This window comes from Hippopotamus amphibius, chromosome 5 (genome assembly GCF_030028045.1).
Source record: "Hippopotamus amphibius kiboko isolate mHipAmp2 chromosome 5, mHipAmp2.hap2, whole genome shotgun sequence".
NCBI lineage: Eukaryota > Metazoa > Chordata > Mammalia > Artiodactyla > Hippopotamidae > Hippopotamus > Hippopotamus amphibius.
In genome coordinates this window covers 29423668-29567222 of record NC_080190.1, presented here as the reverse complement: position 1 = coordinate 29567222, position 143555 = coordinate 29423668, and the positions used below count along the sequence as shown (strand labels likewise).

General features: G+C 43.1%; 4 protein-coding genes and 1 long non-coding RNA gene across 21 annotated transcripts; 2 read left to right on the top strand and 3 right to left on the bottom strand.

Moving 5' to 3' along the window:
• Window positions 1-24595: 24595 nt before the first annotated feature.
• LOC130853275 (uncharacterized) lies at window positions 24596-26557 on the bottom strand. Its single transcript, XR_009053712.1, has 3 exons — window positions 26475-26557; window positions 25055-25198; window positions 24596-24883 (listed from the first exon to the last, which is right to left on the bottom strand). It is a non-coding gene; the product is annotated as an uncharacterized LOC130853275 (long non-coding RNA).
• A 5330-nt stretch (window positions 26558-31887) lies between these two features.
• SEC31B (SEC31 homolog B, COPII coat complex component) lies at window positions 31888-95019 on the bottom strand. 16 transcript variants are annotated; one of them, XM_057734923.1, is made up of 26 exons: window positions 94818-95019; window positions 90990-91076; window positions 90518-90641; window positions 83592-83787; window positions 83283-83378; window positions 82182-82325; window positions 81681-81823; window positions 80714-80813; window positions 80432-80593; window positions 79763-79897; window positions 76576-76806; window positions 74556-74630; window positions 74197-74295; window positions 70647-70746; window positions 69960-70138; window positions 69619-69745; window positions 69175-69320; window positions 68293-68466; window positions 67631-67792; window positions 63717-63894; window positions 62987-63295; window positions 62703-62761; window positions 62254-62400; window positions 61841-61957; window positions 61315-61386; window positions 31888-31991 (listed from the first exon to the last, which is right to left on the bottom strand). In XM_057734923.1, exons 2-26 carry the CDS (start codon window positions 91066-91068, stop codon window positions 31935-31937), a joined length of 3411 nt encoding a protein of 1136 aa, XP_057590906.1. In that variant the 5' UTR covers window positions 91069-91076; window positions 94818-95019; the 3' UTR covers window positions 31888-31934. The 16 variants fall into 16 exon arrangements, 15 of the variants coding, with proteins under 15 accessions (XP_057590906.1, XP_057590905.1, XP_057590898.1 ...); XM_057734922.1 differs by lacking the exon at window positions 31888-31991 and adding an exon at window positions 58664-59002; XM_057734915.1 differs by lacking the exon at window positions 31888-31991 and adding an exon at window positions 59954-61083 and having other exon boundaries at window positions 94376-95019.
• WNT8B (Wnt family member 8B) lies at window positions 52042-55993 on the top strand. The gene is made up of 5 exons (XM_057734931.1): window positions 52042-52077; window positions 53215-53353; window positions 54188-54313; window positions 55094-55236; window positions 55448-55993. Exons 1-5 carry the CDS (start codon window positions 52063-52065, stop codon window positions 55991-55993), a joined length of 969 nt encoding a protein of 322 aa, XP_057590914.1. The 5' UTR covers window positions 52042-52062.
• Window positions 95020-98482: 3463 nt separating the features above from the next.
• On the bottom strand, window positions 98483-103595 carry NDUFB8 (NADH:ubiquinone oxidoreductase subunit B8). 2 transcript variants are annotated; one of them, XM_057734913.1, is made up of 5 exons: window positions 103409-103595; window positions 103086-103212; window positions 101499-101598; window positions 100908-101063; window positions 98483-98668 (listed from the first exon to the last, which is right to left on the bottom strand). In XM_057734913.1, exons 1-5 carry the CDS (start codon window positions 103593-103595, stop codon window positions 98576-98578), a joined length of 663 nt encoding a protein of 220 aa, XP_057590896.1. In that variant the 3' UTR covers window positions 98483-98575. The 2 variants fall into 2 exon arrangements, with proteins under 2 accessions (XP_057590896.1, XP_057590895.1); XM_057734912.1 differs by having other exon boundaries at window positions 103480-103592.
• A 182-nt stretch (window positions 103596-103777) lies between these two features.
• Window positions 103778-114131, top strand: HIF1AN (hypoxia inducible factor 1 subunit alpha inhibitor). The gene is made up of 9 exons (XM_057734030.1): window positions 103778-103892; window positions 105267-105485; window positions 105752-106002; window positions 108632-108780; window positions 111103-111248; window positions 112039-112145; window positions 112568-112631; window positions 112857-112967; window positions 113819-114131. The coding sequence occupies exons 2-9, from the start codon at window positions 105309-105311 to the stop codon at window positions 113861-113863; spliced, it is 1050 nt and encodes a 349-aa protein (XP_057590013.1). The 5' UTR covers window positions 103778-103892; window positions 105267-105308; the 3' UTR covers window positions 113864-114131.
• Window positions 114132-143555: the final 29424 nt, after the last annotated feature.

The following is a 143555-nucleotide window of genomic DNA, read 5'->3' as shown; positions in this document are numbered from 1 at the left end:
GAAACACTGATTCATAAATCTGGGCAGGGGCCCAGTCACCTGTCTTTTTAGAAAGCTCTCCCAAAGATCATTTATACAAGATTTGGAAAGGAAAATAATATTTTAAGAGGACTCATTTCTCAATTCAATTCAATAACAATGAATGTAGGGAGACTCTATTCTGTGACAGTGAGTTCTCTAGGAAATAAGAGCACAATTGACTGACTAAGCCCATCTATCTTGAGGAGCTTACTAAACAGACCTCTGTTTGGTGTTTCCTCCCTCCCATTATAGGCAAAGACTTTGTGACCGAACAGATTCATAATTCCCTAGTACCAGATGGCACTGTCTCCCTTCCATGTACTGATCACCCCAGTTAAGGAACAGGGTATCACTGGCTAACTTTGGTATCATTCAGAACTGAGTTCAAATCCTAATCCAACAACTCATCAACTATGGGACATTAAAAAAGTTACCTAACTTTTTAAAATTTTATTTATAACAGGAGATAGTTGTATCTGTCTCTGAAGGCCATAGAAGATTCAAATGAGGTGATTTAAAGTCCTTACACCCCCGCCTGGCACATGATGATTAAATGAATGGTATTTAATAGTGGTAGTAGTAGCCTGCCACCCTGATCTCCAGAACTTCTCTCCAGCCACCTGCATAATCTAAGGGCTCTCTATGTACATGATTTTTTTTTCATGTCCTAATGCCCTGTTTTGAGGAAAAAACTGCTCTGCCTTGCCTCCAATAACATGCTAAAAAAGTAAAGTTAGGAAAGTGTCCTTCCCTCCTCTTAATTGTAGCGGGTAGATAAAATAAATATATTTAGCAATCCTTAATCCCCCCCATCATTAATGTTAGAATGATATCATTGGAACTTACCTTAGCAATCGAATCCTCCGGAGCACATATTAAATGTGCAGTTTCCTGGGCTACTTCTCACGATGCTGCTTAAGTAAACCTGGTGTGGAGCCCAGGCATCTCCACTTTAACAAATCCCTAGATCACACTTTGGGAAACATGGCCTTAAAAATAACTTAGCCCCGGGTGATGGATATTAACTAAACTTATTGTGGTAATCCTCTTGTGATATACATGTATATCAGAGCATCATGTTGTACACCTTAAACTTATACAATGTTATATGTCAATTATATCTAAGTAAAACTGGGGGAACAATTACCCAGTCCCAGGGTATCAAACTCAAAAGCTTTCAGAAGCCAAGCAGATCATGCACATATGAGAAGGGACAGGGTGTCAGATAAAAATGGTGTGATGTTTACCAAATGGAACTGGAAAGTGCATGCCCTACCTATCTTCTTTTCTTTTCTTATAATTAAGTTACAATGTATCTGGAGACAATTTGCTAGACTAATGAAATTTGTCTCTGAGCACAGAAAGGTAAAATGATGTGCTCATTATCGCTCGAGTAGTGGTGGAGCTGGGCCCAGAGCCTCACTTTGTAAACATCCTGGTTACTGTGCCACGTTACAGCCTCATGAGCAGAACTCAATAGTCTCATTCTTCTTTGGCCCAAGGCTAAATCTCATACCCAGTTGGGAAAAGGAAAAACAGCATCGAGAAAGCCCAGCTCGGAGGGTAACTCTAGCCTAGACTATTCCCCCAAAGAGAATTTTCTTAGAGCAAAGCAGCCTAGAGTTCATGGAGGAGGTCTTCACCCAGTTTTGTCCTGAGTGCCAAGACTTCTCAAACTGCAGACAAATATATGCCATCAAGATGGACCCTAACACTACTTAACTATTTATTTCAAAGCAACCAGAAGCAGTTTGTCTCCTTCCTGAGAGAACTACCCACCTGGTAATGGTGATCAGTAGAGACAAGGAAAGAGAAGGTCAGATCAAGTAGGGGAAGCGAACAATGTCAGGAAGTTGCGGAAAGAAAGACATCGTATTTTTAAACACTACAGACCTATCTCATAAAATTTCAGGAAAACCAACATTCCATAAAAATAAGCAACAGAAAAGTATCAAGATTAAATCCATTAAAAGTTATTATTAGGAAAAGGAGAATGAGAAGCAGATAACATTTTTACAGACAATGAAAATGAGAGCATACTAGAAACAGATTAAAGCTATTATATCCTGCTTTGAAACAAACTGGAAAACATCTTTAAACAATACAAGACATAAAAGAAATAGTAGAAATCAGAAATAGAAAAGCTCAGAAATAAAGTGACAGAACTCATGGAAGAATTAGAAATAAAAGAAAAAAAATTCAGAAGCAAAGACTAAACAACCAGGAACACCAGAATGAACAAACAGCAGATAATGCCTTAAGACAAATAGAAGGTAAAAACGAGGGAAATTTTAAAAACCAAAAAAGAAATTTAAAATATCAAAGAGCAAGTGACGTATATATTTTGGGGGGCGGGGAGGGATGGGGTGGTGTGGGCGGGGAGGCACACTACGTGGCTTGGAGGACTTCAGTTACCCGGCCAGGGACTGAATCTAGATCCTTGGCAGTGAGAGCGCAGAGTCCTAACAACGAGACCACCAGGGAATTCCCAGAGAGTGACAAATTTTAAAGACACACTACGAACATCCAACATACAGATGACAGCTTTGTACTGTCATAGTTGGCAGAGATCCCAACTATATTGGGAATATAAATGTTTAAAACTTTTAAACGTTTTAGTTTATTTTAAACTAAAAAGGATTAATAGTTCATTCAATGATCTTGAGGTTTTTCACTGGTTAGAACCCAAATCCCCCTTTCCCAGGAAAGGTATGGTTTAGCCAGTTTCAAAAAAAGAACACTCAGGATAACATGGATTAGGGTCCCTTCTCTTATATCTTGGACTGATCTAGATTTTCTGGGTTCTATAGCTTGTACAATCTGGGGAGCCCTCTTTAAGAAAAAAATACAAAAATGTCTTATTTTTATAAATTTTACAAAAACAAATGGCAGTTCAAGGGGCTCTAATTTAGTCTTATGGGAAATCCACCTTTGCCCATATCTACTTCTAATACCAGAATAGGTTTCTTCTAACTTTTTAAAAATGATTTAAAAAAAATTTTTTTAAAAGCAGGTTTATGTTTGCAACAAAATTACAAGGAAGGTACAGAGATTTCCCATATATCCCCTGTCCCCACACGTGCATAGCCTCTCCTATTATCAACATCTCCCATCAGATGGGAGATGAATCTACATTAATGGATCTACATTGACACATCATAATCACCCAAAGTCCATACTTTACATTAGGGTTCACTCCAGGGTTCCTATGGGTTTGGACGAATGTATAGTGATATGTATCCATTATTATGGTATCATACAGAGTCATTTCACTGCCCTAAAAATCCTCTGTGTTCCACCTATTCACCCCCCGTTCCAATCCCTGGCAACCGCTGATTTCAGTCTCCATAATCTTGCCTCTTCCAGAATGTCATATAGTTGGAAGCATACAGCATGTAATCTTTTCAGATTGGCTTCTTTCACTTAGTAATACACGTTTAAGTTTCCTCCATGCCTTTTTGCGGCTTGATTGTGCATTTCTTTTTAAAGCTGAATAACATTCCATTGTCTGGATGCAACACAGTTTATTTATTCCATTCACCTACTAAAGGACATCTTGGTTGCTTCCAAGTTTTGGTAGTTATGAATAAAGCTGCTATAAACATCTGTATGCAGGTTTCTGTGTGGACATAAGTTTTCAGATCCTTTGGATTGCTGGATCATATGGTAAAAGTATGCTTAGTTTTGTAAGAAACTGCAAATTTGTCTTCCAAAGGGACTGTACCATTTTGCATTCATACTAGTAATGAATGAGAGTTCCTGCTGCTCTACACCTTCACCAGCATTTGCTGTTGTCAGTGTCCCTGGAAGCTGGAAGAAATGTAAAATGGTCACTGCTGGTAGAAATGTAAGATGATATAACCACTTTAGAAAGAGTTTGTCAGTTTCTTAAAATGTCAAGCTGCACTTACCATGTGAACCAGTCATTCCATTTCTAAGGATTTATCCCAAATAAATGAAAGCATTTGTGCATACAAAGACTTCTATTAAATGTTAATAGCAGCTTTCTTTGTAAAAACTAAGAACTGGAAACAATCCTTATGACCGCCTACAGGTGAATAAGTAAACAAAATGTGGTATATTCATACAATGGAATACTACTTAGCACAATTAAATTAAATTAAATTAAATTAAATTAAAAATTTAAAAATGAACTGCTAATGAACAACTTGGAAGAACCTCAAAAACATTATACTGAATGAAATAACACAGACAAAAAGAGTACACACTGTGTATGATTCCATCTATATAAAATTCTAGATATTGAAAACTAATCTATAGTGATAGAAAGATCAGTGGTTGCTCAGAAAATGTGATAGGAAGCTGGGGAGGGGTAGAAGTTGATAACACTGTATTGTATAATTGAAATTTGCTAAGAGAGTAGAACTTAAGTGTACTCACACACACATAAAAGATGAAAATGTGAGATGATGGATGTGTTAATTAACTAGTGGGAGGAAGCCTTTCATAAGTATATGTGTATCAAATCATCAAGATGTACAGTTTAAATATCTTACAATTTTACTTGTCAATTATATCTCAATATGACTGAATTACGAGAGAGAGAGAGAGACAGACAGAGAGACAGAGAGAGAGACAAAGAGACAGACACTGGGGAATGACTGATAAGGAAGGGATAACCATGACTAGTGGGAAACACACCAATGAAACATCCTCACAGGGAGCCATCCAGGCTGGTGCTCAGAAAACCTGGGTAGCTAAACAATACAGGCAACGGCCAGGCAAGAAGTCATTTAAAGCCACAGGTGAGGTATCATTTCATCCCTCCTCCTCTAGCACATTAGCAGAGGTATGAGTACTTGAATGAGGACAGCTTTGTGTATTGCTCGGTGCTTATTTTTTAAAAATATGAAACATATTTCTTCAGAGTCCAGAGTGAAATAAAACCTGGGAGGCTTTCTTGGAGGACTGACTTTTGGACAGGCTGATATGGTCATTAGATACCATGTTTCACGCTTGCAGGACTTAAACAGAATAGTTACCATCGGTCTCCTTGACTTGTCCTATAATTCACCAAACTAAGGCATTCTTCTCTCTCTCTCCAGCCTGTCCTTTGGCAGTTTGCTGTTGCTGACACAGAATATCTTGCCTTTATTACTCTTTCCTTTATTGTTTCCTCTTTTTCATAAAAATTGTAAAAAAATACATAACATAAAATTTATCATCTTAACCATTATAAGTGTATGGTTCAGAAGTGTTAAGTATAATTCTCATTGTTGTGAGTTATTATTTCCTCTTGCCCCAAACCATCTCCTTTTCTGCACCCCACTCTCTCTTAAAGCTAGCATCCTAGTCATCAAATTCAAAATCTCAGAAACAACATTTGCCTACTTCTATTCCACTTGCTAATTCCAATCAGTTCCATCTGTAAGTTGTGTTGGAAGCTGTAAGTCAGCCTCCAAAATGTTTCTCATCTCATCAGTTCCTTCCTTTCCCATCTCTATCTCTACCCTAGTCTAAAGCCTTATTGCTTCTTGCCTGGATAATTGCAAGAGTTTTACAAGGGATTCTCTTACCTCTAGGATCTCTCCCCTTTGATCCATTCTTTTATTTATTTATTTATTTATTTATTTATTTATTTATTTATTTAATTTATTGGCTGTGTTGGGTCTTCATTGCTGCACACGGGCTTTCTCTAGTTGATGCGAGCGGGGGCTACTCTTCATTGTGGTGCGCAGGCTCCTGATTGTAGTGGGTGGCTTCTCTCATTGTGGAACACAGGTTCTACGCATGTGGGCTTCAATAGTTGTGGCACATGGGCTTAGTTGCTCCACGGCATGTGGAATCTTCCCAGGGCAGGGCTCAAACCCATGTCCGCTGCATTGGCAGGCGGATTCTTAAACAATGTACCACCTAGGAAGTCCCTGATCCATTCTTTACCAAACTAACTTTTTTTTTTATATAAAATTTTCGTTGCTGCACATGGGCTTTCTCTAGTTGCAGTGAGCAGGGGCTACTCTTCATTGTGGTGCGCAGGCTCCTCATTGCTGCAGCTTATCTGGTTGCGGAGCACAGGCTCTAGGCTCATGAGCTTCAGTAGTTGCAGCACATGGGCTTAATAGTTGTGGCTCACAGGCTCTAGAGCACAAGCTCAATAGTTGTGGCTCACAGGCTTAGTTGCTCCGAGGCATGTGGGATCTTCCTGGGGCAGGGATCAAACCTGTGTCCCCTGCATTGGCAGGCAGATTCTTAACCACTGCGCCACCTAGGAAGTCCCCCAAATTAACATTTTTAATAAAAGTTTTTAATCACAGTATTCCTCTGTTCAGAAAAATCTTCCGTGACTCCTCCTACAAAATAAAATATAGTGTCCTTAGCCTATCATACAAGGTTCTGTGTGATGCACCATAAATGACCTTTCTGGCCTTATCACTAACAAGCATGGTGTGACTTCAGAGGACTGAGACGAAGAAAAGAGCCATTGTTAATGTCAAAGCAGAGAATGCATCTCCATCAAGGCTACTGCATAACACCAGTATGACATTGATTTCATCAGCACTCTCGTTTCAAAGAATGCCTTTCCCATCTGCAAACAATGTAAGTGTACAAGCCATTGTGAAATCATAGGCACTAAAAGTTAAATGTTCATGCTTCTTGCATGCCTACATTATTTTTCTTTTTGAAATAAAAAATTAATTTCCTCCAAAAATCATAGAACCAATGTATTGGAAAAAATCTTCAGATCTGTCTACTTCTCTTTACATCTGCTGCTACCACCCTTGGCCAAGCCACCATCATCTTCTACCTGGACCAACACAGTAGTCTCTTAAGTGGTTCTTCCTGCTTCTATTCTATTATTCTTCTAATGCATTCTTCACACCACAACCAGAATACATTTTTCAATAATATTAAACCATATCATGATACTCCCCTGCTTAAAACCCTCCTATGGCTTCCCATTGCTCTTAGAATCAAATCCAAATATCTTGAAGGCTCTTCCTGATTCAGTTTATTCTACATCTTTGACTTTATCTCCAACTATTCTCCCCTCTTTGCTAACTATGCTTCAGCCACACAGGTCTTCTTTTTGTTCTGTAAGCTTGCCCAACTTGTTCCTACCTCTGGACCTTTGCATCTACTGTTCCATTCACTGGAATGCTCCTCCATGGATCCATGCGAGGTGGCTCCTTCTTTTCTTTTGTGTCTCATTTCATATATCCCCTCTTTAGTAATGCCTTCCATCACCACCTGATCTAAAGTAGGTCTCTAGTCATTTCTTATTAATTGTTTTGCTTTATAGCACAAATCATCTGAAATTGCTTTGTCATTTTTTCTTTATCTGTCTCTCCCACCATCACCACCTCTGTAATGTAAGTTCTATGACAAGAATTCATTCCTACTTTTTCAGAGCTGTATCCCTTGTGCATAGAACAGCATCTAGGACAACAGAGCCACTCATTATATATGTGTTGAATGAATGAATGAACTACCTTCAACCATTCTGAAAGGAGAGCAGATTGTACTGTCTTTAAATATCTCCAGAGAAGATCCCACCATTTTTCTGAAAATGAATTCCAGCATCCAATAACTTTTAGTTGCCAGAAAGGTCTTCCTAATATCCAAACTAAATTCTTTCTAAAGCAATTGCTGTCTCTTCCCATTTGGTCCTCAATGGAATCATTACATTGTCTTTTAATATCAGTAATAAATTTGTTATTAGGCCCCCTTAACACTAGTTTTACTCTTCACATTTTCTAACATTGTTGTTCTCTTTTGTCCTTGTCAAATTCTCTGTCTCAAGTTTCATCTGTGAGCCCAGTATTGAACACAAACATTACTGTTTGAAATAATGCCTACATAAGAAAACCTCAGCCTATAAGTACCTGCCTTAAAAAGAGCAGTCCTATTGCCACATCCTCTTTTTCTTAATCTCTTTTTCTATAAGTTCTATGTGTATTTTTATAAGAGGCTCTTGTGAAAATCTTTGGACTTTTCAAGAATGTGTAAGTTCAAATGAGAAGTGAAATAGCTAAAGGACACAGATTCTAGGAAAGCTCTTAAATTTGACTGGGCCATCTGTGCTTTAGCCTAAACTCCACACAAAGCATGTTATAGGCTCAAGGGCTAGGATTCCAACAACCCAGAAGAAGGTTGAATGGATAACAGTGAAAGCACACTTTAGTGAAAAGTCATTAAGACTAAAAGTGAGTTTTGGGGATAAATCTCTTCAAAGTTGAGATGGGGAAAAAGTAAATAGAACTGAGGAAACTTTAAACTAGCTCGTGTTCAAGAATGTAGCATACTTATTTATAATAGCCAAAATATGGAAGCAACCTAAATGTCCATCGACAGATAAATGAATAAAGAAGATGTAGTATGTACATATATATGTATGTATGTGTGTGTGTATATATATATATATATATACTATAGAATACTGGTTAGCAGTATAATGCCATCTGCAGCAACATGGATGGACCTAGAGATCATCATACTAAGTGAAGTAAGTCAGAAAGAGAAAGACAAATACCATATGATATCACTTATATATGGAACCTAAAATATGACACAAATGAACTTATCTGTGAAACAGAAACGGACTCACAGACATAGAGAATAGATGTGTGGTTGCCAAGGGCGGGGGAGGGGAGTGATGGATTGGGAGTTTGGGATTAGCAGATGCAAACTATTACATAGAGACTGGATAAACAACAAGGTCCTACTGCATAGCACAGGGAATTATATTCAATATCCTGTGATAAACCATAATAGAAAAGAATATGAAAAAGAATGTATATCTAATGTGTAACTAAATCACTTTGCTGTACAGCAGAAATTAACACAACATTGTAAATCAACTATATGTCAATAAAATGAATTTTTCAAAAAAGAAACTACCTTTGGGAATTCCCTGGTGGTCCAGTGTTCAGGACTCCACTCTTTCACTGCTGAGGGTGCAGGTTTATCCCTGGTTGAGGAACTAAGATTCTGCAAACCACAAAGCCAAAAAAAAAAAAAGAGAGAGATAGAAAAGAAACCCAACTTTAGTAACAGCATAGTGTAGCTGAAGAGCACCCAAGGCAAAAAGACTGTCTTAAAGGCAGACAGAAAGTCACTACTTTCAAAGGAAAGGTTATTAGATTGATAGCTGACATTTCAGTAGGAACAATGGAAGCCAGAAAACAATATGTTTAATATACTAAATAAAATAATTGTAAACCTAGAATGTATATTTAGTAAAACTATCTTTCAAAAATAAGAATGAAATAAAAACATTTCAAACAAAAACTGACAGTTTGCCACCACACTACAGGAATTCTAAAGGTTGTAATTCAGGTAGAAGGAAAATGATCTGTTTCTTGAGACTACAGATAAAATAATTAAAAAGTGGTAAATATGTGGGTGACTCTAAAAAAGCAATAACTAGATGAAATAATAACAACCATGTCTCATGGGGTTTAAACAAGATAGAATTAAAGTGCATGAAAATAATAGCATATAAATTGGAAGGGAGATCATTGGAGTCAAAATTTTCTACAGTCTTTTATTGTCAGGTGTGGTTTACACTGACTACCTTTGGACTTTGAAAAGTTGAATATGGATAACAAAATTTCAAGGGTAAACACTAAAAGAGCAAAGAAAGCGTGTGATTTGCAAGTTACCACAGGGAAATAAGGAATGAAAAAATATTCGATCACTTTAAAAGAGGCAAGAAATGATAGAAAAAGGTACATGTGGGGAAGGAAATTCAATCACAGAGGAAGAAATTCAAATACATCAGTAATCACAATAAATGTAAATGGATTACATGGTCCCATTTAAAGCAAAGATAGATTGATTAAAAGTAAATTTATCTATGTGAGGTTTTACAAGAGAGACATAAAGCATAAGGACACAAAAAATTTTGAAGTAAAAAGGTGGAAAAAAATATACCAGGCAAACACAACAGCAATTTAGTTAGCTATATTAATATCTGACAAATAAACTTCAAAGCAAAAAGCATTACTTGAGATAAAGAAGATCGATTCATCAAGAGGGTTTAACAATTCTGAACAATATAATTCACAATTTAATCTAACGGACATAGCTAGGAGATACACAACATCACAAAGTAGATACTCTCTAGAATTCAAAAATACATAGAACTGAGTCACATAAGTATACCACATATGTGATACAGCTAAAATGGCTCCTGAAAGGAAATTTATAACATTAAATGCTTTTGAAAAGATGATCACGATAGGGCTGTTGAGTGTTCCCCCAATATGGCAGTTGGCTTCCCTCAGAGTAAGTGATCCAAGAATGAGAATAAAATGTAATACAACTTAAGAAGTTAAGAAAAGGGCAACATAATAAATTCAAAGAAAAAAAATCTAAGTAAGCATTTAGAGCAATACTATGAAATCTCCAATAATTGTTTTGACTGTTGCCTTTTGCTCTCTAGTGCAACTTTCTACATTGTAATTACTGTATCGCTTTGTATTTGGTATTTTTTACACCCATGACTTCAGAGTTAAGTACTTGTACACCAAGTATTGCAGTCACCTTTCTCTTCTTGTACATGCAACATAACAACATACAGTTTTCATGCTTAACAATATTCTTTTCTTTAATAAAAGGTATTTATTGAGTTAAAAAAAGGAAATCCAAAGAAAGTAAGTAAAAGGAAGGAAATAATTAAGGTAACATAAGAAAGACTTTACATGGCACTTTCTGCGTGCCGGGCACTGTTCTACATTCTTAGCACTTATTAACTTAAGAAAATCACACAACATAGAAGAGAACATAGGCAAAACATTATTGGACATAAATTGTAGCAATATTTTCTTAGATCATTCTCCCAAGGCAAAAGAAATTAAAGCAAAAATAAATGGAACCTAATCAAACGTCAAAGCTTTTGCACAGCAAAGGAAACCATCAAAAAAATGAAAAGATAACCTATAGAATGGGAGAAAATATTTTCAAACAATGCAACTGACAAGGGGTTAATATCCAAAATATACAAACAGCGCATACAACTCAATACCAAAAAAACAAACAACCCAATCAAAAAACGGGCAGAAGACCTAAATAGACATTTCTCCAAAGAAGACATACAGATGGCCAAGAGGCACATGAAAAAAATGCTTAACATCACTAATTATTAAAGAAATGCAAATTGAAACCACAATGAGGTATCACCTCACGTCGGGTCACAATGGCCATCATCAAAAAGCTTACAAATAATAAATGCTGGAGAGGGTGCGGAGAAAGGGGAGCCCTCCAACACTTTTGGTGGGAATGTAAACTGGTACAGCCAGTATGGAAGGTCCTTAAAAAACTACGAATAGAGTTACCATATTATCCAGCAATCCCACTCCCGGGCATATACCCAGAAAAGATGAAAACTCTAATTCAAAAAGACACATGCACCCCAATGTTCATAGCAGCACTATTTACAACAGCCAAGACATGGAAGCAACCTAAGTGTCCATCTTCAGATTAATGGATAAAGAAGATGTGGTACATATGCACAATGGAATATTACTCAGCCATAAAGAAGAATGAAATAATGCCATTTGCAGCAACATGGATGGATCTAGAGATTATCATACAAAGTGAAATAAGTCAGACAGAGAAAGACAAATATATGATATAATTCACATGTGGAATCTAAAAAAAATGATACAAACGAATTTATTTACAAAACATAAACAGACTCACAGACACAGAAAACAAACTATGGTTACCAAAGGGGAAAGGGATGGGGAGACAGAGAAATTAGGAGTATGGGATTAACAGGTACAAACTACTATACATAAAATAGATAAGCAACAAGTATTTACTGTATAACACAGGGAATTATGCTCAATATCTTGTAATAACCTATAATGGAAGAAAATCTAAAAAAATATACATATCTGAATCACTTTCCTATACCCCTGAAACTAACACAATATTATAAATCAACTACACTTCAATTTAAAAAGAAAATAATACAACAGAAATAATTAACAAAACTGAAGTTTCATTTTTAGAAAAAAACTATTGGGAATTTCCTGGCTGTCCAGTGGTTAGGGCTCCATGCTCTCACTGCTGAGCACCAGGGTTCAATCCCTGGTTGGGGAATTAAGATCCCACGAGCAACGTGGTGCGGCCAAAAATAATAATAATAATAATAATAATAATAATAATAATAATAATAATAATAAAGAAAAAATTTTTTAAGAACTATTAAAATTTTAAAATCTCTGGCAAGATTGATCAACAAAAGAGGAGGAGATCCAAATAGTAACAGGTATAAAAATGACAGAGATTAAGTAGATAATAAGAGTATAGTATAAAAAAAAAAGCAGCACAAATGAAAACTTGCATGAAATGAACCAGTTTCCAGAAAAACAATATAACTTACTAAGACAGACTCAAGAATGAACAAAAACTCTGACTAATTCTATAACCATTGAAACACTAGTTGAAAATCTTCCCAGAAGGAAATAGGGTTCAGATTGTTTTACCAGGGAGTTCTAACATACATTGAAGAGCCAAAAAATTTCACCTTATATAAACCAATCCAGAGTATAGAAAAGGATAAATTACTCCCCAACTAATTTTATGAAGTGCAAAATCCCGACATCAAAACTTGACAAGGACTTTATAAGAAAAGAAGATTGCATTTCATACTCATTCAGTAACATAGATGCAAAAGTCCTAATAAAGTATTAAAAAACTAAATCCAGGGAATTTCCTGGCATCCAGTGGTTAGGACTCAGCACTTTCACTGCAGAGGGCCTGGGGCTCAATCCTTGGTTGGGGAACTAAGATCCACAAGCCTTTTGGCATGGCCAAAGCAAACAAAAAACCCTTCAATTCAATAATGTACAAAAATGACGATACATTATGACCAACTTGGGTTTATCCTAGAAATGCAAGCTTGTTTTAACGTTAGAAAATCAACCAATATAACTAATCATGTTTGCATATTAAAGAAGGATAATATATTCATTCACTAGATTGATAAAATGCATATGATAATATTCAACATAAATTCATAATTTTAAAAAATCTCTTATGAAACTGGAAATCAGTGGGAACCTCCTTAATCTGATAAAGCCTTTACAAAAACTCCCTGTATTTATTATTCATTTTTACACAACAAATTATCCCAAAGCTTAATGTCTTCACACAATAATGAACACATAATTTCTGTGGGTCAGAAATTCAGGGCAGCTTAGGTGGGTGGTTTTAGTTTAGGATTTCTCACAAAGTTTCAGTCCAGAATGTTGGCTAGTACTGCAATCACCTGAAGACCTGACTGGGGCTGGAGGACCCTCTTCCAAGGCAGCTGACTCACAGAGCTCTCAAACTGATGCTGGCTGCTGGCAAGAGGACTTTTTGCCACATTGACCCTGCCACAGGGCTACTTGAGTATGCTCCCAGCACAGCATCTGGTTTCCAAAGAAGATCAAAGTGGAAACAGTAATATCTCTTATATTTTAGCCTCAAGTCACACGCTGTCATTTCCGCAATATCCTATTACGCAGGTCAGCCCTATTTAGCATTGGGGTGTGAATATCATCAGGCAAAAATTATTTGGGGCCATCCTGGGGACTGATTATCACAATGCCATGTCAAATATCTTATTTTATGGTAAAGCATTCAAAATATCCCCTCCACTTTCATGAACAAGACAAAGGTTGCTACTGTCATCACGTCTATTCAATATGGAACTAGAGGTCTTAGCTGACACAGAGAAACAGAGGGAAGAAACAGTCACTATTTTCAGCTTATATGATGGGTTAACATAGAAAAAGCAAAAGAATATACCACAAAATATTAGAATTAAGGTGAATAATATTATGTTTCTGGATACAAAGTCAAAGTACAAAAATCAGTTGAATTTTTACACATCAGCAACAATGTTAAAAAATGCAATTTAAACAATGATCTCACTTAAAATAGCATGAAAATATGAAGTACTTAGAAATAAACCTAACAAAATACATCTAAGACCTTGGAGGAGGATATTATGAAACTTCATGGAGTAGCATTATAGAAGACCTGAATAAATGGAGGGCTGTATCAGTCATGGACTGGAAGACTCAGTGCTGTGAAGATGCCAATTCTCCCCAAACTAATCTGTAGATCTGATAAAATCCAATTAAAATCTTAAAAATGTTTTGGGAGGAGGGGAAAATTGACAAAGTGATTCTGAAGAACTAGATGGGAGGACTTGCCGTATAAAATGTAAAGAATTATTATAAATCCCTAGTGATTAAAATGTATCTTGCTGATGTAGAGATAAAAAATGTAGCCAATGAAATAAAATAGCCCAGAAACAGACCCATGAATAAATGAAAACTTGACTTACGATAGAGCTGGTAACAAAGAACAGTGGAAAAAGGATAGATAGCTTCTTTAATAAATGGTACTTCATTATCCATATGAAAAATAACTAAATTGGACCCTACCTTACACTACAAACAGAAGTCAATTCTTACTGAATTCAGAATCTAAATATAATAATATTTTTAGAATACAATATCAGAGATTATCTTTATAACCTATGGGTAGGAAAGAATTTCTTAAACAAGACATAAAAGGTACATGTCATTAATAATAATAAAACAACAACAACAGCAGCACTAAATATCATAGACTCTCAGATGCCAACAATTCTATGATGAACCACTACTATAAGACAGGAGAAACAAACCAATTAAACTATGGGACGATGTTCTCTTATTAATCAGGATTTTTATTCTTATACTATCTATTATAAACTTAAACGTACTTAAACATAGATTTTATGTGCATGCATAAGAAAGAAAATTTGAGAGAAATAAACGGATTAAAATATTCCTAAAATGTTTTCACTTTCAGAGCCTGGATCTTATGAAGAGTTTTTGGATCCATCCTTGACATCCCTGTTTTCCACACAGTAGCACCCTCTGCCATCAGGCGCATTGGTGATCAAAGCATGTCTTAAAGAGTGAGCCATATTACCGTATGTCTCCCAAGCCACTGGCATCGATTTTCCAAATTTTGATGTTAATGTTTCCTTGATTTACAAGAAAGGGTCAACAGAATATTTCAGACAATAAACAGGATTTACAGTCATTTTCCATGCAGTCCTTAAATAGTCTGTTGTTTGACATGCCAAAGGATTGCAGTTGTCCAGTAATGAGATCAGGAATATCAACCGAGACCCTATATTCAAAGGTAATAACTATGTCATGACTTGTGGCCTGGCTGGCAGGGATTGTAAAATCTGTCAATTATAAGGCCGTATTAGTTACCTATGACTGCTGTAGCAAATTACCACAAACATGGCACTTAAAACAGAACACACTTATCCCCTTAATTTCTGGAAGCTAGAAGTCTGAAATCAGTTTCAATTAGCCATAACCAAAGTGTGGGCAGGGCCATGTTCCCTTCAGAGGCTCTAGGGAAGAACCCATTTCCTTGCCTTTTCCATCTTCTAGAGCTGCATTCCTCCATCTTCAAAGCCAGAAAAAGACCATCTTCAAATTTCTCTCTACTTCCATTGTCACACTTCCTTTTCTCTTCTGTCACTGCAGCCAAACCTCCCTCTGCCTCTCTCTTACAAAGACACTTGCTAATTTAAGGCCCACCCAGATAATTCAGGGTAATTTCACCATTTCAAAATCCTAATTTAATCACATTTGCAAAGTAACTTTAGTTTGGGGGTTTAGGACCTGTATATCTTTGCAGGGAGTGGGGGGCACTATTCAGCCTACCACAGATGCTAAAATGTGAAAAATGTGCACCTAAGAATTGATAAAATAAGATAAAATTGATAATATCAATAATAGCTAATTTATAGAACACTTTAATATGACAGGTACTGCTCTATGAGCTTCACGTATATTTACATATTTGTTAAATTCAACACATATTAAAGACTATCTTTGCAACCTAGGGTTAGGGAAGAAATTCCTAAATGAGATACAAAAGGCACACACCAGTAGTGATGATGATGATGATGATATGAATAAGTTACTATCAGTAATAATATTGTTATTTTATTAATTACAATACTATAATTAGGAATTTCTATTTATCAGAAGATACTATAAAGAAAGTGAAATAAACATACCACAAACTTGGACAAGATATTGCTATGCATATAATTGAAAAAAGAAGTCCAATATATACAAAGAATTTATATACTTCATTAAAAGAGGAAAGACAAATAATCCAATAGAAAAAATAGGTGAAGGACTTGAAAGTATACACCATGAAGTGCCCAACAGAGTATAAAATGCTAGTTGGAGTGTAAATTATTATAATTGTTTTGGAAAACAATTTAACATCATCTTGTGAAGTGAAAGATGCACTAACCCTATGATCATGGAATTCCACTTTAGGTATATATTCTAAAGAAAGCACTGTGCACATGTACCAAAAGACATGTATAAGAACATTCACAGCACCACTGTTATGGACTTGCAAAAGATCTGACACAATTCAAATACTATCAACAGTAACGTGGATAAATTGTAAACTATTTATACAATTAAATACTCTATCGCAGTGAAAATAAATTCATTAAGGCTACATATAACAGCATGGATAATCGCAGGAACGTAATGTTAAATGAAAAAAAAGCAAACTGCAGAAGAATATATACAGTATGATTTCATTAATATAAGCTCAAAAACACAAAACCAAACATTGCTTAGGAATAAAACATGTAAACAGCAAAGGCATGCTAAAGAAAAAAATTCAAGATATTATTTATTTCCGAAGGGGCAGTAAAGGAGATGAGATTGGGATGAGGTCTAAAGTGTATTTCAAACATAATAGAATTATTCTATTACTTGTATTAAGCTACATAGGTGTTCATTGTATCTTATTTATTTTTAATGTATATTTATACATTTTATTTTCAAATTAATTAATATCTAAAAATAATTTTAAAAAGCTAGATATAATAGTACATGTAAGACTTATACCTACTTTTCAAACACAAATGAAACATTCACATAACTTGAAAGAAAATCCTGAGGAATTTCAAAAAGTAATGATTATACAAGCCACATTTCCTGACCACAATGCAATAAAATTAAGGACTAACAATTTTTTAAAAAAATTTATCCACTTAGAAAATTTTAAATGCTTGGTTAAATAACTCAGATTAGAGCTGAAATCAAAAGAGAAATTTTAAAATGTGGGATGTGGCTAAAACAGTTCTCAGGAAAAAAATTTAAATGCATATATTGGAAATTAACAATGATTGAAAATAAAGTATATAATACAAGAAGCTCTAAAAAATAAAACAAATCCAATTAAAGTAGATGAAATTAGTGAAGTTAAAAGCCAAAATGAAATAGAAAACAAATGATGGGAAGAAGCAACTCATAGAATAACAACCTAAATAACTGTCATTGGTAATTAATAAAATGCAAATTAAAATGAGATACCATTTCACATTCATTATATTGAAAAAATTAAAAATGTGAAAATAAGGTTATTTTACAGAATCTAAAGAATCTTTCATTCAATTAAAAAAAAGAAAAATATGTGAAAATACCAAATGTGGACGGAGATGTGAAGAAACAAGAAATTTCACATTGTTCAAGGGAATATAAATTGTTATAAATACTGTGGAAAAAATTTTGGCAGAATCTGGCAAAGCTAAACAGCAGTTTTTTTTTGGACCAACAATTAGGTTTATAGTTACATATTTTACAGAAACTCTGATACAGGAGTTTTAAGAGACATGAATATTTGTGTAAAAAATTCCCAAATATTCACCAAGAAAGAATGGATAAATAAAATTTAGTGCATTCATGAAAGGTATGTTACGTGGTAGTTTAAATGAAGAAAACTAGGTTCCATGTATCTACATGAATAAATAACTGAAGAAGAAAAAAACAAGGAAGGTAAAGAACTATACATGGCATATGATTGTATTTGTATAAATTTTGAAAACATCGAAAACAATGCTATATGTTATTTAAGAATACATATGTATGTAAAGTATAAAATATGCATGGGAATTATAAGCACCAAATTCAGAATAATGATATGCCTGGGGAGAGAATGAAGGGAATAGAATTGGAAGGAAGAATGTTAGGGACTTCAAGTATCTAATTCTTTATTTCTTTTTAAAAAATTAAGAAATTAAAACAAAATGTTTGGATTTGATGGAGGTAGAATGGATACAGATATGTGTTATGTTTTAGTTCTGAATGATATATTTTATAATATTTTAAATACTTTTAAATGACTCAAGAAAATGTAAAAAAACCTGAAAAGACTGATATTTACAAAAGAAATGGAAACGCTCTACTCCTCAAAACAACAGCATCTGATTCAGATAATTTTATGTGAGTCCTAACACATCTTAAAGAAGTGATAATTTTTATGTTATATAATTTGTATCAGGGCTTAGAAAAGGATGAAATTCCTCCAGTTTGTTCCAAAAATCTAGCATAATCCTGCTGCCAACACCAAACTAGGATGGCATTTGGTATGTAAAAAAAAGGGTGGGGGGGGAGGCCACATTTACTCATGCTCATAGATGAAATATCTGAAATAACATGTTAGCAAATTAATCCAGCAATGCAGTAACATAATAACACGTCATGAGCAAGAAACATTCATCCTAGGAATCCATGAATGATTTTGAATTAGGAATTATGTTAATATAATTCAATACATTAACATATTAAAGGAGGAAGATCCATTATCTCAATAGATACCACCAAGGTAACTGAATAAGATAAAAACTCACCACAGATTTTTAAAAACTCAGCAGAAATAATAAGAAAATGTCTCAGTCTCATGAAGGATACTAATCTACAACAAAAAATCATATTTAATGATGAAACATTAGCAGCATTTCCACCTAAATAGGATAAGGATGACCACTGCCAACATTATATTCAAGTTTCAGTGCAAGAAACAAGAAAAAGAATTGAGAAATATAAAAGGAAAACTAATTTGGTAATATCTATCAAAAAACTAAGTACGTATATATACAGGTTTTAGATGGCTATGAACACATGGTTTTCCCCATTCCCTATTGGGACCATCCCCCATTAAAATGATGACAGAGAAATAACATACACATAAATAAAACTTAAATGGTGAAAATAATGAGGGAGCCCATAAGCAAATGAAAGATTTGGAAGTTAGAGAATGGATAAAGAAAGGGTAATGATGAAGCCAGTAAGAGGAAGCTACTGCCCAGAGTACATGGAGAATGATACAGCCAAGGCCACTAATCAGTTCCTCAGAATCTCGGAGAAGCTTTTAGCTGGGAAACACCAGGTACAACAGAGGGAATAAGTGAGATATGGTGCTTATTAATTAAAAGTCTGTTTACACAATTGCCAAGTCATCAACTCCACTCTCCCTCCCTCAGCCAAGCATCTATCCTTCTGGCAAATAAATGAAGAGTTCTCAAAATAAAACAAATGGCTCAATGAGAAAGGGCTCAATATGAAAAATGCAGGCTCTGGAATCACAGAACTTTCCAGCAGGGATTTGACCACTGAAATGAAAGGGTCCAAAGACTTAAATATGAGATTATACAACATCTGAATAAGAGTTCGAGGTTTTTTGGAGTCATGTGTTATAGACTCAACTGTGATCCCTAAAAGATATTTTGAAGTCATAACCCCCAGTACCTCAGAATGTGACCTTATTTGCAAATAAGGTCATTGCTGATGTAGTTAAGATGAGGTCATACTGGTGTCGGGTGGGCTCTTAATCTATTGGCTGGTATCCTTATAAGAAGAAGAAAAGAAACACAGAGACACAGACACACAGGGAGAGCACCACAGGAGGATGGAAGCAGAGACTGGAGTGATACGTCTACAAGCTATGACTGTATAGGGTTTCTAGATTCTCTAAATCATCTCCTTTAGAAAGCATTTTGCTATCCCATGCTTCTCCTTTCTGTTCTCAGCATTCTTATTCTTTTGAAGAAAGAATACAGGGACTATTCAGGATACACTGAGAAGTTCAACTTGACAGAGGTATTATTTCCTCCCTGTCATCCTGTCATCCAAATTCCCAGGAAAGGAAACCTGACTGGTTCATTTGGGGTGAGTACCAACTTAGTTATGACCACTGTGGTGAGGGTGGGGGAAGGCTGCCACGTGATACAAAATCGCTGCTGGAGACCCCTCCATTGGAAGTGAGACAGTCCATAAAATCAGTCACTATGAAGAGTCTAATCATATGAATTAGCCATTTTTAAATAGGGCTATTTTTTTTCATCCTAATGGCTCATAATAGCTCTTTATATATATAAGAAATTTACATCTTAAGATCTATGTTGAAAATATTTCTATTTCTATTAGTACTTTTTATCTTGTTTATAGAGCACTTTTGGGGGGATGCATGGTTAAATCTAAAAAGATGCTTTGAGACTTCCCTGGTGGCTCAGTGGTTAAGAATCCGTCTGCCAACACAGGGGACCCGTGTTCGATCCCTGGTCCGGGAAGATCCCATATGCCACGGAGCAACTAAGCCCGTGCACCACAACTACTGAGCCTACGCTCTAGAGCCCATGAACCACAGCTACTGACGCCCGTTCACTTAGAGCCAGTGTTCCGCGACAAGAAAAGCCACAGCAGTAAGAAGCCCGCACACCACAACGAAGAGTAGCCCCGGCTCACCACAACCAGAGAAAGCCCTTGCACGACAATGAAGACCCAACACGGCTAAAAAATAAATACATGAGATAAATTTATTTAAAAAATAAAAAGATGCTTTTACCTAAATATGAATGGTCCTCAGATCAGTTTTAATAATAGATTTTTAAAAAATACTATAGAGAACAATAGATTAAATATTAACAAATGAATCTTGAATACTTAGTGAGTGTGAAGTGCCAAGCAAATATGCAATCATAGCAGCCTCTGTTATAGTTGTAGGGATCTAATTCATCATCTTTTATTCACTACAATAGTTCAGTCTCTTCTCACCTGGATTTCTGTCTCTTCTCACCTGGATTTCTGCAACTGGTCCTAAATTGTTTCTGCCTCTAGTCTCATCTAAGCCATCTTTCATCACTGACCCCCAATTTACACATTTTTATGTCACACATCTGCTTAACCCCCTTTGATGGGTTCCAGTTGCTTTCATGATAAAATCCAAACTCTTAGCACAAGGTCCTTCCTCACCTGTGTCCTACAGAATTTCTCTGGCCTTCCTTCTTTCTTCACATTGCATATACTCTATCCACAACAGACTAATTACAGTTCTCCAAATGTACCCTGTTGCTTCACAGATCTGTAATACCTTCTGTTATTCCTTCTTCATGGAACCCCCTTCCTCTCTGTCACCATTAATGAACTCTTATTCATTGTTTTAAGTCTTTTCTTACTCTAGGAACCAAGTCTTTGCTTACTCTAGGAAGCCTTTCTGCCTCTCTCCCCTGTTCTTTAGGTAGATGGCATCTATGCTTCCACAGTGCTCCATACCTATCTTCCCTTAGCACTTTTGAGTGTTTGCTAGTCTGTTTCTCCCAGAAGACTAGAAATGTGGTGACAGCCTCCTTTCTCACCATAATGCAGCACAAATATGTCATTGTCAAAGTTTTAAATAGGGATTAAACAATATAACAGAATGTCAGGACATTAATAGCAACCATTTTAAAAGGTAGTACCATTTAGAATATTCAGTACATTGCTTTTCTGCCTTGTGCCTAAATTTCCACATTTTTAGATCTAAACGAATACTATCAAGCAAACATCATCAGAAAATAAACTAGGAGAGAAGAAAATTTAAAAATCCGGTTATAAAATGCTTTGATATATCAGATGCTGGTATAAAATTCCAGAAGACCTAAGAACATGTTATTTTCAAGTTCTGTAATGTCTAAAGTTATTGAATAATGTAATACGGTTCATTTGTAGGGGAATAATGCAAATGTAGTTCATTTTTACATGGGACCCTTGATTTAAGGACACCAAGAGGAAACTCCAGAAGGATTTGGAGAAGATGGGAGGAGATTAAGAACGTTATATAAACTTCAAAGTTGCTAAGAGACCAAGATCTGTTCTCACGATAAAAAAGAAATGATAATTATGTGACATGATAGAAGTGTTAACACTACGATGGTAACTATATTGCAATGCATCAAATCAACACACTGTACACCTTAAACTTTACACAATGTTGTATGGCAATTACATTTTTTATTTATTTATTTATTTATTTATTTATTTATTTATTGGCTGCAGTGGGTCTTTGTTGCTGCACACAGGCATTCTCAAGTTGCAGCAAATGGGGGCTACTCTTCATTGTGGTGCGCAGGCTCCTCATTGCAGAGGCTTCTGTTGCAGAGCATGGGCTCTAGGCGTGCCGGCCTCAGTAGTTGCAGCACATGGGCTCAATAGTTGTGGCTCACAGGCTTAGTTGCTCTGTGGCATGTGGGATCTTCCTGGATCAGGGACCAAACCCGTGTCCCCTGCATTGGCAGGCAGATTCCTAACCACTGAGCCACCTAGGAAGTCCCGGCAATTATATTTCAATTAAAAAAAAGATTATAAATTCGAAAACAAACACAAAAGTATTGTGGAACTCATAACTTTATGTATAATCCATTGTACCTCAGACATTGAGATAACTCTATTCTCCAATATCAAAGCGACTAAAACAGCAATACTTAACTCCAAACTGAAATAAACTTAAAAGTTTCCAATTCCTTTGCTAGATTGAAAACAACCCAAATATTCAGCAAAGTAAGAGTGCTGACAATTTATACACCTGATAATTTATACTATCACGCTCTTAAAAGAAGAAAGAGATCTTTAGGCCCTAACATAGAAAGTTGTATAATATATTATTAAATGAGAAAAGCAACTTGCAAAATATAATCCATATAATCTCATTTTTGTGAAAAATGTTAATATACATATTCACATATGTGTATTTAAAAACCCAAAAACCATCCAAAACTTAGTTGTTATCCTGGAGTGGGGAGAAGGAGGCAGATCATCAAGGGGACGTGTGCTCTCTTCTTCATATAGTTTGTCATGTTTATGTTTTCACAATGGGAAGGCATTAACCTTGTACAAAACAAAAGTGTTAAATCTTTCTTTGTGGGAAAAAATTCTAAGGGGGTGGGAGAGTGCATCAGGAAACTTGTTTTAAATTAGCCCTCCCTTTTCACAGAAAAATCACCCAAGTCTGCTGTACCTCCTATAGGTTTTCCATCCCCTCGGAATTCCCTAGTCACGTAAATGGAAAGAACCCTGTCTCTGTCTCAGGGAAGCAGTCAAGATTGAAATTCATGAGTCATCATGCCTTGCTTTCCTAGGACTTGACTGTGGGTCTTAAATAGACTCCGCAGCTCCATTTTTTTGGATGACAAAAGAGAGAAGGACCGACAAAGGGTACAAACTTTCAGTTACAAAATGAAAACGTTCCGGAGATCTAATGTATAGCACGGTGACTATAGTTAACAAAACTGTATTGTACACTTGAAATTTGCTGAGAGAGTAAATCTTGTGTTGCCGCCACACACACACACACACACACACACACACACCCTGTTACCATGTGAGGTGTTGGATTATGAATTAACTTGATTGTGGTAATCATTTCACAATATAGGCATATATTAAACCATCACGTTGGACACCTTAAATATATACAATTTTCATTTGTTAATTATACCTCAATAAAGCTGAGGAGAAAAAAAGAGAGACTGAAGGAACTAAACTGACCAAGCTCATCTCACAATAAGGAATCTCAAAGATCTGAACGATTCTAAATGGACAACAAAGTTACCTGGTCAAAATATTAAACTCAAGGGCCCGAAATCATCTGGCCTGAATAATCCAATAAGGAATTAATCTAATAGTTCCCTTTGCCAGTGTAGATCTGGCCAGAGAGGGTTCTGAAGCAAGAGAACTAAAGATAAAGGAAAGGAAACAAAGACAGACCATTGTCTCTGGGGAGCCCTGAGGAAAGGTGGTGCAGATGCTAAAGCAGATGTGACCATGTGGAAATATGTTGGGGGCCCTTTGGGTTCCTGTACTGTGACTCAGGTGACCCTTCCTTCTTACTGGAACAGAAGGGACAGTAGCTCCAAGATGTGAGAGCAAGAAGCTTGGGCGCCCTCCTGGCTTCACTGTAGGGACATGGCTGCCTATTGAAATCTCATTCCTTCTTTGAAGTTCAAATTCTACCTCCTTCAGAAAACCTTCCCCAAATAAGCCTATATGATTTATAGTCAGTTTGTAGCAATTTAATACCTTATTAAATTAATTCTTGTATTATCACCTTACTAGGTTGTAAATGTCTTCAGGGCAGAAATTCTGTTTCAGTTTTAAAAAATGTCCACAATGTCTAGTGTAGGGTTGAGAATGCAAAGGTGTTCAACAAGGAAGCATTCAATGGAAAAGTTGAGAGGAAGAAACCATCAGGCTCCCTAAAGTTTCCTAAGCTTCTTTCTAACTTAGAGAATACCGGAGACAGTTGGGTCATATCCCTACATCCTCAAATCAGAGGGCTGAGGTTCACCCAGTACATGGTATATTTTCCTCTGAAGAAAGCTACCCTGAATGCAAATTAAGTCTCAAAGCCCTACAAAGGGCAACCAGGAAAGCACAGTCCCTTCTAAATCCCCTTGGGGACCAGGCTCCCCTCTCTGTGTGTCTGTGTCTGCAGTGAATGTGCGTGGGTAGGGGAGGTTGGGGTGGGGTGGGAGGGCAGAGGCAGGAGGGAGGAGAGAGACTCCTTGCAGTGATTATGTGGAGGGGATTTGCTATGTCCCTTTCCTCCCCCCCCCCTTTCTTTGTCCTCTTTCTCCGTGTTCCTCTCTTTGTCCCCTTTTCCTCGTCCCCTTCTTCTGCATTTGTCTGGGAGGATCCTGGAGTGTTCTTTTGATCGACTCAATCTTTCTCTGGCACTTGAGTTCTGATTGGCTGAAGGACTTAGAAGGGAAAAAAAACTTTAATTAAGTAGATAATCTCTTCTTTGGAAGTTTGGCAGCTCCATTTCACCTCCCCTTAACTCTGTTTGGGATCGCTTACACACCAAGGAAGTTGGGGTCTGAGAAGAATTCCACCCCACTACCACTGAGGAGAATACTTTCCCATCTTACCTGTCTCCCAAGTTTTTAGAATTTTCTATCCTTGTTACTCCAGAGGATTATGTTGCTTATGAAGCCTTCTGTGTGCATCTTTCTTTTCACCTGTGTCCTCCAACTCAGCCACACCTGGTAAGTAACCTGGACTCTTACCTGGAGCTGGGAATAGGTAAATATATGTAATCTATTGAAGAGGGCTTATTTTCATTTCCAAAATTGTAGGAAACCTTGGGATCTCTCCTAGGAAAAGAATTGTTCCATGGAATAGGGCTCTTCCTAAATTTATGGCCGGTTTTAGTAAATCTTTAGGACCCTTGGCAATAAAAGAATGGATTATAAGATGGATTATAATTGCTGGACCACAAATATTCTAAGTCATTTTGGGGGAAATGGACTGTAGCCCTTTTTACCAAATCCTGATGTCAGCATTGTGGAGAAGAAGGTGGCTCAAAGCAAGTTCTACTATCTGTTGAATCCGATCTTTGAGGTGAAGGCTGGAGACAAAATTCAATGGGATCTTATTTTACACTTTCTCACTTTAATTTTTTTCAGAATATTCTAAGTAACTGCTCATATTGACACTTCCTAGAGACTAAAAATTTGCTCGAGCTACCAAGTTGGTATTGGGTTAATAAATATATTTGAAATAAACTGTTTTAGAAATCTAAACTTCTCTACAAATGTATTTAACTTATTCCATTTACAGATATTTCTAAATTACTCAGAAAATGAGAAAATGTGCGTGAAAGTGCTTTGTAAACTATAAACCATTACACAAATGATAGATGACATTATCATCATTTTCATTTAGCTCTTGGAAACCATATGAGTATCTATATGGAAATGTTAATAAGCAAGTATACAATAACATACAGAAGTAAGACCTGGGAGATGCATGTTGCTAGGGTGTTTGGAATTTCTCCCCAATTAAGACGTAAATTCAGTTTCTCTATCAGTTCTAATTTTGCCCATCTGTGTAACCAAGATATAAATCCAATTGCTACACAAACTATTGAGGAGACAAGAATAGGAATTTCTTTGCTGAAATCAGCTTCCTATACTGGTGAAGAGTGTATTCTTATCTTTAGTGATTATAGCCATCTTTATTAGAGAGTCAATCAGAAGTGTGACAAATTGATATAATATAATTTGCAAGTTAATGTAATAATTTACAACATTGCCAATTATAAACTGAACCACCAAATAACTGGTGGATTCTTAATCGGCATTTTAATTAAATATTTCATGTTTAAAAAAATCTGTCTTCTCTCTCCCTCATGAGAACAAAAAGACAAAAGGGAGAGGAGACTATTTCAGAGCATTTCTACTGAGGTCCATGGTATTCTTCAGCTGATTCAGTATCAGCAAAAGAGAAACACGAGATTCCTTTCCCCAGTCACCAGGGCAGTGTGAAGAATTGTTCTATAAAAAATACCTTTACTGTGTGTTCCTTCCCTGCTGGAGGGGGTCATGTTCATTTCATTCCGATACTGACACAGCCACACTGAAAGGTGGCTGGGTTGCTTGTCTGTCCAAATTCAAGTGTCTGGATTCAAAAAGAGACAAGAAAAAAAGAGATGTGAAAGAAAGTTCTAATTTAAAAACAAGGTTTAAGAACCCCGTCTCGCCTTGCCTGACTTTGAGGAGAAAATGTACAAATCTCCCGTATAATGCAATTAGATTTTAATTGCTTTTCCACTATAAGCCCCAATTTGAATGAAACATTTATACTTTGCCAAGAGTCTGGTTTGGGTAGCATTCAAAAGTGATTTTTAAACTTCACGTTAAATCTTGATTATTCTTATAATGGAACTATCAGGGTTTTGCATAAGGTCATCCTTTCCTTTGTGCCATGAAGAGAAATTTGACCAACCGCAGCCTTTCAGAGTTTCTCTTAATACTTCATTATCAACCTATTATGTAAGGACCTCAAAAGCATTTAACAAATAGAGAACCACAATTTCTGCTTCGCTGTTCAATTGTAGGCTTTCCTGAAATTACTGTCTAAAAGAGTCTATCAACAGAAATTCCTGGGTTTGAAAAGGAGAGAATAAAGATGACATTCACCTACAATATGCAGTTTTACTAGGTATCTCAGTGCAAGATAATTGGGTGGGGGGTGGGGGGAGGGAAGAATTCTCCACAGTTTCTTCTTGTTGGGACACTTCTGTGGATAATTTCCTTTAGTAACTTGAGAAAAATCTTTTCTTTGAATTTGTTTTTCTTAATCCTAATGGCTCCAAAATAATAATTAATAATAATAAAATAAAGAAGAGAGAGAGAGAGAGAATGGGAATGCATGAACACATAATACAGCCAAGCAGATGGCGATGGTTATAATGTTGGCCAGAGATAAACCAATTTGACCTTTCACTTCTAATACACTTATTTATCTGGAATGAACAGGCCTAGAATGTTTTTCCTTAACTCTTACCTTCATTTTATTCCACATGATGTCTCATAATGATACTGGGTCTTGCTCAGTTCTATCCATTTCTCTCTCTCTCTCTCTCTCTGCTCCACTCAGTCACCAAATCAGAAAGATGCACTGGGACACAGAGGTTAACCCTGGTTCCGCCCTCATTCTTTAACAGCGATCACTACCTCTCCTTCTTTCCAAAGGAGTTAAATAGGGTCAGTCTCTTTTCTGCTGTAGAGCAAGAATTTATCTGAAATCTTGGGGTTTTAAGGCAGCTTTTGAAATACATAATTCCTTGGTTCTCTACAGATACATTTTTAGGGTAACCTGTCTATGGCTCTTCAAGTTTCATCTGATAATGACATGCAGAACCCCTGATTAGCAAGTGCTTCAATTATCACATGTGTGGCAGGAGTGAGGGGGTGGGCCTCGAGTCCATATTCTCACCAACCATTATCTATAGTTTATTATTGTCCACGTATATCTGAAACTATTTTTCATATAGATTATGAACAAAATATACACTCATTTAAAAATATTGAATTTATGGTAATTTGTTGTTACATTAAGTTCTTGTTGAGTTCTTCCCACTGACAGATATGAACAGAACAGGTGAGAATCTACTAAACTCTGTCAGATTAAAAAGGGATTCTTATCCTCACAGAGGTTGAGAATCTGCAAACTTGGGGAAATAAAAAGTAAGGTGTCGTGAAATTGCTTTGGAATCTGGAAAATAATATGCCAATATGAGAGATTCACATGCCTAATAGCGTCCCTGCTCAATAAAAAAAGTTTATAGACCATAAAAAAAGGCCTGGGATTCGTGGAGTAGCTTGGAGGTGGATTAGGTTGGCAGCTCCACTGTAGGAAGTCCTTCTGAGGGCTTGAGACATGATCACTGAAATTTAATTCCCATCTTGTCATTGACGTCTCAACAGTGGAGCCCTGCGTTTTTCCTTTGAGTCTCTATATCTCCTGCCATAGATAAGAATATTAATATAATAGTAATTACTATCATTCACAAAGTCTGTGAGGTCTGGGAGGAGACATTTCATTACAGCTTTTCTTACAAAATCATTTTGTATAAGCGATGAGGAGGATGCCCCGTGGTGCATCTTCATTATCATGTGTGTGGATGATAACATGACACAAAGAAAGAGCTCCTTTTTGTGATATTATATAGAGAAAAGTGATGGCATTTTGTTTTAAAAAAAGGGCTAGAAGAAAAAGAGTGTCAATCCAAACACTCTCTCTCCCATGGAAAGAATTTACTATTTTTTTTTTTTTCTTTTTCCCAGCCAGGACAATTGGTTTAATGCTGCTCTATATTGGGTAATGCTATTCTCTCTGGGACTATTAATAAACGCCCCTTTTCCTGGGCTCCTTTTATTCTTTTCTTTTTTTATCCAACTGATATGATCCAATTCTCTTAATCTGCTGTCTGACATTATTATTATTATTATTATTATTATTACTATTATTATTATTATTATTATTATTATAAATCAGGACATTTGCAAAGGATTTTGTTTGCTCACATTTGGGTTAAATGGTTTTTTGGCTAAAAGATTCCAAAGATTCCACCAGAACTTTGCCGTCTACTCATCCTTAAAGACTTAGCGCAGGTATTCTCTCCTCCAGGAAGTCTTCCCAGGTTAAATTAGCTATGTCTCCTCTCTGCCCCCATTTTTTATATTTTGTAGTTCAAAAGTAAAATGTTGCCTGGTTTACTGAAGTTCTGACTGCTGTATAGCTATAGACTCCTGAGAAAGGGTAACTTCTGATTAGCTTTGGCTCTGCCCCATATCCTGGGACACAGTCTATACTCAGGAATAATAATAATGTAAACCAACAGTTAGTGAGCATTCACTCTATAACCTGACCAAAGACACACAGCTTGTCAGTAGTGAGACAGGAATTTGACTCTACATTACTTGCTGCTCTGAGCAACTACACCAAGCTGTGTCAGAAGGACTCTGCTTTGTTTCCTCTGCCCATGATTTGTAGCTCAGTAGGCAGAATACTGGACCATGCTCCTTCATGTTGTGGCCAGACTTCTTTCTCTGTCTGGCACTCCAGCTCTTCTGGGAATTTGTAATGATATGAACAGTTTAGTCTGACAAACATGCAGAAGTCTGGCATTGACAAACAGAAGCTTGTACCTGGCTAGTATTTTTATTTTTAAAAGCGTTTCTTCTGTTAGCTTATTTAAATTGTCTCTTACATTTAGTTATCCATAGAATTTATTTTTATTTCAGTCCTTTCATCTCAACGAAAACTACCTGCAGCCTCTTTGATTTGGATTACATGTATGAAGTACTGGCTTTTGCCCCAAACCTCAAATTACCTGTTCTTTTCAACATACTGGGTTTGTGTTTGTTTGGAGATCAGTTAAAAAACTTCTGTGCTATCTGTACTGTCTCTGATGTTAAAAGTTTACATATAGCATAAGGAAGCTAGTTCTGGCCATATTTTCTTAAGAATAAAGACATATATTTGTAGCATCTGTTAAGATTTCCAGGAGTCCAAGAATTATTGTGGGTGTCCTCCATTTCATCATTTTTCATTTAACGGCTTTTAAATAGACACTTGGAATCTTTAGAGCTCTTTTGCTTTTTGATTATCAAAGTAACTAGCCAATGGTAAAAACAAATTCCCCAATATCCCTAATTCAAGCATATGACTGGGAGATGTATAGAATAAATGTGTAGTGTCGATCTTCAAAAAAACAACCAAAAAAAAAAAAAAAAAAGAAACAAAGAAACCCCCACAGAACAACAACAAAAATCCTCTTTCCTATTTCTATCAGAAAGGCAGAGGAGAATTCATAGGGCTTAGAGAGAGAGGTCAATACAATTTTTCTTAGGATAAACCCTTATTTTTCAGAAAGCAGATTTTTCTTCCTAGGTAAAAGATCAGGCTGGGTTAACAGTCGGGGGAACTCTGAGCTCTGTTCACATAAATAACATTCCCACTGCCTCCCATTTGAACTATACCTACACTCTGAGGGCCTCTTGAAAGAAACTACCATCCACTTTGGACAGACTCTCCAGTCTCATTATAAGCCAAACTTTTATGGTTTGTTTTTCTCAATCTTTATTGTCAGCTCTTGTTATTGATCATGTCATTTCACTGTATGCTTCTAAGGTCAGAGTTTTCTCCAGGCCAAGAGAAATCAGACCATACAGGGATCATTTAAATTTACCATTATCTGACCAGTTCAAACTCACTTTTCTTAACAGGATGTTTTTCCAACTTCAGCACCCTCTGGTACCAGCATAGTACAAGGCTATGTGCCAGTAGTCTCATTAAGACCCTGTAAGTGAGACAATAGTTCAATCTTTCTATGCAACTCCCTAGATGAAATTCGTATGTTTACTAGGTCAAGCTTAAACCATCCTGCATAAGGAGAAATTCCCCTTCATTCAAAACTGTAACTCTCTTTTGTTACCATAAATCACAGTCCTTTTGCTTTACTCAGGCTCTCTATATCAGACTTTGAAGGTTCCGTTCCATACTAATACCAAAGACGAGAAATAGTGATACTGAACAATTTTATTCTGTCTGGCATTTCCTCATGTTAATCCAAGGTGTCTGGTAGAGCCTAGCTTGCGTAGATGATTGGTTTTGTTCAGATTATTCATTCTGTTGTTTAATTATATATTATGAACATTTTCATTTTCTTACAAAGATAGAACAGCATACATAATGAACCCCCAGAGCTCAGCTTCAACAGTTATCAACTGCTGGCTCATCTTGCTTCCTCTATACTTTCTGTAGCATTGTCAACTGTATATATTTCTCTTTGTCTAAATCTTCCAAATACTACCATGGTTCAAAACGGGAAAAGAAGGATAGGAAAAGGACTCTTGTGTCTGAGAGATCTTGAGGTAGTAATTGGAGTGAATCTTGGGGAACATTATACAGATATGACTGCCCTTGGGGGAAAAATCAAGAATACATATTAGTAAAAAGAGAAAATTTGTTCAAATACATATTTGAGTTTATTTCTGTTTGAGCTGTGGCTGGTTAGCAAAGGCACAGAAATTGATAGTTGGGTCAGATTGAGGAAAGAAAATTTTTACCATCAATTTGGATTTAGTCCCATTGAGTAATGAAAATGGTACAAAAGAGCCAACGCCTGTCAGTTTTCCTACCTTCAACTGGTCACCTGGTTGTGTTGTAAGATAATTCTTACAGTTACCACGCATACTCCCCTTCTTGATCCTGATATAAACTGATTGATCCATCAATGCAACTGAGAACATGAATATTTTCTAAAGTTTACACTACAGAGACCAATGTTACAAGATCATAAAACAAAACAAAATTCTCTGCCTTCATAACAATCCTGGAAGAGGTTCCTGCAATCCCAGACTTTCTGGGAACAGTGGTTTGCGCTGTACCTTAGCAACTTTCACTTAGAGACCACAGAATGGAGAATGAGTACAGCTTATTCCCAGTTAGAGTCCTCATTTACATGCCGAATGCTGAAGTGCTTTTTTGTAGCTCAGTGTTTCTCAGCAGAGTTTGCTACAATACATAAAGAAGGAAGGAAATGAGGACAAGGAAAGATGGCCTATGGCTCTATAAAATATCCTGGAATACAAATGACTTTTCAGTTACAAGGGAAAAGATTATCCCTTGAAAATTTGTGATTTGCTTGGGAAGGAATCTGTCTGAGATTGTTTTGCAGAGACCCATGATACACAGTTGTCTGTGGGCTATTATATTATCTTTGCCAGTAGTTACTTGGCAAGGGCTGGATCTGAGATCATGTAGGATTTTAATATAAATATTAAGGACAACTCCTAAAACTGAGGCATCTGTTTACCCTTTCTTTCTTTTTCTTTCTTTCTTTCAAGCAGTTTTTCTACTATTTTAGGGCACTGCATTATAATATAGAAGCTTCACACTTATATAAAACAGCTTGAGAATTATTTATAGGGCTGAATTCTCTTTGCAGAAAGAGAGGGAGTTTAAATCTGTGAAATAGATATGGGGATATGGCCAAAACTACACGTTTGTTAATTTTTCCTTTTATACTTATCTTGAAAAAAACCCTTCACTTGACTCCAATCTTCACTGCAATCATTTCTTTCTCTCTTTCCCTTCACATCCATACTCCTTCAATGAATCTATACTAGCTGCTTTCATTTCATAACTGTTTACTCACTGTAATCTGGCCTCTGTTCTATGTCTCTACTGAAATAGATCTCTCTACTGATATCACCTTTGATCTCTCTTGACAAATTTTTAAGTAGGAAGAAACTTGTCTTTGTAATTCTGAATCCTTCTCTTTCCTTCAAGACTTCAGCTATCTTGTGCCTTCTATTTCCTAATCCCTTCCCATAACGAAATAGGAAAGAGCCTGATTTCAATTATTTCTACTTTACAATGGATAAGAATTAGTCATGCTGGTTACTGTTAGAAAAAGCTGCATTTTAAATTTAACTCTCTCTGATTGTACGGTGAATTGTTTCTAGTTTAAATATCCTCAGGTATTGTCAGCAAAGGCAGTGAAAATGTTTGGAGCAATGAGGTATTATTTCACAGTCACCAGTAAGGCTTACCTTCTATGTACACAATTGTGTGTGTACGTACATATCTGTGTGTGTGCTGGTGTGTGTGTGCTCTGTGGGTCCGATGTTGTAGAGGCTAGAGTCACAATGAAATTTGCTCAGAAAGAGTTGTCCTCGGGCTTTCCCTAGCCCAATGCATCTTGTAAGTTCTAGGAGGTGAAAAACCTGTCCATCAGGCATTCATTCTAAAAGAAAGTTGTTTCACTGGGGCATTTCTAGCAGCTCCCCTACTCCGGACCGTTCCCTTAACCTTTTCACTCCTTTCCCCTGTACTCTCTCTGTGCCAGATCACCAGATGGAGATCTGTATCTGCATTCATTTACAACCACTTCTCCTTTTCCCTGGGCCATCACCCAAAGTTATTATAGTCAGACGGTCCCTCCTGAAGTAGGCCAACTAGAGCTTCATGACCCAGAGACTTTCTGTGGACCCCAAAGGGCAGGGAGAAGCCATAGCTGTTATTCTAGGACTTGTGGGGAAAGTGAAGGGAGGCAGAGCAAAGGAGGGGGATAAGAGGGCACTGAGAAATGCGTGCAGAAGAGAAAAAGGGAATGCTAACTTAAACTGAAGCTATATCAACCACTGCGATTCAAATGGATCTGGTCACACTTGACAAACTAGTGAGGCTGGCCTGCAAACTTACTGTGTGAGGCTGAGTTCTTTGCTGGAGGGAACTCTCACACTGGGGGAAGAGGGAGTCGTACACACAAACTTGGCCCAGTAAAAAGGTCCTGGTTATTCAAAGGGAGAAGTCAGTCTGCAGAGAGCATGCTGCTGGGTGCTCCCAGTCCTGCGCGGATCTGTGCCACAGAGCCACACAGGATCAGGCATGTGTCCTCACCAGGGCTGCTACACCACTCACTGCACAAGGTGATGTGCAGCAGACCGCTTCATGGGCTACACTCGTTTGGAGAAGGCCCCAAATAGGAAAAAATGGGTAAAACTAATTGGATAGTGGCTCCAACCGCTTGTCCACAATTAGACATAACTAACAGAGAATGGGAACTTGAAATTTTCGAGAACTTCCTAAGGGGGTAAAATAAAGTAAATTTCTTCAAATGGTATCAGGTGAAGAAGGGCTTTGAAAATTTGCATGTATGGATCTACGGATAACAAATGTTAGGCAAGAAAAGACAAACAAACAAATGAAAGAAACTTGGAGACTTTCCAAGAGCTAAAAGAGAAGCTGTGGCATTTGTATTGGGGTTGGTCCAAAGTCCCTCCCCTCCTGTCCCAGCTCCCTGGGAAAAATTTTTGCTGGTGATCAGGCTGATTATGGAGTAGGCAATTCAGGAAGCCATATAGCCCGCAAGAAAAGCTGTGTAATGTTGAAAGCTGTGGGTGTTTGTGCCCTAGTTCAAAGAATTTTGAATTGTGGTTAGATTGTGGCCAGATTACAGCCACTGAGATGCTGCAAGTTTAGGAGTTCCCTAGAGCAGAGAAGCAATGGGGAAATGATAGAAAGTCCACCGGGTTCTGCTTTAGTGGTTACCCACAGCCTCAAAACTGTTAATGCATCTGTATCTGTGGATGGTTGCTTAATAAGTGTTAAAAAGATATTTACTAATGAAGAGAATAGCAAGGACTTAAACTCACATTAATAAACTCACATTAAAAGGAAGGGGAAAGAATTTGTTAATGTGAATACTAGAGGAGTTGTGGCAAAAGGTAGTGAAGACAAGACAAAAGGACACAATTTGGCCAATCGGCTCAGATGAGAGCAAGTAACAGCAGAGGCTACGTACAGTGAAACATTATTGTGAGAGCTCAGAATGAATGATGGAGGAGGGGGAGAGGGGGAAAGATCTGATTGCTCTCTCAAATTCTTCCTGTTGGTAAATTAACTAGGGAGAAGAATGACATAGTATTAGAAGCTTGTAGGAAAAAGCATCAACCAAAAAAATGAGCTAAAGACTCACTTCAGGGTTGATGACAAGAGTGTGGATGTGGTATAAGAATATAAAATGATAGTTATGGCATTAAAGACTTCTGTGAGTGAAAGTACACGTAGTTAGCTTATTTCCTAGAGGACAGGGGGCTCCCAGATAAAGATTCAGAATCCTTCTGGGCATATTCCACTCCCCCCAAATATTTCAGTCTTGGTATGGGGAAAGTGGGCATAAACAGGGCAGCTGTAATCGCCAGGAAAACACTAACAACAAGAAAAAAGTGCAGGGAAGGAAAGAGGTCCACAGTTTTAAGACTCAGTGCAGTCAGAGACTCAGCCCCGCAAGGCAGTGACCAGTGAGAGCTTTGCAAACTACGGAAACCAGAGGGTGCTCCACACACAAAAGAAGAGAATTTGTTACTGCCCACCTATTTGTTACTGTTGCGGTTGGAGCAGCCATTTTCCAGAAGGTGGAGGCAGTAATTTGAGTCTCCCAGGCCCTCAAATTATACCTAGGTACCAGATACTTGTAGGCACCTCGCTGTTCTCCCCCAACCAGTGCATCTCAAAGCAGACACTCAGGATCATCTGCAATACAACCATCTCGGGAATGTGTCCATACGGATTCCGACCCACGCCCCCATCACCACTGCCCAACAAGAGTCTCTGGAACTGGCGGCCTTCGTGTTTACTAAACCCCGGAAGATTCTCATGCACTCTACAGATAATACACCTGGATTGATTTTCAAGTGCCTGTAATGAAGTCCATTCTCCAAATCTCCAGCACTCCAGATTATGTCTACACATATGTATGTTACGTTCTTATTTTTATGTAATTATAGATTTGCAGAAGTTTGCAAAGAAATGTATAGGCACGTCCTATGCACCCTTTTCCCAGCCTCCTCCAGTGTTAACATCTTACAACTGTAGTACAATATCCATAAAGCTTATTCAGACTTCACCTATTTTACATACTCCACAGTCTGTACGTCACTGTCCTAGACTAATGGAACACCTCTAAAAGAATGCCAAAGCAAGACAGACGGTAGGAGACAGGAGGTCGGGAAAGAATCCAGTCCTGTCCAGGCCAGGCATTAAAGAGGATTGGTCGAGCATGGTTGTTCCTCCCACTCTGCTCCACTGCACTCACAGTAAAGCCAGGGGCAGATCTGGGGAGATGCTTTTACCAAAGTCACCCTCTTCAGGCATCTGGGGACAGGGGCAGTGCTAGAGCGTCAGTCAGAGTCTTATTGAGGACTTATCCTGCTTATCTGGCCAGACCCTCGTCTCAATGTATTTGTTTTTGAGCCATCAGAAACTGCCAGCTTCCAAGGTAATAAAGAGTCTCCCCTAAAATCAGAAAGTGCCCTGGGCTCATTCTTCAGAGTCGTTATAGGAGTGGAAGAGGTCCAGGGTTGGTGGCCCGTATGCTGGGACTAAGCACACTGCTTTTGGGTGGGCAAAGGCCCTTTCTGCCTGAGGTCCCCGCACGCCGAGCCCAAGAAAGGTATCAACAGAACACTACAGAGTCTTTAGTGAATACTTTTAAAATTGCCCATTTCCTTGCGAGGAAGGCATCCTTTGAAGGGGCTCCAGGCTGGTCCCAGCACTTGGATTCAGCCGCTAGAGGCAGATCAGAAAAACTGGGAGGGCTGAGGCCCCAGAAGTTTGTCTAAACGAGTGGCTGTGGAGTCTTCCCAGGAGAGCATTCTCTCTAACGGGAGAGAAGATCCAGCTATAAAATTTATCACTGGAATTCTTTAGGAAGCCTCTCCGTTTCAGTTCAAGGAAGGAGGCTGGAGGGTGACTAGGAGGGGGTTTTATAAGAAAAAACAAAAGAACTCTTTTACTAAAACCCTGTAAGACGTTGTACACAAATGGCAGTTTTGATACCCAAGTGGAAAAGTAAAACTCTAAAATGGGTTAAAAGACATTTGCCCCCACATTTAGAAAAATGGACTTTTTAAAAGAGAAGTTTTAGATTTACAGAAAACTAGAGCAGAAAGTACAGAGTTCCCATATGGCCCCTCCCCTTCTCCCCTGCACAATTTCCCCCATTATTAACATCCTGCATTAGTGTGGTACATTTGTTTGTCCCTACTTTTTTATGCGTGGAACCCAATGTGAGCAGCAACAGTGCCCCCAAAATGTGCCCAGGGGATGCGGTGGTAGATAAAGCAGAGCCTCGTAGACATGGGTGCCTGGTAGGCATGACACAGAAGGAAGAGCTGGAGCAATGCAATAATAGAAAAGCAGCAGAGACAATGTGATAGTTAACTGAGCTTTTTACGACTGTGTGCAAAACATCCCTGAGACCTCCAAGAAATAACTTATCAAGAACTCTCCAGGATCAGGAGTCCTGGATTAGCATGTGGGAATAAGAGCAAGAGAAATATGGGTTGCAGAAAAGCAGAGCAGTAAGGGAGTACATGCTTCAGAATTAGACTGACTAGTTTCCAACCCTGTCTTTACCATTTAACTAGCTGTGTGACGCTGGCTAACCACTCTATGTCTATGTTTCAGTTCCCGTGTCAATAAAATGGGAGACATACTAGTTTCTTCCTCATACAATTGTTGTAATAATTACGTGAGCTTAAAACATGTAAAGCACTCAAAATAGTATTTTGTGTTCACAGATCAAACACTCAATAAATAGTCCAGTACCAACCCCATGGGGTTGTTATAAAAACTGAAAATGATGATATAGGTAAAGCACTCAGAAGGGTTCCTTACATATTTGATAAATGTTAACTGTTATTTGTGTGATAGAAATTAAATTTTATATGGTATCAGTATATACACTGGAAGACTAACCAAAGGAGAGGAAACAATTATAAAATTTTTATTTGGCAGTATAAAAGCAAAACTAACTACAGTTATTTATGTAAATTGCCTGCTACTTATGTCTAATTACTGTGAAGCACAATAACAGTTACACATAGCATGAAGTGTGTCAGATTGACTTTGCTAAAAGTTTCGATTATAACATCAACCCCTGTGTACATATGCTCAGTGTTCATTGTCTGTTGCTCTTGTGGAATGAGCTCCTGCTAATACAGCACGTTCGTCTGCTCACAGCGATAGAAAATTAGTGGGAACACAGGCTTGCCACAAATTGCCTTCTCATAGCTCCCCAAATCCTTTTTCAGTCCTTATTATCTAGAATTTTCTGTTGATGCTGGTGATCCTCCCATTATTTTCTCAAAACCCTTTAATTTGTTTTATAGAGTACTTGCTATGTTCAAGGTACTATATTAGGAGCTGGAGGGGATACAATGATAATTAAGGCAGCCTCTACTTGTAGTTGAGTATAAGGAAATAAAGGAAAACCTTTATATGAGGCGGAAAAAAGTTGCTGTGAGTCTTCAAGAAATTCTGGTTGTGGCTTTTGAGCTACATACTAATTTAAGAATAAGATTTTTACATAACATATTTATTAAGATATAATACATATATTATAAAATTCACCCTCTTAAAGCATACAAATCAATGAGTTTTAGTATATTCACAAATTTCTGCAACCCTCACCACAATCAACTTTAGAACATTTTCATCACCCTAAAAAGAGACCCCTTATCCATTATCAGTCACGTACCATTCTTCCATCCCTCAGTCCCTGGCAACTGTTAATCTACTTTCAGTTTCTATGCAATTCCTTGTTCTGGACATTTTGTATAAATACAAGGGTGAGTAAAAAATTATTCACACTCTGGTTATAGAAATTCTACAGAAATTTTGACTCACCCTCGTAGAATCATATAATTCATGGTCTTTTGTGTCTGGCTTCGTTCACTTAGAATGATATTTTCAAGGTTCACCCATGTTGTAGAATTTACCAGCACTTCATTCCTTTTTACAGCTAAATAATATTCCATTGTATGAATAGACCACAATTTATTCATCATTGATCACCTGATAGACATTTGGATTGTTTTCACTTTTTGGCTATCATGAAAAATGCTGCTGTGAACAGTCATGTATAAGTTTTTATTGGACACATATTTTTAATTCCAATATGAGTGAAACTGCTGGGTCATATAGTAACTCGATGTTTAACCTTTTGAGGAATTGCCAGACTATTCTCCAAAATAGCTGCACCATTTTGTAATTCCACCAGCAATGTATAAAGGTTCTGATTTCTCCACGCCCTTGACAACACTTGTTACGGTCTGTCTTTTTCATTTTAATTTAGTAGGTGTGAATTCTTGTTGTGTTTTTTATTTGTATTTCCATGATGACTAATGATGTTGAGCATCTTATCATATACTTAGTAGCATTTGTATATCTTCTTTGGAGAAATATCTATTCAGATCCTTTGTCCGTTTTCAAATCAGATTATTTGCCTTTTTACTCTTTAGTTGTAATTGCTCTTTTTTTTAAGATTTATTTTATTATTTATTTATGTATTTTATTTTTGGCTGCATTGGGTCTTCGTTGTTGTGTGCGGGCTTTCTCTAGTTGCGGTCAGCGGGGGATACTCTTTGTTGCAGTCCACGGGCTCTAGGCACGTGGGCTCAGTAGTTGTGGTGCATGGGCTTTGTTTCTCCACGTCATGTGGGATCTTCCAGGACCAAGGCTCAAACTCATGTCCCCTGCATTGGCAGGCAGATTCTTAACCACTGCGCCACCAGGGAAGCCCTGTAATTGCTCTTTATATATTCTAGATACAAGTGTCTAACCAAATATATGACTTGCAAACATTTTCTCCAATTCTGTGGGTTGTCTTTTTACTTTCTTGATGGTATCTTTTGAAGCATTAAAAGTTTTTAATTTTAAGTCCAATTTATCTATGTTTTCTTTGGTTACATGTGCTTTAGGTATACCTAAAAAACCATTGCCTGACTCCAGGTCATGAAAAATTACATCTATATTTTCTTCTGAGAGTTTTATAGTTTTAGCCCTTACAGTTAGGTCTATGATCTATTTTTAGTTAATTTTCATATGATGTGAAGTAGAGATCCAACCTCATTCTTTTGTATGTGGATATCCAGTTGCCTTGGCACTACTGGTTGAAAATACTATGAATAGGTAAGATTTAACAGAACAGCATGAGCAAAAGCATAGAGGCATGAATGCATGGATTTCCAGGAATAGCAACTGGTTCAGCTTGACTAGAGGACTGGACAAGTAGGGATATTTAATGGGAAATGAGGCAGGAAAGGTATGTAGGGTCAGATTATGGAGGGCCTTGTGTGCCCAGAGTTGGAGAACTATAAAAGATTCTTGAGTAGGATGACATCAGAATCAGGCTTTCAGAAGACTGATCTAGCTGCAGACTATACACTGAATTGGAATGGGATAAAAATTGTTAAGTGGAGTGGTCAATTAGTGGAGCTTCTACAGTGGTCCAGGTCGGAGGCTATAACTAAGGCTGTGACAGTGAGAGTCACTGAGACAGTGAGAAAGAAAGGAGGGAACTGGCAGGTGAAAAATATTATAAAGGTAAAATACACACAGGTCTTAATAACTGATTGGATGCTGAGTGGATTGAGAGCGATTGGGGAAAAAAAGACAGTAAAGTCAGGAGAAGTAGCTAGTTTGGCAGGGAAGATGAATTAACTTTTAAACGTACTGTCCTCCATTGTTACTGGCCATTTTTTTTAAACCCTTTATTGGAATATAATTGCTTTACACTGTTGTGCCAGTTTTTGCTGTACAACAAAGTGAATCAGCTGCATCTATACATATATCCCCTCACTCCCGCAACTCTGTCCCGCCTTCCCTATGCCAGCCCTCTAAATCATTACCCATTATCGAGTTGATCTCCCTGTCTTATGCAGCAGCTTCCCACTAGCTATCTGTTTTATATTTGGTAATGTATGTCAATGCTACTCTTTCATTTCATCCCAGCTTCCTCTTCGCTCCCTTCCCGCCACCGCACCCCGTGTCCTCAAGTCCGTTTTCTACATCTGCATCTTTATTCTTGCCCTGTCACTTGGTTCATCAGTACCATTTTTTTAGATTCCATATATATGAGTTAGCATATGGTATTTGTTTTTCTCTTTCTGGCTTACTTCGCTCCGTATGACAGACTCTAGGTCCATCCACCTCACTACAAATAACTCAATTTCATTCCTTTTTATGTACTGGCCATTTTTATTTCTTTTGTTGTTTGTGTCCTTTTTTTTTTTTTTAATGTTCTGTGTTCGTTTTGTTCTTATTAATATGTAAGAGCTCTTCATGTCTCATATATTATAAGCATTTCCCTCAGTTTGTCATTTGTCCTATACAAGTATTATCTCATCTGACCCTCTCAACAGCCCTCTGAGGTTGCCACATCATCCCCACATCAGTTATGGCTGAAGTAACAGCACAGACTAGTCTCTTTCCTGGGGTCACATAGCTTTTAAGTGGCAGAGCTTGGACACCGACCCTCTAGAACTTCTTCTCTCAGGTTTTCTGCCTCATAATAAGGCAAATTTAGTAATAGTTTCCTAGGAAATCATCTGTAGTTTTTTAATTTTTTAAAGAAAATAGAAAGATATAATTAAATCTTTTATAGTATTTTCTTTGCATACATCAACTTAATTGTATGTATTTGTGTTTTTCTTTTTCTTGGTGACTAGAGACTTGCTGTTTTATTATCTTTCAAAGACAGCTCTATAAAACGACTGCTTTTCTGTCTTCTAATTCTTTAACTTTTGCTTTTATCTTTTTGATTATAGTTCCCTATTTTTCTTAGTTTCACTTTGCTGATTTCAAGGAGAACACACAGTAAAAATTTTTTAAATTCTTTTAAAAAAGTAGAAAGTCTTTCTCTCAATATAACAGTGATTTTCAACCAGCATTGAGAGTGGGGAGGGAGGCTAAATATGATCTCTAGGAAAACTTTTTCACAGATAATCTACTATTCTCTTGTCTCTTTCACCAACTGTCCACCCCACCCTAAACTTTGAGGATTATACTATTATTGAGAGTGCTTTCTAAGAGCTATGTGTTTCCCTTGTACAAGAAAACTCAAGTTTTAACCATATCCCATAAGTCTTCATATGATATTCTCACTGTTAATATTTTGGAATAGACATTGAAGTTATTTGAAAAGTGTGCTTTTTAATATTAAATAGTTAAAATTTAAAAAAAAATAAACACACTGTCCTCACAATTTGACACATTCCCAGTAGAGAAGTCTAGCTTTCGTTTGGAAATGCAGCTCTGGATCTCAAGATGGAAGTCAGGGTTGGAGGTAAAGATTAGGGAGATATTGCATAATCATGCTGGTAAGACCTTGGGCATGAATGAAGGATTCTCTCCTTCCCCCCATCTCTCTAGATTGCTGTTCCTTCTGAGTTTCCTCAGATGATACTTCTTCCTGCTCCCATCCTTAAATGTGAGTTCCTTTGTTCTTTCATTCAACAAATATTTACTGAATGCTTACTATCCTCAGGCACTGTTCAAGGCACTGATAATACTTGGTGAACAAAACAGACCAAAAAAAATTGCCTAATGAAGCTTACAATCTAGTGGAAGGAGAATACACAAATAAAGATGTTAAACGTAGTGTTCAGATGATGACAAGTGCTGTGGAGAAAAATGGAGCAGAGAAAGGGGGGGAAGAAGTTGCAGTTTTTAAATATATGATCCAGGAAAGCATCAGGGAGAATGACACATTTGATTAAAAGGCCAGTGCTGGTGAAGGAACAAATTATGAGGGTATCTGAGTAAAAAGTATTCCAGACAAACATGACAGCAAGTGCAATGGCCCAGAGGCTGGAGAGTGCCTGGTGTGTTGGAGGAACAAGGGGACTAGTGTGGCTGGAGCTAAGTAAGTGTGGGGAGAGTAGTAGACTAGGCCCGAGGTATAACTGGGTGCCAGATTGTATAGGATCTTATAAACCACAATAAGAATTTGGCTATCACTCTCTGTGAGATTAAAAAAAAAAAAAAAACCCACTAGAGGATTTTGAGCAGAGAGTGGCAAAATTTGATTTATATTTTAAATGCATCACTTTTAAAAGGGACCAATCATTTTGAGCATGGATTATGGGAGAATAAGGGTGGAAGCAAGGGGATCAGTTGGCAGGACTTAATAATAATCCAGGCAAGAGATAATGACAGCTTGGATCAGGGTGACAGCAGTGAAGGTAATGGGAACCACTTAGAGTCTGGATATATTTTGAGTTGGAGCTGCCAGGAGTTGATGACAGACTGAATACAGGATATGAGGGAAAGAAAGGCACCAAAGATGACTCCAAGATTTTTGTCTGGCAGCTGGAAGAAAGAACTGTCCTTTCTTTAGCTGGGGAAGACAATGGGAAGAGCAGGTTTGAAATGTGGCAGCGAAGACTAAGAGTTCAGTTTTGGACATGTTAAGTTTGAGCTGCCTATTAAAGACTGAAGTGGAGATGTCAAGAATATAGTTGGGGGACTTTCCTTGTTGCTCAGTGGTTAGAACTCAGCGCTCCCAATGCAGGGGACCCGGGTTTGATCCCTAGTCGGGGAACTAGGTCCCACATGCTGCAACTAAGAGTTTGCATGCCACAACTAAAAATCCCACATGCCACAACAAAGACCCGGTGCAGCCAAATAAATAAAAAATATTAAAAAAAAAAATATATATATATATATATATATAGTTGGGGGAATTCCCTGGTGGGCCAGTGGTTAGGACTCTGTGCTTCCACTGAAGGGGCCTGGGTTCAATCCTTGGTCAGGGAACTGAGCTCCTTCAAGCTGTGCAGCACAACCAAAAAAAAAAAAAAAGGACTCAAACCCTAGTTCTTTAAAAAAAAAAAAGAATATAGTTGGATATGCAAGTCTGGAGTTTAACAAGGTCTGAGAAGAGCTGGGAGTGTCTAGAAAGACTTAAACCCTTTGACTGACACCCAACCTGGGTAGCGTCACCTGCAAGTGTACGTATGGGGAATGGGAAGTTTGTACCTTTGTCTAGTAGTATGCTGCTTAGACCATGTTCTGTAGAGCTGTCTCCATCTTCCACTCTTTGTTAGCATCTTTCCTTTAATTATATTACTGTCCCTAGGTGGCACCCATACAAACACTTGAATTCCTTCCTCTTTGGCTCTCCTCACATTACACATTCACTATGTTTTCTGTAATCCATATTCTGTTTTACTCCCCAAAAGCACACCTAGCCATCATCTCATTGATCAAGAACAAGACCTTCCTTCTTTGGTGCTCAGTGCAAGGACATACAGTCTTTTCTTCATACTGGATATTTTGGATACAAGTAACCCCTGCCATATGGTTCAAATATATCTGCAAATACTTCAGGGGTTAACAACCTAAGTCAACTTGTGGGAATATTGTCCAAATAACACCTACAATTGTGTCATATGGCAAGTGCTCAATTACATCTGATTGATTAATCACCTGGGCCATACCGGCATATCATACAAATCTTTACATACTGTAGGATCTTTGAGGAAAGAAGAATCTTCTAGCATCTCTGCTCATTGCTCCCTGTGACTTCAACTCAGAGTCCTCTCAAAGGAAGTCTCTTGACCCAGGCTCACCACTAAGCTTTCTCCTTTGGCTGACACCCAATTTTCATTTTATTGCTTTGTTTTCTTTCCTGATACTATGTGTTTGTCTTGTGGAATGGGAACTGGCCTCTGTCTGGCCTGGTAATGTCCAAAAGTCTTCAAAAGTTATCCCTCACATAAAGATTGACCTTCTGAAACATAGAAAGCTCAGGGTCCTTTTTTCTGAGGCACAGGACCTGGCTGACTTCTCTGACAACAGTCTTTAAGGATCAGAAAAGTTTTTTTAATATTTATTTTTTTATTTTTATTTTTATTTTATTTCATTTATTTTGGCCATGTTGGGTCTTTGTTGCTGGGTGCAGGCTTTCTCTAGTTGTGGTCAGCGGGGGCTACTCTTCATTGCAGCACTTCTTATTGCGGTGGTTTCTCTTGTTGCAGAACATGGGCTCTAGGCACGTGGGCTTCAGTAGTTGTGGCACGTGGGTTCAGTAGTTGTGGCTCGCAGGCTCTAGAGTGCAGGCTCAGTAGTTGTGGTGCACGGGCTTAGTTGCTCCCCATGTGGGATCTTCCCAGACCAGGGCTCGAACCTATGTCCCCTGGACTGGCAGGTGGATTCTTAACCACTGCACCACCAGGGAAGCCCAAGGATCAGAAATTTATCTCCAAACACATAATGGCTTTGGCAATTGTGATCATTCATATCATTTTGAATTGATTTTTAAGCTTTGCTGATATACTGCCCCCAAGAGAGTACTGCTTCTTTTTATTTGACTTAATTTTGCTTGCCAAGTTTAAAAAGTAGGCCTTGGTTTTGCTAGACTCGGTAGTCTTTTATGATTTTCTAATATTCTGTTACATTTCTTTCTGAATCTTTTCCATCTTCTCTCATATGGCAGCATCTCAGTTTATTAGTACTGTTTTTCAAAAACTACCCATATTTTAGGTGTTGTGTGTGTTCTGCATGATGCCAGCCAAGCTATTTTGACCTCTGAAAAGAGACTGAACTTTCTTAGCCTTTTCATTTCCAATCCACTTTATGTGATGGCCAGCATCTTACTGGCCTTTGGAAATGCAGGTTACACAAACTTTCATGGAATAATACATAATGATTCCTATGTTACTTTCTTCCATTACAAAGGAAAAAGAAAGATAACAGGTAATATATTTGGGTCAATTTTCAAATGCCTATACTAAAGTCTATTTGCCAAATCTCTGGCACTCTAGATTATGCATGTATATTTTTAATTTTAAACTTTTATATAATTATAGATTTGCAGAAAGTTGCAAAGAAACGTGCAGGGAAGTCGCGCACACCCTTTCTCCAGCCTCCCCCAGTGTTAACATCTTAGAACTATAGTACAATATCCATGAAGCTTATTCAGACTTCACCAGTTTCACATACACTCATTTGTGTATGTGTGTGTATGTATGTATGTATGTGTATAGCTTTTGCAATTTTGCCACATACACAGCTTTGCAAAACCACACCACAATCAAGACACTTAACTATACCATAACCACAAGACTGGCTGGTGTTACCACTTTATAGTGGTATCCATCCCCTATCTCTAACCCCTGGCAACCATTAATCTAGACTTTAGCTCCATAATCACATATTTAACCATTGCCACATAAATGAAATCATTCAGTTTATACCCTTTTGAGATTGGCTTTGCTCACTCAATATAATTTCCTTGAGGTTCATCTGAGTTTTTGTGTATATCAACAGTTCATACCTTTTTGTTGCTGAGTAGTACTCCATGGTATGGATGTACCACAATTTTTCTAACCAGTCACCCTTTGAAGGACATTTGGGTAGTTTCCAATTTTTGGTTATTATGAAATAAAGTTGCTATGAGTATCTGAGTACAAGTTCCTGAGTAAAAATAAGTCTGCACTTCTCTGGGATAAATGCCCAACAGTGGAACTGCTAAGTCATGTGGCAAGTCCATTTTTAGTTTTGAAAGGAACAGCCAAACTATTTTCCAGAGTCAGATTATTTATTTTTGGAATTTAATTATGACTCATTCCCTGGAAGGTTCTTCCACTGTTTACCTCTTTCTGGTTAGAGAACTATCCTTCTCAGAGTCCTGTGGAGTCAGAGGGACCTGGATTCAGATCTTGCTTCAATCACTAATTAGCTGGGTGAGCTTGAACAATATATTTAACGTTTTTGAGTCTCAGATTCCCTGTTTGAAAACTAGGGATAACAATGCCTGAGATAGTAAGGACCTAACAACATCAACATGTAAAATACCGAGAGTGGTGTATCTGGTAGACAGTAGCAAGTTAATGCTAGCTCTCTTCCCACTCCTTGGCAAAATAATGATCAAACACAACTCCCAACATTTTTGGTATTTGAAGTTTTAAAAATTCAAGGAAAGCATAATATTAGCTCCTTTTGTACATGTTCTTTTTTTCTTTTTCTTTTTTTTAATAAATAAATTATCTTAAGTAGATTCCTTATGCATAATTTTCCCTTGGAAAAACCATTTTCCCTTTCTTCCTCTCAGTTACAGGCTTGCTTTATTGTGCTTCACAGATCTTGTGCTTTTTACAAATTGAAGGTTTGCAGCAACCTTGCATTGAGCAAGTCTGTTGGCACTGTTTTTCCAATTGCAGTTGCTCACTTAGTGTCTCTGTGTCACATTTTGATAATTCTTGCGATATTTCAAGCCTTTTCATTACTATTATATTTGTTATTGTGATCTGTGATTAATAGTCTTTGAGGTGGGAATTCCCTAGCAGTCCAGTGGTTAGAACTCAGTGCTTTCAATGCCATGGGCCTGGGTTCAATCCTTGGTCAGGAAACTAAGATCCCACAAGCTGTGCAGTGCAACCAGAAAAACAACAACAAAAACAACAAAAAACAAAAACAAAAAAACCCCCACCACTTTGTTAGTATTGTAATTATTTGGGGGCACCACAAACAGTGCCCATATAAGATGGCAAACAATCAATAAATGTGTAGGTTCTGACTGTTCCACCTACCGGCCATTCCCGTCTTTCTTTCTCCCACTCCTCGGGCATCCCTATTCCACGAGACACAACAATATTGGAATTAGGCCAATTAATAACCCCACAGTGATCTCTAAGTGTTCAAATGAAAATAAGCGTCACTTACTTTAAATCAAAAGCAAGGACTTCCTAGGGGGTACAGTGGTTAAGAACCTGCCTGCCAATGCTGGGGACACGGGTTTGATCCCTGCCCCAGGAAGATCCCACGTGCTGCAGAGCAACTAAGCCTGTGCACCACAACTATTGAGCCCATGTGCTGCAACTACTGAAGCCCATGTGCCTAGAGCCTGTGCTCCACAATGAGAAGCCACGGCAACGAGGAGCCTGTGCACCACAATGAAGAGTAGCCTCTGCTCACCACAACTAGACAAAGCCCATGTGCAGCAACAAAGACCCAACACAGCCAATAAATAAATAAATAACAACAACAACAACAAAAGCAAGAAATTATTAAGCTTAATGAGGAAGGCATGTTGAAAGCCAAGATAGCCAGAAGCTAGGCCTCCTCCCCAAACAGTTAGCTGCATTGTGAAAGCAAAGGAAAAGTTCTTGAAGGAAATTTAAAGTGCTACTCCAGTCAACACAAGAATGATAAGTGAAACAATCTTATTGCTGATATGGAGAAAGTTTTAGCTGTCTGGATAGATCAAACCAGTCACAACATTCCCTTAAGCCAAAGCCTAACCCAGAGCAGAGCCTTAACTCTCTTTAATTCTATGAAGGCTGAGAGAGCTAAGGAAGCTGCAGAAGAAAAGTTTGAAGCTAGCAGAGGTTGGTTCATGAGGTTTAAGGAAAGAAGCCATCTCCATAACATTAAAATGCAAGGGGAAACAGCAAATGCTGATGTAAAAGCTGTAGCAAGTTATCCAGATTCCAGATCTAGCCAAGATAATTAATGAAGGAGGTAAAACTAAACAACAGATTTTCAATGTAGATGAAACAGCCTTCTACTGGAAGAAGATGCCATCTAGGACTTTCATAGCTAGAGAGGAGAAGTCAGTGCCTGGCTTCAAAGCTTCAAAGTCCCTTTTAGGGACTAACACAGCTAGTGACTTTAGATTGAAGCCAATGTTCATTTACCATTTTGAAAATCCTAGGGCCCTTAAGAATTATGCTAAATCTACTCTGCCTGTGCTCTATAAATAGAACAAAGCCTGGATGACAGCACATCTGTTTACAACACGGTTTACTGAATATTTTAAGCCCACTGTTGAGACCTAATGCTCAGGGAGAAAAAAAAAAGATTTCTTTCAAATATGACTATTCATTGACAGTGCACCTGGTCATCTGAGAGCTCTGATGGAGATGTACAGTGAGATTAATGTTGTTTTCATGCCTGCTAATACAATATTCTGCAGCCCATAAATCAAGGAGTAATTCTGACTTTCACATCTTATTATTTAAGAAGTACATTTTATCCACTCTCACCATTATTATTCAACATAGTTATGGAAGTTTTAGCCACAGCAATCAGAGAAGAAAATGAAATAAAAGGAATCCAAATTGGAAAAGAAGAAGTAAAATTGTCACTCTTTGCAGATGACATGATATTATACATAGAAAACCCTAAAGACTCTACCAGAAAACTGCTAGCACTAATCGATGAATTTAGTAAAGTAGCAGGATACAAAATTAATGCGCAGAAATCTCTTGCATTCCTATACACTAACAACGAAAGAACAGAAATTAAGGAAACTCTTCCATTTACCATTGCAACAAAAAGAATAAAATACCTAGGAATAAATCTGCCTAAGGAGGCAAAAGACCTGTATGCAGAAAACTATAAAACACTGATGAAAGAAATCAAAGATGATAAAAACTGATGGAGGGACATACCATGTTCTTGGATTGGAAGAATCAATATTGTGAAAATGACTATCTTACCCAAAGCAATTTACAGATTCAACGCAATCCCCATCAAATTACCAACGGCATTTTTCACAGAACTAGAAGAAGAAATCCTACGATTTGTATGGAAATGCAAAAGACCCTGAATAGCCAAAGCAATCTTGAGAAGGGAAGATGGAGTTGGTAGAATCAGGCTTCCTGACTTCAAACTATACTATAAGGCCACAGTGATCAAGACAGTATGGTACGGGCACAAAAATAGAAAGGAAGATCAATAGAACAGAATAGAGAACTCTGAGATAAACCCAAGCACATATGGGTAGCTTATCTTTGACAAAGGAGGCAAGAATATACAATGGAAAAAAGACAGCCTCTTCAATAAGTGGTGCTGGGAAAATTGGACAGCTACATGTAAAAGAATGAAATTAGAACACTTCCTAACACCATACACAAAAATAAACTCAAAATGGATTAAAGACCTAAATGTAAGGCCAGACACTATAAAACTCCTAGAGGAAAACATAAGCAGAACACTCTATGATATCCATCAAAGCAAGATCCTTTTTGACCCACCTCCTAGAATCATGGAAATAAAATCAAGAATAAACAAATGGGACCTCATGAAACTTAAAAGCTTTTGCACAGTGAAAAAATCCATAAACAAGACAAGAAGACAACCCTCAGAATGGGAGAAAATACTTGCCAACAAAGCAACAGACAAAGGATTAATCTCCAAAACATACAAGCAGCTCATACAGCTTAATACCGAAAAAGCAAATAACCCAATCCACAAATGGGCAGAAGACCTAAATAGACATTTCTCCAAAGAAGACATACAGAAGGCCAACAAACACATGAAAAGAAGCTCAACTTCACTAATTATTAGAGAAATGCAGGTCAAAGCCACAATGAGGTATCACCTCACACCGGCCAGAATGGCCATCATCAAAAAATCTAGAGACAATAAATGTTGGAGAGGGTGTGGGAAAAGGGGAACTCTCCTGCACTGTTTGTGGGATTGTAAGCTGGTACAGCCACTATGGAAAACAGTTTGGAGGTTCCTTAAAAAACTACAAATAGAACTACCATATGATCCAGTAATCCCACTACTGGGAATATACCCAGAGAAAACCATGATCCAAAAAGAAACAAGTAGCATAATGTTCATTGCAGCACTATTTACAATAGCCAGGACATGGAAGCAACCTAGATGCCTATCAACAGATGAATGGATAAAGAAGATGTGGCACATATATACAATGGAATATTACTCAGCCATAAAAAGGAATGAAATTGAACTATATGTCATGAGGTGGATAGACCTAGAGTCTGTCATACAGAGTGAAGTAAGCCAGAAAGAGAAAAACAAATACTGTATGCTAACACATATATATGGAATCTGAAGAAATGGTACTCATGAACCCAGTGACAGGCAAGAGTGGAGATACAGAAGTAGAGAATGGACTTGAGGACACGGGGCTGGGGTGAGGGGCAAAGGGGAAGTTGGGACGAGGTGAGAGAGTAGTATAGACATATTTACACTACCAGCTGTAAAATAGATAGCTAGTGGGAAGTTGCTGTATAACAAAAGGAGATCAGCTTCATGGGAGATGCCTTGGAGGGCCAGGACAGGGAGGGTGGGGGGGAGTCGCGAGAAGGAGGGGATATGGGGATATGTGTGTAGATGCAGCTGATTCACTTTGGTGTACCTCAGAGATGGGTACAAGAGTGTAAAGCAAATATATTCCAATAAAGAGTTTTAAAAAATTTTTTAAAAAAAGAAATATATTTTATAATGCTATGGCGGCCATAGATAGATTCCTCTGATGGATCTGTGCAAAGTTAATTGAGAACCTTCTGAAAATGATTCATCATTCCAGATAATTAAGAACATTCATGATTCATAGGAAGAGGTCAAGATATTAACATTCACAGGGGTTTGGAAGAAGTTGATTTCAGTCCTCATGGATGACTTTGTGGAGTTCAAGACTTAGGTGAGGGAGATAGCTACAAATGTGGTGGAAAAAGCAAGAGAACTAGAATTAGAAGCAGAGCCTGAAGACGTGATTGAACTGCTGCAATCTCATAATAAAACTTGAATGGAGGAGAAGTTGCTTCTTATGGATGAGCACAAAAAAGTGGTTTCTTGAGATGGAATCTACCCGTGGTGAAGCGGCTGTAAAGAATGTTGAAATGACAACAAAGGATTTAGAATATGACATAAACTTAGTTGATAAAACAGTGGCACTTTGAGAGAATTGATTCCAATTTTGCAAGGAGTTCTACTGTGGGCAAAATGCTATCAAACAGCATTACATACTACAGAGGAATCATTCATGAAAGGAAGAGCCAGTCGATAAGGCAAAATTTAGTGTCTTATTTTAAGAAATTGCCACAGCTACCCCCAACCTTCAGCAACCAGCACCCTGATCAGTCAGCAGCCATCAATATTTACGTTAAGACCCTCTACCAGCAAAAGGATTACAACTTGCTAAAGGCTCAGGTGATGGCTAGCACATTTAATAATAAAGTATTTTAAAATTAAGGCAGATTGTATTTCTTTAGACTATGCTATTGCATACTTAGACTACAGTAAAGTGTAAATATAACTTTTACATGCACTGGGAAAACAAAAAAATTTATGTGACTGGCTTTATTGCAATATTCACTTTATTGCAGTCATCTGAAATCAAACCAGTAATATCTCTGAAGTATGCCTGTATATTTGCTGAAGTAATTCTTACAACTCTAGGCAGCAGAAATGAGTTGGTGTATCTCTATTACGCTCTGTGGTTTTTCTCTCTTCTAGGTCAGTGAACAATTTCCTGATGACTGGTCCAAAGGTAAGGAAAAAACCTTCCTTTGATTTATTTGAATTTCACTCAGCTTCTTGACTGAAGACTACATAGGTCAATTTCTTTTCATTATATCCACATCTTTTATTTTTTAAATATTTTTTATTTTTAAAAATATTTATTTATTGGTTGTGTTGGGTCTTTCTTGTTGCACAGGCTTTCTCTAGTTGTGGTGAGTGGGGGCTACTCTTCGTTGTGGTGTGCAGGCTTCTCTTGTTGTGGAGCATGGGCTCTAGGTGCACAGGCTTCAGAAGTTGCAGCACATGGGCTCATTAGTTGTGGCTCATGGGCTCTAGAGCACAGGCTCGGTAGTTGTGGCGCATCGCATGGGCTTAGTTGCTCTGTGCATGTGGGATCTTCCCCGCCCAGGGATCAAACCTGTGTCTCCTGCATCGACAGGTGGATTCTTAACCGCTGTGCTACCAGGGAAGCCCTCCATATCTTTTATTATGTTGTATATATTACAGGCAGAAAAATTGCAGCACAGAAAGGGTTAGGGACACACCCCAAACCACACAGCAAATTAGTGTCAGAGCCAGGACAAGAACTCAGGAATATTGACTCTGAATTTATGGCCAGAATTTCCAGAGCCAGAAAAGTTTTCTTTCACAGTGTCAGGCTACAGTCACCCATTCTTCTCAGTGCAGGGTGGGATCTCTAAGGACATTTCCAGGTGCAAAATGTTCTCTTCTAAGCTAGTAATAGGATGAAAACAGCTGAAAATCCATGAATTATGTAATTGAGGCTCATTTTAGAGTGACAGAATAGTATAATGAATAGAGGTAGTGAGGTCTAGGGTCTAATGTTGCCCTGCAGCATGTGGGATCTTAGTCCCCCCCCACCACCAGGGATTGAAACCACGTCCCCTGCATTGCAGGATGGATTCTCTACCACTGGACCACCAGGGAAATCCCTGGGCAAAATGTTTTACATCTATAAAATGTTACCTATTTCACAAGGTTATCTGTTATGTTAAATGAGACAGCATATTTAAAGGGCTTACTCTGTCATGATTTTGGAGGGATGAGAAAGTGAGCAGGAAAAGAGGTGCTTGGCCAATTTCAGGCAAATGCCTCCCTAGTTCAGCTGCTGTGAGTCTGAAGTTTGACCCCTGTGTCCCTGCAGGCTTACCTCATCTACTCCAGCAGTGTGGCAGCTGGTGCCCAGAGTGGTATTGAAGAATGCAAATACCAGTTTGCCTGGGACCGCTGGAACTGCCCTGAGAGAGCCCTGCAGCTGTCCAGCCATGGTGGCCTTCGCAGTGGTAAGGAAAGCCTCGGCCACAGCTCCCTGGACCCCCTGGCCACAGGTTAGAGCCCCATGCTCCAGGGATGGCCCCCCTGCCTCCTCTACACCCTTGTTCCTCAGCTGGTCTCTGCTCTCAGGTCATCTCCCTCTCCAGGTTCTTCTCTATTCCTTCTCCAGCTCCTCTTTCCTATCTATAGAGCTTTTTTTCTTTCTTCCCCAACACCCTCACTGCTCAATAAATGGACCTTGCCTTATCCCCAATCCTATATCATCCTCAGCCTCCCAAATGGCTAAATGCTTCCTCAAAACATAAACAACATCAGAAGGTAGATAGGGGTCAAATCTTCATGCCTCTTAGCCCCTTCCTTCAGCAGGCTCAGCAGAGAAGCACAGGGCAAGTGGGAACTGACTTACAGGGCAAGACCAGATTCCCACGGAGAAGATAAAAAGTGGCCATGCCAGGGAGTGAAAGAGCTGCCAATCAGTGGTTCTTTCCAGGACTAGCTAGCACCTGCCTCTCAGACTTCAATGTTCCAGGAGGAAGTGGGGATGGGTTCTTTACAACCTGACTTTCAGATTCTCCCACATTTCTTTCTTGGGCTCCTTCCCACCTAAATCCCGCCCATGCCAACAATAATACAGCCACTTAGTCATAAAATGTGTGACCTGAAAAGATCTCACACAAGGACTGAGACCAGGGCTGGAGCAGACCCTGGAAGAGAGTAAGGTACATTATAAAGGTGGGGAAATAGAATGGAGAAGGGAGAGGAGGGTATAATGATGGTATTAAAGGTATATCTTGGGGCTGTAACTCTTCCCTCTAACTCACTCAATTTTTGGTTCCTGTCAGCTAATCGGGAGACAGCATTTGTACATGCCATCAGTTCTGCTGGGGTCATGTACACTCTGACTAGAAACTGCAGCCTTGGGGATTTTGACAACTGTGGCTGTGATGACTCCCGTAATGGGCAACTGGGTGAGTAGAGATCTTGGGGGTGGGTAGGGCGGCTCAGTCAAGTTCACTTAAGTCATGAAAAGCTTGGTGGGTACTTGGTGGAATGAAGAAGAGTTGTATTTTTCTAAATCTAAAGAAAATCAGGGCGAACCAGTTTCAGTCCAAACCCTACAGTGACAAACCAGGCTAAATGTAGCTGGAGGCCCTTCTTCTCTGTTTGGGGGGTTCCTTAATTTAAACACAATAATGATAAAGGAAGAACACTCCCTTCAGGTTCAATCCTATTACTGTCTCAAACGTAGTGGGGCACATCCTTCCATGCTGCCTATTCCTGTCTGCTTTCCATGGTTTACCTCCACTATCCTTGCCAATCCTCCGCCCTCCAGCTCAACTGCCAACGGCCGTTCATATGATCTCAATTGCCCTTCTCTCTCCCCCTCAGTGCTTGTGCTTTCCTCACCTTTTTAGCACCATTTTGTCCCTTCTGGACGTCAATCACTGGCAGAGCTTGTGCACACTCTGCCCAAAGGCCAGAAACATAGTAGAGGGGTGAGCAGGCACCTGCCTCACTTGGCAGCTACTTATGTCATGGAGTCCTGAGCAGGGGACTGGCTGAAGCTGGAAGTAGGAGCACAAAGGGGGCAAAAACAAATCTAGGGTGAATCTAACCTGGGGACAGGACACTCGCCACACCTGACTCATTTCCCACCCCAGACCCCCCAAACCCACTTAGAACCAGCAGCCCAGGAGTCTCTGTGTCTGTCTGCTCAACGGCCTTTCTTCCCACTGCCTTTTTTCCAGGGGGCCAGGGCTGGCTGTGGGGAGGCTGCAGCGACAACGTGGGCTTCGGAGAGGCAATATCCAAGCAGTTCGTCGATGCCCTGGAGACAGGACAGGATGCTCGGGCAGCCATGAACCTGCACAACAATGAGGCCGGCCGCAAGGTGAGTCTTGCAGCCCCTGGAATCAGGCAGCTGGCTCCATCCAATATCAGCCCTAGATGAGGACAGCTCTTCAACTCATTTATCAGATTGGGGAAATGCCGCATCAAGCCGGCTGGCCACGTAGGCGAACTAGAATCCTCGCAACCCGCCAGAGGGCGAGAAGCCCCAGGCGCTTGATCCCTGGCCCGCTCACTCCTAGCTCTCTCCCCAGGCCGTGAAGGGCACCATGAAACGCACGTGTAAGTGCCATGGCGTGTCTGGCAGCTGCACCACGCAGACCTGCTGGCTGCAGCTGCCTGAGTTCCGAGAGGTGGGCGCACACCTGAAAGAGAAGTACCACGCAGCTCTCAAGGTGGACCTGCTGCAGGGTGCTGGCAACAGCGCGGCCGGCCGTGGCGCCATCGCAGACACCTTTCGCTCCATCTCCACGAGGGAGCTGGTGCACCTGGAGGACTCCCCGGACTACTGCCTGGAGAACAAAACGCTAGGACTGCTAGGCACCGAAGGCAGAGAGTGCCTGCGGCGCGGCCGGGCCCTGGGCCGCTGGGAGCGCCGTAGCTGCCGTCGGCTCTGCGGGGACTGCGGGCTGGCGGTGGAGGAGCGCCGCGCCGAGACCGTGTCCAGCTGCAACTGCAAGTTCCACTGGTGCTGCGCCGTCCGCTGTGAGCAGTGCCGCCGGCGGGTCACCAAATACTTCTGCAGCCGCGCGGACCGACCGCGGGGGGGCGCGGCGCACAAACCCGAGAGAAAACCCTAAGGGTCTCCTCTCCCCCACTCTCCTTTCCCCATTTGTCCTTGGCTTCTTTTAGAGACCCCAGTAATAGAGGAATCTAGGGAATAGGGACCCCACACTACCAAGGCCCGGGACCCCGAGAGGGAGAGACCCTACAATCTCTCCTGTGCTTGCCACTTTCCGACCTGCTTCCACAATTCCTCTGCGCGCTCCTCCAGCTGTCCGCCTCCAGCGCTCACCACACTTAAGTCTAAGAATCCTCTGTCCTGAGATTCTGAGCTATTGATCTTCCTTGGACTATGAACAGAATAGGCATTTCCCCTTCCTGGTCCTAGCTGCCCTAATGCCTGGCCTAGCCTGTGGATCTTAGGAACTGGAAGAACCCTTCTGAGATACGCAGGGCCCCTGGCAAAGCATGGCTTTTCTCTTTTACCCATCTTCCCCCCTCCACCCCCATCCCCCCAACTTTCTGCTGGCAGCTCTCCGCCATAGCCACATCTTCCTTCTGCAGAGGCCCTCCTGTGCTTCTGATTCCCTAACTGCTGGTATAGACTCCCCAGGAATCTCTGCTTTCTCTCCAGTTCTCCTTCTTTCCTTCCCTGAAGGGACACTGAGGAAACTGACCCAGGAAAAAGTATGTCTTTGGGGGTTGGTTCCTAGAGGCAGGGGTTGAAGATGGAGGAAGTGGTAACCCTAGAGTGCTGACTTGCTGAAAACCAAGGACGCCACTCACCCTTGTGATACCATGTCTCTAATGGACTTTGCCAGTGGGGCAATGACCTTCCTAGACAATCACGCAAGCTGCTCCAGATACATACCCACAACATCTAGGAAGGATGTAAGGGCAGACGGCCACTCATTTCCTACCCTTTAAAGTAAACTTCAACTTGCTCCTAACTTACATCCTCCTAGCAACCAACTTTACCTCTTCTCTTTCCCCAAAAGATCTTATTCCCCTGAGCCAAGACTGAGATAAATAAGCTAATTTCCCATTCAGACCCTGGTTTGCACCTCTGAAGATAGGTCAGAGGAAGGAGAAGCTGGGACCCTTTCTTTTCACTAACCTGGTTCTCAAATAGGCAGGATTCAGGCATTGGATACTTCAATACGTAAACTTCCTGCAGTGAAACTGTTAGTAACGGGAAGTTCAGCACCTTGAAACTTAATTTATTGCAGTCACTGTGACATGTGACTTTTCTCCCCCAGGTATTGAACTTATTCTTGGGGATGTGGGGAAGGGCATGTGTAAGATTTAACCTCTAGGCCCTCTCCTCCCTCCCACCTTGCCAGGATACTATCCTTCTGTGAGCCTCACTTCCCTGATGGCCTAAGTAGTTATCCCAGCCTGACTGAGGTTAATCTGCCAAGGATTAGTAAATCATCCCCATAAAACTTCCACTCATACATTCACTCAGTAGCTAAGACCTTGCTGCTTGTGGTGCTTGAGTCTTCTGGTTCTCTTCTCAGAAAGCAGCAGTACAGCAGGGACTTGGTAACAAAGGGCTGTGGGAAGGGAAGAACTAATCCCTGACAGACCCTCTGCAGCCCAAGGAGCTTCCCAGTCATCTCCCTTCCCCTAGGATGGTCCTGAGTCTGGGCACTAGGCAGCCCTTCCGGAGCAGAAATGATCAAATGCTAGACAACTTCATCTTGCCTCTCGTAGAGGAGGACAGAGCACAGAGGAGGAGTGACTCCAAGTGGGTAAACCTGGTGGAGGCTCTAAGGGCCAACCGGTGAGAGTGGAAGAGCTCCCATATTCCAAATTGAGACAATGGCCAGGTCAGACCTCAAATCCCTGGCCTCAACCCTACACATCTTCTGGTCCCACTAACACTTACTGAGGAGAGAGGTTCCCCTTCCCCTCCTTGTAAGGGACATGCTTCCCTTCAGGGGCTCCTATTGCTTCATTTCCAGTTCCATCAGCAAAATGCCTTTTGCTCCTTGCCTCAGCTTTGATCTGGGCCTCTTGAATCTCCCAACTTGCTCTTCATCCCTAACCAAGCAGCAGTATGTACTAACCTGGCTGTCCCACTTGGCAGAATTACTTGATAGTGTACAGTAGGAAACTCTGGCAAGGCAGCTAGAAAGTATAAAAGTACAAAGTTGTAAAGGAAAGCTACATTCTCCAAGAGGTCTCTCAGCATATAAGTAGGGGAACTATTGTGCTTCACATTTGATAACTCCAGGTCAGTACTGGAAACATGTTATGCTGCCAGAAAGTTCTTTCTTAGGTTACTGTTTTGTATTCCCAAAGGGATATATGATGGATACCACATTCATTTGCATCTATAAAGAAAACAATACTGAGCTACCTTAGATCTGGATTGCTTTTTTCCCCCTCTTGCATTATCCATTCATTCATTTATTTATTCAACAAACACCAGAGTGGAAATACAGTGGTAAACAACACACTGTTCTCCTGCATTCAGGGAGTTTAGGTTCTCTCTTATAATCGATCACCAGTGCTGTGGTCCTCTTTATAAATGTGGACAACCAGACCTGTTGCTTAGGAAGACACCTTCGAGACCAGCTAGTGAAACCTTTTGTTTTACAGATCTAAACTGATGCTGAGAAAGATGTCTGGCTTGTGCCACCAACTGGTAAGGTACTGTGGGGTGAGTCCTGGAACCCAGACCCCTTCCCTCCTCTTGTGTGCTCTTTAGGAGTCCATCTGTCTCAGCCAGGGGACAGAAGCAGAGGGAGGTCCTGAGAAGTGACAAGCACGCTGGGTGGAGGGGACAAAACACCGTCTCCTTCCTGTCCCTGGCCTGTAAGCCTACACACAGGCAGGGCTTTCTTTTCTTGAAAAGAATCTCAGCCTCAACTGGCCTTAGCAGCAGGTTAGGGCAAAGACAGAGACAGGGTCGTGCTCAGCGCTGGCGGTGCTGGTGGTGGTGGGAGGGAAGGGCAGGCCAGGGCACTCGCCTATTGTCGGTCTGGATTGGATGCTTCCACTCATTCATTTCCTTTTAATTAACCCGCATTCCTGGAGGAGAAATATTTATGTTGGCTCCCATAGAGGCAATCCGCAGACTGGAAAGAAGGGGGAAGAAAGCCTGCCTTAGCAAAACAATATCTCTAAAGAGCTCAAGAAGGGAAAATAAGAGAACAAAATGCCATTAAAATAGCCTTCTACCCCCACCGGAGTCAATGAAAACTTCATTTCACATGCTAATCCCTCACTCCGCCCCCTTCTCTTCTCACAACACCTTTCCCGAAAGTGTTTGGGAAAAGTCTTCACAGTCAGTACACAGCTCCCCGCAGCTCAGACTTCTCCTTGTGTTAGTTCAGGGCCCCAAGTGGGGCTCTCGCTCCAACAGCGGCTTTTTTCTCCCCCCCTTTAATTTAAACAAAGACTTCGGAGTTCATCAACCTCCCACTGAAATTCACAGCTGCTGAACAAACTAATCCCCTCTCCCAGCCTTTCTTCCCTTCAATGGGCTCTTGGCTTCAAAGACACTTTGGGAAAGGACTTTGCCGGGGCTCACACTGCTTCATCAATAGAAGTTAGTGCAAGTATTATCTGAAGAGCAAGTGGCTTTACAAACAAATACTGCCTGACAATCCCTTCCTCCCAAACACACACATCTAGCCTGTAGACATGATGGGATCTACAACAGGATTAGAGATTGTACCCCTGGCTTCACACCCAGCCCCTTTGTGTAGCTGAGCTCAGCCCTGAAGTGGTGTGGGGAAAACCCTGGAGCTGAACATCAGGCACGGATGGAGAAGGAGACACACACACACACACACACACACACACACACACACACACACACACACACACAGAGTGACCAGAAATGCTGCAAGGAGAGAGCCTAATTCAGTGCCACCTCCCTTCTGCAACTCTCCTGACTTCCTATCTGTCCCCAAGCCCCTCCCCTGCCTTATTAGGGTATAGGGAGCAAGAACAAAGAGGACTGGGAAGACAGATAAGGGCGAAATAGGACCCAGAGGAGATAATAACTGGGAGATGACCGAGGAAACCAAACTAAAGCAGCTTTATTGCACATAAAGTACATCAGTGCTTCAAATGCAGAGTCCAACTATGAAAGTACTGCCAGAGAAAGAAGCCCTGAGATGTATGGGGGCCAGGGGAGGAGGGCCTCCAACCTTGAAGAACAGCACTAGAAGAGTCTTTCATTAATATGGCTCCTATTCCAGAACCCAGCTTCTAATCGCAGAATGAATGGTCTAGGCCTTGGGCCAGGGCTCAGGCAGGCTGAGCCAGGGGCCACTCCCCACAGGCAGTGGTTCCTCTGCTTCTACCCCATAGCCGAAGACAGCTCTCAGCAAAAGACAGTGCACCCCTTCCACCCTCCACCTCACCTAGCCCACCCTTCACAATGCTGGCAGATGAGAAGTCCCTTCTTAAAAGGGCCCCAGTTCCTTCTCTTTGTTGTGCCCAGCACCCATCCCCCATGTGTACGACTTGTTCAAAGGGTGAGCAGCAGTCAACTCTACCCCAGCCTCCGGGGCTCAGAGAAGTATGAACCTGGAAATATGAAGTCAGAGGCAAGGGAAAGGTAAAGTCAGGCTCATAACCCACAGAAGGGGAAAGACAAAAGACCCACAAGATGGGTCCAGCAGAGGTAGTCTTGGAACTAACGATCCTGCTCACCCTCTCAGAAGCCACTTAGACAGAATATCCCGGGGGGGAGATGACACCCTGTGCCAGTCCCTGTTGGAGTACAGTTTTAGGGAAAGTGAAGAACAGGCTGAGAGAACCCTGGGCAGATCCCAGAGGGCCATGCATAAAGGGGTAGAGAGCAGGCACTCTGCTGGTTTGGAGCCAAGCCTACAGCATCATATACCTGACAGCAAAGGAAGAAGACTTGGAAAAACAAACAGAATCTGTTCCGAAATTCCCCTTTCCTGCAGTAAGGAGTTAAGTAACAGTAGAAGTGGCCTCCTGGCAAGAGGAGCTGCCTGGTTTAGATGTGCAGCTTATGAGCAATGGTGAGGACAGACTTCAGGACAGGCATGAAGCTGGAGACCTCGCTGAAGCTGCTGCAGCTCACCACCTGGGCATGCACTGCAAGGCCCTGCTCAAAGCTTCCGGCGTCCACACATCGGGCAACCTCGTGGAGCCCAGCCAGGACAGGAGGTGAGAGCTGTGGAGGGATTGGCCTGTAGTTAGTAAGCCCAACCCCGCCCCTACCCTGAAGTAGGCATGGAAGGGAGAAGAGAGGACTTGAGTTCTGGAGCCCAGTCCAGGCAAGAAGTCTGTATTCTCTAGGGAACCCAGGGTCGGTGAGGCCTATGGGAAGGGACACTGGGCACCCTCTGGCCATGGGTGAGGGTGGACGAGCAGGAGGCAGAGGAACACCACTGAGTGTACTTACTGTTCCCTCACAGAGCTTCTCATATAGACATTCTAGACGTTGGGCTGCTTCATCCAGCTTCCGTTTTGTCTTCTGCAGGGAGGGAAATGGATTCCGATTCCAGTCCCTAAGCCTAACACTACACAGGACCATAAAGAATCATAGTACCTTAGAGCTAGAATGGCTTAATGTTCCTTCATTTCACGGAGGACAAAATGGAGACTCGAAGAGGGTAAGTGACTCGCTCAAGCTGACCCAGCCAGGAATGAATGGCAGGTCTCCTTACTCCCGGTCTCACCCTTCTTCCAATATTCCCTGCTGCCTTTCCAAGAACTAAGTCTCGATGCTGTGTGGTCCTGTTACCAATGAGCTAAACTCCAGACCAGACAAGTCCTCCCCAACTCCACATGGACATCAAATAAGTATAAGATACAGGCGACATATCCAGGAACAGTAAGAAGAGCCACACAAGGAACTGGTCTACAGCTAAGGGATCCTGGGACCAGCTGGGCTAGAGGAGAGTGTCATGGGCAAGGTTCAGACTCACTAAGTCAGTGGCAGACAGGGAGCAGCGCTGTAGAAGTGCCTGAAAGCTGATCTTCAACAACTGATGTTCAGGGGGCAGCTCCTTCCTGTCCATCTTCTCAGGTGGCCGCTGAAGTTGCTAAGGGGGGAGTAGGGAGATAGGAGAGATAGGCAAGCTGTCCTGCTCATGGCTCCCCTCAGAACTAGTCCTCAGTGAATCAGGGTCACACGGCTCCCACTAGAGCAGGGCAGAGCTGGGGAGGGGCATCCTCCCTTCTCTGCAGTAGGGACACTTGGTATCTGCCCCCACCCTATCTTCTTCAGCCTAGAGTCTGCCTCCAACTTGAGGAATGAAGCCATCTACGATGCTGCCTGTTTTTCCACACCCAAGAAAAGAAGGTTTCCAAGAGGAGGGAAACACATCATTCCTGTCACCTGCAGGCTGAGTTCTCCTGGGGCTCCAGGGGGAGCGTGACTCACACTGGGGACGGCGGGCTGTGAGGAATGGACCCCTCGTGGCTCAGGGGCGAGGCACATAACTGGAGCAGTAATTGGTGCTGGGGGCATAAATGTCTCTGGCAACTAAAGAGAGAGAAAACAAAGGCACATGAGTCTAAGCTGAAAGACTCCTGCTTTGAGGGTGTAGCAGAAGTTATGAATGAACAAGGGCACAGAACAGTGTGTGGGGAACCTGGAAGTGAGGAGATGGTGAACATTTATAAGAAGGAAAGAAGAGGGGGCTGAGGGGAGAAGAGTGAGTGGGGAAAGAGAGAAGACAGAGTGTACGCCTGAGAATGGGAAGGATCAGGCTGCCTTCTGTAAGGAACTAGAGTGTGGGTCATTGGTGAATGTATGAGGGGTTGAGTGGGAAGAGATGCATTGACCTTTTTCCTCTGGAGGTTTCCCCGGGGCACTGGAGCATTTTTCAAGGAATCTTGAGGTCCTGAATAGTATAAATATAGAGGTATTTAGGGGCATGTTCAGAAACACTGGAAATTTGGCTCTGAAGACCAGAAAATTATTTTAGTTGGAGTCTGTCACACCTCCCGCTGCAGACCAGTCACACTCTGAGTTGACAGTCTCCAACCCCAGTTCACTGGCTTGAGGAAAGAGATTTCCAAGGTGGTAGTGGGGAGGGAGGAGAGGGAGGCCATGGAAGAACACCGACCTGGGTGAGGAGTCAAGATGCCAGTCATTGGGAAGTCACTAGCACATGGAGCACCTGGCCCTCCTGGAGGGCGTGCCACAGAGAAGCTGACAGGAGGAGCTAGAGGCTGGGAGCGCATAGGGCCGAAGCCTGGTGCTCTCACAGGAAGCAGAGGACGCAACTGAGGAGCCTCAGGCAGGGAGGCAGAGCCAGGCTGCATCATGTCTGGGGGTGCCGTGGGTGGACTAGGAAGAGGCCATGTTCCAGGGAATCCCATGGGGTTAGGAGCCTGTGCTCTTTGCCCTCCTAAGAGCTGTGGCTGAGATAAAGCTGAAATGAGACAGAAACAGGTCATTTGCCATCAAATTTCAATTTGGGAGAGACTCAGAGCACATCAGGGAGGAATAAGGCAGCAATAAAAAAACTATAATAATAATAAATAATTAATACATGTGTACGGAGATCTACCACTTACAAAATACTTTTAACTATATTCCTTATTTGACCCTCAAAACAATCCTGTGGGGTTGTAATGACCAACATAACAACCACTCTCAATTTTCAAAAGAAACAAAGTGGCTAGGTACGTTGCCCACAGGTACAAAGCCAGTAACTGATAGTACTGAGAATTCAGACTTCAAACTCCAAGCTCCTCTCACTAGATAGACATACTGCCTCCCAAATCCATGCTGGCCATGCCAGCTGTTTTCCTCTGTGCTCTGCCTAGACAGGTCTTCACTCAGTCACTCACCAGGCCTTACCCCAGGGACCAGGGGCAAAGGCTGGGCTTCCTGGAACCCAGATGGCCTGTAGTCACTTGTATTCTGCACTCTGGAGCCCTGATAAGGGCTAGGATGGGAAGGTGTCAAGGGCATCACAAGTGATGATGGAGGTGTAAGAATCCTTGGCCTTAGAGATGCAGTTGGAACCTGATGGAAGAGAAAAAAGGGTCAGCACTTGAAAAGGAAAAGAAAGGTAAGTAACTGAAAACAGAAAAACAACAGGGAAAATGAAATAAAAAGCTAATTCTTAAAAAAATATTAACAAAATGGATAAATCTTTATAAAGACTTAACAAATATAAAGAAAGAAGACATAATTCATCAAGATCAAGGATAAAGCAGGGAACATTACAACAGAATCTGCAGCCATTAAAGAGATAATAAGGAATACTACAAATAACTTCACATTCATAAACTTGACAACTTAGGGAAAAAACGGACCAATTCTTCAACCACAAGCTACCAAAATTCAGCCAAAATTAAATAGAAAACATGAATGGTTCTATAACTATTAAAGGAATTAAATTTGTAATTAACCCCTCCCCCCAAAAATCTCTAGGCATAGATAGTTTCACTGGAGAATTCTATCAAACATTCAAAGAACACAAAGTTTACATAATCTCTTCCAGAATATAGAAGGAACATTTCCTAACTCACTTTATGAGGTCAGTACTACCCTGATACCTACACCACAAAATAAAACTACAGACCAATATTTCTCATAAACTTAAACACAGAAATCCTTAGCAAAATTTTAGCAAATCAGATCCAACAATGTATATAAAAATAACATACCACAACCAAATGGGATTTACTCCAGGTCATACAATGTATATCATGATACATTTAAAAATCAATCATTGTAGTCCACCATATCAACAGGTTAAAGAAAAAAAAATCATTTGATCATATAAAATGATGCAGAAAAACATATGACAAAATTCAACACTGATTCAGTATACCAGGAATAGAGGGGAAAACTTCCTTAGCTTCATAAAGAGCATCTAAAAAAACCTAGAGCTACCATCATACTTAGTGGTGAAAGACTGAATGTTTTGCATGTTAAAGGCATACAATTTGGACAAAAAGAAATAAAACTGTCTCCATTTGCAGACGACATGACTATCTACACAGAAAATCCCAAGACATCCACAGAACACTCCTAGAACTAATAAATGAGTTTAAGAATCTCATTTATGAGCATCTAAAAGTCACATGATATAAGATTAACACATAAAAACCAATTACATTTCTATATATGGACAACAAACAAGTGGAAACCAAAATTAAAAATGCCATACCATTTGATTTCAAATTGCTCCAGAGAAAATTAAATACTTATGTTTTTTTGTTTACTTTGCTTTTTTTTTTATTAATTAATTAATTTATTGACTGAATTGAGTCTTCATTGCTCCTCATGGGCTTTCTCTAGCTGCAGCTAGCGGGGGCTACTCTTCATCGTGGAGCATGGGCGTGCAGTGGCTTCTCTTGTTGAGGAGCATGGGCTCTAGGTGCATGGGCTTCTAATAGTTGTGGATCACAGGCTCTAGAGCACAGGCTCAATAGTTGTGGCGCACAGGCTTAGTTGCTCCGTGGCATGTGGGATCTTCCTGGAGCAGGGATTGAATCCGTATCCTCTGCATTGGCAGGCGGATTCTTAACCACTTCGCCACCTAATAAGTCCCCTTATGTTTGAATTGAACAAATCAGGGTCTATATGATGAAAATTATAAAGTGTTGATGGAGACGGTATTGGAGAGACATACCATTTCATGTTTAAGAAGACTCAATATAGTAAAGATGTCAATTCTCCCTACATTAATCTATAGTTTTAATGCAATTCTTGTCAATTTCTGCAAGTTTCTTTTTAGATATAGACAAGCTTACTCTAAAATTTATGTGAAAAGGACAAGGTCCTAGAATATCCAAAGCAATTTTGAAACAGAAAAATAAAGTAGGAAGAATCACTTTTCCCCAAGTCGAGACTTACTGATATAGAGGCAGTAATCAAGACAGAGTGGTATTGGCAGAAGGATAGACACATAGATCAATGGAACAGAATAGGGAATTGAGAAATAAGTCCATACGAATATGTCCAACTAATTTTTGACAAAGGAGCAAAATCAATTCAATGGAAGAGGGACAGGCTTTTCAATGAATGATTCTAGACATCCACTGGCAAAAAAACAAAAAAGAAAAGAAACTTGACCCAAACTTCACACTTATACAAAAATTAACTCAAAGTGGAACATGGACTTAAATGTAAAACATAAAACTATGAAAGGTCTAGAAAAAACATGGTATATGGGGATATATGTATACATATAGCTGACTCACTTTGTTGTACAGCAGAAACTAACACAACATTGTAAAGCAATTATACTCTAATAAAGATGTATTAAAAAAAATGGGAAATTTGGGGGACCTTGGACTAGGCTAAGAGCTCTTAGACTTGATATAAAAAGCATGATCCATAGAAAGAAAACTTTATAAATTGAACATTATAAAATTAATTTTTTTTTTTTGCTTTGTGAAGGACTGTTAAAAAGATGAAAAGTTCTTACATGGTTATACACACACAGACACACACACAAATGTGTACATATAAAACCAGTGAAATCTAAATCTGTGGCTTATACTGTCAATCTCTTGGTCTTGGTATTGTATCCTGGTTGTGGGGGACATTGGCATGGGATGTGGTGGACTTGGGATGCATGAGACTTCCCAGTACATTTCACTGTATCTTCCTGTGAATCTATAATTATTTCAAAATAGAAAAGAGAGAGTGAGAAGAAGTGGGGGAGGGAGGGAGAGAGAGCCAGCAAGTAGGAAAAGAAAAGGAGGAGAAGGGAGGGGGAAGGTGAGGGAGGGAAGAAAATTAGGGTGGGAATTAAAGGCGGGACAGGATGAATCATCAGAACTTTTTTGCCTGATACCTTTATCTACAATCTCCCTGGATTTTGTTCCCCTCTAGTAGGCTCCTGGTCTCATAAATTAACAGGATCCTATCCATCTGGGCACTGTGGTCAGTCCCCCCACTTAGCACACTTCTCTAAACCATCACCAGTTTCTGTCAGTTCTACCTACTAAATATCTCAAATTCAACCTCACTCTCTAGTTTTAGGTCATTTCATTCCCTCATCATCTCTTGCTATAGCTTCCCTAACTGCCTCTACCCTTGTCCTTCCTAGACACAGAGCTAGTCTTTCCCCTGCATAAGACCATTCAATAGCTCCTGACTGCCTTCAGGGTCAAGTCTAAACTCCTGAACACAGAATGCCAGGTCTCTTCTGATCTAACTACCACCTGTTACCCCAGCTTCATCTAACTCACTCCACTGCCACAAACACCTGTTTTGTAGCCCCATTAAACTGTTAGTCATTCCTCAAATGGGCTTTGCTTACTTTCCCTTCACTGCCTTTGCACATGCCATTCCCTCCGCCTGAAACTGCCTTCCTTACCTCTTCCTTTGCCTAAATAACTTTTAATCTTCAAGATTCAGATCAAACATCATACTCGTTCTGAAACATTCTCTAAACTTCCCCCGTCCCCCAGTAAGTTGCTTTCTTCTGTGTGATCTCTTGGCTCTTTAATCATATCCCAACCATGGCACTTACAAATTTTCCTGTAGTTAATTTTTACACATCTATCTTTTCACTAGACTATGAGCTAATTAAGGGCAAAGATCATGGTTTAGGCACCTTTCTGTTGTAAGTGCCTAGCAGAATAAACAGTTATTTGAAAAATAACTGAATCTATGCTTTATGAAGACAGGAATTTTCATCATTTTTTAAACTAATAATTTCCAAATGCCTAGAATCATGCCTGGCACTTGGTAGACACTTAATCGGTACTTCTGAATGAATGCACAAGCCAGGTCTTACCTGGTGAGAAGACTGGAATCCCAGTCTGGGAGATGATGCCTCTTGAGAGTGAGGAGTAGCTCCCACAGCAACCCGGGGAGAGGGGAAAGGGGGTGACTGCTGGCCCAAGAGACCAGAACCCTGGGCGTGAAAAAGCCGATCTCTCAGCTGCTGAATTGGTGGCTATAAAAGTTATAATAATGAAGAACTGTGTTAAGTAAAATGAAAACAAGCAAACATCCTCTCTTACAAGCCTGGCCCCATATAGCATTCAAACTCCAGCTGACCCTCTACATTTCAGCCACCTTAGAGGACTCAAAAGGTCTCTAATCCCCACCAAACCTTCCTTCTTGCCTAGAATGCCTGACATCTGCTGGTAAGCTATTTCTCTTTGAAGGTCCACATCAACTGTTTTAACCACTGGGAAGCCTTCTGTGACTTCTCCAGACAAAGTCAGCCCCTTGCTTGTGAAGTCCCACAGTGCTTAGTATAAGCTTCTCTTATGGCAGGATAAATTACTGACGTCTGATTTTCCCCTAAGAGACTGTGAACCTCCCGAGGGGCCAGATCTTATTTATCCTGGGAACTTCAGCATTTAGCATAGTGCCTGGAACACGGACGTGCTCAGCCAGTGTTAGATGACTGAATGAAATGGTTTGCTCTCTCCACATGCCCCCACTCACCTGAGCACAGTCACTGGGTAGGTAGCTCATGGCAGTGACCAGGCTGCCCTGGGCTGCCAGCAGGTTGGCATACTGAGTGATTCTGTAGGTCGTGGCAGGGCCTGGGCTCACCCCATCAGGACCCTGCAGTAGCCTCAAGCTCCTGTTAAGGACCATCACCTTCTCCATCAGGTCCTAAAGGGACAAGGATAGGGGCAATCAGCCCTCTTCAAAGCACATCCTGCTTTCTAAGCCCAGGCAGCTCAACCGAGGACTTCCCTCCTATGGGTATGAGGGCACCTGGCCATAGCCAGGTGCAGGTAGCAGGTGATGATATATGATATATAAGAGACATGACAGTAAGAGAAGGGGCACTTGGCTTCACCTCCCAAGCTGTTTGGGTCTTATACTCTTGTACATTTCTGCCTCTTCTTTTTGGATTCTTTACCCTTTATGCTGATACATCATCAATTTCAGATTCTGTTACACTCTTATTTCATGTGTGACTTTGTTTCCCCATAAGTCTGTGACCCCCACCTTTTCTGAGCACCCACAGAGTATCTGGTACAATTTAGATCCACAGAACTTTTCATAGAAGCTAATAGAAGGCCCAAGCTCACAAGTACTCAAATATAGAGTAAACTTATATACCCAAACCTGAAGTGGGAAAAAATTATGAAGGTTAATATCTAAGCAGCTGCTGCTCAATCTCCCTTCACTGAGAAGGATAGAAGATGATAGCTTATCCATGGAAAAGGTCCCAGACTTTGAGAGCCCTTCTCTCTTCCCTAATTCCAGCCTGGGGACCCAGAAGACTCGCCTCTGATGTCCCTGCAATCTCCACTGCTAGCCTCTCCTGCAGGCCTGGTATGGAGGGACCAGGGCCCTGCAGAGAAGGGGTACCTGTAGAGCCATGGGGGATGAAGTCCGGTGGCATTTTGCCCAGCACTCCACCAGCCGCTCCACACTCCCTGAGCACACGTAACAGAGTCTGGCTTCGGAGGTTAGTGCCCTGCCACCCTCCTGCTCCATGCGAGTTCCCAGCATGTCTACAGAAAGATAGAAACTTCTTAAATGGCACAGCTTCCCTGCATTTCTCCTCCTTCTCCTGTTTGCAAACACGTGGGGGACCATGAGCTATGGGACAAGTAGCCACAGTGGCTTTAAGACAACACTGAGGCTAATCCTGCTCTGCAGTGAAGGGTAAAGCTCTTGCACTGAGATGTGACAAGAAAAAATAAAAGAGGACTATAAATGCCCTACTGAAAGTAGGGGGATGTACTCTAGTATGTCCATTGACTCCATGCTAGAGTCACACCTCTCCATCCTGAGCCGAGGGCCACCTACCACAGAGCTCGGGGAATTTCTCTGGCCCTGAGTAGGTCAGCAGCAGGGCCAAAGCCTCTCTCCAGTTCTTCAGGCTACAGGCACACACCATATCTTTCCAATTCTTCTGTATAACACAGGCTAGCAGCTGTAATGGGCAGAGAGGGAAGAAGGCCATCAGCCGTCCATCAAGCATAGGCAGCAGAAGTCATTGACTAGGGGCTAGGGGTAAGGTAGGGGTGGTTAGAGTAGGGAGAGAGAGAAATAGGCAGATTCTCTAAACACCAGTCCCAAAGTGTGGACATCTACTTGACAAGGTCCAAGTAATCCCTCCCCTCCTCTCCTACATGGTGGGCAGTTACCGGGGCGATTCTGGTTTTCTTCTTGGCCAAGTAGCACTCCTGTGTTTGTTTCAGCAGATCTGCGCCCCCAGCCTGGGCCAGGATGATGGCATCAGCAAAGCGCTCTTCCTTCAGACACAGCTTCACAGCAGGGCCCAGTTCTCCAAGCAGGAGAGCCTGGCTCAGGAGTCCATCTGTGTCTGTAGACAGAGGCATCCCCTCTGCATCAGCCTGCCCTCAGACTCTAGCTTCCTGTCCCCAGCAGGACCCAAAGCCAACCTCCTATACTCTGCATCCCTTGCCCCAAACTCCCAAGATTTATTCCCTCACAACAAAATGTAGTGGGGTGTCCTAGGGTGCCCACGTCCAGTGGTAACTCTCTAAGGACAGGACCCAAGACAAGGGAGGGACGCATGCGGCAACATCACAGGTGTGATATGTGCTTGCTCAACAAGAAGAGGGTCACAGTTCTTTAAGCAAAAACAGAAGGATAAAAAAAAATACCTTGGTAGAAGGCCTTCCATACAAAGGACCCATCCATGAAAATCTTCAGCCAGAGACAGCTCTAACTGGTACAGAACCACCCAGCATTTGCAATCATGGGGGGAAGTAGGAAGCCAGGGACAAGAAAGGACTGTCTCAAGTTCCGAGATCTCTGAGCCCACCTACTCCCACACAGAGGGTTCCTCTCCCTGAGGGTCAGAATACCTTCTGTGATGGGGATCTCCCACGGAGTCATGTTCTGAGGGACCAGCTCACCAAAGAAAGTTGAGGAGGCGGAGACTTCCTCGGTGGTATGTTTGGAGGTCTGTATAAAGAAGGACAGGGTGGCTATTTGGGAAATGAGCCCAGAAACAGAGAGCTGGCTTAGTAGCTCTCTCTGGGAGTGCTATTAAGAGTTGGCTCTGGGACTTCCCTGGTTGCACAGTGGTTAGGAATCTGCCTTCCATACAGTAATCAAGACAGTATGGTACTGGCACAAAAACAGAAATATAGATCAATGGAACAGGAGAGAAAACCCAGAGATAAACTATGGTCAACTAATCTATGACAAAGGAGGCAAGGATATACAGTGGAAAAAAGGCAGCCTCTTCAATAAGTGGTGCTGGGAAAATTGGACAGCTACATGTAAAAGAATGAAATTAGAACACTCTTTAACACTATACACAAAAATAAACTCAAAATGGATCAAAGACCTAAATGTAAGGCCAGACACTATAAAACTCCTAGAGGAAAACATAGGAAGAACACTCTTCGACATAAATAACAGCAAGATCTTTTTTGATCCACCCCCTAGAGTAATGGAAATAAAAGCAAAATAAATAAGTGGGACCTAATGAAACTTCAAAGCTTCTGCACAGCAAAGGAAACTATAAGCAAGACGAAAAGACACCCTCAAAATGGGAGAAAATACTTGCAACGAATCAACAGACAAAGGATTAATCCCTAAAATATATAAACAGTTCATCCAGCTTAATATCAAAAAAATAAACAACCCAATCAAAAAATGGGCAGAAGGGGGCTTCCTAGGTGGCGCAGTGGTTAAGAATCCGCCTGCCAATGCAGAGGTCATGGGTTCGATCCCAGCTCCAGGAAGATCCCACATGCCGCGGAGAAACTAAGCCCGTGTGCCAAAAAAAAAAAAAATGGGCAGAAGACATAAATGGGCATTTCTCCAAAGAGGACACACGGATGGCCAAGAGGCACATGAAAAGCTGCTCAACATCATTAATTATTAGAGAAATGCAAATCTAAACTACAATGAGGTATCACTTCACACTGGTTAGAATGGGCATCATCAGAAAATCTACACACAGTAAATGCTGGAGAGGGTGTGGAGAAAAGAGAATGCTCTTGCACTGTTGGTGGGAATGTAAACTGATACAGCCACTATGGAGAACAGTATGGAGGTTCCTTGAAAAAACTAAAAATAGAGTTACCATATGACCCAGCAATCCCACTGCTGGGCATACACCCAGAGAACACCATAATTCAAAAGACACATGCACTCCAATGTTCACTGCAGCATTACATTAGCCAGGACATGGAAGCAACCTAAATGTCCATCAACAGATGAATGGATAAAGAAGATGTGGTACATATATACAATGGAATATTACTCAGCTGTAAAAAGCAATGAAACTGGGACATTTGTAGAGACATGGATGGACTTAGAGACTGTCATACAGAGTGAAGTGAGTCAGAAAGAGAAAAACAAATATTGTATATTAACCCATATATGCAGAATATCGAAAAATGGTACAAATCAACCAGTTTGCAAGGCAGAAACAGAGACACAGATGTAGAGAACAAACATATGGATGCCAAGTGGGGAAAGTGGGGAGGGCTGGGGGGGAATGAATTGGGAGATTGGGATTGCCATATATACATTATTAATAAGAAAAAAAATACTAAATTGTACACTCTAAATATATGCAGTTTATTGTATGTTAACTGTATCTCAATAAAAGTTCTTAAAAAACACAAAACAAACAATCACCCCCCCCGCCAAAAAAAGTATCTGCCTGCCAGTGCAGGGTACACAGGTTCGATCCCTGGGCCAGGAAGATCCCACATGCCATGGAGCAACTAAGCCTGTGCACCACAACTATTGAGCCTGCGCTCTAGAGCCCATGAACCACAACTACTGAGCCCACGTGCTGCAACTACTGAAGCCCATGTGCCTGGAGCCCGTGCTCTGCAACAAGAGAAGCCACAGCAATGAGAAGCCTGCTCACTGCAATGAAGAGGAGCCCCTGCTCATCACAACTAGAGAAATCCCACATGCAGCAACGAAGACCCTGCAAGCCAATAAATAAATAAATAAATATTTTTTTTTAAAAAAGAGTTGGCCCTTCAATACAAATAAAAGCAAAAAAAAAAAAACCAAAAACAAATGGGGCCTAATCAAACTTTCAAGCTTCTGCATGGCAAAAGAAAACATAAACAAAACAAAAAGACAATGCATGGAATGGGAGAAAATCTTTGCAAACAATGTGACCGATAAGAACTTAATTTCCAAAATATACAAACAGCTCATATAATTCAACAACAAAAATCCAACCCAATCAAAAAACGGGCAGAAGACATTTCGCCAAAGAAGACATACAAATGGCCAACAGGCACATGAAAAGATGCTTGACACTGCTAATTATTAGAGAAATGCAAATCAAAACTATAATGAGATACCACCTCACACTGGTCAGAATGGCCATAATTAAAAAGTCTACAAATAACAAATATTGGAGAGGGCATGGAGAAAAAGGAACCCTCCTACACTGTTGGTGGGAATGTAAGCTGGTGCAGCCACTTTGAAAAACAGTATAGAGGTTCCTTAAAAAACTAAAAATAGAGTTGCCATATGATCCAGCAATCCCACTCCTGGGCATATACCCAGAGAAAACTATAATTCAAAAAGTTACATGCACCCCTGTATTCACAGCAGCACTATTCACAATAGCCAAGAGATGGAAACAACCTAAATGTCCACCAACAGATGAACGGATAAAGAAGATGTGGTACATATATACAATGGAATACTACTCAGCCATTAAAAAAAATGAAATAATGCCATTTGCCGCAACATGGATGGACCTAGAGATCATCATACTAAGTAAAGTAAGTCAAAAAGAGAAAGACAAATACCATACGATATCACTTATATGTGGAATCTAAAATATGACACAAATGAACTTATCAGTACAAAACAGAGACATAGAGAACAGACTTGTGATTGCCAAGGGGGAGGGGGGCGGGGGAGGGATGGACTGGGAGTTTGGATTAGCAGATGCAAACTAGTATATATAGAATGTATAAACAACAAGGTCCTACTGTAGCACAGGGAACTATATTCATATCCTATGATAAACCATAATGGAAAAGAATATAAAAAAGAATGTACGTACATGTATAACTGAATCACTTAGCTGTACAGCAGAGATTAACACAACATTGTAAATCATCTATACTTCAATTTAAAAAAAAAAAATGAGTTGGCTCTTAATGGGTAAAGCTAAAAGAATAACCAGGTAAGGTTTGGGAAGTGCTCTACTTCATGGTTAAAACACAGCTCCACTCCTAGCCCAAAAGCTCATGGGCTCTGTTTCTCACTCTGGTTCTAAATGAGTGAGGAGTTTGAAGACTTCCACAGAAGGTGAGCACTTACTGAGAGCAAAGCAAGGGGCTAGGAAGGGGAAGATGTCCTAAAGGCAAGTCTTCTGTGCTACCCTAGGTGGGGCTGGCTAGGCTCCTATCATACCTGGATGCAGAAGGCCTGTTGTCTGTTACTGTTAAGGTCATCTTCCTTGGGCTGAGGGCTCTCACCCAGCCCCAAATCACTCTTCAACCATGTGGCCACCTGCAGGGAGAGGTTCATGAGTACCACTTTTCCCAGCATGAGGTCAAATAAGCACTATGTTTTCTTCCCACTTCCATACCCCACTAACTGGACTCGTTAAGATCCTTGAGGTATTATCCTGGGAAAGAGACTATCTCCAGGAGGTAAAATGCTCATATATGCATTAAGGAAGCCCAGGAAGAGGTATTCTGAGATGGTTTCCACTGGCAGGATTCTCTTTCTTGCATCAAGCACATGTTTATGATGTGAAAGCAGCTTACCCTCTTCTGAAGTTCATCTTTACTGTATCCTAATAGCTTTAGGAATTTCATTCTGGAGTCCTTCTCTAAGGTCACCTAAGGAAGCACAGAACATAGAAGTCTCCATTAAATGAATGTGAATGATGCTTTCCTGCACCAGCTGGGCAACTGTACCCTCAAATGTAGTTCTTTGTACTACAAGAAGTGCCCCCTGAGGCCAACACCATCTCTCCCTATTTCTCCGCAGACTTGATTCCTGTTGGGCTGTAGGCAGATGTGTTAACAAATCTTTCCCCGTTCTGCATGAGAACTGGACCTTCAATTGACTTCCTAGATCTATTACCCTGGTAACCTGGAAAGAGTAAAATGTAGGCTATGTTTCTAGGCAACACTGCTTGTGACTGGTAAATTGCATCTGGACGAGAACTTTGTAAACTATAAATAATTGATGTGGACACCATGCTATGGGCTTCCCTGATAGCAAGGATTCTTATACTAAACAGATCCCTTGCAGGGACCCTAGAAGCTATGCTTTTGGAGTTTGTACAAGAGATACTGGCTCTTATGGGCCTGAGGTTTCTAAGCCAGGGCAGCTAACACACCAACCTGATGTATATCTTATCTTCTTGCACCTGAGCTTCTTCTGGGGACCTGAAGGAGAGAACTCTAAGCTGCTGCATGGACTGCAACAAGGACTCACAGAAGAGAACCACTTGATGCTGCCCTGCTGACAAGCTGTGGTTCCTCTCCCCTATCCTGCTGAGGAGACGGATACCACATGAGCCTTCAGTAGTCTTGTGAGTCTAAATGGCTAGGTGAGAAGACTCCTAAGTGGAAGCTGCATGGATATAGTAAACGAAGTCAGCTTACCCACTCAGTGTTCCAGATCCTGAGGGCCAAGGCTTCCTGAAGCCCTACCGCAATGGGTTAGCTGGCCTGGGCCCTTCATTTATCCTACACTGAACCATAAATTCTGACTATGATCCTTCTCATAGTCTCTCAGGGCCCCCTCCTTCTTCCATGCTCTTCTTCTGGAAATATTCATCCATACAGGACCATCATGATGGACAGCTCTTGTGTAGCTTTTGAACCAGACTCCCCTCTGTCCTATGGGCGCCAATGCCTCCTTTGTTCAACAGAGTAAAGGCTGAACTCCCGATTATTCCCTCTACTCTTTCCCACCCCACCATTCCTGGAGCTACTACCTGTATCCTGTTTATAACAAAAGCATTATTTCTTGCTATTTTATTCTCACATCCTTTTCTAGTTTCACTCTACAGTTGATAATCTTTCTCAGATCCTTTTCTTCTCAGATTCCTGGTGTCTACCTTCATAAAGTTCTAGCATGTCTGAGGCACAGACTCCAAGTTCTTCTCAGACCTCCCAGGACAGGCCCTGTCCTTCTTTTTGCATTCTGCCCTATAACCCCAAAGATCTGCTCTATAATCCTCTCACTGTCTGCCCAGTTATTTCTCTTTCTTCCTTCAGCTCTCTCCTCTCATGTGCTCACTTCCTTTGACAGGTAAAGCATGCATCCTGGTGTCATAAGCAACCTGAAATTAAATGGACGCTGGAACTGAAGCCATGCCTCCAGAGTAGAGTGGGACTTGAGCCCTGAGTCCCCCCACAATGACTTGCCTTGCGTTATCTGAAAAAACTCAAAGCCTTCCAGCTGATCTTCTTCCCTTCCTTTCCCTTTCTTTCTTCTCCATTCCCATCACCTTAACTGTCTTGTGGCATGGCGCTGTGAAAGCCTTCACCTTGGCTCTGGTAAAGTATCCAGGACATCAGCAACAGTAGAAAAAAGGCAAATGCCACTTGTACTCCTCAGTTTCCTTAGCCATAAATGGTTGCTGAGCCTCTGGTAAAGGGTGAAGATTTTGCACCCAGGGTGGGTGCCATGTAGGAAAAAACCTAGCGGGGTTAGTGCCTCTGTAACCTGGGCCACAGGGTGGTTATTGAGAGAGGTTAGGGTTGACAGGGGCTGGGGTACCCGGCTTTGAGGAGACACTTCTGAGCAGCCAGCCTTCAGGCTTCCTACCTTCAGGAACTGCCACAGCATCTTTTCGCTTTGCAGTGATGCTTGCTGGATCTTGTTCTGACAGTAATTCAGGAGACTGCCTGATCCCAGGGCCTCCTGCAGCTCAGCTGATCGCATGAGGAATTCAGGTTCTGTGGTGACTTGACTGATGAAGACTAGGCGGAGGCAAGGCTGTGGTATCTGATGGACAGGGTTGCTGGGGAGGCCAAAGGTAACCAGCTTCCCCCCAAACTGGTGAGGAAAAACAAGAAGGGTAAGGCAAAAATTAACACCAAGTCAGCATCACAGGGAAGCCTATCTATTGGTTGATGCTAGGATAGGAGGGCAAAAATAAGGGAACTCTTGGGGGTAGAATAGGATCAGAATTCAGTAGCAAATGTGCCCCCATCCCAAAACCACCCTTGCAATTTCAGAACCACCAATTTAAAACTTCAGTACATGGTACTCATCTTTTCCTCACCTGTCCTGGTACCACCATTCTCCTAGTCACCTGGACTAAACTCCTTGGCATTATCACAGTCTTTTTACCCACTATACCCGAGCAACAACAAAGTCTTACCCCTCGTCTTGTTCAGTGTCTCCCATGCCCAGTGCTAGCACTGGCTTTTCCCTCCTCCATTCCAAGTCTTAGACTACAACCCTATCCCTGTTGCCATTCAGCTTATACTGGTTTCATAAAGCCATGGGAGAGAGCTTAAGCTTCTCTGCCTATAGTGCACAAAATCTTTCAAAAGCAGGGCCAGACCTGCCTCTCCAGCACCCCTCTCTCTGTTTATTTATGTGATCACTCTGCATCCCTAAAGTGTCCAGTTCATTCCTGCTTCTACGCCTTCACCCACCACAACACCCCCACTTGAGCATCCTTCTCACCAAATTAGGTACTTCATGTAAAGCACCTGGCACAAAAACAGAGCCCAGTAAAGTTCCTTTACTCCAGCAGTTCTTCACCTTGGCTGCACATTAAAACCACCCAGGGAGCTATCCAAAGTCACCAGGCTGTACCCCAGACAAAAAAATCAGAAGCTCTGGGGGTGGTACTAGGCGTTGGTATTTTTTTTTTAATTCTTCAGGTTATTGCAACTGCAGCCATGCTTGACAACTACTGCTCTACTCCCCAACCATTCACTACTACCCTTCCTTAATGAATGTTCCCAGCCAGAATTCTTCTCTTGACTCTTACAGCACAAAATCTACACTACAGATCAGTGTTAAACAGAACCATCTTAACTTTTGATTTGTAAAATACTCAATAGTTTTACAAAGTGCTTACATATATTCTTATTTGAGGTTCATGTCAATTCACTAACATAAACTTAGCAGGTATTAATATCCCTGTTTTACAGATAAGAACACTGAAGTCCTGAGTTAAGTGACTTGCCCAAGGTTACTCAGCTGATAAGAGACAAAGCTATAAGAATTCAGGCCTCTTGACCTCAGAGTTCTTCACCTCTGAAGGGATAAAGACAGGCATCAAGGAGGTGGTGGTATTTAAGCAAGGGACGGTGAAAGGCTGCAGTAGGATTCAATGTTCAGGAGAGAAGCTGAAGGGTAAGGTACAGGTGGAGGCAGCAGAGTTGAGTTATTCATAGAACAGAAAGTAGACATATGCAGCTGGAGCAGAGCGAACACATGAGAATAAGGAGGGAATAAAAACTGGAGGTAGGACTCAGCCATTTCAGGTCAGGGGAAGAGGAAGCTGTTCAACATCACCTGTTTTAGTGCTTTTTTTTTTTTTTTTTTTTCCAGTTCAGCCGAGAATATTTTCCAGGACGGGTAGCTATATGTTGGACCAAGATGAGCTGGTGGAAGCCTAACACCTGAGCATGATGTGGGGCTCTGCCTCGGCCTCACCGACTGGGCCCATCCCAACTGAGGAGACACGTTTCACCAGACCTATAGGCACCTACACCCTGGGGACATCCTGGTCCTGGAGCCCCAGCCTTGGTCATCCAACAGCAAGAGAAAGATTCTCAAGGAAACAATCTACAAGAACTACCAACGAATTCAGCTGAAGTCAGAGCAATTCAGTTCCTACCTGACATCGCCAGAGGTCGGCTTTTCCAGCTATGAGCATGTGGCCACAGCCCACACCACCTCCAAAGACTTCCAGCATCCTGTGTACCTGTTCCACAAAGCCCATTCCCCCAGCCATTAAGTGGCCCCCTGAACAGAAAGTGTGAAGAAGATGCCTGCTGTTCCAAAGGACCTGGGGGAAGAGAAAAGTATCCCAAGGTCTTTCCTTTCTGGCTCCACAAGTAGTTTCCTTTCTTGGATCTGCAGAGAAAGCTTTTCCTATGTTGCTGCCCCAGTCTCTTCTCTATACCTCCGGCACCTAAGCAGCAAGCCCAGCTGTGCTGGAGTAACCATCATCTTCCTCTCCCCCAGCCCACTGGGCTAGATGGCATGGACTGTTTGTTGACCTCTATTCTGCTAGGGTATGGGAGGTTGGGGGGTATCAAGTTCTCTAGCCTCTTCCTCCTGTTCTCCTAAGGAGAGATTCCCATTTCTCCTTGGCCCTCGTCCCTAGCTGCGTCTCAGTGGACCATGGATAGATGGGCTGAGGGCTAACAGGGGGATGTTGGAGGGGAGGCATGCAGGTACTGTGAAAACCTTTCCCTCTGCTGTCCCCCACTGGGAGAGGGGGTTGGGTTTGGAATGTGAGAACAGCACAATAAACTTGATGTTTAGGGCAGTACCCCCTCACCCCCAAAAAAACAAACCAAAAAACTGGAGGTAAATGGGACTCTGTTTACATTTGGCCTGGAGTCTATAAAGTGGGGGGGGGGGGGGGGGGCGCGGCGGGCGGGGGTGTGATGTCAAAGGTTTTGAGCAGAGGAGTGAGGGAATGAAATCTACATTTTTTTCCCATGCTTTGTATTCATCCTGTTCTTTTTGTATTCTAACCATGCCTGCACACATTACCAGTCCAGGTATGTAGAGGTGGAGAAAAATCAAATGGAATCTCAGGCAGTTCTTCATAGGTGAAAGTTCTAAAGCAACCAATTCCTTTTAGACAGGACTGGCAAAGCAAGCAGGATGAAGGGATTGAGAGGGAAGCTACAGCAACCCTAGCTTGAGCAGCAGAGTGGGACCTGATCTGAGACACAGGCGATGAGAATAAGCCTCTTATACAGAACACAGCTCCATGCTGGGCACACAGTAGGCCACACACACACACTATACTTACAGCAAATAAAACACCTGCTGGCCTCCTCATCCATTTGGGGGGTTTTTTCAGGGGAGGTATCAATGATGCTTGGGCCACTTGCTCTGGCACCTGCAGTGGTGGGAGAGGCTGGCCTTTGCTGAAGGAAGAAGAGATCTGAGGGCAAAAGGACACCTGCATCACCAGCGTGGAGTGGTGGCTTAGCCAGGAACTGTATCTACAAATTCCATTTTGGGAGGGATCCTTGAGATACCCAATCTGGCCCACAAAGTCAGGACTCTCATATTCCAGGGGACTGGTAGTGAGGATGGGATTCCCATGCAGTAGGCTCTTGGAATGCCTACTGCATCCAATGTCTACAGTGGAATGTGACACAAAATGGATCTACAGGAGATAGTTCATACTTCGAAAATAGTGAAGGGTCCTAGCATGGAGGCCCAACTTCCCTGAAATGCCACAGGGAATATCCAAGGAAAAGAGTCAAGGTAAAGCCCTCCTTTGCATTGGGCAGGAACTGACACGCTTCCAGGAAGATGGGCACTGGAGCAAAGGTTCAGCCCTCCCAAACCCAGGGCCATAGTCTCCCAAGTCAGCAGTAGTCCCCACTTCTTCCCAGACTTATGTCCTTCCCTCTTCCACCAAACAGAGACAGTCCCTTCCCTCCAGCATTCTCCACCAAGCCCTTCAAACCTTGTCAGCCTGTCTCATCTGCTGGACTTCCCAGCTCCTACCCATCACAGAGTATAAACTGATCCAGCCATCGAAAGAGGCAGCAGAGAACACCGAAGGGTCCCGAGGGCACCACTGTAAGTCAAAGCACCAGCTGCTCAGTGTGGGCAGCTTATATACCACCTAATATGAGGGAACACAACCATTAGGGAAACCTTGACTTAGGTGAGGCAACCCAGAACACACATGTGCAGCCATAGACTCCCCTACCATCCCAGCATGTCCACAGAAGGGCTAGCCTACCTCGCTGCTCCCCAGGTTCCAGCACAAGATCTGGTTGTCCTTGGCACTACTGAGCAGCAGCTCAGGATCAGCATGACTCCATGACACTGACAGGATCCCCCTACAAAGGAAAGGATAGAGGAACTAACATTTGTTGAATGCCTACTATGAGTAGGGTGCCTTATGTATCTTGGATAAATCCTACCCCCAAAAAATGAGCAGTCTGACTTCACTTTACAAATGAGGAAAATGAGGCTTTGGAGGAAATTAAGGAACTTTCAGCAATCACGCAGCCAGAACTCAAGTCAAATCCCAGAGCCTGTGCACTATGCACTATAGCACTCTGCCTCCCACAGGTCACTGCAGGATGGCCTGTTTCTCTTCCCTGATTGTAGAGTAGGAATTATGAATCAGCATGAATCAGGCAGGCACCCATTCCTATGGGTGCTTTTAGCCCAGGATGGTAGTAAGGACCTAACTCTCAAAAGTCCCCAAGGAGGTATAAAGGCATGGCCCTTGAGTTAGAAAGAACAGACTATGGGGCTGCTTTCTCTGCTGTAGGCCCAGAGCTACAGCTTCCGAGGCAGGCCTGTTCACAGGAAGGATAGAAGCCAAGGTGCTTTTATTAAGGAGAAGTCTTGGAGGGGCAGCCTAATTACCTAAAGAAATCAGTACTGTCCTCAGATCAGAGCCCGTGGAGTCTCCCAGGGGGTACTAAACTTTGGCCCCAATATTTCTCATGACCCTATCCCCACTCCCATTTCTGGAAGTTACATGGACTCTCAGGCTCTTTTCCATAACCTCTGGGTCTAAAGGGACTCCTCTTGATTAGAACTGGGGCTAGAACTGGGGAACTGTGTGTTCACTGGGATACCTTTGAAGCCAGGGAGAATGTCTGGTAGCCAAAGTAAGGCATGCATTGCCTTCTACCCAGGTCAGTTATGTCCCCACCCTTCACCAAGGATGTGGATGGGCTTTGAGATGCTACCTGCTGTGACTCTCTAACACCTTCAGGGGTGAGGAGGCAAAGCGCAAGTCCCACAGCTGAATTACTGGAAGACGATCATCTTCTGAACATAGCACCAACTGAGTGGCTGTGTCTGGGTGCCAGGCCAGGCCTGAGCAGTGCATCTGTGAACAAAGCAGACCCCAATGGGCGATGTAACCTGACTCTTCTGGTTATGAACTTTTTTGTCCCGCTGAAATGGGACCTCTCTGTGGGCAGGATTTGTGTCTCTCCTATGTGACTGGAAACACCACAGCCATTGGGGAATAAGTGATGACCATAAGCAAGGAGCACTAGAAGCCTCCAGATCAGCTCAGTTTAGCTTCCCTAAGCTTTCACTCTCAATAGGAAATCTGCTAAAGGGCTGAATCCACATGTGTAACAGCCAAAAGCAGAACCCTGGCCTGGGGGAGAGCAGCTCCAACACTAGGCCTGAGAGAGAAAGCAGAACCCAGGCCTATATCCTGCCTGTATGCGACTCACCCTGTTGCTGTGATCACTGACTTTGATGATAGGTTCATTCTTCCTGAGATCCCACACAACCGCCTTGCCGCTGGGGTGAGCAGAAGACAGAATGTGTTGAACTTGACGGTTCCAAGAGAGTGCCTTGATGTCTTCTGGGGGCTGCTGAGGCAGGATGGGGGGGGGGGGGTTGTGGACAACCTGTCACCCCTGGACCGAGAGACAGCCGCTCTTCCGCTGCTCCCAACCACCCACAGAAAGGCCAAGAGTAGACACAGGGCTACTCAAACCAAGCCAGTCTCAGGAAGCTGGGAGGGGAATTTTCCAGAGAAGATCCTTTAGGAAACTGGTGTAGAAGCTGAGAGAAGGACAGATACACTTGAGTTTTACTCCTATCCCAAGGAGCTCCTGAGAGGACAGAATCAAGATTTTAAAAGAGCCCACTCGTCTATGACGAGAGAGAGAGAGAGAGAGAGAGAGAGGGAGAGGGAGAGGAGAAAGGCGAGAGAGGGAGGGAGGGAGGGAAATATAGACACCCAAGACTCCCAGAGAGAATGAGGTAGAGAGGAAAGCCACTGGTACTTTCCAATTCATACTGAACTTACCTCACGATACTGTAAGCATAAGACAGAAAAGCGAGGAAGGAAAAGATGGGTTCAGTTACTGACTGACAAGACAGGTACACTCAGAGACAGAGATACACGAGACCCTCAACTGCATGGGGGAACCAGATACAAAGACAAGGCTGATCCTCCAACAAAAAGACAGGAGTATATCTGGGTGTCCTACTCTTGCCCCTCGCCAGCTAAACTCTGGGCCCAATCTTGCCTTAGCTATACTACGATAAACAGTACTCTTACTTCTCTCAATGTCTTTTACTCCCATCACCCTTCTTCATTTGCCTTCCAGAAACTCCTAGGACAGTTAATGACCACAAGACCCCCCCACCCCCCTCCTTCTCTCTATTATCTGGCCGGTAGGTAGCACGTTAGTCTGTGGAGCTTTATTGCCCTCCAGTGGTGAAGACTGAAATCTCCTGTACTCTGGCTGCCTCCAGCATTCAACCCTCCCCAGGGAAATCAACTGCACACTCTTAAGCAGCACTGCCAGGAGCCTCCTCACCTGTGACTTAGATCCTGGGGTCATTGGCACACTCAGGTTATTCAAATCCCAAATGAAGATTTCAGAATCACCAGCTCCTGAGGCCAGGAGGTTGCCCTGTATAAAGGAATAGGCCTTTGGAGACACACCAGCCCAGGAAGAGATGAGAGCAGGAAAGGGAGAAAGAGACCCACATCTGGGGCTTCCAAAGCCACCCCTGTAACAACCTGGGAAAGGCTCAGAGTTACAGACCAGAGGTCACAAGTAAACGCTTCCCTTCAGATCTGATGCTCCATGGCTCAGCCATGTCTGACAACTGAAATGTAGTACCTGGAAAGGATTAAAGTCAAGGGCTCTGACAGCCCCCGTGTGCTTCTGTCTCTGGGCAATCACAGGCTCCTTTCCCGAAGACAGGATGTGGGTCACATTGTATACAGTAAGCATGCCATTGTCCCCGCCGCCTGCAATAACCCCGGAGCCTTCCAGAAGCCCATTGTCAAAGGTCCCCCAGATCAGCTTGTGAAACCTACAAAGAGGAGGAACTGGCATCAGCACCAACTCAGGTCCATGTCAGTAAGTAGACAGTGGGCATCTCTGTCAGCCTTTGTCATTATGCAGGCATCCCCACCCTTGGGGCCTGTTTGTCTTCCTCACTTCTCAGACACAGAACAGAGGTGTCTTCTGCCTGGTCCTGCCCTTTGGCTGAAAAAGTATTCCATCTACGTTACACTAGAAGCCAGGAGGCCACTGCCATGGAGCTGGGGGAAGGGTGTGGGAAGACATTCAGGAGCCTTTCTGAAACCTTGAACATGTTAAAGTATGTGGGCGGAGCGATGGGATTCAGAATGTCCTGCTTGAGCAGTGGAGGAGCTGAGGGTGCGGGGCGTGGAGACTATGGGGGCATAGGCAGAGGGTTGGCCGTCTCTAGCGGCGCAGCCCCTTTCTCAGTGCACACCTCATATCACCCTGTTTGGCCCTGGAGGATGACTGGTTAGCCAAAGATGGGTAAGATTCCTCAGAGGAGGAACAACCTAAGACAGGCACAGCCGCAGAGGGGCCAACAGGGGTGGTGCATAGAGCCTTCCTTATATCACCCTGTTTGGCCCTGGAGGATGACTGGTTAGCCAGAGACGGGTAAGATTCCTCAAGGGAGGAACAACCTAAGACAGGCACAGCCGCAGAGGGGCCTACAGGGTTGGTGCACAGACCCTTCCTTATATCACCCTGTTTGGCCCTGGAGGATGACTGGTTAGCCAGAGACGGGTAAGATTCCTCAAGGGAGGAACAACCTAAGACAGGCAGAGTCCCAGAGGGGCCAACAGGGGTGGGGCACAGACCCCTAATATCTGAGAGAGGTCTCCTGCCCCCAGGGCTGTTTTGCTCTCCACGCCCAGCTCAAATCCACACCTGCTCAATTCGGACCCAGGAGGCAAACAAAGATCATTGCCCCAGTCATGTGAGGCCTTTGATTGTTTATGGGATTAACCTGAGACTGTTAGCCAAGAAACCAATAAAAGCAACGTGGGATGAGTCAGCAAGGCTCTTGATCCGAGAGGTCTTGAGCCCCCGGGTCCCATTTTTCTCTTCAGTCTGTGTCTGTGTTTTCTTCAAGCTTGCGGCACCCGTCACTCACCTCGAGTCGCCGAGCTGGTCTCGGCAGAGGGGTGCTTTTTTTGTTGTTAATATTATTGGGGTTAATATAATAGATTACTTCACTTAATCCTCCCAACTCAAATAACAACAACTAACACTTATTGATAACTTCCTATGTGCTGGGCACTGTTTTAAGTGTTTTACATGTATTAGCTGATCAACAACCCCATGAGGTAGTAACACCATTTTCAACTGAGGAAACTGAGGCACAGAGAAGTTACAAAACTTCTGTATATACAGCTAGTAATTTTACTACATTTGACATCTAGGAAGTGACAGAGTCAAGGTTCAAAGTTAGACCCATCTTATGCCACAGTCTGAGCTCTTAGTCATCATAAAATAGTCTTCTGTTTAGAGGAAGATCCAAACTCTTCTCTACCTGAATAGAAGCAGGTTCCCTAGGCCAACAGTTGCTGTCCCCTCTTCCCTCTTAAACTGGAAGTGAGAAAAGATCTAAGGACCTTCCCACTCCATGCCTCTCCCATTGGAGCTACCATGTGGATTCACCGGGCCAGCCCTAGAGACACAGAGGCACGAGGAATAAATGCACCACTTGGGAAACACTTTTCTGGCTTTCTGAGCATCTTGCATGGCCAGTTCTTGCACACAAGAAAGAAATGGACCCTCGGCTCCCTGTAGATAAGTAAGGGTCTACAAAGCCCCTAGGGAAGGCATGTGAAATCCCCAAAACCTCACAGGTGGTCTGTCTTCCATTTCACAGCTGCTAGCCAAGGATATTTCCACAGCCCTTCTCAGAAGCCAGATTTCACACTGAATGATGTCATAAGATCCCTAACTGAAATTAAATGTTCCCACACCCTGGGAACAGTCAACAAAGAAACTGAATGGGGTGACCAGGCAGGAACCTGTTTGGCCAGTCATTAGAGCAGAGCCAACCTGTCAGAAGTGAAGAGCTGAGCACTAGCTCAGACCAGGTCCGCATCCGAACAAAAACAGCTGAACAAATGGTGGGTCTAAAGCTGAACAAATGGTGGGTCTAAAGCTACTGTCAGAAAGGCTATGTTTTCTAAGGTTGCGCTGATCTTAGCGAGGCAGAAGAATGTGTTCCATGCTGGCTCCAGAGGCTGCCATGTCATCCAGGGGCTAGAGCTCAGCATGGGCAGAGCACAAGTCAATAGAGTAACCAGAGAAGCCCCTAATAGGTCACACAGGAAGCAGAGGATGGTATGGCCAGGGAAACTCACATGGGAATGCAGTGACCTCGGTATGGTCAGAGCACATGACATACAAGTCAGAGAAAAAGGTACCTGAGACCTCAAGGGAGTCACCAAAGGGTCGGAGAAGAGGGCCCAGTTACTTTAGAGTGGCTGAAATGCAGAATACAGGGTGTGACAAAATGATTTTCTTTGTGTAAGCATGTAGAAAGTACATTCCTATTGTTAACACTTCACTAGTGAGGGTAAAACTGGAGCCTGAATAGCTGTAATAGACAACACTTGGGAGAGGGAGAACACCTGGGATGAGTGAGGCAAGGAAGGAGACTTGACCAATCATCTCTGCCCTGCAAATGGACAGGGAACAAGAGATAGCCTGTGTGTGTTTGTGTGTAGACAAAGAGAGAGCACACAAGCATGTAAGCAAATGTGACAAAACATTAACAACTGATGAGTCTAAGTGAAGGCCTATGATTGTTCATTGTACTATTCTGCAACTTTTCTATGTTTGAATATTGTAAAAATAAAAAGTTATAAAACAAAAAAGATGGCCTTTAGCCTGCAAATAGGAACTAAGAGATTTACAGAGAAGGTATAGGGAGAAGAGTTTGTATAGGAAGGTGGGAACTTTGAAAACATAAGCATATAGGGGGAATAAAGAGCTTTCCAGGATAATAATGGCAATGATGGAGACCATATGGCATCACAGAATGAGAGGTGGCATCTTAAGAAAATACACATTCCTTTATTCCCACCCAGACCTTGTGAAGCAGAATCTCCAGAGACAGGCCCTCAGAATCTATACCCCCCAGGTGATTCTAACAAGCTGCCAAGGTTGAGACCCTCTGTACTAGATACATCAGACTGCACACCAGCCTAGAACAATGGGAAGAAGTTGAATTCATAAAGATAGAACCAGCTCCAACAATTGACTCATGGCTATGCTTCTGGCAAAAAGAAAAAGACAAGCTGGAGAGAATAAACTGAGACCTGTGAGATCAGAATACCACACAGCTAAGGATACAGCTAAGCTCATCTGAGGCCAAGCTTCAGCTACCTTGTGATGAGGAATATGTGCCATATAAATTCTTGCTCCCGTGATTTCCATACTTCTTTGTTTTGGATTTTGATTTTATTTGCTTAGTAAAGTTCCTTATGAAAAATCCCAACCTCATGTTAGTGGATTAAAGTGAAAATGAGTTTGTCCACATCCTGACCAAAATAACTGAGGAAATGCAAGTTTCCTTAAAAGTCAAACAGAGCAATGAGGGCAATGTGCCAAGCTGGAGAATAAAGACAGTGGGGTGGAGCGAGGGCTGTTTGAGAGAAGAATGACTTTCTGAATGCCCAGTATGCACCAGGCTACTATGTGCTCAAATTTACAGTAGAGAAAACAGGGTCAGAGAAGTTAAATAATGTGCCCAAAAAGACAGTAGATGGCAAAGCTGGGATCTGAACACAAGTCTGTCCAACAACAAAGCCCATGCTCTCCCTACTCTGTGATCTTGATGTCTCTAGAGAGATGGCAAATCTTAGAAGCCAGAAAACTAGGAGTAGTACCAAAATGATCTTTTACTGCTTGATGCTGTCCCTTACAAAGGCACCTAAAGAGGGATCACAGTGCACCCCACGTAGCTAGAACTGAGATGAAGGTATTGGAAGATAGATCATCTACTTTCTCTGTGTTACTAGAGGATGGGTCAGACATAGGTTGCAGAGGCCACTCAGAGATCTAGAACTTCAGTGTAGATAGAGGTAGAGTGAAGCAAATCACCCACTGGCCCCTGAACTCATTCAGCCACAGCAGCTGTGTCCTCAACTCAAAAGTCAATACATAAACAATGTATTATTCTCCCAGAAAGCTTTCTTCTTGAGTGAGATTCATCTAACACATCAAACATCACTTGCTTCAGTGCACATGCTAATCCATATTGATTCTGATTGCATCCAGTGGCATTTATCCACGCGCTCTCTTCACTCTATTATAGCTTGAAGCTGTCCCTTATCTACACCCATACCACTGTTTCAGAACGTTTCTCTTTGTCAGGTATTTCTAAATAGATAATATTTCTCTGATGCATCATGGATTGAGGATAAGGGGATCTCCAGGATTCAAATGTGGTTGAGGTATGAGTCTGGTAAAAAGGGCAGGCAATGGAAGAGGGAAGATTTTGAAAAGTATGTTTAGTTAATAATAAAGAGACACAGAGGGGCGTTTTTTTAAAAAGGGAAAAAGGAAGGACACGAAGCTAGAAAAAGGGAAAGAGAAACTGAACATAAGACCTAAATTTGGAATTCAGTAGGTTCTTAGAAGTCATCTTGTACAACCCCTTCTTTAAATGGAAGTGAGAAAACCTAAGATCACTGATGGAATTTAATTTGCCCAAAGTCACATAGTTTTAGCCAAGGCAGCAACCCAATACAACTGTGCTTTCCATTAAACCAAGCAGAAGATGACACACAAAAGAGGAAAGCATAAAGCAAAGGATGGGTTGCCCTTTGTCTACCCTGATCATCTTGGTCAATTGTTTGTGATGCTGACTTTTGAGTAAGTGACCTAACCCAGGCTGGAATGGAAAGAAGTGGATGTCTTACACCCTGGCATGTCTAAGATGTTTTCTTCACAAAGGCCCCAACAGAACTGTGTCAAAGAACTTGGTCTTTGAAAACAAGAATCAATCTTTAGACACAATTTTAGAGGTGGAAAAAGGAAGCAGAGGTGAAATACTATCATGAGTGTTAACTATACCATTTCTTCTGGTTATAGCCCCAAAATTCCTGCAGACTCAAGCAGGGTATGAGATGATGCTTCATGATTGCTGAACACAGTACCAACATTTAAAAGGGTCCTTTCAACCTAGTTGGCTACAAAACAAACAGATTGTTACCCCTGAAAAGCTCTTAAGACACTAAGACTAACTGAAGACTAATTATAACTAACTGAAATAGTGGATATGAATGCTCAGTTTAATAATCTAGAAGTTTCTAATATCACTCATTTATTCCACAGATATTTTTTAACCACCTAATGCCAGGCACTGTTCTAGATGCTAAAGATACAGCAGGGAAAAAACAGACAAAAATCTCTGCCTACATGGATCTCAGGATTCAGTTTCAAAGTTTCTTAAGCAATTACATTGCCTCTTTCTTAGGCACTTTTAGCCCTAAGGAGCCACTACTGTGCTGAAGCTGCTACTTGGCTGGTTGAAAGAGCCGTTGTGCTCACTGCCACTTTTCTTATCTTCAGGAGTATAAACGTTATTAAATTCAGCAGCCCTTTCAGGAATGCTTGCTTAGTAGCTAAGAATATCTTATCATTATTGGTAAACCCTCCAAGGTCTGCTCTTCAAAAGGTAAAGGTACTGGAAATACAAAGAAATGTAAAAAACTGCAAAATAAGAGATAATGTAACAAAGTGGTATAGGAACTCAAGAAAAGGAGAACAATACTTTTCATTACTAGCTTAAACCATGAAAAGAAGAGGGTACTTCTGTCTAAATATCTTAATCTAATCACTCAGATGGACCAAAAAATGCACAAGAAGATGGAAAGTTGCATTCTAGACCAGCAATCTCTAAAGTGGGATGGGCAAGATAATCTTCTGGGCTGTAAAAGAAAGATTTATATTTTTAATAATAAAAAATAGTACAGTAATACATGTATATTATTTGTATTGAATATATACTTGAGTACAGTGAATATTTACATTTTTCCTGATGGTACAAAAATTTGGAGACCACTGATTCAGACTGTAAGCCTCATCTTTACAAAATTTACAACAGTTGAATAATAGAAGGTAGGTTTTAGAGTCAGACAGGACTAGACTTAAATCCTAGCTTCTCAGAATTTTGGTTCCCTCCTATGTAAAATGGTAATAATGGTATTTATTGATTAGGCTCATTTTGAGGAATGAATACGATATTACACAGGGCCCCTAGCATAGTGCCTGGCACGTATACACGTGCTTGGTGACTGCTGGTACCCAGCCCTGTAAGCCTGCCAGAGCCATGAAATCCACGAGTGCCCAATCAGTGCCTGACAGCAATGAGAAGAGGATCATTCTTTCGCCTCCCACTGGCAGAAAAGGAAATATCGTGTAAGGCTATCTTCACAAGAGCCAAGGGAGGAAGGAGCCAACATCTCTGGGTTCAGAGAGAGATCAGGTACTCATGGGTCCAGGCTTGTGTGAGGCGTCTCTATGACATGATTCTGACTGACACTGCTGCTGCTGACCACAGGTGTAAGTGGGCATTTTCAAAATCCTCCTGCAAAATAGACCCAGAGTTAACTTCTCTCCTACTTAAAGATCATTCTCCCCTCACTTGTCCTCTCATGAGCCCTGAGAAGCACATACTACTCCCGGGATTCCCCATCAGGGTTCTACATCAGGATCTGCCCTACATACCCATAACAGTTCAGACATAGTACCTGCTGGAGGCAGAAAGGACTCCCTTGCGTTTCAAGTCCAGAGAGGGGTCCCTGAAATCAACCTCAAAGATTTCCAATGTGCCATCTGTACTAAAGGAGGCATCTAGCTGCTGGGCAGCTGTTCCTAGGCAGAAGAAAAGTCAGGAAGAGGCAGCATATGAGCAACAATATATGCATGGATTTGGTGTATAAATGGTTAGGCAGTAGAGAAGAGGAGGAACAGGTGAGGACTGGATATACCCTTTTTCAAATGGTAACTCCAAAGAAAGCATCAAATGCTTAGCTTTAAGCCATAGTCCAAGGTTGCCCCCAGGTACCAAAAACTCCTAATATCCCCTTGCTTATGCTGCTAGCCAACCCCACCTTTTCATGACTCTAAAACTTTCTTTGATGCACAATAAAGAACCCTGGATACTAAGTTTCTCTTCAACCTATGTACTCCACTGGATCCTCATCTACAGTATCACCATACCTGTGGCCAGATACACAGGGTACTGGCTGGCTGGGCTCCACACTTGCACAGCTGGCCGCTCAAGTTCCTTCAGCTTCATGGTCTGTCCTGTAGGTGGCAGAAAAGTGACATGGCCCTCAGCCTACTGAAAACAGAAACCAGCAAGCTTAAGGGCCAGATCAAGGGGACACCTGTGGACACGAGAGCTTGTTCCTCTCTCTCCACCATAGGATGGGGCATTTTGGGGCAACACAGGGTGACAAATACATGACTGCCTGCAGATCTGTAATGACAGTTCATTTACCCAGTTACTGAAATCTAATGCTTTAAACCCTAAAAGATATTCAGCCACACTGGCTGCCACAGGCCCAATGGTGATGATAACCATCAAACCAGATAGTCTCTCAGTGATCCTACCCATTCCCTTGGCTTTAAACATCATCTATATGCCGATGACTCCCAAGTTCATATCAGCAACACAAATCTCTCCACTGAGCTACAATTTCTTATCTACAACTGTTAATCAAATATTTCCACCTGGGACTTCCCTGGTGGTGCAGTGGTTAAGGATCCACCTGCCAGAGACAGATTCTGTAAGGACTCTGCAGGCTACTTTAAAGATGGTGTCTCATACTTTGAATGAGAATAGAAACCACTGGAGGGCTCTAAGCAGTGAAGTGAAATGGCCTGGCTTCTATTCACTTTGGCTATTATGTTAGGAATACACTGGAAAGGGACAAGGATGGAAGTAAAGAGACCAGTTAGGAGGCTATTGCAATATTCTAGATGAGAGAATATTGTACTTACTATTTCAAAAACAAATAGTTTTTCTAGAAAAACTGGAAAGATTAAGTATGAGTTTAGATAATTATTCTAATTATAAATATAATACCATCAAATTGTAGAAGATGGGAAAATTTTTACTCACATTCCCTTTACCCTAACACAACCACTAAACATTTTGCTGTATTTTCCTTTCTTCATATACAACCTTTTATAACTACCATTTATTCTCCTAACTACTTCACTCAAATGTTTTATTTTTCCACGTTGCAACATAACCTTCAATTTTGAACAGTACCAAAGGGATGTAAATTTATTGTTATTATTAATTTTTCTTTATTATAATGAATAACATGGCAGCAAACTTCCACTAGTTTAATAAGCAAATAAATGTTATCTCATTATTTAAATTTACAGTTCTTTGCTTACAAGTAAGTCTGAATAATGATCCTTATGTTTGTTTACCACCTCTATTTTCTATGTTATGAATTGCCTGTTCGCGTTTTCTGCTCATCCCTACTGGGATCTTCTGTTTTTTTCTTAACAATTTGAATGCGCTCTTTAAATAATAAAGACTTAACCCTACGTCATAATCACTGAAAACTAACAAACAAAAAAAACCAAAAAGACTAAAAAAAAAAAAAAAGAATCCACCTGCCAATGCAGGAACATGGGTTCGATCTCGGGTCTGGGAGGATCCCACATGCCACGGAGCAACTAAGCCCCTGCACCATGACTACTGAGCCAGCACACTTCAGCTACTGAAGCCCATGTGCCTAGAGCCCGTGCTCTGTAACAAGAGAAGCCACTACAATGAGAAGCCCGTGCACCGCAATAAAGAGTAGCCCCCGCTTGCCACAACTAGAGAAAGCCCACACGCAGCAACGAAGACTAAATGCAGCCAAAAAATAAAAAATAAATGAATAAATAAAGACAAATTTCCACCTGGATCTAGTAAAGATACCTAAAAGTTAGTCTGTCTAAAATGGAATTCTGTATTCCACCATCTTGCTCGCCCATCTGTTCTTCCCTCAGTTTTCTTCATTTCAGCAAATGGTACCACTACCCAGCCAACTGCTCAACCCTCAAACCTGAAAATCACCCTAGGTCCTTCCTTTTCCTTATTCCCTTCTAATCTAGCATTAAGTCTTCCAGATTTTACCTCCAAAATGTATCTTAATCTGTCTATTTTTCTCCATCTTCACCACCACCACTCTATTTGAAGATACTATCATCTATCACCTAGGTTACTGGTCATCTCCCTGCTACTCATTCCCATCACTCAATTCATTCTCTGCATAGCAGCAGAAGAAAACTTTTAAAATAAAAAACAGGATTTTGGCATTCCACGCTTAAAATTTTTCAGTGGCTTCATCTCATTCAGAATAAAACGCAGGGCTCAAAGGCTCTAGCCTATCACTTCAACTTCATCTCTTGCTACTCTCCCACTTACTTATTGTGCTCCAGCTGCATTAGCCTTTTTTCATTTCCTGGCTTTTCCCCACTTTAGAGCTTTGTAAATTCTGTTTGCTATACTTTGAAGGCTTTTTGTTTCATTCTCTGCATGACTGGTTCCTTTTCCTTATTCCCTTCTAATCTAGCATTAAGTTTTCCAGATTTCACATCTTTCAAGGCTCAGCTTCTCACCTCCCCAATGAGGTGAGCCACCCAGTCCAAAACAGACTCCTTTTTTTCTTCTTAGCAATTTGTAATTATATATTTATTTACATCCACATTGTTGGTGCTGTCCACCAATAAGTAAACTCCATGAGAGATAGCACTGTATCTGCCTTGTTTGTTGTGTTATAACTAGTGTCAGGACACTGTCTGGCACATAGTAAGTGCTTGATAACATTGGATGAATGAATGCAGACATCTATTTTAACTCTGTGGTTTCCAAACTAATTCTAACACATACTCAAGGTGCCATCCCAATAGACTAGCAAAACAGCAGAAAAGTTTTTTAAAACAAAGTTAACACTGAACTTTATGGAGTAAACTTCAGACCCACTGTGACCTGCTTGAGCAAGCCACAGCCAAGTTAAGTCTTGACCTACAAAAACAAAAGTTTTATTACTCAATCGCAATTGTACTTTCTAGTTTGAAGAAAGTTTAAAGCTGGCAACTAAACCAAGATTTCCTGGGGACCTCTTAAACACTTGAGGCTACATCATGAATATTCTGACTAGATTGTACATGATATTATACGGTCACCAGTGCCACCTGCTGGTCAATACCATTTTCACGTTTCTGGAGAAAGGTCTCAAGCGAGAACTGCAATTAGCCCTGTGCACTTGACACGCATATCTCATTTAATTCTCACAATGGTTCTGTGCGGTCAGTACTGTTACTATCCCCATTTTACAGAGCAGAAAACTGGCTAGGCCAAGCTGTGAACCCCAACCAGCCTCCAGAGCCCAGTGCCTTTAACCATACCAGTCTAAACTAAACTCCATAAAGTGTTTAAATCCAAGACAGCCCACAAATTGGGAAGATAGGCTTTTAATTTACTTTGTTCAGAGACATCTGTTCACAAAAAAGGTCCCCGCTGCGATCAGAATGACGGGGCCCGGGGGCGTTAAAAGTGGGTGAACTATGACCACTCAACCAAGAGCTGGACACACTCGTTCAGTGAAAGAGGACGCCGGCTGCCCTAGGCTGTCCAGTCCCTCCGGAGCACGGTCGGCCTTCCCCGCGGCGCGCCGGCGTCAGCACGGACAGGCCTTCCCGCTCAGGCTGGACGCAGAGACCCGCTGCCGACTCTGGGCCCAGGCCAGGTCAGGGCCCAGGGCTGATGGGGGAGGCGCGAGGGCAGCGCTGGAGAGAGGCCGTCGTCGGGCTGGGGGACCCGGGCGCGGCAGGGAGTGTGAGCCGGGTGCAGTCCGAGAGCGGGGCGGGCGTCCTGGGGCCCCCTGAGAGGCACACCGGCTGGAGCCCCGGGGGCGGGCCGGAGTCTCCGGGGAGGGCGAGTGCCCCCCCGGCACTCTCCCAAGAGAGGAGTGGCGCTCGGAGTCCCCGGCACGGCCTTTGCTCTCAGGGGCCCCAGGCAAGCGCGGACAAACCAACCTGCGCGGAGAGCCCAGGCCAGCGGTTTTGCCAGTCGTCGTTCAGGGCTTCAGAGCTCAGCGCTGTGGACGGCGGCTGCGGAGGGCCAAAAGTAGTCCCGTCCCGCCGGCACCGCAGTCCACACGCGCTGCCAGGTGCCGGGCCCAGGACCCGGCTGATCCACGGAGAACGTCCCCTAAGAGCATTACAGCTTTTAGTCGGGCCTCCGTCGCCTATCCTGTGATTGCGCAGTGGGTCAGATCCCGTGACCAGTAAGTTCTGGTCTATTCGAGTCAGGCTCCTGGGGCAGCCTCTGAAAAGGGAAAATACTAATTCATTATTTACTTATTGAAGCGGCCCGAGCTCCAGGAGCTCTCAGTGGAATCCACTTAGTTGAAAAGGTAAAAAGCAATCTAGGCCATAAATAGCGGTGAGTGACTTTTTGCAGCCCAGTAACAACTGGTGCCCTCAAACTGTTGGCTGAACTAATTAATTAAGGGCTATACATGGGCGGAGGGCGAGGTACTGAGGACCAAGGGCTTCTTCGAAGGTTTCAGGAACAAGAGACAGGTGTCAGACGTTGGAGATTCAAGAAGGTGAGGAAAGTCCCAGCAAGGAGGAAGGGGCCCAAGCAGCTAATAGGCGCCCTGGTTTCTCATACCATGAATGAAAGAGGTTACAGCTGGGGGAGTGGCTGGATACAGATTGTGGAATACCAATTCAACTCTGCAGGTAATTGGGACTTGCTGAAAATTATGGGTAGATATGCAATAAGATTATATCAGACTAACAATATGGATCCCCTTGCAGAGAGAACAGAGCTGGAGGTAGGGAATCAAATTAGTAGACTAATAGAATAATCTGGGTACCAGGCGATGAAAGCCTGGATTAACAGTGGCAATGATTGTAAAAGAAAGCTGGACAGGCTCTTATGACTGAGTTTGGGGGTGGGGGTGGGTGATTATACAGTGTTTATATTGATTGAGGGAATTATGGCATTTCTAAATAAAAATGTTCTGTAGGCACTGAAGATCTTGATTCAAAACTTTAATCTATGAATTCTACCATATTCCAGCCTGATATACCTCCAAAGATGGTGAGCTGGTTACCTTATGACAGGGCAAGTCATTGTGACACAGCTCTAGATTTCCTTTTCACATGGATGTGGGAGTTTTGAACTTAGGACAGAAAAGAATTTAGGGCATTGGTGGCGCCTGCCCACTCTATGTACTAAGTAATTCTTGAACTTCTTGGCACCACAACAGTGGATGAGAAACAGGGTTGAAAACCACCTCAGGCAACACCCTGAAGTAGGGAATGAGGCCGAGGTGTCACTGGAGTGCTCTGAAAGAAATCTGAACCAAAGGCATAAGGTCACAGTAAGGCATGATTTAAAAAAAAAAAAGGAAAAAATGTGCACCCTTCCCTCAACTCAGACATCTTAGAAATTCTTTTCACCTTGTTTTATAAATACGAGTCTCTTCTTCTAAGTAACTTTTTTTTTAAATAAATTTATTTATTTATTTTCTTGGCTGTGTTGGGTCTTTTTTGCTGTGCGCAGGCTTTTTTTTTTTTAGTTGCTAAGTGAGGGCTACTCTTCATTGTGGTGCGCTGGCTCCTCATTGCCATGGCTTCTCTTGTTGTGGAGCATGGGCTCTAGGCGTGTGGGCTTCAGTAGTTGCAGCACATGGGCTCAATAGTTGTGGCTCACGGGTTCTAAAGCGCAGGCTCAGTAGTTGTGGCACACGGGCTTAGTTGCTCCGCAGCATGTGGGATCTTCCCAGAGCAGGGCTTGAACCCATGTCCCCTGCATTGGCAGGCAGATTCTTAACCACTGCGCCACCTAGGAAGCCCCTTCTAAGTAACTTTTGAAAGCAATTTTTTCTTGTGCAACTTTATATCCCCAGGACCTATCAGTGTCTGATATATATTAGGCAGCCGTTTGTTAAATGATTATCAGATGCTCTAAAGGACAGAGAATGAAGACATAAAAAGCAGTGGAGACCTTCAAAGAGAGGCGTTTCAGTATAGTACTGATACCCTGATCTCATAAAGGTCTTTCACTGCCTGAACACCACTAAAGGACCCCTTATCTGCAAGAGGAAGTCAAAAATTATCTGCACTCCGGTTATATTAAAACTTCTGTTGGCCGCACTGTCTTATCAGCACTTTCCGTTCAAGGCTACTGTCTCCCCAGTCACTGCTATGCAGGTGTGAACATGTTACAACAGTTCATTTATAACTGCAGTGCGAGCAAAAATGGATGCTCCACTTGTGATTTGCACAAAAGAAGAGCAGCGTGCAGTTTTTTGTGGTCTGAGGATGTACCTGGTGCCGTTATTTATCAAAGACTGTGCACAGTATGGAGAAAGTGTTTTGTTGTGAAGAAGTGTGTATGAATGTATAGAGATGCCTTATTGAAGAGCTGAAGCCTGAACTTTGGATTAAATGCAGAGGACTGCTATCCAAGGAAGGGTGTTGTGATCTTGCACGACAATACACATCCACACACTTCTGCTCACACTGTCAACATTGCAAAAACTTTGTTTTGAGGTGTTAAAGCATCCTCCCTATAGTCCTGATCTTGTTCCATTGGACTTTCACCTGTTTGGTCCCCTGAAAGCAGCCCTACAAGGACGAAGATTCATTTCTGATGAAGAAGTAAAGACTGTGGTGCATTCGTGGCTTGCAGCTCAGCCTAAAACATTTTTTAATGAGGGAATACGAAAGCTTGTTGACAGATGGACAAAGTGTATTGAAAAGCAAGGAAACTATGTTGAAAAATGACTGTCTTTTCTAAAAGTTAATTAAAATAAATTCTACAGCCAGAGTGCAGATAAGTTTTGACTCACCCTCATAGCATGGACTTGTTGCATGTATGCTTTTGTTGTTGTTTTTAATTAATTAATTGTCTGCATTGGGTCTTCATTGCTGCATGCGGGCTTTCTCTAGTTGCAGTGAGCAGGGGCTACTCTTTATTGTAGTGTGCTGGCTTCTCAGTGTGGTGGCTTCTCTTTTTTATGGGACAGGTCTTCAGGCAATATCACTGTAATTTAAGAAAATGTCGCTAAAGGGAAGGACAAATATTGGTTCTCTTTAAATCAGATGCATTGAGATAGACCCTCAAAAACATGATTTTTCTCTTTCTAAGGCTATTATAGAAGCTTGGATGAATCATTAAGGTAATGAAAGCCATGCATAGGTTCAGTAATAATTCAATGACTATCCTGTAATACATGAATACAGGTAATGTCAACTTACAAGAGTCTAGGATTCAGAAGTTGCTTTGGAAGAAATACACATTCTTTCTTTTTTTAAACTGAAGTATAGGTGATTTACGATGTGTTTTTAATACATACATATTCTTATAAGAGATATAAGAGGCAGTCACAGCCCTAGGCCAGTCCCCAAACACCTATTTATCCTATGATATACTTGAAACATGTTAGAGTACATTTTTTTAGCTAAGCAGTATTATTAAAAAGGTTTTTTATGGGAAACAAATCCTGTTCCAACTTGAGAGGTCAGGAACATACCCTTCTTCCTCAATCCTGTAAATGGGGACGAGAACTACCGTTACCACCTGCTGCACAACTGGAACCTCAAATACCTTTTCCAACGAAATCAGCAAATCAACATCTTCTTGCGCTTAAGCAGTGGCTATTCCTGGGGAAATGAGGCACAGATACCACAGCACTAAGTTTTATTAGGGATTTCATTAAGGTAAAGTCTTAGGATTGAGGGAGGCGGTTAGAGGGCACAAAGCCCATGAAGCCTCCTCAGATCTCATAGTGCACCACCGGCTCAGGTTCTTTGTTGGGATCACCACCTCGTTCCAGGTACAGATTATTGTAAGGATACTGCTTTGGCCCCTAAGGAGAAAACACAGGTCAGCAAGAACAACATATATCCAGCCAATACCTGGCTACACCCCACTCTGAGCAAAGAATCACACACAATAAATGGGTACATGGTAGCCTTGGTCAGACCCAGCTGGACTAGAACAGCAAGAACAGCACTCCTCTTCCCCTGCTCAGCCTATGGCAGAGAGAAAGCCTAGACTGTAAGAGAAGTGGTGCCTACACTGTTTATGGGGTGGGGGAGGGAGGGGGAGAGGGAGAAAGCAGAGAGAGCGAGAAAGGGAGAGTATGAGGGAGAGCTTTCTAAATGAGATGCTGCATCCATCCATCCCACTCTCTCTCGGGGTCGAGACAGACTCAATCTCCTTTAAGTCACTCAGCCTCTAATGGTTCCACCACTAAAGTGGCCTAGCAAATGAGGCGTGCAGGAGCAGCAGTGGGGGAAAGCACAGAGGAGACATGGCTCGGACGTGCTTTAGGGGCTGCTGGCTTTACCAACAAACAGCTGTCAGAGAACACAGCTCAGGGGGAGGAGAAAAGGGTGATGTGCTTACAGAACTGAAAAATGAAAGAGCCACACTGTGTTTCTCGCTCTCCTGAAGTGAAGTTAGTGCTCACACCAGCCCTATGTGCACTCTGCAGCCTGGGGCCCCTGGGGCTCAGGAGGAAGGCTTGTGTCAGTGCACACACACATACTCGCTACTGTTAGGACATTGATTATCTCAGCAGAGGTAGCACTGTTCAGCCAACTGCAAACACGGCAGCCTCCTGCTTTCAGTTCCCTTCTTCACAATCTACCCTGTAGACTACTCCCAGGTTAATCTTCCTAAAAACCTAGACTTCATTATGGCATTCTTTTGTTCAAAAACCCAACATGGCTCCCTGCTACCTACAGGCAGACCAAGTCATTACTGTATCCCCAACCCTTAGCACCTGCTGTACTGGTACATGATAAGGGCTTCATAAATATTTATTGAATTAATGTATTACTATACCATCAAGTCCAGATCCCTTAGCCATGCAATAAAAGGTGCCCAACCTAACTGATCAAACTCACTTCACAATATTTTTTAACACAGCAGTTTCCACACCTGATTTCCCAGGACATCAGAATTACCTGGCAACTTGTTACATATTGATTCTAGTACCCCATTGTGGAGTTACTGAATTAGGCTAAGAAGTGGAGCTCAGGAATCTGAATTTTTAGCAGCTCTCCAGGTAACCAACGCAGCTGGTCATCTAGGAACTATTTATAAGCCTATTCCACTTCGGCTAACCCACGGTCTTCTTCCTTCATTCTGTTTTCTCTTGCCCCAAATGTTCTCTTCACTGTCTAAAATAGACAGCATCTAGCATAATCCTTCTCCTTAACAGCAACTGATACCCCCAGCACATACATTCACTACACACATTTATACACAAAAACGGTGCCAAGTTCCTATATATATATATGTTCCAATGCTGCTCGTCATGTATCTAAATTTTCTTCTTATCCAAATTAAACGTCCTTAAAGCTAGTATATTTTCTTTCTCTTTTAAAAATTTATTTTAAGTATAGTTGATTTACGTCTGCTAATTTCTGCTGTACAGCAAAGTGATTCAGTTATACATATATATACATTCTTCTCATATTCTTTTCCATTATGGTTTATCACAGGATACTGAATATAGTTCCCTGTGCTATACAGTAGGACCTTGTTGTTTATCCATTCTATTTATACTACTTTGCATCTGCTAATCCCAAACTTCCAATCCATCCCTCCCCCACCCCCCGCCCTGGCAACCACAAGTGTGTTCTCTACAGACAGAATATTTTCTATGTCCTTTACATTCTCTAAAATCTAACTGTCCATGCTTGTAGTATACACTTAATTGCTTCCAGTACCCTATAGGAAGTGCCCTTCACACCAACAAAGGAAAAGCTTTCAACTCGAGATTCCTTGACTCTACCTTAAAAAATCACTTACTAAAATATTATTGGTAAGTACAGTTCCCCAAATGGCAACTCTAAAGGCTAACTGGCTTCTCCATTCTCATTCCTTACCTAGTCCTACAGTTTCTTCTCACTCAGACTGATCCAAGATGCAGGCAGGAGCAGTGCTCTGGTACTTGTAGCAGGCCAGTGGGTAAGGCCCTCTATAGGCCTTACCAAGAAGCCAAGCTTGGTATTGGCTGGATCCCACAACAGAGACTTCATTCCCTCAGGAAACAGGACTAAGTGTGACTAATGGAGCACTTATCAGATACTCACCACAGGCTGGTAGGTGGGGTAAGTCTCCCCCACCCAAAACATGAACAGCATGAAGGCCACGAAGCCGAAGAGGTGCTTACACATGAGACTCCAAGAGACAGGAGTGGGGGACGTGTCCACACGGTTCCTGATATACATGTCTAGATCCCAGTGCATCTGAGACAAAAAGGCAGATCACTGTCACATACTGCTCTTCCTGCAAAAGGCAGGCAGTCCAGAGTGATTAGAGCCTCATGCCAGGCTTGAAAGGCATTCTACTGCCCTGGGCAATATTCTGAGGGCAACTTCTGAGATACTCTGGCCCACAGGACTGGATGCTGGCTTATGTCTAGGTTCGGCTGACCAGAGACAGCCCAATCATGGAAGTTCACAACTCTTACAATACAGAGCTTTGACTCTTACAATACAGAGTTTGATTATTCCCGGAAGCCTCATTCCACACACCACACTGGGAACCTCAGGTCTCAGATTGCTGGACCTTGCTTCCTTGGGCAGAAAAACCTTAGTGTTACTTGGGCAGAAAAGTGCCATTTGAGCCACAGAAGACACAGGGAAAAGGAAGGTAGTTCAAATGAAACATAGTTCTCTCACCGGTTCACCCCAGTTCAACCGCAGGTCTGGGTGGTCCCAGTCATACCATGGATCCCTCTCCTGCTGCGAGCGGTCAGGGAGCTTCGGGTAGTCACCACACCTGACAGATAGCAAGAACTTCTGGACAGGGCTCTGAGCAGCCTCACTGAGATAATTCAGTCTCCTCATCTCAGAGATGAGAAACTAAGTGACAGAGATAACTGCCTCCCCTAAGGACCGAGGAACTAACCTTCAAATCAAGATCTCAACTTTTTTTCCCCTGTGGTGTACATATTGAGAAATGCTGGGTTAAAGGGTCACTAGTAAATATCCCAAACGTCCCCCCAGAAAGACTGTGCCAATTTACATTCCTACAAACGGTATAAAAGAGATCCATTTTCCTGAACACCTTCCAATACCAAATTTATCATAATGAAACAAAATAAAATGGTTGCTAATTTGATAAGTGAAGAAAAATCTCAATTTTTACTAAGCACAGAACTAACTGCAGAAGTCCAAGCTGTCATTAAAAATTTAAGTCAAACTCTGAGACACTTTACCATATGTAAGCTTCTCTTATCTCCTTTCAAGAAAAAGAAAAAAAGTCACACAATGTTGTAACATTAGCACTGTAAGGAAACTTAACAATCAGTCACTCTGTTTCCCTCATTAGACAGAAAAAGAGACTGAAGTTTAGAGTCTGAACCTTAAGGTCGCCCAGTTAATTGGAATAAAAACAAAAGGGTACAGAGTAGAAAAGCACTCTTCATAGCTGTGTTTCTCAACCACAGAGTTGACATACATCTCCAAGTCTCAAACACCTCATGGGTCTTCTTGATAAGCTGGATTTTTACCCGACAAATCCAGGTTCAAATTATGCAGACTGCTACCAAGGCTGCTCATGTCCACAAAACAATAAAAGACATAGGAAATGATGACAACTAGACATGTGTCACAGAAAGTGATTGGAAAACAAGACGAATAGGAGCTGCTGAAACCATGACTGAAAGAGTGATGCTAGGACAGAAAATGAGGGTGATGGTAATCACCTCAGATAATTAACCACTGGGATGTTAAGGGGTGCAGGGAAAAACCATCAACTGGAGTAAAGGAGTCGGCTATTTAATCTGCTTTAAAATTACTACAATTTCCACAAGGCTAACAGCAAAGATATTTTTAAAAAGAGAGATACACACATAAATATAGAGTACTCCATCTACAAATAAGGTTCTCATGACAGGTGTCCAGCTCCAGCCTGGTCACGTGCCTAGATGACAGCACCTGAGCCCAGCAGATGCTCAATCTAAATGAAACCTTGCGCTGTGGATAGAGCCAAGGAAGGTTCTTGCTATTCCGGGGTCCTCAAGGGAGCTATTAAAATCTCAGCTTCCTCGTTTGAGGAAACAGCCTGAGCCAAGGAGAAAATTGAAGTCTTTTCGTCTGCAGCTGCTCACCCATCCCCTCCCACCTCCCTCCACCGAGAAAAGCATCCACACCACTGACTCTAAGGGGTCACGAAAAGGTTCAGAGAAAAGGGTCAGAGTAGAGCTACCCAACCCAGCCCAACTTCTCCCATCACTGCCCAGGTGCGAGCAGACCCTATCTCACCCCGTGCCATCATCTGGGTACGGCTCGTAGTCTTCTACCCGCATATTATACTTCTTCGCGGCGGCAGCCCGTTCTTCTGGGGTTTTGGGATAGGGTCCCGGGAGCATGTCCTTGGTAATGTGGGAGGCTGGAGAGCAGACGAGGGCACGTCAGAAGAGACACCATTCCTCCTGCCACTCTGAAGGGTTCAAGCTGCAGTGGCTGCAGAGGCTGGAGCCCGAGGCTTCAAGGGACCAGCAGACCCTCCACCAGTGTTCCTGGATATACCAACTTCACCTCTGCCCTTGCCCGGACTCGGCTGCCGCGGTATCCACAATACCCACCCTCCCCACACACACCAAACCTCAGCCCCGCCCCCGCCCCCCGCCCCGAAACGTCGCCCGTTTTCGCGGACCTGTCCGTGCACCCATCGGCGCCACGTTTCGGGCTGCCCTTTGCAGCCATCGGACTCCCAGAACACCCGCCCTGGCCACCGCCATCTTCCCCTTCTTCCCGTTTCACCCCGCACATGCGCAAAGCCCTTGTCACGGCGGCTGAGCCGGGCCAAACGCGACAGGGGAGAAAAGTCTTAAAGGTTCAATAAGGGCGGGGCTTAAACGGTGCTGGGAAGCCAGAGGGAAGATGAGCCGATGCATAGAGGCAGAGAGGGAAAGCGGGAAGGAGAGAAAACCAAGCCCGTCACTGCTTTGAGGTTTCAGATTGTTGTGTCCCTTTTCTCCCTCAGCTGACTTAGACGCATCCAAGGATAATTGGGACTCAGAACCTGAGCATCTCAGGTGGACAGCTGACCCATCTCCCCCAGGACCGGTACAAGCAAAATGAGCCTGTCTTAATCTCTTTAATGACTGCTTGCGTTTTTTCTCTCCTGCTCTGGCATTTCCTCCTTCCATCCCCAAATGTGATGATGCTTCGAATTCAGCCCTTGGTCTTGTCTGTTCTTGTTCTGTTTTTCAACTTAGTTATCTCCTTTAGTTAGACGCACGGTGCAACACACAAATCGGCCCCGAACTGATTCTTGTTTTGTTTTGTTTTGTTTTTGCCGCGCGGCTTGTGGGATCCCAATTCCTCGACCAGGGATTGAACCCGCGCCCTCCTCAGTGAAAGCACGGAATCCCGACCGCTCGAAGACCAGGGAATTCCCCTGAACTGGTTCTTCAGTTTCAGTTTCGTGTTTACATCCGAATGTCCCAGTCACCTCATCCCAACAAATGTAAAACCAATCCTATCATCTGAACCCGCCTCAGATTTGCTAGAATTCGCTCAGATTTGCTAGGACTTGGATACATTTCAAGCCGAACCACTATTAGCGAACACTAACCTAACAAGAAGAAGGGGGGCGGGGGGAGGCATTATTGTTCGCATATGAATATGTTTTCATTTTATTTACACAAGTATGATTTGCATAATTTACAGTACAAATATGCGCATATTTAGGGTGATCACTGTTTCGAAGTAGACTCCATTATTATAGACATTCCCAAATTTATATCAGAGCAATAAAAACTGATATATACTATTCAGTATATGAATATGGGGGAGAACTACTTTACAGCAACTTGCCCTCTTGTAAATGAGCATTTAATTGGTGTTCAGAATAGTTGGACGACATCTGCATTCAACCAATAGCAAACCCTGATTTAAATCGGTCGAGAAACAGAATTGGTCTAAGACAAAAATGCCTTTAAGTAGGTGAGATGGTGACACAGGCAGGAAAATCAAATGGTTCCAAGCAAAAGATAACCGTCTTTGATTTCTAAAGAATTCAAGTTGCCATATATCTTTTGCTGAGGCCTTAGGAGCAACCTTTACCCAAAATCTATCTACTGGACAGTTTATTTTCCTTCTGACTTCCCTAGGTGGGTCAAGTTTGCGTCTCTCTCCAACCATCAGTGTAAAATTAAATACCGCACTAAACTCGCCTCCTTCTTTGCCTGTTGTGTAGGCCTCGGCACGCTGGGGCAGCAGTAATATTTTGTGAATTGATTAACCCGCTGATCACCCCTATTCAGTTGGAACTAACGCCTGGTCCCCCAGTCTTCGCGGGCGGAGCGTACGGTGGAGAGCTATAGGTTACCGTTAGGAGGCGCTCGCTCAGGGGTCGGCCCCGCGTTCTTAGTGTCTCTGGACCGCTCTCTCTCGCAGCCTATCTCTATGGTTTCCGTTGTGTTTTCTCTGGAATAGGCGGCGCTTCCGCTTCCGGTGGGGCCGTCCCTAGCGGCGGAGATGTCGGCTACTGCGGCGGAGGCCGCGGCCTCGGGCTCTGGAGAACCCCGGGGAGAGGCTGAAACCCCCAGCCCCGCCTGGGATGAGTCCCAACTGCGTAGTTATACCTTCCCGACCCGGCCTATCCCGCGTCTGAGTCAGAGCGACCCGCGGGCGGAGGAGCTTATCGAGAATGAGGTAGGGGGCGGGGCCGCGTCTGAAGCGGGAGGGGGAAGGGACTAGGTTGGGAGGAGAGGTCAAAGGCGAGTGGCGCTAGAAGGGAGGGACTGGCCGGGCTGTGGACTAGAGCCTAGGGGGAGAAGGAGAGGGAAGCGAGGGTAAATGGGACTTGCGGGGTTCGTGCTGGTCGACAGAAGTTGTTTTGAAGTTGGGAGGTAGTTGGAATCTTGGGACAAGAGCTCACTCTCTCCTTCGGACGACTTCATTTGTTTTTTTCCACTTAGGAGCCTGTGGTGCTGACCGACACAAATCTTGTGTATCCTGCCCTAAAATGGGACCTTGAATACCTGCAAGAAAATATTGGCAACGGAGATTTCTCTGTGTACAGTGCCAGCACCCACAAGTTCTTGTACTATGATGAGAAAAAGATGGCTAATTTCCAGAACTTTAAGCCGAGATCCAACAGGGAAGAAATGAAATTTCATGAGTTTGTTGAGAAGCTGCAGGATATACAGCAGCGAGGAGGTGAAGAGAGGTAAATTCCCAGATCTTGGTTTTCCATTGGATGTAGGGCATCCATTTTCCTTTCCTGTACTTGTTTGAGGATGAGTTTTCTAGTTTGAGGGATGATGGAATGACTAGACTTGAACTGTGATTCTCTAGTTTGTTGTCTTCATAAAGTGAGACTCACACTTGTCTAGCAGAGTCAGGTAGGTGAATGAAATGAGTGTAGTTGTTTGGGTGAAAGCTGTGATGAAGCGGAAGGCGTATGCCCTGTTCACAGTGAGAAGTCATTACTTGACTCTTGTTTCCATTTCCGAGAGCAGTCCCAGGGTTGCCAGATAGTCTGATTTTTTTCAAGAGAAGACAGAAATCAGGATTTTTAAAATCTTTTTGACTTTTAAATGTGGGCAACTAATTGAAATTTTTAAAAATGCTGCAAGAGGCCGCTTTAAAATGTCTGTCAGTGGATTTCCTGAGATTACAGGTTTGCAGTCTTTGTCCTAAAATATTTGAATAGGGGCAGTGCAGGCTGAAAAGTTGGATAAGTGAGGTTGGGGAGAATATTGATGTTCTGCGTTGTATTGATGATAGCAAACACAAGACACACACACACACACACACACACACAGGAGTGACTCTTTTTCTTTACCTTTATCTCTTTTTATGAGGGCTGCCTCTTGTGTAGGTCCCAGACAGCACTCAGTCCCATGCTATAACATTGCCTCTGGGGAATTACTGTCACTGAGTACTTGATGGTGAATGACTATCTCCATTTCACATTTGGTGCCTAACCCTGGGCTTTTCTTCAAGCTATTGCCTCAGTTCTTTTCCTGACTCTGTTAGCAGTATGTGGCAGAGTGAAAAGATTTGAAACATCCTTTTTTATTTTTTTTTGGCTTCCTGACTCTTAGCTGTTGTCATAATGATGGAACTTTGACTGAAAGAGTTTCCAGAATCTGAACTATGGTTTATTTGTTCTTTATGTCTTATAGAGATGGTTCACTTGAATCATTGCATACATTAATGTCCTCAAATTTACCACGGTGCACATGTGCACACATACATACACCCAACGTTGAGAAGAGAGATTAATTTAAATGATGTTGGTGGAGTGTAAATCTATTGTATGAATGTATGCACTGGAATGAGCATGAAATAAGACACATGAGTCCTCTGGTTCCTCAACCACTTTGTTTCTTGCTTCCCATAGCTAGAGTATTTTGCCTAAGTATGAGTTTTGAGCGTAGTCTGTACTTTATTGGTGACTTAAGGAAAATTTTTTTTACTGTTTGCAAGTTTTGTCCTACCAGCTGACTTGAGCACCAACCAACTCCATTGTATAATTGTATAGGTTGTTATGATTCTGGGGTAAAGGGCATTAGGATCCTCTTTGAGCTATTTTGAGCATTTACTGTTAAGGTTTCACAGGAATTGTTTAGATTCCTATTTGGGGAGCGTTCCTGACTGTCAGAGTTGAGAAATACTTGTATGAACACATGTACATCATAATCTCTGGGGAGCATTCCAAGGTTGCATTCGAGTTTTGAGGGTTCCATATCGCCAAACAGGTAGCTATTTCCAACTTACCAAGATTTTTAATTAATGTTGCCTTAAACATCATGATTCCAGGCATTAAGATACCTTTGAGCTTTTGAAGTAATGCTCTTAGGACCATTACTTCTTTTCATGTTTGCCCCCTGAATAGTTTCTTTTGGGGCTTGATCAAGTGTGTTTGGCTTTTCATATCTATTAAGTAACTTCTTATCTTCTTTAGGCATGTTAGTGGCCCTGGGTCAGTAGAAAGCTTAGTGAGGTATCTTTGTTCAGCTGTAGATGGCTGCTACAGATAGGTGGCTGAATCAGTTAAGATAAACTAGGCTTCAGTCCAGGGCTCAGCGACTTGAAGCAACAAAGGTTTATTTTTCACTCATGCTACATGTCCATCTCAGGTCACCTGGAGACTCTACTCTTAGATTATCTTTTCTACTCTGGGATCCAGATTGTTGCAACAATTGCTATCTGAAACTTTGCAATCACTGTGGCAGAGGGAAAGTGATGTTGTGGTAGTGTGTACTGATTCTTAAAATTATAGTTTGGAAGTAGCACAAGTCAATTCTGTGGACATCTCATTGGCCAAAGCGAGTTAAATAAGCAAGCCTTGCTTCAAGGAGGTGCACAAGAATAACTCTCTCACAGGGAGGGACTAGCTCTTGGTGAACAGTAATACAGTCTGCCAAAATAGCCACTAACGGCCAAAAGGGATGTCTCGGGCCCTGAGAGTTTCTGGAAGAAGGCTGTCATCATTCTAGGGTCTTTGGGTAGGCTTCGAGGAATCTATGAAATTATATGAAAGTTCAAACTGTATGTGCTTTTTTATGGGGAACTTCGTTTGGATTTTTTTTTTTTCCCTTGGATTCTTAAAGGATTCATACTGTGACCCAGAAAAAGTTAAGAATCATTTCTTTAAAATATGAAATTTGGTGTTAAACAGAGCTCAAAGAAGGATAGGTAAGGATTCAGTTCTGTGAGCGTCCCATGACTGCAGCTATTCATTGTGGGAGATGTTGGTGTGGGCTTGGGTTTGGATTTCCAGGTGTGGGAGGCCATGTCAGGGACAGTGTACACATGCATTAATGGGATTTTCTTCTTGGGGAACATAGGTTGTATCTGCAGCAAACACTCAATGACACTGTGGGCAGGAAGATTGTCATGGACTTCTTGGGTTTTAACTGGAACTGGATTAATAAGCAACAGGGAAAGCGTGGCTGGGGGCAGCTGACCTCTAACCTGCTGCTTATTGGCATGGAAGGTAAGAAATCTTTCCGAAAGCAGCATGGCTTGGGGTCATGTGAAGTGATTTCTAATCCTTTCCCCACCACTTATTTGCTCCATGACTTTGAACAAATCACGTAACTTTCTTAAGCCTCAGTCTCCTGATTTGTAAAACAAACACAGCAATACCTTGTAATTAATACCTTGTAATTATGAAGATTAATGAGATTATGTTACGTCTTTAAACTAGTTTCAGGCACTCTAAAAAGAAAGTTCCCTATTCCTTTTCTCAGCTTCTGTGTGAGTGCATATATTCAGATGTTAGGGATCTCTAAAGTTCTGCTATTTTCTACTGGATTTGTCTATATTCAGAAGATTTTTATCCCAATAGAAGGGGGAAACATTTTTCCAATGTAGATTTTCCTTACCTTTTGAACAGATAATACATTTATGGGGTTAAATTCAAAAGGTATAAATAGGTATATAGTGATAAATCTCTCTTCCACTCCTATTTCCCAGCCTCCCAATTTCCTTCCCTCCCTTTTGGCACCGTGCGTTAGTTGCTTGTGTATCCTGCTAGAGGATTTTACACATACATAAGCAAATATGTGAATACTTTTTTTTTTTTTTGAATAAAAAGAGAAGCCTTTAAACTCCCATCAGGAGAAAGAGAGCTACTTACCAGCCAGGGTCATTGTATCATTCTTATCTTTATTTCTGTCACTTGCTCAGTGCCAGGTCTATGGTAGGTACTTGGTAAATGGTGAATAAATTGGGTTGAACAAGGAAGCACAGTAATTACTCATTGTCATTCACCACTAGGCTCTGAAGTCTCTTCTCCTTTGATTGTCCTTTCTTCAGATTTGGATCCTTTGCTGCCAGTATTAATAAAAGTTTCCAGCAGTACAGCTTATGAATTGACTCTTAACCTGTCCCTTTGAAACCAGCTCTTGGTTGACCTGCCAGGAGCCAGTTCTTGTTTACTTGACTCTGAATTTTTATATTGCCTTTCGATCCTGTGGTAGTGGGCAGGGAAACGGATCCCTCAGGTAGAGATGAGAGAGCAAGTCTCCTTTGCGGATGCACATGGACTCTCTGCACTAGGAAAGCTGCTGTCTTGACCCACCCAGGCGAATGTTTTCTAAACTCCATTCCCTGCAGAGGGCCCTTGATCTCTCAAGGACTGTGCAAAGGATAAACATCAGACGCGGCCCCAGTTATAAAGAGCAGATGGAGCATACATACACTAGGGCAGAACTAACTCAGGGTGGTATTTTAAATGATTTGTCTTATTCACAGTGTACAGTACTCTTCAGGAATCTGATATGCTTCCCCCTAATGAGAATCAACAGCTCCAGTGTTGATCTAAAGAAGTGTTGCAATCCCACAGGTGTGCTGAAGTGGGAGCAAAGGTTCAGAATCTTTGAGCTCCAAAGCAAGTACATATTCGTACAACTTAAAATGCTTAACTCCATCAGAGAAGATCATGCATGCATTGCTGATACCAGTCATTTCAGTTGTTTTTAACTATCGTTTTGCTGCCCTTGAATTTGTGCCATAGTCAAGAAGAGTACAAGCACATGTTCCCCTCAGCTGTCTAAAAGCAGACTATTCCTGTGAAACCTTCCATAAGCCGAGATGATGTAAAACAAAGAAGCAGTTACCTTAGGACACATCTTGCTAATGGATGCACACAGTAAATTGAGATAAAGCACAGATGCTCACAGACACAGTTTAGAGCTGTGGTGGCTTGACACTGAGGTGCTGACTGGATGCTGAGATGCTGAGTGTGGTTTCCAGTGGAGGAGATTGGCAGTGCCACTCTCACTGCTCATGCTTGTTGCCTCTATAATGGCTCACTGTAAAACAAACACTGAATGATTGCTTTTTGTTTTTTTGTTTTTTTTTTTAGTAAAAATGAAAATTCTCTTTGGATTTCTTTTGGTTTAGCAAAAACAGGTACAAATGTAGGTCTTTTGTAAAAGTAAAGTGGCGTAAAGCAAACTTTTGAAAAGCAAGGTATACCTGTACAGAATGTATTATTTTGCCAAACTTGTATCATTTTGACGTGCAATTGCTTCCAGTAAGGGCAGCAGCCATCATTTAAGAAAGTCTACTTTGCTAATGGATGGTGAACCCTTAGCCAGTGATGTTTGCTATTAGACTTATCACCCATTAAAATTGTAACACCTAATTGGCTGAGAGTTGTAATTACAGTCACCCTGATTTTGCCTGAAATTTTGATTTAGAACCCTTTGCTGAGAGGGCAGATTGGGTTTCTCTCCAGCATTGGGGCCTGTGTTGCATCCTGTGCAGTAGAGCTACTGCTCTGAGTAAAAAAATGTCTTTCTTCCTACAGGAAATGTGACACCTGCTCACTATGATGAGCAGCAGAACTTCTTTGCTCAGATAAAAGGCTACAAGCGATGCATTTTGTTCCCTCCGGATCAATTTGAGTGCCTCTATCCATATCCTGTTCATCATCCATGTGACAGACAGAGCCAGGTGAGCTTGTGTGGTCTGAGGAGGGTGTAGAACTCCTTTGAGATCCAAGGCTGGCATGTCTTTCCCCTTCTCTGTGGTGGTATGCCAGGTTTGGACCAACTCAGTTTCACAATGTAGCTTACATATTCCAGGCCCCTGTGGTGGTCCCCAGATATGTAGGGGAGACCCCATCACTGATGCTGGTGGACTCTGGTTATTCTTTTTGGTTGGATTATAAGTTCATGAACAAAATGTGTATGTCTCCATTGGGTTTAATAATTGTTTACTTTTGTCATGGATGCTACTTTTTTTTGATAAAGAGAAGGGTGAATCGAAGTGAGATATGTCACTTAATGTATTTTCTGGATCTCAGTGAGGTATGTGGTTGACTTTGTGGCCAACCAGAGAGCTCCTCTCCTTTCTTAAGGAGAAAGCTGCTTAGCTACCTCGTGTAGAAATCTTTGCTGGTTGGAAAATGTGTTTGGAAAAAAGTTTCTGAAGGTTTGGGTGAAGGATTAGTTCTAATTCCTCAGATCTGCAGGCCATGAGTAGGTTTTCTGACCTATAAACTGTGATGATTGGCTTCTGACCTCAGGAACACTGAGGCCTAGTATTCTTTATCATTTAACATTCAGCAGTGCCTGTCTTCTTACATCATTCTTAGAGTTTGTGTATGTTTAATGTGCATTGTGTCTTCTACTGGATATAAATTCTATATATCCAGACTTTTTTAAGGCATCTTTCTTGACTACCAAAGTAACTGATAAAATTTGGTGATTGACTGATTTTTTTTTTCTCTTGAACCTCTCAGGTGGACTTTGACAATCCTGACTACGAGAGGTTCCCCAATTTCCAGAACGTGGTTGGTTACGAAACAGTGGTTGGCCCTGGTGATGTTCTTTACATCCCAATGTACTGGTGAGGATGGGGCTAGGACTGGGGGCTTCTGGAGAGCTTTCTTCCCCATTCCCTGGAAAGCCTTATCCATGTCTCTTCTTTTGAGTTGCGGCAGGATTGGACTTATGTGATATACAGGAAGGTTGGCATATCTAGGTGGTGAGCATACTGAACAGGGGGAAATGACAATACTGTTTCTAGACAAGGTGACAGTTCCTCAAGTCCAAAGAGGTCCCAGAGGCTTGAGACTAGAGAAACTGTTCTTGACTCTTTGGTATTTGAAGACCGAACACTACTGCCTCTAGCCCCAGGGTGTGTTTGATAGACTGAGCTTGAAGATACTGTCTTCATTATATTTCTTAGCTGGACTTTACCTAATTTTAGAGGATCCCTCCCTCTGAAAAGTAGTGGTGGCAAACAGGAGCCTGTTTATTTTCTTGCAGGTGGCATCACATAGAGTCATTACTAAATGGGGGGATTACCATCACTGTGAACTTCTGGTATAAGGTGAATATGGCTTTTTTCCTAGATGGGAGTGGGGTGAGGTAGGTGTAATACATTATTTGGGGGCAGGATGGGGAGGTTGGCTATCTCTGGAAATGATTCCCAGGTCTTTGGGGAGATGAATAGGGTGGGGTTGAACTGGGTTTCTTAAGGGAGGATGGTGCCAAGAACAATGGGTGACACTGAAGCCTACTAAAGACTTTTCCTGAGCTGCTGCTTCCTTTGCAGGGGGCCCCCACCCCTAAGAGAATTGAATATCCTCTCAAAGCCCATCAGAAAGTGGCCATAATGAGAAACATTGAGAAGATGCTTGGAGAGGCCTTGGGGAACCCACAAGAGGTATGTGGCTGCCCCAAGGTGGCACTCCTGTGACTCAGTGGGCAGAGTGAACAGGGAAAGTCCGGATTGGTGTCATAATTCTATAGCTCTTCTGTTTCAGTATCATTGTCCTGTCTCTTCATAGAGGTGATGGGTATGTTCAGAAAATCCTTGTTTTCTGGTGAGAGCTGGGCTTGACTGGCAGATCAGTTATAATCTGTTCCATACTAGTAGTAATGTTCCCCATGGGGCTTGTGTGCCAGCTGGGGCCCCTGAGGGGATTCCTCTGGAACGGGAAGCGAGCAGTAAAGCATCTCCTCACATGCTTCCAGCTGTGCCAAGTCTGCTCTAGGTAATGTTGAGACCTGCTTCCCATGCAGGTGTGCCAGTGGCCCATTGGGTAAATGGGGGAGGTTTGTGTTTGTAATGCACTTCCCTCTGTCCTGTGGATAGCCTCAGCATCCAGAGCACCTGTGGGCTTGGGAGATTGCACCAGCCCCAATTGCAAGTGATCTTTTCAGAATATGGAGGCATTTAAGATTCTTGAGGCACATTTACAAAACATGCAGATAAACACTCTGGGGTGTCTGGGGATTATTAGCTCCTCTGACCTTCTGTTTGCCAATTTGGTGTTGCTTACAGATATAGGGTATTGTGAGAGGGAAGGTAATATAAGATGGACCCAGAGGAGAGGGCTATGCCCTAGAATACTGGGTGGACATCCAGGAAGAGAGTTGGTTAGAGGGTTTACAAGATTGAATGAAAGCCTTGTCCTTGCCCTTGGCTGGACATTGATGTCCCCAGACACACTCCGTCCGGCTCTGGGGCTAGGGGACAGGCAGTTCTGACTGGCTCCTCATGTCTTTTCACAGGTGGGGCCCTTGTTGAACACAATGATCAAGGGCCGATACAACTAGCCTGCCAGGAGTCGAGGCCTCCTGCCAGGTGACTGCTAGCCCGTCCACACCGCTTCATTGATGAGGACAGGAGACTCCAAGCGCTAGTATTGCACGCTGCACTTAATGGACTGGACTCTTGCCATGGCCCTGGAGGCAGGTGTTCGGGGCAAGGCAGGGTGGTTGGCACTCCACTCCCATTCGGAGGGACTTCTTACCCTTGCCTCTGTGCCCCAGCACCTTCCCTCTCTGCCCCCTAAAGTCCTGTATTCAGTGTGTGGAGTCCCCAGCTTCTGGTTGTCATCATGTCTGTGTGTTAGTCTGTCAATCTCGGGATGTGTGTGCGTGTGTGTGCCCGCACACGCGTGTATGTATTTGGTCCTTGCTCCCTCCTTCTGGGTCAGGATGCCGGTTCTGGCTCTCAGCTCTGTCTCCTGCAACCTCAGTGCCTCAGCCTGAGAAAGAGGAGATGCTCTTGGACGCCTCCTGCATCTGGGCTACAGGGCCACAGCTCTTCTAACCATGAGGTCAGTCTGCCCCCTCCTAGTTTTCACGGAGTGAGGCTCTAGGCTAGTGGGAGTGATTACTGGGACTCTAATAGGGAGAGGGAGAGCCGGGAGGCTTGCCTTTGAGAGCCTAAATAGCTTCCTAGGAGAGTGAATTAGACAGGGTTCCAACTTGGACCTTCAAGCTCAAGCCATACACAGAAAAGAGCCTTGGGACACAGGAACCAAGGATTGTGCAAAACTTCCAAATTACAGACACATATAGCTTCTCTTTTTCAGCACCAGCTCTTGCTCTCTGTCCTGGGTGCCAGGAGAGTCCTCCTAGCTGTGGTTTCTCTAGATTCTAGGGGTGCAAGCCTCCGTGTGGATGTGTGTGCCTGTGTGCATGCATGTGTGTCCACACTATCCTGCCTCTCTGCTTACCAAGTTTCTACTGCTTAACCTTGTCCAGTGGGACCTACAGCGGGAACCCCAAGGCAGTACTGCCTGACCTGGTCTAAAGCTTTTAAACACATTTTTAGTCATTGGATGTGGGTCAGGCCTCATTGCAACCTACCTGAGGCTGACTGGCTAGAGCCTACAGGTCCTATGATCCTCCCTGTCTAGGCCACATCCTCTACGTCTGCAGAGCTTCCTGGCTCAGTAGACAAAATGGGGTCAAGCCTAGGCAGCTAATTCACCACCTGTCATCCACCTCATGGCAAGGGCAAAAATGTAGCCTTGCATCTTAAAGCCAGTGCCTCCGCCAGACCCCACTGTAATGTTCCACAAACACCCTCACAAGTCAGGGCAACTGGTGGATGATGGAGTGGAATTTCCTTTTCTGTTCATAGCTACTCATGGGAACCCCTCTCAGGGCTGCAGCTTAACAGCTGGGCAGCTGGGCACTGCACAACTTGAAGGGCCATCATTCACACCTATATAGTGGAAGTGGGGACCCTTGGATTGGGCAGTGTGGTGGCCCTGCGTCTTCTCACCTCCCATCTCCATTCCCCTTCTCTCTGGAAGGAAAAAGGAGTTGGAAGTCTCTGGGTTCATTTTTTTCCCTTTTTTCTTTTTTTTTTTTGCCAAAGGTTTACTTCCAGTGTCTGAGCTGTGGCTCTCACCCCCAGAGCTCAGTTTACAGTTACAGTGCACTGATGGACTGAGAGGATGCATGCGTGTGTGCATGAGCACACCTGTGTGTGTTTTGGGGAAGGGTGTTTATTTTTAGTACCCCATCCTGGGGTTCTCTGATGCAGTGTGGATGTTCAAACACGGTACCTTCTCAAGTGTAGTTCTTTCAAATATAGCCAATGCTGAAAAATGTGATTGCAGTGATCTCCATCCCTCCATCTCTTTTGGGAAAGATGAATGCAGCAAAGCAAACAAGGCAAATGGAGGATAAGTTGACCACAATCACACTTTGAAATATAGCACATTATTTTTGTTCTCCTTAGCAGGTCTGCTGCATTCCTGGCTCATTCCTCAAAGATGTGGGTGATGTGCGGCAGGGAGGCATGGTCCTCTCAGCTGCTCCTCTCTGGGTGCTGTGCCGAGCCAGATCTGACCAAGGGGGAGGGACCTTCACAGGTTGGGTCCTGATCCTTGGGTAATATAATAGTGACCCCTGATTATTAGACACCTGATATGTGCCTAGTGCTTTTATCTTTGTTCCTTACTATCCTGTAAGGTAGGTATTCTCATTTTACAGCTCAAGAATAAGTGATTAGTGGCAGTCAGGATTCAAACCTATTACTGTTCGGCTGCAAACCCCCTGCTGCTCTTTTCCACCAAACTATGTTGATTCTCCTACCGTACCTCCTTTGGACTACAGGCAGTGTCTAGTACAGCCAGACTTAGCCTAAAAGGATACAGAAGATACAGCTCAGGGTGAAAGCTCTTCTGGACTCCAGCTAAAGACTTCTTGGGAAAACTGCCAGGAAGCCATATTATGAATTAAGAGTCTGGAAGGAGTTTCGGGGAAACTGAAATCTAAACCCCGTTGGTTATTTGTGTGTCCTTGAATTGGTCCCATAACTTCTCCCAGCATGCTTCTGCATCTGTAGGATTGAAAATCTAGATCTAGATATTCACTAAGAACTTTGATTCATGTTCTGCTGCCTCCGTTTCCCCCAGTGAAGAGACTGAGGCTCTTCCCTTCACATACGTAGGTTAGGACTGTTCAGGCTCAAATTCTGCTTGTAGCAGAGTAGAAGATTTCTGCTCTGTTGCTTACTCCTACCTACCTGGCAGTGTGAGGTCAGACACATGAAGGGAAGATGGGGGTTTGGGCCTGTATGGGGGTCAGCCATGTTGCAAGCTCCTATTTTTACACCAGCAGGTACAAAGGAAACAACTCTTTGTGAAGTCAAATATTTGTTGGGGGGTTGGAGTTTGGGGGATGGAGGAGGGGCTGTTCTGGGCATCAGTTGAGCAGATGCCCAGGATGCCTGGGGGAGACCAGCTTCCCCTACAAATCAGAGCTCTAAATTACAAGGTTTTTACCAACGCGAACAGTTGGGGGAAGTCGTCTGCTCTCATTTGCGTAATGGTTTCTGTCACTGGTGATTAGACACAGGATGAAGGAAAAAAATTTGACAATTAGGAATGAGCGATCATTAATCTGAATCTGTTAGGAGACAGAGGGGAAGGATCCTTATCAATGGGCCAACCCAACGTGAGACCCTCCCTCTGCGCCACCCCCCGCCACCCCACTACTGTTGGGCTGCATACCCTTTCATTGTTCCCACCACGGGCTGAGCTGGTATTTCTTAACAAAGGCTAGGTGGGCCTAGTCCCCAGGCTGAGGTGGATACAGGAACAGACATCTAGAGGCCTGAGCCAGCAAACACTCAAATGCAAGTGGTAGGGCAAAGAATAGCAATAGAATGGTTTTGACATGTGTTTGCTGTTTGTGGAAAATGTTTTTGTGATCAGCACTCCAGATACCCCACCTATGACAGGTATTTGTTAAATTCCAACCTGCAGGGTGTGCAGAAAACCTGCTTTTTTTTTTTATCCTCCAGGAGCCTCTGCTTAAGTTGGAGAGGAAACCACATGAAACACCCAGAGGTTATGAAGCCATGTGTCCTGTACCCTGTGAGGTCAAGATTAGAGACTGTTGAGAGAGGAGGGGAATCAGTGGAGAGCAAAGCTCAACCTCCAGGCTCCTTTCAGCCCCTGGGCTCCCCAGGGAGGACTCTTCATCCTAGGCCTCCCAGCAACTGTTGCTTCTGTCCCTCCCACCTCACAGATCATTGCAGCTGTAGTTATGTGGAAGGCACTGAGATCCCTGCCCAGATGTGTGAGCAGGTGATGAGATGAACTAGTAGGCAGACAGTTAAGGTGTGGAGAGTCCCAGCTTGGATCTTCTCAGGTCTCCATGTCACCCCATCTTTCATCCCTTTGTTTCTTCAAACATGAACAGTGTTTGCACCAGCTGTTATGTATTTCTCAGTTTTGTGGCTTATATGTTGATGGGTTCCTTAGATCAGAGGCTCCCTCAAGGATTGGGGACATTGGTGGTGGTTGTCTCCTCAGAATGTGAACTTTCCCTGGATAGGGCTGTGTCTCTCCTCTTGGTAACTTTCCTACCTCTAGGTTTTCTACCCTTCAAAATCTAATGCAGAGTTTGGTAGGGCTGCAGAGAGTGGCCCTCAGTGACCAGTTTTACCTAAACAGAGTGGATACTGGGATGCTCCTAAGAAGTGCTCTTGGGCTTCCGGAGGCCCTGGTCTTTCTGCCCGTGTCATCTTCCCTTTTTCCACAACCTCCAGTGTTTGGCCCCCAATCCCTGCCCACTTCTCTGGTATCCTCTCAAATTGCCTGCTCTAAAGAGATGTTCCAGCTTCCTCTTCCAGAGTCCCCCAGTTTCTCCTACTTACCCTCTCCCTGCCTAGTCTCTCCAGCAGCCCCTTCACCAAGGTCCTTTTTCCTAAACAGTCACTTTCTCAGAAGCTCCCTGGCCGTAGGTGTTTGGATTGACTTTCTCTAGGATCCCTTCATCTTCCTTTTCTGATCTGCAATTATTTTGTTTACCCACAGTTAGTCCATTCTGTGTCTGCTCCATTCTTTTGCCATTGCTTTGTCACTTCTCTACATCCTGGTTTAGCTTTTCTTACTCTGGGAGCCCTTTCTGCTAGTCTTCAGCCAATTCCGTTTCATCCTCATAGGGCTTAGGATCCTCAGCGGAGCCCTGCTGAGCTCTTTTGGTGCATTTCTGGGGGACAAAGCCTCAGACATTGGTAGCCTTGAGGCTCAGGGGCCTGTGGTTAGTGAAGCCTCCAGAGGTGGGTGAGAGGAGGGAACCTAGGGAGTCATGGTCAGTGGAGAACCAGTGAGGGGAGATTGAGCAGGAGACTCTCCAGGAGTGGAGTTGGGCTTGGCAAGCCTGGAAGGAAGAGCTGAAGTTAGTGTTTCCATCTGCATTCATCTGTGTGCCTTAGGGTCCCAGAATTAAGGGATGGTGGGTATTTTGTGAATGTCTCCTAATTTCTCTCAGGTGTCTTTGGTGATGCCCTGAGTCACCAAATTTGGCTGACTTCTGAGTTTCAGTGTTTGCTGGAAGGGAAACAGCACATTGAATAGTCATGTGTCAGGAGTGGAGGTCTTAGAGGAGAAAGGCCCTGGAAGCTGGCGTAGCAGGAGACAGGGACCTAGTGGTCAGCTTATATACCCAGACCGTCACTTTACTCCTCCAGGTGTTTAGTACAATAGCTGGTTAAAGAAGTTTAAAAAAAAATTGGGCTTTGCCTTCTTTCCTACCTAAAATCTAGTCTTCAGGTGATATCTGGGGAAGGAACATGTGTCCTTTAACTTCCAATGAGAAACAACCTAACAGTCTAGTATGGTGTATAAAAGCATGGATTTGGGAGTCAAATGGATTTGGTTCAGATTTCTAGCTCTGCTACTTACCAGCTGGGCTTGACCTTGTTGATTGACTTGACCTCTCTGAGCCTCAGATTTCCTCAGCTATAATGATACGTGTGTAGGGAAAGGTGGGTGTTGAAAATATCTACCTCAAGGCTGATGGATTGATCAAAACAATGTTTGTAAAGCTTTAGCACAGTACCTGGCAAGCACTTAATAAATGGCTGTGGTAGTGGTTGTATATGACTTACTCAGAAACTTGGTTTCAGTGATTTCCTTCCCTCAAGAAAAGCATAAGGAATAATAAGGAAATTATGCAGGAGAAACTCACATTGAGATGGGGACAGACAGAAGAGCCTTGGTATCTAAACCCACCCTAGAGGGAGGGAAACAGGGAAGTCTGATGCCTTCTGCTTGGTCAGCCAGACTTTACTGCTCTCCACATCAGCCCAGGGCCAGCATGAGAAGCTGTCAGGTGTGAGCTCTCCTTACACTGTGTCAGGGATGAAGGCAGCTTGGTGAGTTCCCATTACACTTGGAGAAGCTATCGCCAACGTCATACCATGTAACACCATAGCAGTCAAATCAGGCTCCCTTGGTTCAATTTTATTACATGCCCTTTCATGTATTTAAGTTATAGGTGTGTTAAGATTATTCTCAGACAGAGGGGCATTCAGAAGAGAATTCAGAAAAATATAAGACTAGAATCTTAATAGCTACCATTTGTGGAGCCCCTGGAGCATTTCTGTTCCAGGCCCAGTGCTGGTTTCTACCCATGTGTTCTCAGTTCATTGGGGTCGTCAAGCAGGCAGTTATTGTTACAGGTCAGCAGAGGAGAAGCACCTGCCAAGCTCAGATGTTCCCAGTAGGCTTCCTGCAAGAAGTCACGTAGTCTAAGCTGATATCTGGAAGATAAACAGGGAATGGGGAGGGGTAAGAAGCATAAGTTTCACCCCTGGCTTCTCTTCCAGTCCCAAAGCAGACACTCTGTTCCTCCATGTTTAAGAGTTTTAGGAATCACTTCTAGCTAAGTGCCAGACAGAGGACCCCCAAAAGTAGAAAACCCTTTGGTTTGCCAAAGAAACCTTTGAAAATCATTTTGGTTGTCAGCCCAGGTTTGTCCTGGAGTGCAGATGAATTGAACTTGCTCAGTTGTAACCCCTTCACTGTCTGCTCCTCAAAAGACTGCATTTTGCCCTGTGGAGTTTCACTCTGCTCTCTTACTTGGAAGAGATGCTGGACCAGTTACTTAGACTTCAGCCTGAGATGTACTCTGGTTGTCTGGAATTCTCAGTCTCTTCCACACTGATATCCCACTGATCTCTTAGCTTCTGCCCCCACCCCCAGCCACTCCACTCCTCCTCACTGAGCCATGCCCCTGTTCAGCTCCCCTCTAGCCATTCACATTCTCTTGTGTCTTACCCTGCTCTCCAGCCCCATAGGTGAAGACCACTCTCTCACTGGTGCCAAGTCATCTCTGGGCTGCAGGCTGTTCTGTAGTCACTTTTCAATCACCTCTTCACTTCTTGATGTCTTTCGCTCTGGGCCTTGGAAGCCTTCTCTTTGGCCCCAGAAAATGTTGCTGTGTTTTATTCAGTTTGCTTAAAACTTATTCACTTGGTCATTGAGGTCAGTCGTGCCCTTTAGGGAAGCTCTACTTCTTATCTCCAAATCCAGGCTACTTCTGGACGAAGTTTTTATTACCTCTTGAACGTGTAGTGTTTGGTGCAGTATGGGGTATAGTGGTTGAGAATGAGGACTTTGCATATTTGGCTTTGAATTCTAGATCTGTCATCCTGTGTGACCTTGGGCAAATGACAAACTGCCCGAAACTCAACTTCATATGTATGTTGATGACATTACCTACCTTTTCTGGGTTACATGAAATAAGGTATGTAAAGAAAGGCTCAACAGGGTGACTGTTCCATAGCAGAGGCTGAGTTGTTACTGGCTTATAGTGGCCCCAGCCTTGTCTCTTTCAAAAGCCTGCCTTCTCTTCCCATCTAGCTTTCTGACAGAGGTCCTGTGTCTGCTCCCAGAGCAAGTCTAGTTGTTAGGTTATGAGCAGAGCAGAGATACGAGCATAAATTTCCTGCTCATGTTACCATTTCCTACCCCTTTCCAGTGATTTCTGACTCACAAGGACTCTAATCTACTATACTGTCATCGCTGGGGAATGACCTAAAATTTCTTTTGTATAATATTAAAAATACCTGAAACACACTGTCAGTGAAAATAGAAGACATCAGACCTGCTGCCAAGGGGATAAGAGGTGCTGGAAGTGTGTGTGAGCTGGTGGCACAACAGGTGTGAAGGAGGCACAGCAGGCAAGGACACAGGAGACGAGATTGGCACAGAGGCTGCCATGCTAGTTTAGAGACAGCAGGGCCATAGGCTTGTGAAGTTTCCCTCCAAGTTTTTGAATAGTGAGTTTTTGACTATGTTTGAGCAAAACCCCACCCACTTCACCTTCCATGTAGTCATTGTTCTCACAAGGGTATATGTGATGTTTTGACAAGAATGGAGGCATTGAATGTGACTCCTGGGTTTGAATCCCTATTGGCCGCTTCCGAACTATAACCTGTAAACCTAAGTTAAGTCTCTGTGTCTCTGCCACTTCCCCTGTGAGGGGTGGAAAATAGCACATGGCTTGCAACATTGTTAGGAGCATTTGTGATGATGTTTTTACAACACTGAATTCAGTATGGGTACTCAGGAAACGGTTTATTATGAAGACCCAGTGTCTAGTTAGTGCTTGGAGAGCTGGGCTTTTTTGATCTTGCTCTGACTCTGAAGATAACGACACTTGAATTGGAATCACAGAAGAGGTGACTTGGGGTGGGGGAAGCAAAATGGAAAAGATCACCAGGTTTTTGAAGAGACTGAAAGTCTGTGGGAGGCAGAGATGGGGACAAAGAAGATTTTGCTAGGATGGGGTTTCAAGGAGCAGAAGCAGAGACCTAGGCTCTAGGTTACCATCTGATCCCCAGAAGACCGAAGGAAATAGGGCAGGAGGGTATCTGTGGAGGACATGGTGTGGCTAAGTGGAAAGTACACAAGGTTCAGGGGTCATGAACCCACGTGTGAATCTTAGATGTCCTTTTTTCAGGCTGGGTGACTTTGGGCACATTTGTCTCTCTACTTCAGTCCCCTCATCTTTAAAAGTGGTTAGTACTACTACCGCCTCCCTTACAGGGTTGATGGCACAGCGTATGTGGACATGCTGTCTAAATTGAGCACTGTATGTTATTTGTTGGTTGGGGGTTTAGGAGAGCTTTCCCAGAGTGAGTGGGTCATAGAATTGCAGGAGTTTGCAGGTAAGAGCCTCCCACATTTCCAGCAGGAAACAGTAAAGCAGCATTTCCCACCAAAACACTGTCTTTCATTCTGTCAAAATTTGACTGGTAAGGATTTTGTTTCAATTTAAGAAGGAAAAGCAGTGTGCTGAGAAAGGGCATAACTTTTGGAGTTCCATGGATTAGGTTTGAATCTTGGTTTCACCATTCCCAGCATTGAGATAGTCAGATTACTTACCGTCTCTGAACTTTGCTTTCTTAACAGGCCCCTTCAAGTGGCTGTTGGGAATGAATGAGACACCTCAAATGAAACAACTCAGTGCCTAGTGCCTCCCTAGTAAGTGCCCAATAAGTATTAGTTCCCTTTCTTTCATTTCTTTTCCGCTTAGAAAGCATCTAGGTTACCCAGCGTAAAGGGACTCAGTTGTCCATGCCTTAGTATGAACAAGTAATATCAATTCCTTTCTTTTCTAGGGTGAGATTGGTTGCCTTGAGGAGTGTGAGTGTAAATGAGGAAGAATCATAGGAGAAAGGAGTATTGGGCTGGTGTAGGGGTCCTTTGGCCATTTAGTTGGCATGGGGGTGGGTGAAGAAAGCATGATGTCAAGAGGTGAGTTTGAAGAAAGAAAGTGGGTGCTGAGTGCTTGAGGGCAAAGCCAATTGATGAGCGGCTGTGTAGAGTGGAGGACAGGACAGTGAGCTATGAATGAGATCAGAGTCCTGCCAGGAGAACCTTAGGAATTGTGACTACAAATCAAAGTTGTGAGAGAAGTCTTGCATTCAGCCAGCTGTCATCTTAACACCTCTAAGAATTGTGGTCCTCCCAGAAAGGAAGAGTATAAAAAAGCGGCAATCTTCAGGATGGGAAGACTTTTTAAGTGTTTTCAGAGCCAAGGAAATGCACGACGTAATCAAGGTATCTGACAGCCTAGGTGGGTTCAAGATGTCTGAGAAAATGCATTTAGGTACTGAAGTGCATCAAACTCAGGGATATGAGCTAGGTGACCACTTCCTTAGGTAATGGAGGCCCTGTGATAGGGCTTTCGGAGACAGCAAATAGGAATTTCTGGGTCCCTTCTTAGAATCCAGTCAGTAGCCCAATCAGTGTTTCTGGTTGTTTTACCATCTCAACCATCTAAGGAGGCAACCTCCAAAATATTTGGGGCAGCATCAATTGTTTCCTTGCTAGGTAAGCATCTTTTAACTCTGAAGAACTTGGAGTGAAGGATAGGCATGTTTAAGAATACGGAACCTGCAGCATTACTATGTTTGCTCTAAGACATCTGTGCAGTTTGTTTTTAAATCCTTGACATTTGGAGGAGAATTTGCCTTTTAGTTTGATAGGTTTACCTTGTAATACCAAGTAAAGAGTGTTGAATAGTTTATTTAGACTTGAATTTTAGGTTGAAATCTTGCCAAGTCTCTATATTGTTTTGGAACATTTAAAGTGATTTGAGATTTACTCTTATTTATGAACATAATTTATTGGCGATATAATAATTAAGTACTTGGGAAGATTTGTTTTAGTCAGATAAATGAAGTACTTAAGAAATAAAATATATAGACCTTACATTACTTTTTTGTTTTATAAACAAAGTAATAAGGTTTGTAAACTGAACTTAACAGCTTAGACAAGAACTAGGATTTTGAGTATGTAACTTTGAAAATGTAATATAACTCTTAAAACCAAAGTAATTTCTGGATAGTTATTTCTACACACAAAGGTATCCCTCGTGGATATCAGACACGTCCCAGGGAAACTCTGCATGTAGTATTACCACAGACCCAGTCACTCAGACTCTCCAGGTACCAGTGGCTCTCCAGGCACTGGCGGCAGTTAAGGTGGCCACCGTGGGTCAAATCATAGCTATAGATATGATTTTTGAAAGTTTTTTAAGTTGGTTGGCAACATTTCAGATAAACTTTAAAAACAAAAGCTTTTGGCTTCTCTGGAAAATTAGAAGATCTGGCAACAATAAAATCACATTTCCCGTATGGCAACAGTTGGCTAGAGCTGAGTAGCTACCACCCCTTTGGGCATGTTCCTTCCAATTTGTCAGTCACCACTCTTAATTTTGGTACCTAATACCTGGTTTATCTCACCTCTGTGACCTGTTCGACCCACATTTTTGCATGTGACCCCTAAACTAGAGGTTTCCTGAGGTTCCTAACAGCTGATTAATAGCCAGAGGAAGGGCTCAGGAAAAGTTCCGTCCCTTCCCTCCTCTATATTCTCATCATGCCACCTTGGCTGGGCTGTCTTTTCCCATCCACCTGGCCCCAGGGCTGATTTCAGCCCCTAGAGGAAATACTCAAGAAGTTCCCAGGCTCAGAGTTCTCTGTGCTTGCTGCTCTTGTCTATAATCAGAATGGTTCCAGATCTTCTCTTGCCCAGACCATTTACCTGGGCTCTGACCTCATGTCTCAATTCGTGTGAACTTCCTGCTTACCTTCGTAATTTGACCACAGCCTTGCTTTGGTGTTTGAGGGCTTTCCAGGCTCTACTTTATGAAGCTCCCATACCTGATTATACCTGATCTATCAGGCTTGGTTGTGAATCTTCTGAGTCAGACTCCCAAATCCCAAACCCATCTCCACCATCACTGCTCACTCTCTGGGCAGTGTGGTTATTCAGCTGAGGGATGGAAGATTGTTGAAAGTTCAGGAGACATGGGAGGTGAGGTTGGAAGTATTTGCATTTTCAAGAGAAGGACGGGGGCAGAAGCCAATCACAGTTTAAGGAGGCAACCAGTAGAAGGCTTTTTAGGTGAAGGAGACCACTGAGCATACTTGTAGGCAGAGGAGAAGGCAGCAGGAGAGAGTATTCAAGTGTGAGAATAAGGCCTCAGAGGAGGCACAGGGTGATAGGATAGGAAATAGCAGTAGTTGGTGGCAGCTAGGGAGATTCTGAAGCTCAGGAACATCGTAATATCTCAAGAGATGCAGGAATGGGCACTGCTAAAAGTCTGATCCCCTAGGGTTAGGGTTAAGTAAATGATGCTAGAGGTTTGGAGAGTAGAAAAAAAGGGCATGGCCATGATGTTGGGGCCACAGCCTGGGACAGGAGAAATTTCCAGCAATGCAGCCAACAGCCTCTCACAGTGTCTGTAGACATAGTAGAAACATCTGAAGCAAATGATCATGAAACTTCGTGAAAACCAGACCCAGTGAGGGTTGATTAATGGATCCACGTCAGCCTAGACTAGAGGGACATCTCCAGCAGTATGTCTTAGGGCTCAGTCTGGGCCTGTGTCCTGTCTGACATTTTTATTGACAGCTGACCGAGGCAGCAGGCTTATCAAGTTTGCAGGTGATAGAGCTAGGAGGGGCAGCTAATACTTTGCATGAGAGAGTCAGGATTCAAAACGATTTCAACAGGCTGGAACACTGGGCTGGAACCAACAAGATTAAATTTAACAGGGATAAATGTAGAGTCCTGCACTTAGGTTAAAACAAAATCAATGACATAAGTACCGAGTGGGGGGCGGGCCAAGCTTGACAGCGGTTCATGAAGAAAGGACCTGGGGGGTTTGGTTGACTGCAAGCTCAATATGAGTCAACTGTGTGATGTGACTGCTAAAACCTCTAATACAGTCATGAATTACATTAACCCAAAAGGAGCAGTCAGATCAAGGGAGGTGCTTACCCCACTGCTTTCTGAGATTGTCAGGCCACCTCTGGAATACGGGGTCCAATTCTGAGGCAAATGAGAGAATATTTTGGACAAGCAGCCAACATGGCATTAGGCCTAAATACTACCAGAAACTTTCCAGAAATTCTGTGGTGCTGAGGTACTGGGATGAAGGGCAGGAGTGACCCAAGACAGAGACAGTTGTATCTGGAGCACTTTTCTGGTATTTGGGAGAAAGTATGGGGACCTACTTTTCCTCAATTCCTGTGGGTACCCAGAGGCATTGGCCTGTGAATTTCATCCCAGGATTTCCTGAAGTTGGATGATTAGGGGTTACTTAGAAGGGGTCTAGGATGGGGATCAGTGTGGGAGTGGATAGAAAAAGGAAGAGATCTGCACATTTGGACCTCAAGCAGCACCTTCTCAGAGCCCTCCCCCAGGACATGTAGTCCCCACTTTGGTCACAGCGTGGCACCCTCGTTCCATGCGGGGATCCTGAGTGAACAGCGGCAGCCACGTGGGCAGCCAGGTCGTAGCTCTGCTTCCCACACTCCCCACTGCAGGGAGCCAGCAGGGCCGCTTGGCTTAGGTGCAGCTGGCCTAGGACTCCCGTGTGGCAAGGAGACTGTGGTAGGGAAGAGTTTGCTTGTCGCACAAACGCATGGAACTCAGGTGTGGCTCCTGTTATGGCCAAGCATTCCAGCCTGAGCTACTATACAGTGGCCTCTTACCTGCCCTGGCATGGAGCCCAGGGGGGCAGAGGGCTGCTCCTATGGCAGGAGGGTTCCCTGGCAATGAGAGCTCCATTTCTGTGGGGTCATGGGCCAGCCCGAATCCCCTGCCACTGGCTGGCTGAATGACTGCCACCAGTTTACATAAACTGAGTTCTGTTTGTCTTGGGTTCCTTAAATGTTTAAAGTAGAATAATACTGCCAAGTTCATAGAGTTGTTAGGATTGAATGAGTTAGGCATCTAGGGCAATGATTCTGAACTGTTACAGGAATCACCAGAGGAGCATGTTGAAAGTGCAGATTTGTGACCCTACCACTGGTCATTTAGTAGTTCTGGATGGAGCTCAAGAATCTATCTTTTTAACCAGCTCCCTGGGTGATTCTGATGTCCATGGCCCTCTGACCACATTTTGAGAAACTGACCTAGGATGTAAAGACTACCTAGTATGCATTAGTTCTGTTTCTCAGAGCACACAAGGACAGTGTGGCGATCAAGGTGTACACAGGCTTGCTCTCCTGTGTATACTGTAGCCAAGATGTTGGGAGGAGGAGGATGGGCCTGGAGATAGGGACACACAGTATTTAAGCCCGAAATGGATGTTTGAGATTTGGGGAGGATGGATGCACTAAAGGTCATTGGGGAGTTCGGGTGCTAGTATCAGGGATGGGGACACAGTGGTGAGGTAATGGGGGTGTGTCGGTGGATTGGAGTGCTGAGTGTAATGTGTTGTTGAAGGGAATAGGGGCAGAGTGTACTGGGAGGGGAAGGAGCTGAGAGGATGGGTTGGAGTACATTGGCATTTTCTTGAGGGGCTGGAGGTGAAGGTTATATCATGATCTGGCCACGAAGACGAAGCGGTGGAGACTGCGATGCTCAATGAAGCCCCATGGGGGCAGCCATGCTTTGTGATTTATGGCAAGACTCTGAGCTCAGGCTTCTCACTGTTCTCTTTTTTGGTGCAAGAGGGGAGGAAGATTCTCCTTCTGGGTGAAGTTTCCCACTCCCAGAGGATATAGGTGGATAGTGTGTGTGTGTGTGTGTGTGTGAGAGAGAGAGAGAGAGAGAGAGAATGGGGAGGGGAAGGTGAGCTTATGCAATGAGATTTTTAAAAGTCCTTTTCTGGATTTCCTGACTGACTTGAGGAGGGGGAGTCAGTCTCCAGGACACTCTTCTCTCCCCAGCCTTCACATACAAAATAATGTCTGACCTGCCTGGTTTCTCTTGGGGCTCAACTCTCCAAAAAAGGGCACTCTTGTCGGCAGCTTGTGAACATGTGGATGTCTGCTAACTGAAAACACCTTACAGAAACTTTGAAGATCTTCCCGGAGGAAAATTCTAGAAAGAATCCTCAAATTTCAAATTCTTGAACACTGGAATTGGAAGAGAACTTAGATGCCACCTGATGCTGTCTCTTCAGTTTGGTCTTGGGAAGGACCTTGTGAGAACACTGCTTTCTAAGCCTTGAGGATCCCAGAGCCTGGTGTGGGAGACAAGACTCATACATTACCTAGGGAAAAGGGAGACTCAGTAGACTCAGGTAGGGGGTTGTGGGTTCTGCCAGTAAACACCTAGGAGGTTAGAGGTAGGTGAGCGCCAACAGAAGCCTCCCTAGAGCAGGGCAACTGGAACTGTACCATAAAATGGGTAGAATTTATTTTTAGTTACTCTTGTTCTATGATTTTATGAAAATGAAGGAAACAAAAACCACTGGAATGAGAGGATGAGGCGTCTTCATCTGTCTACAGAGGAGCAAAACTATAGAGGCCTGAGGTTTGGAGGACAGTAGAGAGATCAGCTTGATTAGAGGGCTGGGACAAGTGTTGGGAGAGTAAGTGAGAGCAGGGATCTGGCTGCGGCGGGAGGGATGAGACTGGAGGACAGGAAAGAAACTCAGGGTTGGGCTCACAGTAGGGGCAGTGAGGGTTGAGGCTCGAGGAGTAGATGAGAGCACCCAGGAGATAGGGGAGAAAAGAGGGTTCCAGGGGCAGGTGTGAACATACATCCAGAGAAGCACTTCCTGAGTAAGCAGGAGTGGAACCCAGTGGAGGTCATTAAGATGGAGAGAACACAGGAGGAGCAATCACAGGCTGGAACTCTGAAGAGTTGTTTGGTATATAGGAGGTGGGGATGAGGACCCAGTGAAGGTCATGAGAGTTGGTGATTTAGAGGTCAGCAGACTGGTAGGGTTAAAGAGTGAGTTGGTGGGAAGGAAATGGGGCAGCAAGTGCAGACCACGGTAGGATAATTCTCAAAGGCTATTTCTCAATATCCTTTGAGAAATACACAGAGGGCTGGAGATGGGCTGTAGTTTGAAAAAGAAGCTGCAGCACAGCTTTGTTAGCCTGGGGGAGAGTAGTGAATCTGTGGACAGAAGAAGGGAGAAGGAACCTTTGGAGAGGAAGAGATTGAGCAGACACTGGGGGAGCAACCAAGTTGTAGATGGGAAAGGAAGGAAAGGGAGCCAGGGCCTGGAAGAGGTCAAAGCCACAGATGAGAAGAAAGAGGTGAAGTCGTAGAACTCCAGTTGGACCCAAACTTTAACCTCCTAAAAGTAAGCGCCTTCAAGTAAGGGTAACCAGGGTGGGGCTGAGCTGGACGGATGCAGAGGACGGGGTGGAATCAAAGGAGCGATCTGGACATCTGACATATTGCCCAGCAGGCCTGGGAGGCAGAAGACTGGGGCTCGGGTTTCTCTCGGGTCAGGTCTGACACTCTGCTTCTGGGAGCAAGATGGAGCAAGCAAGCTATGATTCGACCAGATTACAACAGTCTCAGGAGCCTAGAGGCCAGGACATCATGAAGGCGGGGGGGGGAGCTTGCTAGGAAAGAGGGATAGCTGCTAGAGCAGGTCTGGGAAGGCTTGATGGAGCAGTAGGGGGCCATGCAGTGTGGGCCCCCCCCCCCCCCCCCCCCCCCCCCCGAGAGCCTGAGTTCAACTGTGAGGCATTATCATTGTTACCATTTTAAGTATCTGAGGTGAGATCTGAATGGAGAGAAGAACATAAGGAGATACAGAAAGGGAGCATTGCTTTGTGTCAAACACTGTTCTAGATTAATTGATCCTCACAAGACCATCCATAACTTAGGTAGGTACTATTATTATTTTACAAATGAGGAAATTGAGGTTCAGAGAGGGAAAGTAACCTAGCTGAGGTCACACAGCCAGTTGTCAGAGTTAAGTATTTGAATGGTTTTTCTGATTCCAAAGCATATGCTTTCTGCTATGCCTTTTTATCACTACTTACTAGGTAAGTGTCCTTGAAAAAAATCACTTAATTTCTTCCTCACTTTCATCATCTGAAAAGTGGGGATAATAGTAATGCTAGCGCATAGATTTTTGTGAGGATTAAATAAATTAATATATGTAAAGGACTTAAGGTAAGGTCTGGTACATAGAAAGTACTACTTAAGGGGATGCTTCTATTATTGTTATTATTATTATTATTAGTCATTAATCCTCATAGCCTGCAGCCAGAAGCTAAGGACTTTGTGGAAGCTGAAAGAAGGTCTTGGAACATACTGGTAATTTAGAGAGGGTCAAGTAGTGGGAGGAAGTTGAGAGAACAGTAGCCAACCAGTGGTTCTCAACCAAGGGCATTTTCGTTGATGTGGCTGGGAGCAGCTACTGGCTTTTGGTGGATAGGAGCCAGGAGTGTTAACAGTATTCAGTCATGTCCCAGCTGAGAATGTGCAGGAGAAACTCAGCTAGAAAGGATGCTTGGGATTTAACTCCTCAGAAGAGTAGCAATTCCAGAGGTTGGAGCAGCTTGAGCAAGCGTCGGGAGGAGCTTAAAGATCTGTCTGGCTGGGAAGAATTAGACTCTTAGAGGCAAGTGTTCCTGGAGGGAAAGGCGGGGTTAGGGCTGCAGAGAAGGCTGGGAGCACATCCCAGAAGGTCAGACTGGGGGCTCTGGACACTGAGAAGAGAAATGGAGACCCATGGTGATGAGGGCATGGCATACTTAGGAAGACCATTTTTGCAATCAGGGAAGACATTGGGTGAGAAGGGGAGAATCTGGGCCAAACCATGGAGGAAAGGCACATGAGTTGCACTGAGTTTGGGGTTGAAGTATGCAGATAAGCGGCAACCCTAAGGGACACTTGAAGGGAAACTCCCAGTGTGAAGATTCATGAATGGAGAGTGTGCTGGGCCTGATCTAGCAGGCACATGACCTGGGAGGGAATTCTGGGAGGGGTGAGCTGATTTCAGGTCACAGTGAATTTAATGTAGTGATGGGGAATCTGGGAGGAGAGAATCTGGGGAGGAACTGGGGGTGCCGGTTGGAAGTCAGGACTGAAGTACCAATTTGGGAGTCATTAATCCACATCTATTGAGGACGCTCAATACACATAAAAGAGGGCCCCTTTGAGGGTCATTCCTATGGGGTTGCTAGTTGAATTTGAAGTCCTGCTTGTAGATGAGTTGGTCATGGGAAAGAGTGTGGAGGGGAAAGCACTGAAAACCTTCAAACTGAGCCTGGGCCCCTTCAGCAGATAAGAAGTGTTGATGGGAGAGAATCAGAGAGATTGGAGAACTAGGAGAGGGCAGAGAGCTTTCAGGAGGGCATCACCAGCGCCATGTACCCCCAAGAAGAGGCCTAGGGGCTGGCTGTTTCCAGAGCAAGTGACTTCAGGACAGCAGCAGGGTGGAGGCCAGAGACAGGCAGGGGAGCCACTGAAGGAAGGAGGCACTGGGTGAGGATGGCTGGTGGGCTGAAGAAATTTAGGAGTTCAAGAAAAGAGGGAGAGACTCAAGCTTCCCTTGCCAGGTTGTAAAGGGTATATATGAGAGAGAGGAAACAGAGAGGCTAATGGGAGGGGAGGGAGTAGAAGAGGAAGTTCTCTGAGCTAAGGGGTTCCCAAGGAACCACCTCCACCTTAGGTACAAAGTAGTGGATTTCTCCAGGTTCCATTCTCTGCCCCCCTCCTTCTTAGCCCCAGTCTAGGCTATTGTTTCCTCTGACCTGGCCTCAAGGAACACACAGAAAAATAGCCCATGTCCTATAACTGTCCTGATTTATCTGGCTTTCCTACCCTGCCCTACAGATTCAGCGATTCTCAACTCCTGTGCCCTCAGCTTTCCCTTCCCCAGGATAAAGTTCAGTTTCTGTAAGGTGACCTGACTGTAGAGTTTTTTCCTGTTTGCCATCCTCAGTGCATGTGGGCTTTTCAGAAAGCTTGTGGACCACCCTGTGCCCTTCTCCCCCTCCCTCCATTGTCTTCTGCTACTCCTATTCAGGCAGAACTTGCCTTTTTTTTGTCTGTTGCTTTGATCACAGTCCCTCTGAGAAGTGGTTCCCTGATCCCTCCCCCACCAGCTCCCTGGTCTCTTTCAGTCTGTCACCAGAGTTAGGAATCAGAAGAGGATGTTGAAAACTCCTCTCCTCCAGGAATCCTCCGCCAATTGGGATCATTCAGTTCTTATTGCTCTTTTCCTCTGTCGATTTCGCAGATGGGGGTCCACTTAGATAACTGTGCAGATAAAAAGTAGCACGTGCCCTGGCATCTTACTGTTTTGGAACTATTCTGCTTCTGTTGCATTGTAATATTCCAGAAGACAACTAGAGATCACCTAGTTCAGGGATTTCAAAAATATGTTAAACTTTAGAACGTTCAATTCTAAACACACACACACACACAGATAAAAGCAGAAGTGCTGTGGCTGAAGCTTGCTCACCTTTGCTCCCATCCTTGCCCACAGCAGTTCAGATGCTCCTGAACCCCTAGAGCTCCACAGAGCACATTCTGATGCCTTTATTTACAGGTGAGGAAAATGAGACCCAGAGAGATAAAGAGACGTACCCAGAGTCACACAGCAAGAGCAAAAACTCAGGATTTCCCCATATCCCTCCCAGTTCTAGCATTCTAGGGCTTGTTACTTTCTAGGCAAGCTGTCCTTCTAGTGTTCTTTTATGTACTTTGTATTTGTCATTCATTCATTTAGATGTTCATTGAGCATCTGCTATGTGTTGGGTACAGAATAGGCCCTCAAGACTATTAGATAACAGTCCTATGAGTCAGTGGAAGCAAAAGCAGATACTGTCTGCCCTCATAGGGCCTTCAGTCTAGTGATGGGGGCAGAAAAACTACATCTGTGAAGAGTGCCATAAAGGAGAGAGCAACAGTTTGATAAGGTGGGCTTAGAAGTGGGATGTCAGTCCTTTTGGGCTGCTAGAACAGAATACATAGACTAAGTAGCTTATAAACAACAGAAATTTATTTCTCACAGTTTCAGAGGCTGGGGAGTCCAAGATCAAGGCACCAACAGATTTAGTGTCTGGTGAGGGCCTGTTTCCTCGTTCATAGATGACTGTCTTCTCACTGGGTCCTTACATGGCAGAAGAGGCAAGGGAGCTCGCTGGAGGCTCTCATAGGGGCGCTAATCACCTCTCAAAGTCCCCATCACCAAATACCATCACATTGGGGATTAGGTTTCAACATATGAATTTGGGGGGGACACAGACATTCAGTCTATAGCATGAGGGGTTTAACCTAGTTAGGAAGTGACCTGGAGCCAAGAGCTAGAGGTCAACTAGGAGAGCAGAGGAGAGAAAAATGTTCCAGGTGGAGGCAGCAGCATATGCAAAGCCCTGCGGCAGGAGGGAGCAGAGTGGGATGAGGAATGAGAGGAGGCCAGTGTGGCTGAGGAGCAGGAAGTAGAACCGTGGCCAGAAAGATAGGTAGGGGCTGTGTACAAAATGGGGCTATGCAGTCTGTTGAGGAGTGCTAAGGCTTTATTCTGGAATTAGATTTGTGTTTCAGAAAGATGTCTCCAGTTGCAAAAGGTAACTGAATGCCTTGTCCCCAACCCTGTCCCAGCGGGGTTCCTTTCATCCCATCACCTTCTTTTCTGTGCTTTTCTGACATCAGTCACATGCTGCTTGGGGTGTTCTTAGCAGGGCTTGTTTCAACACTCTATGGCATATGCATTTTGGCTCTAAGGTATACGTGTACAGTGTAGTGTGTGAATGTGCTGTGACTGTATCATTTATTTATTCAATAAATATTAAATTATTGAGTACCACTATAAGCCAGGTACCATTTGATTATCATTATGGGCAACCAACAAGCTGGGTGATAGCGTGTCCTAGTGTGTGATGTTGGTGCATTGTGTTATTATGTGTGGGTGCTTATGTGTGATTGTGTTGACCGTGTGCTCTAAATAATGGTCACTACAGGTGGCTGTGTTATCGTATGGCTGTCCGTGTGTGTCTCCCCTAGGTGTCCTTGTGTATGACTGCCATTGTGGGTGTTGTATGTAACTCAGTGTAACGATAGTGGATGTGGCTATGTTGCTGTGGAGTTGTGGGTGTAGGTGTGTTGCTGCGCAGTGTGGTTGTAGGACTGTCAGTGTGGCATGCATGCCCTGTCCAGGTGAGGCTCAGTGTGTGATGTGTCGGTGGGGGGCATGGGAGACCCCCATCTCCTGCTGTAAATCTGGAGGAGAATGAGCTTCCCTGGACTGTTGGAGGCACTCTCCCTGGCCCCGGCGATGACTGATGCAGGGAATGGAGCCTCCGCCTGGCAGCCTTAGGATGTTGGGGAGCTGGAGCCTCCCCCACTGGTGCTAGAGGGGAGAGGGTGATGGGGGCGACTAGGCGGGTCTCGGCTGGCCAGACGGGGCCAAATTAATAAAGAGGGACCCGGGGGAGGGAAGGCCAGGGCGGCGGCTGCGGCAGGAGGCAGCTGAGATGAAAGTGGCCCGACTGGCGAGCAGGCAGGTGGCCTCTCCCCTGCCCTGTCAGCACTTTTTAATGTCCCCTTGGTTAGAGTGTGTGGGAGGAATGGAGTGAGGGAAGCTGGAGCTCACCTTTCCCAGGCCCTGGGGGAGGGGGCTGGAACAGCCACGAGGTGGGATTGCTTTTGGTGGGATGGGAGGAATGTGGTCATATGTGTAACTGAGAGGAAGAGCCTGGCTCATTCCTCCTCCCTGTCGCCTAAAAACTTACCTTAGCTCAGGCTATCCAAGGGTGGCAGGATTAGGAAGCAGCCGGAGAAAGGAAAACCAGAAAGGGAGGTAGAAGGGGGTGACTGTGTGAGAAAGTGGGCAAAGCACTTGCAGGCTACTGTCGGGACGGGGCGGGGGGGCGGGGGGGTGAAATTGAACCTGCCTATGTAAATGAGTGTGAGGCTGAGTTCATGAGAACGTGTGAGCAAGACCAAGACCTGTGTGTTTGTGTTTGTTCAGCTCTCTGTGGTTGGCAATTTAAATTTTTAAACAGGGCTCTCTTGTCCTGGCTTGGCCTGTTGCTGGTGTGTGGTGTTGGGCAGGTCATTCAACCTCCCTGAGTTCTGTCTCTAAAATAGGGATAAGGGTATCTGTTTCACAGGATGATTGTGGGGCTTAAATAGACCGAAATGCATGTTCAACTGTAAATCTTTCTATAAACATTTGGTATCATTGTTAATAATTGCACATGGGGTGTGTTGGAGGAAGGTGTGGGTGTGTCTGGAGGCCCGAGTGTCTTTGTGTATCCATCATAGTTGGGTACATGGGTGAGAGAACAAGTATGTTAGTAAGTGTGAATTTTATTTGTGATGAGTTTGTTGTGGGAGTGAGTATACAGGTGTTAGAAGTGTATTTGGTAATTGTAGTAAAATATATGAAAATCTCTATGTGGATCCAAGAGTGGGGAGTGTGAGTGTCTGTGTGTGACCGTGAATGTGTGTTTTTGTCTTTGGGTGTCTGCATCATTGTGTGTATGTGTTTGCAGTAGGTGATTTTTTGTCTCTGGACGTATCCGTTAGTTGCCCTGGCACCTGAGATGGACGCGTGCATCTTGGAGTGTACACTGGCTGTGTGGGGGATGTGTGGGGATGGGTTTGTGTGTCTGTGTTTCTCCGAATGTATGTCCCCCAGTGCAAGTGTGGTTGAATGTGCCTTTGTCTCGGTCGTGTGAGTGTGATGGCAGTATGTGGTGCCTTGGTGTGGCTGTGTGTGACAGTGTGTGTGCGTGCGTGCCTGCGAGTGTGTGTTTGGTGAGCGGCTCTGCTGCCTTAAGCACCTTTCGAATACATTGGCCACAGCTCATTGAATCCTTTAACAATCTGACTCTGCTCTTCCTTCCCCGTTTTTTCTAATTCAGTTCCTCTTATTACAAAAATAAAAAATAAAGCACTGCCCCTTTCCAGTGGCTGGCCCCGCGGAGTCCCTGCCTCGGGACCAGCCTCGTTTCACTCCATTTCGGAGAAAACGGGAAGTCGGTAATTTTAAAAAATATTTTCTACTTTATTTGGGATTTAATGTTCTTACAGAATCCTGCTGCCTCCCTCTGTCCCCCCTCCCCATCCACCCCCAGCCCCACATGCAAGAGGCGTTAATGGCCCGTTCAGCATATTAGGGGAGCCAAGTGCGCGCCTGTGTGTGTGTGTGTGTGTGTGTGTGTGTGTGTGTGTACGCATACACACACTCTTGGATAAAAACACACAGAGACCCACAGCAGATACACATAGGAATACACAGCAGCTCAAATGTATACTCAGACATGAATTCAAACACTCTATCCTAATACTCAAAGACCACACAAAGACAGAGACCCAGACACAGTCACACTCTGAAGGGAAACACAAAAGCAGGAGCACTGTTGGGGGAGACCCTGTGGAGACATGAAGGGAACTAGACAGGCAGAGAGGGGAAGAAAGAAAGAGACATGTTCCCAGTGACAGATCAGAAGCAACTTTTATGCCACAAAGGAACATGAGTAGAGTAGTTCAAGGGAATGAGAGGGGGTTGATCATCCCTGGGCCAGGCATTGCCCCTTTTGTACAAGGGGATGCTGTATGGTCAAGAAGTGATTACTCAAGGTCATGAAGAGAGTCAAGACTAGATGTAGGGACAGAAATAAGACTCCTGTGCCACTTCCCTGTGACCTGCTATCAGGGTCCCAGGGCAGTAAAATATATAACTCTGTGTACGTGTGTGTGTGTGTAAGGTGTGCTTTTGAACAGGACTAACTTAAGTGCTACATACATGTTAGGCTCAACAAATGTTTGCAGAGGCTGGTAGGGCCTGGGTGTGGCTGTATGTGTCTTTAAATGTATATTTGAGAACCTGTGTGTGCACACACATGGGCGCATCCACGGAGGTGTATAAGCCCGTGTAAGTGTGGCTATGTGTGGCCATGTCTATGTATAGACCGTAAGCCCCATAGAGGCAGGAACCACGTATCCTTTCTGTATCTCCATCACCTAAAAAAGGGCCTGGCACATAGTAGGTACTCAGTAAATATTCGTTCAAGAATGAATGAATAAAGTCACTCTGGGAGCTCAGATAGCTTAGGAAGGGCCTGATTGTCATAGGTAGAGAGCAGGAGTAGCCTAGCCTCTGGGCAGGACCTGGGAAGAGGAGAGTTGGTGCACCATGAGATGGTGGGGTGGGAACTCTGGCAGTCTCTCCCTGCTGCCATCTCTCTTGCTAGTAGATGTGGGCCCTGTGGTCAGTGCTTTGTCCAGAGTGATAAGTTTCAAGAGTTATTTCAGACTGTTCTGTGGTGAAAAAAAGGAATGAGCTATCCATTTTAAAAACATGGGACAGGTGAGGAAGAGACAGGCAGAAGTAGAGAGAAATTCAAGATGAATGGATGGACAGAGACAGATAGGCATACTGAGTAAACACACAAACTCAGTAATAGATTTATTTATAGACAGACGAAAAGACGAATAGAAACAGAGGTAAATAGATGTACAGATAGACACACAGACTGACATGGATAGTCAGGCAGGCAGACAGTCTCCAGGAGTGACTGACAGACCATCAGGCAGGCAGATCAATCGATAGACAGCTAGATGGACAGCTGATTGCACAGAGAAGATGGATGTATAGCTCAGCATATAGAATGGCCTACCCAACAGCCATGCCCCACATTCTGTCCTCCTTCCTTGCTAGTGAAACCCACTCTTTTGTTTGTTGTTTGGAGACCAAGTGCTTTGGGGAAGGTTGAACTTTTCCCTTGCCCCAAAGGTGAATCTTAGTTGGTCCAGAAAAATCATGGTAATTCCATTCCCCTTGCTGGAGATTGATTTAGAAATGGGTATGTGATACAGTTCTGATCATTGAAATGTGGGAGAAAGTCTGTTTAGGAGACTTTGGGTAAATTTTACCTCAGACTTATAAAAGGACCCATGGAAGAGATGTGCCCTCTTCTCTCCTTCTGGATTTTGGACTTTGCTATGTGAAGATGTAATGTGCTGAGTTGCTGCAGCCTTTTTGAAACCCTGAGGTTCCTCCTGAGTCAAAAGCTGATGTGCCAGGGATGGCGGAGGATAGCTGTGAAAATCTGGTTGCCAAATGATGCCCCTGGGCCACACTGACCAATTTAGGAATCTCTCTGCCCCCAAACTTCTTGTTATGTGAGATAATATTTTTCTTGTCACCTAAGCTACTTTTGGTAGGATCATCTGTCACTTGCAGCCAAAAGCATCCTATTTGCTATACAAATCAACTGACAAATTGGCAGACAAATGGTTAGATAGATCAAAAACAGGTAGAAAAACAAATGGGACAAAGACAGACAAGTAGTCAAACCTGCGACATGTAGATATCTGGCTAGTTAGACAAATTTAAAAGCAAAAAGAAATGGGTACCTGAATGGATGGATAGGTAGAGATGGACAGAGAGATAGACAAACTGGGCAGCAGACAGATGGAAAGACAATCAGGCTCTGACCCCGGTGTTTATGTTTATCACCTGTTAGATACCTACTTACTTCTATTAACTATTTCCTTTTTGGGAAAGATTCTCTGTCTCTCCGTCCCCTCCCTCCCTCTCTTCTTCCCTCCCTCCCTCCCTCCTTCCCTTCCTTTCCTTCTTCCCCAGCCTTCTCTCCTATCTCTTCCCTCTCCGCTCTCTTTTTCTCCATCTCTCCCTCTTTTCCTCTCTTCTCTTCCCTTTTTCCCATGTCCTCCCCCTCTGCTTTCTCCCTGTGCCTCACCTGCTTCTGTCTTTAAGAGTCACCATTCTCATAGCTGACCCTCTGCCTCTCATGAGAAGGCACGTTACCTGTGTAACAGAGGCTGCCTCTGAGCAGGGGATGGATTGGGGACAGTGAAGGAGCATGAGAACCATGGAAGGCAGAGAACCTCCTTTTACTCCCATCCTACCCTCAGCAACCCCAGGCAGTCTCCAAAATCCAGCAACTAAATCCTGGCCTAGGGTTCTTTTCCTAACCGCCTCTCCCCTCTTCCTTCCTTCTCCTTGCCAGAGATTCCAAGAACCTGGAGTTAGGCCTTTGAAGTCTTCCTCTGAGATCTGTTCACTTTTCAAGCTCGAGGGAAGGGAGCAGACACGGGACTTGCTTTTTTGTTAAGGGACAAGGAAATGGTGACAAATACAGACGCAACAAGGGAAGGGAGGTCCACCAAGCTCCTCAACCCAAACCACCGTTCTCTCCACCTTTCGTGTCATCTCAGTTATTGGCCACTTTCTGAATATCCTTTGAGTCTCTTATTTCAGCAAATAATTCCTGAGCTCCTCTGGTGTACAAGGTGCTGCCTGGTGCTGTGGGAGACAAATGGGAAAGAAGATAAGTCTCTCTCCTGGAGGCATCTTCTGTTTTTCTTCTTCCCTTTATGTGTATGTCTCTTCTTGTGTCTCTGTCTTCCTCTTAGTCAGTGGGTCAAGAAATAATTATAAAGGAGGCACTATCTGCCATGCATTCCATCTCTCTTTCCTCTAGCTCTCTCCTCTTTCCACACCACACTCACCTGCACTCTTAGGCTCCAGTGCCCACTTTGGCTGCAGCAAGTGGAGCAGGTACTTACCAAGAACAGAAGACCTGGGGGATTGATGACTCTGTGGCAGCCCGCTTCTCCTTTCCCCCAGGATAACCAGTCTGTCAGAGGACCGTGGGAGGGGGGAGATGACTTCACAGGGATGCAGGGGGTGGGTGGCCCCCAGGGTATTCCTCCTGTCAGAGCCCCTCCTCATCTTTGCCTTTCATCTCCTGCTGCCTGATTATTTTTTCTGAAGCATTACTGTGAACAAGTGCTGCATTGACCAGAACGATTCAGCATGGCATTCAGAGCTCTCCACAAGGGGCCGCAACTTACCCTTCCAACACCCTCACTCCCACCCCCCACAAGCCCTTTGGAACTGGCCATCTTCCGTAACAGGCCTGCAGTTTCCTGCTTCTACACCAACCACCTTCCACATCTTTTAAAGCCACACTCAGATGTCACCCATTCCAGGAAATCTTTCCTGATTGCCACCTTCAAGAGGCTCCAGCTCAGACCACAGGCACCAAATACACCCTTGTATACATGCACACTGACCTCCAACTACAAATGTTGACATCTTCAAGAAGTTCCATCACCATGTCTTGTGCTTTTACCCTGCTCTGTTCAAAGTCCAGGCTCCCCCAGACTCATGGATGGCCCATCCCCAAGACTTCATATTCTCAGTTCCACTCTTGCCAAACAGGCCCTGGTATGTTTTTTGAGTTATGGCCCTTGATCTGTTCCCTCAACTCTCCTCATTAACTGCCCTTCCTTCCTCCTCCCCTCCACTGCCCTTCCTCCTCCTCTTCCTTCTCAACATCAACAAGCTTCCTTGAGAAGCTACTGTGTGTAGAGTGTGCTCCTTGCACTTTCAGGGCATAGGTCTGGAGCCAGACTGCCTGGGTTGTAATTGTGGCTCCACCTCTTCCTAACTATGTGACCTCAGGCAAATTACTTAACTTCTCTGTGCCACATTTCCTCATCTGCAAGATGAGATTAATGATGGTAACTGCCTCACAGGATTGTTGAGAGGATTGATTTGGTATGAGCAGGGTGCTTAGAACAGTCCCTAACACATAGTGCTATGAAAAGTGAGAGTTCTGCTTCTCACTTTATTATGCTTCTGACTCCAGGAGTTCAGAATCCTCAAGTATAGGGAAAGAGAACTATCAGCTACTGAGCAGCCCCTGTATGCCGAGGGTCTTACATGTGGTGTCTCAAAACAAACAAACTTTGTGAGATGGAATTGTCACCACATCTCTTTCATGAACAAGGAAATAAGGGTTTAGGTAGCTGAAGTGACTCGCGGGAGGCCTTACAACCAATACGAGGAAGATCAGGAGTTGAACTCGGATTTAGTTGATTCTAAAGCTGTGCCTTTTCCAAGACACTGTGCTGTTCCTCTAATTTGACGATCAAAAGTTTAGGATTTGGAGTTAGCGAGTCGAGGATGTGAGGTCTCAGGGTGCTGGTGCTTTAGGGGTCCTTGTTACCTTGACTGCAAGCAGTTGGAGTATGATCAACTTTTTTTCAGAGTGGTTACAGTGTGTGAAAGGGGATTGCAACCTCACTGCCATACCTCCCCACCCTCTGCCTTCTGAAATTGATGCTCTGGCCTCGCAGTATGATTTGGGAGTTTCCAGGGGGTGAGGGTCAGGTGAGTACTGGAGGACAGCAAGAGGCACCAAATTAATGACTTGCCTGGGGTCAGGAAGTCCAGGACCACCTGGAGATGAATTATCTGGTTAAGAAGCCATGACCGGGTGGATCAATGGAGACAGAGGGTTTTGTCACTTATTGCCCTGCATTTAAAGAGCTGTACCGTCTGGGGCTGCAGCTCATGAGGACTGTTGCCTTTCTCCAGTAGTGCCCCAGCCCTGGATCACTGAGTCCTCAGGGAGCCTAGCTGGAGAGACATAAGTATTGAGGGCTTCCCCAGGAAGCAGATTCTGAGATAGAGATTAACATGCAGGGCGTTATCAGGAAGCTCTTGGGATCAAAACCTATGGAAGGAGAGGAAGGAGTCAGGATTGGGCAGAAGCCAACCCTTTGGGTCACTCTGGGGCTAGAATGGCCCTTCAATTTTTCCCCAAGTTGGGGCCAGAAGTTTTATACCCCTATGTTGATGGGTTGTGGAATGCAAGTAGCCCCCGGAAGTGGGTATAACCTTAGGCTGGGCAGCTTTCTTCAACTGAGGCCATTCCCCCACAGGAGCTGAAAGCTGAGGACTGTCTGCTAGCACTCCCAGCAACCAAGGTAAGTCCTTCATTGAAGGCGATCAGGCAGCACATTGTAGTGTCTACCAAGGCACCTACCTGAGCTGGGGAGGGCAGGGCACTCACACGATGGAGGAGGGCTTCTGTGTATGAGACAATGCCTGGGCTTTGAGAAAAATGAGTGAGGGGGTACAAGGCAAAAAAAAAAGAAGGGAAACATGTAGGTAAAGGGGAGTTTCTGGTTGAAAGAACAGCATGTACTAAAACTCAGAGGCAAAGTTGACACAGGAGAGGTAAGCAGGGCTCAGATCTGAAGGTGTGCACTCCTGTGCTAAAGAATTTTGAGTTTTTATTAAGGTGATGAGGAGCCTTTAAGGATTTTAGGACCGCTCATGGCATGATTAAAATTTGCATTTTAGAATAATCCTGGCATGCCACTTACTAGCTGTGTTACTAAAAAGTGACCTAACCTCTCTGTGCCTCAGTTGCCTCATCTGTAGAATGGGGATAATGATAGTGCCTGCCTCTTGGGGTTGTTGTAAGATTGCAGGAATGCAGTGAGATAATATGGGTAGAACTGGCATGTGGCAACCCTTGGTGAAGATTAGCTGTTGCTATTAGCTATTATAGGCTGGATTGGGATGGGCGGAGACCAATAGAAGCCAGTGAGATGGCTACTGAAGATATTCAAGAAATGTGGTAAAGACGCAACTAGGACAGAGGCAGCAAAGATGGAAAAGGAGAAGCCAGTTTAAAAGCTTCTGAAAGGTAAAATTCACAGGACTTAGTGATTGCTTGGATGAAAGAGGTGATAAAAAAGATGGCATTCACAATGACTCCCAGGTTTCTGGTTGGATGACTGATTCTGGGAACACAAATAGATTCGGGGGAGGGTGATAAGCTTGTTGTACATAAGCTGAAATTGAGATTCTTAGGGAATCCAGCTGGAGATGCTGGTCAGTTATTCAGAGCTGAGCTCTGAGAAAGACTGGATGGAAAAAAATAGGTGTGGGAATTGTCTGTGTGAACGTGATCAGGGGAGCCATGGGCCTTGATGAGGTCATCAGGGTGAGTGTGTGGAAAGGGAAGAGTTGTGGGCTGTGGATAGAACTGTGGCAGATACCATCACTAAAGGGAGCTTGGGAATGAGATAGAAGAGACCCCAGAGAAGCAGGAGAAAGAAGCAGATGCCACTGACAGGAAAGCCAAGGGAGGAAGGAGACCCCCAAAGTACCAGCCAGCACAGCTCGGTGTCAAAGATAAAAGTGGCAGAGTCTTTTGAAGAGGGCAAGGGGTTCCTCGTGGTTTACCTTGAAGAAAGCATTTCATCAAAGTGGTGGGTGGAAGGCAAGTTGTGGTGGTTTGAAGAATAAAGATGAAGCTGAGGGTTGTACATCTCTGAACAGACAGACATACGGATGGAGAGATTCACCAAGGTCCATGCTGAGGCAGTCCAAATGCAGTCTTTCCAGATGACCTTTACTTGTGCCCCTACTCTCATGTTTCCCATCATAGACTGCATCTATCATAGTTAGCTCTGTTCCTGCCTACTCCTCTACCTGGACCATAACCTCCTTCGAGCTGAGATCCTCATCCATGTTTGGGTCCTTCCCTGTACCATGTATATGGTGCTAACTTGACTTGCAGGTAATCAGCAGCTGCTTGTGGAGTGAATGAATGATCTCAGGTGAGACCATAAAGCAAATTTCTTGGCTTGCAGACTGGTCAGTCAGCAGAGAAGTAGTGAAACTCTGTCCTAGTAGAAGA

Bases quoted from the DNA above. Each gene is read 5' to 3' on its own strand.
- WNT8B (XM_057734931.1), top strand. The intron at 53,354-54,187 runs GTAAGGAAAGCC...GGTTCCTGTCAG, and splicing joins CCATGGTGGCCTTCGCAGTG to CTAATCGGGAGACAGCATTT. The intron at 55,237-55,447 runs GTGAGTCTTGCA...CTCTCTCCCCAG, and splicing joins ACAATGAGGCCGGCCGCAAG to GCCGTGAAGGGCACCATGAA.
- HIF1AN (XM_057734030.1), top strand. From the start codon at position 105,309: ATGTCGGCTACTGCGGCGGAGGCCGCGGCCTCGGGCTCTGGAGAACCC. The intron at 111,249-112,038 runs GTGAGCTTGTGT...TGAACCTCTCAG, and splicing joins CATGTGACAGACAGAGCCAG to GTGGACTTTGACAATCCTGA. The intron at 112,632-112,856 runs GTGAATATGGCT...CTTCCTTTGCAG, and splicing joins CTGTGAACTTCTGGTATAAG to GGGGCCCCCACCCCTAAGAG.
- SEC31B (XM_057734915.1), bottom strand. From the start codon at position 91,068: ATGAAGCTGAAGGAACTTGAGCGGCCAGCTGTGCAAGTGTGGAGCCCA. The intron at 67,793-68,292 runs GTGAGTGGGGGC...TAACTTTTATAG, and splicing joins TACCCAGTGACTGTGCTCAG to CCACCAATTCAGCAGCTGAG. The intron at 62,401-62,702 runs GTCAATGCATCT...CTCTCTCTTTAG, and splicing joins GAAACCTCCAGAGGAAAAAG to TTGCCAGAGACATTTATGCC.
- NDUFB8 (XM_057734913.1), bottom strand. From the start codon at position 103,595: ATGTGCGGGGTGAAACGGGAAGAAGGGGAAGATGGCGGTGGCCAGGGC. The intron at 103,213-103,408 runs GTGGGTATTGTG...TCTGCTCTCCAG, and splicing joins GTTTGGTGTGTGTGGGGAGG to CCTCCCACATTACCAAGGAC. The intron at 101,599-103,085 runs GTGAGATAGGGT...GCTATCTGTCAG, and splicing joins TACCCAGATGATGGCACGGG to GTGTGGTGACTACCCGAAGC.